The 144179-nt window shown below is 47.9% G+C and overlaps 1 protein-coding gene across 1 annotated transcript; it reads right to left on the bottom strand.

Moving 5' to 3' along the window:
- Positions 1–43476: 43476 nt before the first annotated feature.
- LOC138267157 (olfactory receptor 8U9-like) lies at positions 43477–115308 on the bottom strand. The gene is made up of 3 exons (XM_069216008.1): positions 115167–115308; positions 111955–111977; positions 43477–44439 (listed from the first exon to the last, which is right to left on the bottom strand). The coding sequence occupies exons 1-3, from the start codon at positions 115306–115308 to the stop codon at positions 43477–43479; spliced, it is 1128 nt and encodes a 375-aa protein (XP_069072109.1).
- Between the last annotated feature and the right edge of the window lie 28871 nt (positions 115309–144179).

Raw genomic sequence — 144179 nt, 5'->3', positions numbered from 1 at the left:
ATCTTTACTATTCTATCCCCCACCCTACCTGCATGCCATCACAAACTCCTACCCCTACCCTCACCCCATCACTCCACCACCTCACACATACCCCACCATCACAACCCACCCAGCCGAAAACCAAGCCCTGCATGCCACACCAATGCATGGACACCCATCACAGACCTGCATGGACACCCATCACTAAAGCATGCACATTAGAGAGAATCACCTAGCCCACAAAATCACCACTCACACAAGGCAAAGGTGACAGGGCAATCGCAACCATACAGGGAAACACACCCATGCACAAGATGGCACATGCAGATACACTAACACTGCATTTGCATCCCCACAGGACCCATACTCATCGTCACCCGAGAGGAGGAGCCAGCTACAACCAGTCCACCCCCTGGAGAGGCCCACAGTGATGACAGCAGCTCTGCACGCCTGGATCAGGATGACCAATCTGGCCCATCTGGGACCTCTGGACAGTCGGTTTCCCTGCCACAGTCCCAAACCACCACAGAGCCTCCCCCCTCAGGAAATACCACCACAGCACCCACCCAGTGGGCCCATGCCACTGTCCCCAGGACACGTCATTCCGCAGTGTGTCCACCACTACAGGGACCTGAGGACACCCCACAAACACAGGACGATCAGGGACCTGGGGTCAGTGGCAGTGGGCACACGGTTCAGGGTACAGAGGCACAGGACAGCAGGGAAGCTGGGAGGACTGCTGTGCAACAGGGGGAGGACAGGCCCAGGGAACCCACTCTCCACGAGGCTCTCTCCAACATCCTGGGAGTATACCATCATTCCCAGGAGACCATGGGCCAGATACTGGCCAAGCTGCAGGAGACCCAGCGGCTGCAGGAGGGACAGTACCTGGGGATCAGGGATGACCTAATAAACATCTACACCATCCTGGTCACCATTGCAGGGGTGCAGGGTGACATGGCCAAGACCATGAGGGAGGCAGTGGCACAACAATGGGCCCCTGACACTAGCCACACAGATGAACAGCCCTCCACCTCCACCGGCGCTGGTGGACAGGAGGCACTGCCACAGGACCAACATGCTACCAGCACCCCACCCCCTGCAGAAGGAGAACCACCCCGCAAACGGTCCCTGCGGTCCAGGCTGAAGCCAGAGAACATTGCCAAGACCCCCGTTAGGAAATAATTTTCTCCTGATTGTCACCCTTCTGTCCATTCTGTCAACCTGTCCACCTTGAACTGCCATTACTCCCCTTCCTAAGCCTCATTTGTGATACCAAGAGACTGGACTCTAACTGGACAATCCTCCACCATCACCCCTGCCCATTGCACATCCCCCTCTACTTATGAGCACTTTAATAAACACCCTTGGATCAAAAAGCAAGTCTGTCAACTGATTGCAATATGCATTAGATTAACAAGCTGTAAACATTTCAATCCATATGTCCAGTTATATATAGATTGGTATGACCTGTAGTGGGCAGCTGTACACATAGCAGGAACCAGAGTGGGGCCCAGGTATATGAAAATAGACTTGGCAAAGGGTAAAGTCATTGTCCAGAAACATAGGGTAAGAGGCTGTCTTGTACAGTATCCAACAGTTAAATGTAATGTCATATGAATATGCAATGTCTTACCTGTGTGTCACTGGAAGTATTGCAGAGTAATGTTGCTCCTGTCGTCAACATCTTCTTCCTCTGTCTCCTCTTCCTCACTGTTCACAGGCTCCACCCGTGCCACAAGACCATCCCCAGGCTCATCCTCCTGCAGAAAAGGCACCTGGCATCTCAAAGCCAGGTTGTGCAACATGCAACAGGCAACGATGATCTGGCACACCTTCTTGGGTGAGTAGTACAGGGATCCATCAGGCAGATGGAGGCACCGGAATCTGGCCTTCAAGAGGCCGAAGGTCCATTCGATAATCCTCCTTGTACGCCCATGTGCCTTATTGTAATGTTCCTCTGCCCTTGTCCTTGCAGTCCTCACTGGGTCAGTAGCCATGAGAGGTTGAGGTAACCAGACACCTGCAAATATCGAGGGATACCTGTTAGACACACACTAACCCTTATGGACAACCCCATACCCAGACACCTACTCATACTGTGTGGGGACCTTGGGCTCACCTATGAGCCACACCCGGTGCCTCTGAAGTTGGCCCATCACATATGGGATGCTGCTATTCCTCGGGATAAAGGTGTCATGCACAGAGCCAGGGTATTTGGCATTCACATGGGAGATGTACTGGTCCGCCAAACACACCATCTGCACATTCAGAGAGTGATAGCTTTTTCTATTCCTGAACACTTGTTCATTTCTCTGGGTGGGGGGGGACAAATGCCACATGTGTACCATCAATGGCACCTATGATGTTGGGGATATGTCCCAGGGCATAAAAGTCAGCTTTCACTGTGGCAATTTCCTCCACTTAGGGGAACACGATGTAGCTGCACATGTGTTTCAGCAGGGCAGCCAACACTCTGGTCAACACGTTAGAGAACATAGGCTGATACATCCCTCATGCCATGGCCACTGTTGTTTGGAAGGACCCACTTGCCAGGAAATGGAGCACTGACAGGACTTGAACTAGAGGGGGGATACCAGTGGGCTGCCATCAGATCTGGCTCCAATTGGGAACACAGTTCCTGGATTGTGGCACGATCAAGTCTGTAGGTAAAGATAATTTGTTTGTCCACCATTGTAGCAAGGTCCACCAGGGGTCTGTACACTGGAGGATGCCGCCATCTCATATGCAGCCTCAGAGGTTGGAGCTTATGGAAGAGATCGGCCAGCAGAGGGTCACATTCCCACATCTATTACACTAATGCTGTTTTTTAAAACTTTACAGAAAATAATTGTAAATCCTACAATCAGTTGCCGTGCCAATGTATTTGTGACGCAGTTAGGTGCCATGCCCTGAGCCCCCTTGAAATGGCGGCTGCCTGACCTGTGAGGAGGGACAAGTGGAAATTAGGTAGTTGTGCTGGCATTGTGCACCATCGCGGTAGGCAGTCTACAACCACCGCGCAACTTTGCTTTGGTTATCATTGGGCCCTATGGGTTTCAGGAGCCAATGGCAATGTACTCCAGCGGTGACGGTACGCACTGCCACGGACGTGACCGCCATTTTCTATTGATTCACTCACTTGCTACCTGACCTTCAACAGGAGAAGACCTACTCTGCAAGTGCTGCTGTGACCCGTGTCTGGAAGCGACAATGGCTCGTGTGTCTGGGGAAAGGGCCCCTGCCTTCACTGAGGAGGAGTAGGAGAAACTGGTGGACGGGGTCCTACCCCAGTACACGTTACTCTACGGTCCTCCAGATAAACAGGTGAGTGCACTGTGAGCATGATGTGTGGGCCATGAATATATGGAGTGCTGTGTATGTAAGCTACATGTTTGGGGGGGCTGAGAAGTCCTGGCCAGAGTGCAGCATGTAAGGTGGTCATTTTATGTGCGTCGAGGATAAGTGGGAACTGGTGGCCAATGAGTCTGAGGATGAGTGGGAACTGGTGGCCAATGAGTCCGACGGTCCGGACAGGTGAATAATTCCCTTTTCTGCTGTCTTTTCCATGCAGATTAGCGCCCACCAGAAAAAGGGTATCAAGGAGGTGCGGACCCTGGGGTTCTTTCACAGGCGGGGCACCCACTGTCGCAAGAAATGGGAGGACCTGTGCTGCTGGGCAAAGAAGATGGCAGAGGCCCAGCTGGGGCTGGCCTCTCAACAAAGAAGGGGTGCCCGTCGCACCATGACCCCCCTGATGTTCCGCATCCTGGCGGTGGCCTATCCGGAGTTGGATGGGCGCTTGAGGGCATCACAGCAGACACAAGGGGGTGAGTACAGATTCTGAAAGCTGACTTTGCTCGTGTGAGGAGGTACCTTGGTAGGAAGTGGGGGCTGTGGGTGCCCCTAGGCCAGGGTGATCATGGCAGGGTATGTCCCTTGTTGGGCAGGCTCTGGCGCACTCCTTCCCCAATAGTGTAAGTGACCATCTACTACTGGGCAGGGTCCTGTGGGTTTCTGGTGTGCAGATGCTGACGTTAGTAATTGTACCCCATGGGCTGGTGACTGTCTTAGGAAATGTTGGGAATGGCCTAGTGCATTGGGCTAATCCCTGTGAGTTGTGTCCGCCAACGGTAGTGGTGTTGCTGGCATTGACCAAGTGTATCCTCAGTCTCTCCCCCCCCTTTCTGTTTTGTCACCCTGTCCTTGTGTGCATTAGCATCATCTGGCGGAGGAGCAGAGGCACCGGAGACGGAGGCACCCACATGGGCCTGGAGGCCGAATCCACTGACGGTGAGGGCACCAGTGGGACGGAGGGCGAGGGGAGCACCACGAAGGAGACAGGAGGGGGCATCTCCTTTGCCCCAGGCACCTCAGGCCCTGCCCCAGTCAGCCCTGCTGCCCTCAGTGAGGAGGCTATTGACCTCCTGAGATCCCTTACTGTTGAGCAGTCAACCATTCTGAATGCCATCCAGGGTGTCAAGAGGCATTTGCAACAAACAAATACATACCTGGAGGGCATTCACTCTGGTGTGGCGGCCCAACAGAGTGCATTTCCGGCTCTGGCCTCAGCACTGATGGCAGCCATTGTCCCTGTGTCTAGCCCCCCTCTAACTTCCTCTACCCAGACCCAATCCCCTCAACCCCAACCTATCCCAAGCACACCTGCAGACCAGCATTTACCCAAATCACCACACAAAAGTGGCTCAGGCAAACATAAGCACCACACTTCATCTCACAGGCACTCTCACAGGCACCATACCCATGCAAACACACCAACATCCACTGCCTCCACTGTGTCTCCTTCCTCCTCCTCGTCCACCTCCCTCTCAGTATCGTCTCCACTCACACCTGCATGCACTAAATCTTCATCTACTACCTCCATCACCAGCACGCCCATCACAACACACCCCTCACAAGCAGTCACCACCTCCACAACCATGGACACGTCCCCTGTGTCCTCTCCCAGTGTGTCTGTGACCCCTCCTCCCAAAGTACACAAACGCAAGCACCCACCCACCTCACAACAGCATTCAGCCCATGCACCTTCACCCAAACTCAGCAGACATACACCTCCTACAACCACTCTCTCTTCCTCCACTCCCAAACCCGACACTACCACCAGTTTTCAGCCTTAGTTGCCGCAGGATGGAGTGTGGCTCTGCCTCCATGGATATCATGCTACCAGTTCCCTGCAAATCATGTGCCTCAGACACCCAGGTGAGGGAATGTGAACTGTCACACCCCAATTGCTGCATCACTGGGCACAAAGCCCCCTCCAGAACCAGTGGAAAAAGACATCCACTCACCCTATCTTTGGCAGGATGAAGCACACTGGGCACAAGGTCCCCACCAGAACCAGTGGAGAAAGGCATCCACTCACCCAATCCTTGGTAGGATGAAGCTCACTGGGCACAAAGCCCCCTCCAGAGCCAGTGGAGAAAGGCATCCACTCACCCTATCCTTGGTAGGCTGAAGCTCACTGGGCACAAAGCCCCCTCCAGAACCAGTGGAGAAAGGCATCCACTCACCCAATCCTTGGTAGGATGAAGCTCACTGGGCACAAAGCCCCCTCCAGAACCAGTGGAGAACTGCATCCACTCACCCTATCCTTGGCAGGATGAAGCACACTGGGCACCAAGCCCCCTCCAGAACCAGTGGAGAAAGGCATCCACTCACCCTATCCTTGGTAGGCTGAAGCTCACTGGGCACAAAGCCCCCTCCAGAACCAGTGGAGAAAGGCATCCACTCACCCAATCCTTGGCAGGATGAAGCTCACTGGGCACAAAGCCCCCTCCAGAACCAGTGGAGAACTGCATCCACTCACCCTATCCTTGGCAGGATGAAGCACACTGGGCACCAAGCCCCCTCCAGAACCAGTGGAGAACTGCATCCACTCACCCTATCCTTGGCAGGATAAAGCACACTGGGCACAAAGCCCCCTCCAGAACCAGTGGAGAACTGCATCCACTCACCCTATTCTTGGCAGGATGAAGCACACTGGGCACCAAGCCCCATCCAGAACCAGTGGAGAACTGCATTCACTTGAGAGACTGTGGCCTTGCACTCCCCAGGACCAAGCAGTGGGCAAACCACCCACTTGAAAGACTGTGGCCTTGCACTCCCCAGGACCAAGCAGTGGGCAAACCACCCACTTGAGGGACTGTGGCCTTGCACTCCCCAGGACCAAGCAGTGGTCATACCACCCACTTGAGAGACTGTGGCCTTGCACTCCCCAGGACCAAGCAGTGGGCAAGCCACCCACTTGAGAGACTTGAGAGACTGTGGCTTTGCACTCCCCAGGACATCGCTGTGAACATGTTGCCTCCTCGAGGAGCAGTGGCGTTTTTCCATCTTCCGGCTGAGGTGTCCCCCCTTCCCCGTCCCCCTGAGGTGCCTGTTTGTTTTCGACCTGATGCCCCTGCAGTGTTCTCTCCGTATTGAGGCATGAGTCAAGTGTGGGCGCTTGGCCCATGATTTTTGGCCCAGTGGGCCACGGACATTTGCAAACGACAGTGTACGGCCTTCTGTACATATTGTAAATATTTGTATACACTATTTCTCCATTCATAATATATATCGGCATATTTCAAAAATATCACCTATTTAACTCAATTCCTTGTGTTCTTTCAAGGAGTAACAGGGGGTAAAGGTGATGTTGTTGGATGTGTTTGTGTGTATGGTGTTGTGGGTGAGGGTGAGGGTAGGGGTGTTGCATGTGTGTGTCACTCTCTTTTTCCTCCCCCGGCCCCTGTGTGCTAGGTGCAGTACTCACCGAGGTCGTCACCCCGCCTTTGATATTCCTCGTGTATGAGGAGGTAGACCAGCATCGGCAGGACCTGCAGCTCAGGCCCCATGATGCCCTGGTTCTTCGTTGAGTGTCTCGAGGTCAGTGATTTACCTTGAAATTCCTGTTTCCGCCGTGCTTTTGATGGCGTTGGCACCGCCCCGGAAAAGCTGGAGGATTGGCGGGTTGTGATGTGGTGGGTGGTACCTTGCCCTCCCCCTGTCTGTTGGCGGTTACCGCCGCAGTGTTTGTTGCTACCTCCATGGCGGTCGAAGTGTTAAAGTGGCTGTCTGTGTTGGCGGTTTCCGCCGTGGTCGTGATCCCATTTTTTCTACCGCCGGCCTGTGGGCAGTATTACCACCCTTTAACACCGACCGCCACTGTTTTAATGAGGGCCATTGTGTTTTAGGCACCATTCCATCATGTTAATCAACATTTTACTGTGTTTATATGGTCTGGCTCTCAAGGAATATTCTGCAGAATTTTCTCCTTCTTCTTGTGGAATACTAGTGTATAGTGCTGTGACGTCAAGTGTCATAAGTATCATGTCTGTCTCCCATCCACCATCAAACACTTGTTGTAAGAATTCTGAGGTATCTTTCAAATATGAGGGTAAGTTGCACACCAATGAATTTAAGAAATGGTCTATATGTTTTTAAACAAACTCAAAGAGGCTTCCTTGTGCTGCAATGGTGGGCCTACTGGGTGGTTTATGTGTATATATATATATATATACATATATATATATATCACTTTTTTACATTTGTTGCTTTCCGGGAGCTGCGATCAGCCCCCAGGGAAACCACACATATATAAAAATAAATATATATATATATATATATAGATAGATATATATATATATATATATATATATATATATATATATATATATATATAGATATATATATATATATATATATATTTACATACATATAGTAGAGGAGGAGAGAATGATTGGTAGATTCAGGGCAAGGGGTTATCCGAGAAGAGCCTTACACGAAGCAATAAAGAAGGTTAACCTAAAATCTAGGGATGAGCTCCTTTTTTCAGGGATCAGAAGAAAGGATGAATCAAATCAGATTTGTTTAATCACTACTTATAATGCTGATTCCCAAACTATCAAGAAAATGATTTGTTGACATTGTCATCTTGTGAGATCTGACTCAGTGATTGGATCTGAGGTACCACTTAGTCCCCCCATCACATATACAAACTCTTCCTCTTTGAAGGACATGCTAGTACACAGTGATGCAATGTCACAGAAGGTCCAAGGGGGATGGTTCATGGAACAGTGAGGATTTTACAAATGTGGCCACTGCAAAGCATATATAGTTTATGTGTGTTTATGTGCTGGTATGCCTGTGTGGCCTCCTATATGTAGGTTGTATGAAGTTTCCAGTCAAAAAAAGAATATTAGAACACATGAGGGCCATCAGGAATGTTTATCCAAATCATCCTATGGCAAGACATTGGTTGCTGATGCATAAACAAAATGCTAATGATCTATTCTTTTATGGTTTGGACAGGGGGGTCGGCCTCAACAAACGAGGAGGAGGCAGGGAGAAGAAACTCAGGATTATGAAATCCAAGCATATAATTTGGCTGAACAGTCGTATACTTGAAGGCTTGAACACAGATGAGGAGCTTTTTGTGCATATTAGCTAAAGCTTTTCTTTTTGCATTTTGGCGTGAAATTGTATAGATCATGCTACTTAATAACTATTTTGTGGCTGTCATGTAAAATTGTTCTTCGTCTTATGTGGTTTTGTGGAGGATGAATAACGAATATGATTGGAAGGGATTTTTCGTGAGCACATGAGGTAATGGGGCAGAGATGATTTTGATGTATTTTTAAAAATTTAAGATTTTTTGGAAAGATTAAAAGATCAGATTTATTTGTCCATGAACAGATGATTATTAGTGACATTTGGAATTATGATGCGATATCTGTGGACAAATAAATATATTTTGTAAATGCTAGGGCACTGGGCCAGAATTATTCAATTCAATTTAATTTATTTTAATTTGTAATTTTTTATTTTAATTTTTTAATTTTTATTTATTATTATTTTTCTGTAATTCAATTATAGTAATCTAATTTTCATAATGTTCATAACTTCTGAATAAGGTTGTGTGCACACATGAAAATTGTTGACTGAGTCTGTTTTTCACACAGATCATTAATGGTGATGGTTTGTTTTCTATGTTCATGATTTCTCATGAGGATGTTGTAAACTTGTTTTTAAAGCCAATTGGGCACTTGTTTTCTGGTTTTGGCTGTGAAAAAGATCGTCAGATCGAATGTGTTGCTTAATAAACCTTTTTCTTGAACCACGGTCCTGTAGTGAGATTTTGGTGTCCGTATAAAGTCTGCAGCGCTTGTATTCGTATGTTACCGGGTTTCCAGCTTCCCTCTAAATCGAACCAACCTCGCGAGGTGGAAGCAATCAGCATCAGCTGGGTGATGTTATTTTTATATATATATATATATTCTTCTCTTTTTCCTAGAGATACATTCTCTTTATATAGAAAGAGATCTGGCTTTTGCCTAGTGGCAGTATTGATGACATAAAGTAGCGCAGATGGTTTATAAGCTTGCTGCAAAGGAAAAATATGTATTTAGCTTAGTGGATTAGTAAAGCAAGGCGTTACCTGCACTTTAATACAAATGAAATGTATTTGCGAGCAGGGTTTTGCAGAGATGTGGAGGCTCTTTTGCTGGGTGGTAGTGAGGGAATTCGAGAAGGAGGTCATGGGAGGATCACCACAAATCATTGTCGCACTTGGGCCCATATTCATACTTTTTTAGCGTCGCATTTGCATCGTTTTTTGATGCAAAATCGGCGCAAACTTACAAAATACAATTGTATTTTGTAAGTTTGCCCCGATTTTGCATTAAAAAACGACGCAAATGCGGCACCAAAAAAGTATAAATGTGGGCCTTGGTGTCACCAGTGCTAAAGGCGTGATGATGGCTATGTGGTAAGGTGAAGTAATAGTGTGTCTTTTTTTTTTTTTTCCAGTGTCTTCAGAGAATCTGCTGATTCAGAGAAAAAGCAAAGGTAAGGTGACTGACATTTACTGTTGCACACATCACACACACACCCGAGTAATTTTGTGACCCTATCTGCCTTGTACGTAGGCTATTGCTTTAGAGGGACAGGTTAGCCAGTAGCAGAGATGGCGTCTCGTTGGATGACTGCTGCTGAAGCCGTAACTTGGGTTATGGTGGACAGCTCTGAGACAGGATCAGAGACTGATACAACAGATACTGAGACAGCATCTGAGTGAGAGAACAATGAGGCAGAATCTGGGAGTGATTTTTCAGTCAGCGGAGACCCAGCTGACGACACCTGTTCCAGTGATTCTGAGGGAGGCGATTAGGACAGTATGTGCAGCAGGACAACAAAGGGTTAGCCCATCCCAGAGAGCAAGTGCATGCAGTAGCAAGCAGAGAGAGAGTGCTCTCTTGGCAGTCCACGATTTATTGCAGCCCCAAGTTCCACCTTTTACTGGTGACGCTGGATGTAAAGTCGATATGGCCAACTCTTTTTGGATGGTGACTTCCTTCAGCAAATTCTGCAGCAAACAAATTTATGTGTAGAACAAATTCTGAGAGAGCATGGAGACACTGTAGGGCCCCATTCTAAGGCACACTAGTGGACTCTCACTTCACTGGCAGAGCTGAAGATATTTTTGGGCCTTACGCTCAAAATGGGGTTAGTACAGAAACCCACCTTGCAGTCCTATTGGACGACTCGCATGGTTTAGGTAACCCCCGTCTTCGCACCATACATGAGCAGAGATTGTTTTTTGCTTTTGCAGTGCGTGCTGCATTTCACTGACAATTCAACTGCTTTGCCCCAGGACCATCCAGACTATGACAGGTTGTTCAAAATTCAGCCTGTCATGGAACATTTGTCTTCCAGGTTTCCAGAGATCTATACTCCTGGAAAGAATATAGCAGTAGATGAGTCCTTGATCATGTACAAAGGGTGGCTGCTGTTCAGACAGTACATTGCGAGTAAAAGAGCTCGCTATGGCATCAAGATGTTCATGCTGTGTGAGAGCTCTTCTGGCTATGTGTACAGCTTGAGAATGTATACAGAGAAGGACTCCCCCTAAATCATATAGGTTGCCCTCCCACTTAACAGGTCACAGGGAAGATTGTATGAGAGCTTATCCAGCCACTCCTTCATTAGGGTTATAAACTTTATGTGCAAAATTTCTATACAGAAGTACAGCTGTTCAGTGAGCGCTACAAAGCTGACATTGTGGCCTGCAGTACAGTTTGTTGTAACCACAAAGGATTCCCAGAGGAGCTTCTTTGCAAGAAGCTCCAGAAATCCCAGAATACTGCGTTGAGTTTCAACAAACTGCTTGCAGTCAAGTTATCTGATAGGCATGATGTATACGTGCTCACTACAATTCATGATGAGAGGACTTCCCCATCACGGTTTGGAGTCAGATGGCCGAAGTCCACGAGCCCATCTGTATATTTGATTACAATAAGTACATGGGCGGAGTGGACAAGAACAACCTGGGGCCAGATGTAGGAAACGATTTGCGACTCGCAAACGGCAAAATTTGCCGTTTGCGAGTCGCAAATGTGAGTTTCCTATGCAGAAATGCATTTTGCGAGTCGGGACCGACTCCAAAATGCATTTCCGACTCGCAAATAGGAAGGGGTGTTCCCTTCCTATTTGCGAGTCTGAGTGGTATGCAATACCATTTGCGACCGCGTACGCGGTCGCAAATGGCATCGCAGTTACCATCCACTTGAAGTGGATGGTAACCCACTCGCAAATTGGAAGGGGTCCCCATGGGACCCCTTCCACTTTGTGACTGGACCCAAAATTATTTTTTCAGGGCAGGGAGTGGTCCAAGGGACCACTCCCTGCCCTGAAAAAAAACCGAAACTAAAGGTTTTGGATTTTTTTTTAAGTGCAGCTCGTTTTCCTTAAAGGAAAACGGGCTACACTTAAAAAAAAAAAACTGCTTTATTTATAAGCAGTCACGAACATGGAGGTCTGCTGACTACAGCAGGCCTCCATGTTTGCGAGTGCCCATAGTTGCTATGGGGCCGCAATTTGCGATCCACCTCATTAATATTAATGAGGTGGGTCTTTGCGACCCCATACCGACTCGCAGACGGTGTCTGAGACACTGTTCTGCATACCAATTTGCGAGTTGCAAATTGCGAGTCGGAAGGACTCGCAATTTGCAACTCGCAAATTGGATTTTTGCTACATATGGCCCCTAGTTCTTCATCCATACAATGCGTGGCATAAAACTCTCACTTGATACAAGAAACTGTTTACCCACCTGATCCAGATGGCAACATACAATATGTTGTTCATTGCCAGACAACCACAAGAAGACTCATGACTTTCCTAGACTTCCAGTTGTCTGCAATTGAAACCCTCACTGCTGTTACAGAAGCAGCAGCCTCCACTTCATATGTTTTGGAGGATGTGGCAAGGCTGCAGGAGCAACACTTTGCTGATGGCATTCCTAAAACACCCAAAAAGGATCGTCCATGCTGTTCCTGTAAAGTGTGCTCGAAGCATGGAAAGCGGCAGGAGAATCGTTATTATTGTCCCCGGTGCCCATCTCAGCCTGGCCTCCGTGTCCCTACTTGCTTTACATTGTATCATAGTAAAACAAAGTTCTGGGAAAGCGACTGAGGTGAACCTGCCATTGGGTAAACCTTTCAGTGGCTGTGCATGGACACCTAATATCCATGGGCCACTGATTCGTTAGGCAAGCAGCCAAAGAATTTTACTTCATCTACTTGAGGAAATCATGGACTTCCTTGTGTCCTGCTCGACACCTTTATCCGCCATCAGAATGTGATAGGTGTTCTGTTTGATTAAGGTGCTTTATAGTCCCCACACTGCACATACTAGTGGACAGAACATATAACACATTGTCATGGAGTACCCTGTGTGGCAAAATGTTAAAGGTGTCACTGAATTATAAAGTGCTTGTTAGGGAACTTATGTATGCCACACAAGGACCACAATGATTGCCAACGAGAACCAGAGTAAGTGTAATAAGTCAAACAAATGTCCTGTGGGACATATTCACCAACATTTTTACTTGTTTCAGTGTGCAAACTCAATATGTAGCTCCACTTTCAAGTCAAAAGTAGAAGAGATAGTGAATGAGTTCCACAGTATATTTGTTTGACTTTTTACTTTAGAAACCTTTTGCAGTATTCACTGTCATGTCTGCCTTAGTTTCAATGGTAGATATGTTCACTCAGTTCAAGGAATAGGCCTCACAAGGCATACTCGGACACCCCCAACTTGCATCAACAAACTGGAAGGAGTTGAATTTAGCACAGTAAGTTTATTGAGCTTCAAGTAGCTAAAGGTGGAAGGCATTAGTATAGGTTCACATGGCAAATATACAGGATTAGTCAGGATTCTAATGAGGACAGAGGCATGAAAGGGTAATGTGATTTTCCAGGGACATTGCACAGGTACAAGGCAGATAGTAAAGGTAGTACAGATGCACATCATCTACACCTATGGATTCAAACCCATTGATGCTACGCTGGCACTGAAGGACAATGACACGTATCGGTCAGTGTTTGACCTGCTTGCCATTTTCATCCTCTGTCAGAAATTAGTAGATGTTCAATTTACTGTATGATAAGTGCATTACAGACACAGCACTGCACATAACGGTGGCTGGGACATATGCTACTTTCTCACAGATTACCCTGTGTGCCAAACACAACCCTTCTTCATAGTTTATGATGTTCTCTTCAGGAAGCTTTGTGAAAATTCCCAGGCATGTCTGGCTTAGTTTCAGTGGTAGATATGCTCACTCAGTTCGATGGATGGGCCTCCAAGGCATTTTTCGAACACCCCTAGCTTGTATCCACAAACTGGAAGGAGTAGCATTTAGAATAGTGAGTGTGCTAAAAGCACATGAAAAACATGTCTTCCTGAGCCTCAGCTGGCTGTCATGGGAGTCATTAGTAAAGGTTCCTTACTCATGTCTTAGGTAATTGTAGGAGGCTGGACTGGCTTGTAGTGAGTACCAAGGGCTACTTGCACCTTGCACCAGGCCCAGTTATCCCTTATTAGTGTATAGGGTGTCTAGCAGCATAGGCTGATAGATAATGGTAGCTTAGCAGAGCAGCTTAGGCTGAACTAGGAGACGTGTGAAGCTACTACAGTACCACTTAGTGTCATATGCACAATATCATAAGAAAACACAATACACAGTTATACTAAAAATAAAGGTACTTTATTTTTATGACAATATGCCAAAGTATCTTAGAGTGTACCCTCAGTGAGAGGATAGGAAATATACACAGGATATATATACACAATAGCAAAAATATGCAGTATAGTCTTAGAAAACAGTGCAAACAATGTATAGTTACAATAGGATGCAATGGGGACACATAGGGATAGGGGCAACACAAACCATATACTCCAAAAGTGGAATGCGAACCACGAATGGACCCCAAACCTATGTGACCTTGTAGAGGGTCGCTAGGACTATTAGAAAATAGTGAGAGTTAGAAAAATAACCCTCCCCAAGACCCTGAAAAGTGAGTGCAAAGTGCACTAAAGTTCCCCCAAGGACAAAGAAGTCGTCATAGAGGAATAATGCAGGAAAGACACAAACCAACAATGCAACAACGATGGATTTCCAATCTAGGGTACCTGTGGAACAAGGGGACCAAGTCCAAAAGTCACAAGCAAGTCGGAGATGGGCAGATGCCCAGGAAATGCCAGCTGTGGGTGCAAAGAAGCTTCTACTGGACAGAAGAAGCTGAGGTTTCTGTAGGAACGAAAAGGGCTAGAGACTTCCCCTTAGGTGGACGGATCCCTCTCGCCGTGGAGAGTCGTGCAGAAGTGTTTTCCTGCCGAAATAATGCCAACAAGCCTTGCTTGCTGCAAATCATGCGGTTAGCGTTTTTGGATGCTGCTGTGGCCCAGGAAGGATCAGGATGTCGCAAATTGCGCCAGGAGGTAGAGGGGACGTCGAGCAAGAAAAGGAGCCCTCTCAGCAGCAGGTAGCACCCGGAGAAGTGCCAGAAACAGGCACTACGAGGATGCGTGAAAGGGACCGGTAATGCAGCTTTTTGGTGCCTGCGGTTGCAGGGGGAAGATTCCGTCTACCCACGGGAGATTTCTTCGGAGCTTCTAGTGCAGAGAGGAGGCAGACTACCCCCACAGCATGCACCACCAGGAAAACAGTCGAGTAGGCGGCAGGATCAGCGTTACAGAGTTGCAGTAGTCGTCTTTGCTACTATGTTGCAGTTTTGCAGGCTTCCAGCGCGGTCAGCAGTCGATTCCATGGCAGAAGGTGAAGAGAGAGATGCAGAGGAACTCGGCTGAGCTCTTGCATTCGTTATCTAAAGTTTCCCCAGAGACAGAGACCCTAAATAGCCAGAAAAGAGGGTTTGGCTACCTAGGAGAGAGGATAGGCTAGCAACACCTGAAGGAGCCTATCAGAAGGAGTCTCTGACGTCACCTGGTGGCACTGGCCACTCAGAGCAGTCCAGTGTGCCAGCAGCACCTCTGTTTCCAAGATGGCAGAGGTCTGGAGCACACTGGAGGAGCTCTGGACACCTCCCAGGGGAGGTGCAGGTCAGGGGAGTGGTCACTCCCCTTTCCTTTGTCCAGTTTCGCGCCAGAGCAGGGCTAAGGGGTCCCTGAACCGGTGTAGACTGGCTTATGCAGAAATGGGCACCAAAAGTGCCCATGAAAGCATTTCCAGAGGCTGGGGGAGGCTACTCCTCCCCTGCCTTCACACCATTTTCCAAAGGGAGAGGGTGTAACACCCTCTCTCAGAGGAAGTCCTTTGTTCTGCCATCCTGGGACAAGCCTGGCTTGACCCCAGGAGGGCAGAAACCTGTCTGAGGGGTTGGCAGCAGCAGCAGCTGCAGTGAAACCCCAGGAAAGGCAGTTTGGCAGTACCAGGGTCTGTGCTACAGACCACTGGGATCATGGGATTGTGCCAACTATGCCAGGATGGCATAGAGGGGGCAATTCCATGATCATAGACATGTTACATGGCCATATTCGGAGTTACCATTGTGAAGCTACATATAGATAGTGACCTATATGTAGTGCACGCGTGTAATGGTGTCCCCGCACTCACAAAGTCCGGGGAATTGTCCCTGAACAATGTGGGGGCACCTTGGCTAGTGCCAGGGTGCCCTCACACTAAGTAACTTTGCACCTAACCTTTACCAGGTAAAGGTTAGACATATAGGTGACTTATAAGTTACTTAAGTGCAGTGTAAAATGGCTGTGAAATAACGTGGACGTTATTTCACTCAGGCTGCAGTGGCAGGCCTGTGTAAGAATTGTCAGAGCTCCCTATGGGTGGCAAAAGAAATGCTGCAGCCCATAGGGATCTCCTGGAACCCCAATACCCTGGGTACCTTAGTACCATATACTAGGGAATTATAAGGGTGTTCCAGTAAGCCAATGTAAATTGGTAAAATTGGTCACTAGCCTGTTAGTGACAATTTGAAAGAAATGAGAAAGCATAACCACTGAGGTTCTGATTAGCAGAGCCTCAGTGAGACAGTTAGGCACCACACAGGGAACACATACATATAGGTCACAAACTTATGAGCACTGGGGTCCTGACTAGCAGGGTCCCAGTGACACATAACAAACATACTGAAAACATATGGTTTTCACTATGAGCACTGGGCCCTGGCTAACAGGATCCCAGTGAGACAGTGAAAACACCCTAACATACACTCACAAACAGGCCAAAAGTGGGGGTAACAAGGCTAGAAAGAGGCTACTTTCTCACAGTAATGTTCAAGAATAAGGCGATTACTTGACAGGTGATAAAATGTAGGAAAATGTATTCCGTCTTGTGGCTTATGAATGTGATGAGCCCTTGTCTGGCAGCGGTAAGATGATGTGAGATCAGTGATTGGTTGGATTGGGCCTGTGGCATGAAACTGTTGTGTATTGTGCGTGAATGGTGTGTAAATGGACCTTAAAGCGGTTGGTGCTGTGAAGTGGCTTTGTGGCTCACCTACAGAAGGCTTGCTTTCAATATTCAGATACTTTGATAAGTATTCATGCTCTGAAATCATAATTTATGGAGGTGCTAAAGCCAACCAGTGTGAGTGGTGGATTAACTTTAACATACTGGTACCAGGGGAGTCCAAGGGTACAGGACATGCGTGGCTCTCACCAGTTTTACTTTTCCCAGAATCCTCTTGAAGTCACAAACGTTGCTTGAAAAACATATTTCCTTGCATTTCTGTGAGGAAAAGTCGTGGAATCTGCAGGCAGCCACAACTTTTCTACCACCCAGTGTTCCCCTGAGTCTCCAGAGAAAAACATTGCCTCACTTGTGTGCGTGGGCAAGTAACCACAACAGGGAAATGCCCAAACCGTATTGTGGAGATATCAAAATTACCTGTCACAAAACAACCTGGTTTTGTAATACGGTCTTCTGTATTTTTAGTCCTGGGCTCGGCAGCCATATAGGTAAACCTACCAAAGCCAGACATTTCTGAAAACTAGACAGCCTGGGCAGTCCACATAGCTGTGGCATGTGTGGATTCCACAAACGTTTAATACCCAGAATACCCTGCAAAGGTGAAACATTGATTAAAAACACTATTTTCTTTGCTTTTTTGTCATGTAAACTCCAGGAATATGCAGGGATTCACAAAATTCCTACCACACAGTGTTTCCCCACTTATCCTGATAAAAACACAACCCCAATTGTGTGCCTGGGCCCGCGTCAGGAATGGACCACTCCAGGGTCAGCAGTAGCCCTCATGCAAGGACTACCATTGACCTATGTGTAATCCATCCCTGTCATGGGCACTAGGCTTAGGCACATCAGCAGGGTAGCATTTTTATCGGGACAAGTTGGGGGATGCTAGGTGGTAGAATGTTTGTGGATCCATGCATATTCCTGTAGTTTACTTCACATAAATGCAAAGAAAATTACTGTTTTTATTCAACATTTCACTTTTGCAGGGTATTCTGGGTAATAAAACTTTGGAGAATTCACACAAACCACACCTCCGTGGATTACACTGGGTGTCTATTTTATTTTAGAAATATCTGGGTTTGGTAGGTTTTCCTAAATGGTTCCAGATACTCGTACTAATTAGTACACTCAGTTATCATTATTGCCACAGTACGTTTTGGGCATTTCCTGTCGCGGGCACTAGGCCTACCCAAGTGAGGTACCATTTTTGCCTTCCAAATAGAAGACAGTGTTTAAGAAAGAAGTAATTTTGAGAAATGCCATGTAGTTCACATGCTAGGACCCCCAAATTCTAAGATGTGCAAATAACCACTGCCTCCAAACTCCTTACCTTGTGCCCATTTTGGAAATACATAGGTTTCCCTGATACCTATTTTTCACTCTTTATATTTTACCAAATGAAGTTAGCCGAACTTGCTACCTTCTCAAAATTACCCGGTATACAATGTAAACCCATCGCAAGGTGTAGCTCATTTTTTGGCTCTAGGAACCTACAAGACCTATATATCCCTGCAACCAGAAGGGCCCAGCAGACGTAACGGTATATTGCTTTTAAATATCTAACATACATGGAAACATTTACAGAAGAAACCATAGACAGAAATGGCTGTTTTTTCAACTCAGTTTCAATATTTTTTAATTTGAACTGATACTTTCTGTATGAAAATCTTGAATGATCTACACAAATAACCCCTTGCTGGATTCAGAATGTGTGCCCTGTATGTGTTACCTGTGTTATGACTAACTGTCTCACTGATGCTCTGCTATCCAGAACCTCAGTGGTTATGCTCTCTCATTTTCTTTCCAAATTGTCACTAACAGGCTAGTGACCAATTTCACCAATTTACATTGGCATACTGGAACACCCTTATAATTCCCTAGTATATGGTACTGAGGTACCCAGGGTATTGGGGTTCCAGGAGATCCCTATGGGCTGCAGCATTTCTTGTGCAACCCATAGGGAGATCTGACAATTCTTACACAGGCCTGCCAGTGCAGCCTGGGTGAAATAATGTCCATGTTATTTCACAGCCATTTACCACTGCACTTAAGTAACTTATAAGTCACCTATATGTCTAACCTTTACCTGGTAAAGGTTGGGTGCTAAGTTACTTAGTGTGTGGGCACCCTGGCACTAGCCAAGGTGCCCCCACATTGTTCAGGGCAAATTCCCCGGACTTTGTGAGTACGGGGACACCATTACACACGTGCACTATACATATGTCATGACATATGTATAGCGTCACAATGGTAACTCCGAACATGGCCATGCAACATGTCTAAGATCATGGAATTGTCACCCCAATGCCATCCTGGCATTGGGGAGACAATTCCATGATCCCCCGAGTCTCTAGCACAGACCCGGGTACTGCCAAACTGCCTTTCCCAGGGTTTCACTGCAGCTGCTGCTGCTGCCAACCCCTCAGACAGGTTTCTGCCCTCCTGGGGTCCAGCCAGGCTTGGCCCAGGAAGGCAGAACAAAGGACTTCCTCTGAGAGAGGGTGTTACACCCTCTCCCTTTGGAAAAAGGTGTTAGGGCTTGGGAGGAGTAGCCTCCCCCAGCCTCTGGAAATGCTTTCATGGGCACAGATGGTGCCCATTTCTGCATAAGCCAGTCTACACCGGTTCAGGGATCCCCCAGCCCTGCTCTGGCGCGAAACTGGACAAAGGAAAGGGGAGTGACCACTCCCCTGACCTGCACCTCCCCTGGGAGGTGCCCAGAGCTCCTCCAGTGTGCTCCAGACCTCTGCCATCTTGGAAACAGAGGTGCTGCTGGCACACTGGACTGCTCTGAGTGGCCAATGCCAGCAGGTGACGTCAGAGACTCCTTCTGATAGGCTCCTTCAGGTGTTGCTAGCCTATCCTCTCTCCTAGGCAGCCAAACGTCCTTTTCTGGCTATTTAGGGTCTCTGCTTTTGGGAATTCCTTAGATAACGAATGCAAGAGCTCATCAGCTCATTAAGGAGGGTTGGGAACAACCTTTAAAAGCTCCAAAGCAAGACATAGTGGACTATGTACTTGGCCTAAGATCTAGGATGGCTGAGTACATGAAAAAGGCCAGTAAAAACCTTCAGGCCAGCCAAGAGCTCCAAAAGCAATGGCATGACCAGAAGGCTGTTTTGGTGCAGTACCATCCAGGGCAGAAAGTGTGGGTCTTGGAGCCTGTGGCCCCAAGAGCACTCCAAGACAAATGGAGTGGACCCCACATTATTGTTGAAAAGAAGGGTGAAGTCACCTACTTAGTTGACTTAGGCACTGCCAGGAGTCCCCTTAGGGTGCTCCATGTCAATCGCCTGAAACCCTACTATGACAGGGCTGATCTCACCCTGCTCATGGCGACAGATGAAGGACAGGAAGAAGAGATTGACCCTCTCCCTGATCTCTTCTCTTCCACAGAGCAAGATGCTCTTGTGGAAGGTGTAGTTTTGGCAGGATGTCTTACTGCTGAGCAGAAAGACCACTGCATAAATCTCCTGGGTCAGTTTTCTGAACTCTTCTCTACTGTGCCAGGCACCACTTCTTGGTGTGAGCACACTATAGATACTGGAGACAGCTTGCCTGTCACAAGTAAGATCTACAGGCAGCCTGATCATGTCAGAGACTGCATAAAGCAAGAAGTACAGAAAATGCTTGAACTGGGAGTGGTTGAGCACTCTGAAAGTCCATGGGCCTCTCCTGTGGTACTTGTACCAAAACCTCATTCAAAAGATGGTAAAAGGGAAATTAGATTTTGTGTTGATTACAGAGGTCTCAACCAGGTAACCAAAACTGATGCTCACCCTATACCCAGGGCAGATGAGCTCATAGATACACTGGCATCTGCCAAGTATCTAAGCACTTTTGATTTGACTGCAGGGTATTGGCAGATCAAGTTATCAGAAGATGCAAAAGCAAAAACTGCATTTTCAACCATTGAAGGCCATTACCAATTCACAGTAATGCCTTTTGGATTGAAAAATGCACCTGCCACTTTTCAAAGGTTGGTGAACACAGTCCTGCAAGGGATGGAAGCTTTTAGTGCAGCATATCTAGATGATATAGCTGTCTTTAGCTCCAGCTGGGATGATCACCTGGTCCACCTATGGAAAGTTTTGGAGGCCCTGCAAAAGGCAGGCCTCACTATCAAGGCTTCAAAGTGCCAGATAGGGCAGGGGAAAGTGGTTTATCTGGGACACCTGGTAGGTGGAGAACAGATTGCACCACTTCAGGGGAAATCCAAACTATTATAGATTGGGTTCCCCCTACAACTCAGACTCAGGTGAGAGCCTTTTTAGGCCTCACTGGGTACTACAGGAGGTTCATAAAGAACTATGGCTCCATTGCAGCCCCTTTTAATGACCTCACATCTAAGAAAATGCCTAAGAAGGTATTATGGACAGCAAACTGTCAGAAAGCTTTTGAGGAGCTGAAGCAGGCCATGTGCTCTGCACCTGTCCTGAAAAGCCCCTGTTACTCCAAAAAATTCATTGTCCAAACTGATGCATCTGAATTAGGGGTAGGGGCAGTCTTATCACAACTTAATTCTGAGGGCCAGGATCAACCTGTTGCTTTTACCAGCAGGAGGTTGAACCCTAGAGAAAAGTGTTGGTCTGCCATAGAGAGGGAGGCCTTTGCTGTGGTCTGAGCACTGAAGAAGTTGAGGCCATACCTGTTTGGCACTCACTTCATTGTTCAGACAGACCACAAACCTCTACTTTGGCTAAAACAAATGAAAGGTGAAACCCCCAAATTGTTGAGGTGGCCCATATCTCTACAGGGAATGGACTATACAGTGGAACATAGACCTGGGAGTGCAGATGGACTCTCCAGATATTTCCACTTAGACAATAAAGACTCATCAGGTCATGGCTAGTCTTATTGTCCTTCGTTTGGGGGGGGGGGGGTTGTGTAGGAAAGTACCATCTTGCCTGGCATGTTACCCCCATATTTCACTGTATATATGTTGTTTTAGTTGTATGTGTCACTGGGACCCTGCCAGCCAGGGCCCCAGTGCTCATAAGTGAGCCCTGTATGTGTTACCTGTGTTATGACTAACTGTCTCACTGAGGCTCTGCTATCCAGAACCTCAGTGGTTATGCTCTCTCATTTTCTTTCCAAATTGTCACTAACAGGCTAGTGACCAATTTCACCAATTTACATTGGCATACTGGAACACCCTTATAATTCCCTAGTATATGGTACTGAGGTACCCAGGGTATTGGGGTTCCAGGAGATCCCTATGGGCTGCAGCATTTCTTGTGCCACCCATAGGGAGATCTGACAATTCTTACACAGGCCTGCCAGTGCAGCATGAGTGAAATAACGTCCACGTTATTTCACAGCCATTTACCACTGCACTTAAGTAACTTATAAGTCACCTATATGTCTAACCTTTACCTGGTAAAGGTTGGGTGCTAAGTTACTTAGTGTGTGGGCACCCTGGCACTAGCCAAGGTGCCCCCACATTGTTCAGGGCAAATTCCCCGGACTTTGTGAGTGCGGGGACACCATTACACGCGTGCACTATACATATGTCACGACATATGTATAGCGTCACAATGGTAACTCCGAACATGGCCATGTAACATGTCTAAGATCATGGAATTGTCACCCCAATGCCATCCTGGCATTGGGGAGACAATTCCATGATCCCCCGAGTCTCTAGCACAGACCCGGGTACTGCCAAACTGCCTTTCCCGGGGTTTCACTGCAGCTGCTGCTGCTGCCGACCCCTCAGACAGGTTTCTGCCCTCCTGGGGTCCAGCCAGGCTTGGCCCAGGAAGGCAGAACAAAGGACTTCCTCAGAGAGAGGGTGTTACACCCTCTCCCTTTGGAAAAAGGTGTTAGGGCTTGGGAGGAGTAGGCTCCCCCAGCCTCTGGAAATGCTTTCATGGGCACAGATGGTGCCCATTTCTGCATAAGCCAGTCTACACCGGTTCAGGGATCCCCCAGCCCTGCTCTGGCGCGAAACTGGACAAAGGAAAGGGGAGTGACCACTCCCCTGCACCTCCCCTGGGAGGTGCCCAGAGCTCCTCCAGTGTGCTCCAGACCTCTGCCATCTTGGAAACAGAGGTGCTGCTGGCACACTGGACTGCTCTGAGTGGCCAATGCCAGCAGGTGACGTCAGAGACTCCTTCTGATAGGCTCCTTCAGGTGTTGCTAGCCTATCCTCTCTCCTAGGTAGCCAAACCTCCTTTTCTGGCTATTTAGGGTCTCTGCTTTTGGGAATTCATTAGATAATGATTGCAAGAGCTCATCAGAGTTCCTCTGCATCTCTTTCTTCACCTTCTGCCAAGGAATTGACTGCTGACCGCGCTGGAAGCCTGCAAAACTGCAACAAAGTAGCAAAGACGACTACTGCGACCTTGTAACGCTGATCCTGCCGCCTTCTCGACTGTTTTCCTGGTGGTGCATGCTGTGGGGGTAGTCTGCCTCCTCTCTGCACTAGAAGCTCTGAAGAAATCTCCCGTGGGTCAACGGAATCTTCCCCCTGCAACCGCAGGCACCAAAGAACTGCATCACCGGTCCTCTGGGTCTCCTCTCAGCATGACGAGCGAGGTCCCTTGAACTCAGCGACTCTGTCCAAGTGACTCCCACAATCCAGTGACTCTTCAGTCCAAGTTTGATGGAGGTGAGTCCTTGCCTCCCCATGCTAGACTACATTGCTGGGAACCGTGTGTTTTGCAGCTACTCCGGCTCCTGTGCACTCTTCCAGGATTTCCTTTGTGCACAGCCAAGCCTGGGTCCCCAGCACTCTAACCTGCATTGCACGACCTCCTGAGTTGTCCTCTGGCTTCGTGGGACCCTCTTGTGCAACTTTGGGTGATCTCCGGTTCACTCCACTTCGTAGTGCCTGTTCTGGGACTTCTCTGGGTGCTGCTTGCTTCTGAGTGGACTCTTTGTCTTGCTGGATGCCCCCTCTGTCTCTTCACGCAATTGGCGACATCCTGGTCCCTCCTGGGCCACAGCAGCATCCAAAAACCCTAACCGCGACCCTTGCAGCTAGCAAGGCTTGTTTGCAATATTTCTGCACGGAAACACCTCTGCACGACTCTTCACGACGTGGGACATCCATCCTCCAAAGGGGAAGTTTCTAGCCTTTGTCGTTCTTGCAGAATCCACAGCTTCTACCATCCGGTGGCAGCTTCTTTGCACCCACAGCTGGCATTTCCTGGGCATCTGCCCACTCCCGACTTGATCGTGACTTTTGGACTTGGTCCCCTTGTTCCACAGGTAGTCTCGTCAGGAAAGCCATCGTTGTTGCATTGCTGGTGTTGGTCTTCCTTGCAGAATTTCCCTATCACTACTTCTGTGCTCTTTGGGGAACTTAGGTGCACTTTTCACCCACTTTTCAGGGTCTTGGGGTGGGCTATTTTTCTAACCCTCACTGTTTTCTTACAGTCCCAGCGACCCTCTACAAGGTCACATAGGTTTGGGGTCCATTCATGGTTCGCATTCCACTTCTAGAGTATATGGTTTGTGTTGCCCCTATCCCTATGTGCCCCCATTGCATTCTATTGTGACTATACATTGTTTGCACTGTTTTCTATTGCTCTTACTGCATATTTTGGTATTGTGTACATATATCTTGTGTATATTTACTATCCTCATACTGAGGGTACTCACTGAGATACTTTGGCATATTGTCATAAAAATAAAGTACCTTTATTTTTTGTATATCTGTGTATTGTGTTTTCTTATGATATTGTGCAAGTGACACTAGTGGTACTGTAGGAGCTTCACTCGTCTCCTAGTTCAGCCTAAGCTGCTCTGCTAAGCTACCTTTTCTATCAGCCTAAGCTGCTAGACACCCCTCTACACTAATAAGGGATACCTGGGCCTGGTGCAAGGTGTAAGTACCTCTTGGTACCCACTACAAGCCAGTCCAGCCTCCTACACACTGCAAACCCTTTGTTGATGCAATTTTCAGGGAAAAACAGATACTTTCTTCTGCAGCACGTTCTCCCATTATTCCCCCCAAAAAACACATTTTAGCTGTATTTTGCCTAATTCCTTGGTCTCATCCAGGTAAACTCACAAACTTTGGGTACCTTTACAATCCCTAGAATGTTGGAAAAAAAGGACGCAAATTTGTCATGGATAGCTTATGTGAATGAAACGTTATGGGGGCCTAAGTGTGAACTACCCCAAATAGCCAAGAAAGGGCTCAGCACTGGGGGGGGAGCCCAGAAGCTAAGAACACATAGATTTTGCCTACGTGGTAGACCAGGGAACCTGTAACAATGATATACCTCCACAGGGGAGTGCAAATGAGGAGATATATAGTCAAAACTTCTTATTGTGTCCTCTTTCAAAGTGAACTGCAATATGTGGCACACTTAGCAAGAAATAAATGCCTATGAGGATTTGTTTTGCCTAGGGCAGGATAACTTCCTACTCAAAAATATTCCAGGCAACAATGCAGGCCCCTGTGCACCATGTTGCAAGGGTATCTGCTTTTACTGCTGGGCAGCGCGAGTGCTAGGCAGCAGTTTGTGTACCAGTACAGGTAGAGAGCAGCAATCTGTTGTATCATGTCAAATATAACACTTGTCTAAGAAAAAATGATGTGCAGATTTCCCTTTGTGTGGCCCCATTATTTTTAATTTGGTGTAATGTATGATGTGAAAGTGGTATGGTGGATGAATGCTGTGTGATATTGTATTGTAATCGTATTGTAATCGTATTTATATAGCGCTTACTACCCCTGACGAGGCGTCGAAGCACTTTTCGATGAGTAGCAGGCTACTCCGGAACCCAACAAGAATTAGTGATGGATTAGTATAGTTTAATAATGATTACAGTTTTAGTATTATTATGAGTTAATTTGAACCGCGGGTATGAGAGTTTGTTAGTTAGATTGACTGGAGTAATGGAGGGGTGGAGGAGGAAAGAAATCCAGAAGTGTTAATTGGGAGTATATCCTTCATTTACTCAACCCAAAGGCTTGGGATGAATAAAGGGGGCGGAGGGGGAAGAGTATGTGGAAGGGTTAGGGATAGTATAATAGCAGGGTGAGATGAATGCAGGAGAATTTAGTAGGGTTGTGTGGGAGGTCACAGAGGTAGAGTGAGGTTTGGTGAGTTAGATGTGGAGGTGGAGGGAAGAGCTTAGGCAGAGATATTTAGGAGATGAAAGTGGTAGAAGGGATGAGTCAGAGTGAGAATGGAGGATAGTTTGATAGAGACATGACATAAGAGTGATGAGTAGATAAGTGTGATAAGATGAGAGCAGGAGTTCATAGATATCTAGTATAACAACCCCAAAACCAGGAGCCATGCAATGATCCACGAACATGCCAAGCACAGAAACAACATATACACATACATACACATATATATATATATATATACACACACACACATGAATACACACACATATGCACATACAATATATCATTAGAATCATGGGTAAAAAATACTTAGTCAGACAGGTTTAAAGAGTGTGTGTGTATTTTATTGTTATGACAGTAGCAATACATATTTTCCAAAGAAACTATAAATAAATAGAAAGATACATATAATCTGAAAAAAATATTTATCCACATAGACATACAGTTCATAGTTGTTTGAAAAAGGTGGTTATGAAGGAAAGAGCCAACTCTTGAGTAGTTTTCTGAAGACAAGAAAGTTATCTGTGGCTCTTATAGTTGGGGGTAATGAATTCCATAGTTTGGCTGCTTGGACGGAGAAGGATGTACCACCTATATTCTTTTTCTTGTATGGTGGTGTTCTAAGGCGGGGTGCCAGTCTTGAGCGGAGGGTTCTTTGTTGGATGTATTTGGTAATTTTCTTTCTGATAAAAAGCGGTCCTGTTCCATGTATAGCTTTGTGGGTGATACAAAGCAGCTTGAAAGTGCATCATCTGGCAACGGGTAACCAGTGTAGTGCTCTCAAGGCAGGGGAGATATGGGCTTGCGGCTTTATATGTAGTAGTAGCCTGGCTGCGGAATTCTGGATACGTTGTAGTTTTTTCATAACAGATAGAGATGATCCATGGTAGAGGCTATTGGCATAATCCAGTTTGGATAGTACAAGCGAGATAGTAGCTTGCACCTTGTGTGGAAATCCGAGGTGGGGGAAGATGCGTCGTAAAGTCTTTAAGGTGATGAAGCTTGTGCGTGCTAATTTGTCTACTTGGGCATTCATAGTTAGCTTGGAATCCATGGTGATTCCTAGGTTTTTAACTTCCTTGGATAATTGAGGAGGTGGTCCGAGATCGTCATGCCAGACGCACAGAGGGTCATAATTTTTCCAGTCACCACATATGAGTATTTCTGTTTTGGAGGTATTTAGTTTGAGATGGCTCCAGGTCATCCACTGATCAACGGCTCTGAGGCAACTGAAGATTTGTGAGTTTTCTATGTTTTTGGGGTCTTCTAATTTAAGTAGTATTTGTGTGTCATCTGCATAGTTGTAGCATGTGAGATGGAAATCATTGATCAGTTTTGGTAAAGATATCATGTAGATGTTGAAAAGCAAAGGTGAGATGATTGACCCTTGGGGGACCCTGCTTTTGTGAGGTAGGGTTCGGACGAGAAGGGGGGCGAGTGGATGATATTCACTCTTTTTTGGAGATAGGAAGTAATCCAGTCGAGAGCAATCCCTTATATGCCGGCTTCGTGGAGTCTTTGAGTTAGGGTGTCATGGTCAACCGTATCATGGGCAGCTGAGAGGTCCAAGAGAAGTAGTGCAGCAACTCCATTTTGGTCGACTGTGTTTTTAAGATCGTCCCAGATGGCCATGAGTGCTGATTCAGTGCTTCTTCCTGGGCGGAATCCAGTTTGGAAGTCTGAAAGTATAGAATTGTCTTCAATGAATTGTGACATCTGGGCGAATGCTGCTCTTTCTATCAATTTGCCCAGGAAAGGTCCATTTGTGATTGGTCTGTAGTTGTTGGGGTCTTGCGGGTCTAGGTTTGTTTTCTTTAATAATGGTCGTATGTATGCCTTTTTCAGGTCTGCAGGAAACATTCCTGAGGTTAAAGAGTTGTTGATGATTCTTCTTACAGGTGTGGCAGCAGAAGTAGATAGCCGGATGTTCTTGAAGATTTGTGGTGGGCAAGGGTCAGAAGGGCAACCAGAAGGTCTTCTTGCTTTGACCAAATCCATAAATTCATCCTGGGATATTTGTTTGAAGGACTGTAGAGGTTGGGATGGTTTATTCTTAGAGGGTATTTTAGTAAAGGGGTTGGTGCTGATGGTTTTCTTCTGTTTTAAATAGGAGTTCAGTGTGTCTGACTTGGTTGTGTAGTGACTTGCCAATTTGTTTGTGAAATCTTGAGTGGTGGGATGACTTCCTTCCATGCATGCAGGTTTTCGAAATTCATTGCAAATTTTATAAAATTCCTTGGTTGTAGATTGAGCATTTTGAATTCTGTCTGAGTAGTATCTTTTTTTAGCTTTTTTGATTGCTGATTTGTATATCCTGTTAAGTTTGTGTAGCTGCAGTTTGTCTTGACTGTTGTTTGTTTTGAACCAGGTCCGCTGCAACTTTCTGATTTGTTGCTTTATCTTTTTAAGTTCTGTGTTTCTCCAAGGTGTTGGTTTTCTTTTGTCGTGTTTAGTTTTTCTGAGTGGTATTAGGACATCAAAAGCTTCCTGTAGCCACTCATAAAGTTTTGGTACAGAATTAATTGTATCTAGATCTGTGTTTGCTGTTAGTTGTGTTTCTAAGTGATCCGAATTGAGTTTGCTCCATGGTCAATAGGGGTATGTATGTAAGTAGTTGTGGGGTGTGTTGATTTGTGGAGTTGTATGTCGGAAAGTTATCATATGGTGGTCTGACCAGGTGGTTGGTGTGATGCTATGAATAGTAACGAGTTCAGCCTTAGCAAAAATGACATCTAGGATGTGACCAGCGATGTGTGTGGGATTGTGTACAATCTGATATAGGTTCAATGCGAGTAGGCCAGTGGTGATAGCTTTTGGATGGGGCATATTGGGTTCGTCAAACCAAATGTTTAGATCCCCAAGAATGCATAGATTGGAGTATAGTGTAATAAGGTTTGAGACTGTGTCAAGAAAAGCATCAGGGAAAGTGGAGTTGTTAGGTGGAGGTCTGTAAAGGAGGAGAAAGTTACAGGAGGAAGTTGGAGTAGGGTGGCATCTGGTAAGGAGGGCTTCACAACCTTGTATGGAGATGTTGTCTGTTTTACTGAGGTTTATTGCTTGTTTGAATATAATAGCTAGTCCACCTCCTCTCTTGCCTATACGGTTTTGTGTGATGGCTTGAGAGCCCGGAGGAAGGGCTTCGTGCAACACTGGTGCCATGTCATCTCCCAACCAGGATTCCGTAATGAATAGTAAGTCAGGTTGTGTGTCTGTGAGCAGGTCGTAGATGTGGTGCTTGTTTTTTTAGAGTGATCGAGCATTTATGAGCTGGCAGTTTAGATAAGGTGTGTTAGTGGTAGTGTTGTTTTGTTTAGTAGAATTGTAAGTAGTGTAATGTAAGCTTGAAGCAGGAGTGTTGCTAGTTGTGATAACTGTTTGAGGCTCACAATAGTCTTGCTTTTCAATATAGTGTTCCTCTTCCAGCAGGTTAAGGAGGCATTTTGTTGGGTCTGTGTGTGTGGGTGGTGGACTTGGTGGCTGAGAGAGCCATGAGGAGTGTAGTGTTTTTTGTAGGGTAGTGTTATTAGTTAACAGACAAGGGGATGCAAGGTTGCTATGAGTGGCATGTTTTTTATTTTGTTTGCGTTTGTTTAGTGTGGATGGAGTATGGGTTAGGGGTGGTGGAGGAGCATGTGGATCATGATGTAAGGCTCTAAATTGTGCAATGGAGGAGAAGCGAGTGAATGAAAGTTGCTGGGTTGGGGTGCTTGAGGTAGGTGTTTGTGAAGAGGGGTGGGTAGGGATGGAGATAGGATGGAAATTGTATCCTTTGTGTAGTCCTGGGGGTGGGAGTGGGTATGATAATGAGTGTAATGTAAGTTTGTGTTGCTTTGATGTGCTGATGTTTGTGGTCGGTATTGTTTTTGTGGAATAATGAGAGGGGATATTGGTGTGGTTGTTTTTGGGGAGGGATTTGTATGTGAGTTAGTGCTGCTAAGTGTAATTTGAGTGTTAGATGGGGTGTTGATGTGTTTTGGATGTGAATGTATGAAGTGTGTAAGAGGTGATGGGTGTGTGTCAGGGAAGTAAGTATTAGTTGAGATGACCGGAAGAGGTAATATGTGTGGTGGAGTGAAATGTGGGGATTGTATGGTTGTGTGTAATTGGTGAGGAGAGGGGAAGAGTGTTTGTAGATAATGTGTTTGAATGCAGGGTTTGGGCATTCTTATGACGACAGGTGGTCTGTGTGGAGCGAACAGCGGATAGTGTTGTTGGTTAGTATCAGCAGATAGTGTGTATCTGGGAAACTGAAACTAATAGAAATGTATGTTGTAGTTTTGTATTGTGTGGGTGGTGGCAGGTAGTGTTAGTGGGAGGGGGCAGAGTAGTGTTTGCTGTGAGAATGAAGGTGTTTGACTGTAGTAGTTGTGGGGGGTATGTGTATATGTGTTGTATGTAGGGTATTGTGTTGGGTGATGGGGCAATGCAATCTGTCTATGGTCAGTTTGTGATGCATGGTTTGGATGCCCTTGTAGAATATGTGGTTGCATGTTGAGGGATGTGTAGGGGTTGACACCATTCCTGGCCATATGTGAATTGGGCAGCATTTCTGGCCCTAGTCCCTACCTGTCCCGAACAGGCCCAAACAGACAACTGCCCTTATCCTCTCCACCCAAACAGACAACTGCCCTTATCCTCTCCGCCCAAACAGACAACTGCCCTTATCCTCTCCGCCCTTTGCCTCAACGCCCGGGCTGAGACGCCCTGAATCCTGGCCTTTTATAGCCCTAACGGCCAATAAGAAGCTGGTCCTAACCCTAGCCAATCCTATTTTAAACCCTGATTTAGCCAACTAATGGGAGACCCAGCTCTAATCACCAGTCATAACCCTATTTCTGACCACCAATCACAGCCCCCAGCCCTAAAACCAGCAGCCAATCAGAATCCCAGCCCTATCCACCAATCACAGCCCTAGAACCAACAGCCAATCAGAAACCCAGCCCTATCCACCAATCACAGCCCTAGAACCAACAGCCAATCAGAAGCTCAGCCCTATCCACCAATCACAGCCCTAGAACCAACAGCCAATCAGAAGCTCAGCCCTATCCACCAATCACAGCCCTAGAACCAACAGCCAATCAGAAGCTCAGGCCTATCCACCAATCACAGCCCTAGAACCAGATATGAGAGGATTAAGTATGATTTTACTATTTTACTATTTTAGTGGGTCTTTGTCAGGCAAATGGTGATTAGGAAAGGAGTAGCCTACCATGTGAGTAAACTATGAACGTTTCAAGAAAGTTGTGTGTCTAAATATGTTTGTGAATAAAAATGAAACGTATTTTGAATATGAATAAAATCTGGTTTGATAAAATAAATAAAAAAGGAAATAAAATGTATTGTGTGTACTTACATTGAAGATTTGGCTCAGCAAATATATATTAAAAAGTATTGAAGTCTTGACTAGTGAAATCTGTAAATCTATAGGGCAGGCGGTTATTATTCTATGCCTTCGTTAGTTTCCCCTGCAGCCACTCCCCTCCATACATTACATTCAGGGGCCCTTTTTTCTTTCTCTTTTTGTCTCAGGTCTGCCATTGCCCTGTTTGTGTAGTTTTATACTGCCATTTCAATCTCTAAAAATGACAAATCTTCTGGATCCAACCCTTTCCTTTGTATACATATGCCACCCCTAAGGTAGATCCTGCGCAACCTAGAGGGGAGGGTGCAACATATTTAAAAGGCAGGACATGTACTTTTAAGTTTTGCATGTTGTGGTTTTAAAAAACTTCCAAAGTAGCATTTCACTGCTGCAAGGCCTATCTCTCTCATAGGATAACATTTGGATTACCTTATTACAATTGCTCTGGTGTCTCTGGAATCACAATTCAAAATCCAAACTTATGGTGGTCAGACTTTAAATTGCAATTCTGAAAATGCACTTTTAGATAGTTGCATTTTCTTACTTTAGCCATTTGGTGCCTACACTCATAAGACTCCAAAGAAGCCACTAACCTGATGGAACACCTCCACTTCAAGCTACACACCAGCCCAACATCCTCCATCAGGGGAACCATCATCTACCGCCCTCCCGGACCTTTCGTCGACTCCATTACAGACTTTATCTCCGCACAAGCCATCGCAGCCACCAACTACACTCTGCTGGGAGAATTCAACTTCCACCTCGAGAAACCACAAGACACCAACACTGCATCCCTCCTAGACAACTTCCACAACGTAGGACTTCGACAGATCGTGACAGAGCCAACACACTCGGCAGGACACACCCTCGATACCATCTTCACTACAGAAACCTCCGCTACTTTCAGCCACACAACGGAACTCCCATGGAGAGATCACTGATGCATCCACTTCACCTTCAACTCACCCACCATCACCTAACCCCAACTCCAGCCCTCCCACAGAAACTTGACAAGAATAGCCGACGATCAGCTTGCCGCTGCCCTCGCCATCGGCGCATCCACCATTGCACGCAAAGATGACTCAAACACGGCAGCACGCACATTCCACAAGTGGATCACTGACTTTATCAAGGAGTTTGCCCAACCCAACAGCGAGACAACGGACATCCCACCCTCACAGCACCTATGCGACAGGCTCAACACCTACTTCCACCGCAAAATCAAGACCATCTACAACAGTTTCAACAAGGACAACCCACACACAGAACCTCCTTGTCCAACCACCAACAAACCCTCAATCTCCAACTGGGCACCCCTCTCCACCGAAGATACTTTGAAAACCATGAAGGCCATGCACTCTGGGGCCCCAACGGACCCATGCTCCCATCACGCCTTAAACAGAGCTGCAGACACCATCGCCCCCAAGCTCCGACTCACCATCAACTGCTCACTAGCCGCCGCCACCTTCCCCGACGACTGGAAAGACGCCGAGATCAACCCCCTCCTCAAGAAACCCTCAGCTGACCCCACCGACCTCAAAAACTTTAGACCCATCTCCCTACTTCTATTTCTCGCGAAAGTCATAGAGAAAGCAGTCAACAGCCAACTCACCACATTTTTAGAAAGCCACAACATCCTCAACATCTCCCAATCTGGATTCAGGTCCAACCACAGCACTGAAACGGCCCACCTGCCCACAACAGATGACATCCGCTCCCTACTGGACAAGGGAGATGGTGGCACTCATCCTACTTGATCTCTAGGCAGCGTTCAACACAGTCTCCCATCACACCTTGATAAGAAGACTCCACGAAGCCGGCATTAGAGACAAAGCCCTCAACTGGATCCAATCCTTCCTCTCCAGCAGAACACGAGTGAGACTCGCCCCTTTCCTCGCAGAACCCATACCCACCACCTGCAGAGTGCCCCAAGGATCCTCCCTCAGCCGTACACTGTTCAACATCTACATGGCCCGACTAACCACCATCGTCAGAAGCAACGGAAGAAACTGAATTTCCTACTCTTACAACACCCAACTCATCCTCTCCCTCTCCAACCAACCAGACAAGAGAAAAGAATCACTTTCAAAATCCTCACCTACGCACACAAAGCCCTTCACAACACCGGACCTGCCTAACTTAACCAGCGACTCAACTTCCACGTACCCCACAGGACTCTACGCTCAGCCCAGGTCTCTCTTGCAGAAGTACCCTGCTGAAGGAAAACCAGACCCGGAGGACGCTCCTTCTCCTACCTCGCTGCCACCACCTGGAACACCCTACCCATCCACATCAGACAAACCACCTCACTCCCCAGCTTCATGAAGGAACTCAAGACATTACTTTTTTAATCCACTTCCGGTACATGCTACACCCCGCCCCCAGCACCTTGAGACCCTAACGGGTGAGTAGCTGCGCTTTAGAAACCATGACTGATTGATTGATTGATTGTATTCTCCCTAGACTACCACATACAGTGGGAGCTTAGGTGTGATTTGATGGGCCATCCTGGCAGGATAGGAAGGAAGATTTTAAACGAGCCTCACTAACAACTGAATAGTCTTTGTACTATCTCCACACTAAGAGCTGCATAACTCCCTGTAGTGAGTATGGAGCCAGGGCGGAAAGGGAAGGGCCTCTGTGCACTTCAAAGGCCTGTCTTTGAAGTCTTCCCCACTTTAAAGGTACCACTTGGTATAAGAACTGTTCCGGAGACACCATCACTTTAGTACACTTCTTGACTTGTGGATACTCGGCAAGAAAGAATGGCTGCTGTGGTGCTGAAGGGCTGTCACTCTGCTGGACTCCTGCTTTGCTTTGCTGATCAAATGCTTGCTGCACTGTGCCTGGGTGAGAAGGGCTGGACCTGCATCACTTGAACCCAGAGAGACTTAAAGGGCTAGATGGCTGGCCTTATGATCTGAAGTCTCAAGGACATAAAAGACTTCCAACCACCCTGCTTCTGCACCTGGCCTCTGTCATTTGTGAGTCTACCCTGCCAAGTGGTGCCACCTTAGTCCTGGATCTCTGGAAGTAGGCCTAAGATATTTTCTCAACAGAGCTGATGTATCCTCTGCTGAGCGACAAAACCCAGAGCAGAGCCAATGTTCCCCTCCAAGGAGAACCAACGCATCAACGCTGCTGCGTGGAATAGACCCATCACAACAGACTAGCATCGTCGGCAGCTTCGGTTTGATGCATTTTCTTTGAAACTGCCATTGTGTTACATTTTTTCAGGCACAAGCTCTTCTTTTCTCCCGTTGACAGCAGCCCCAATGACAATGCTGAAACTCTGCACTGCAGCTTCACTGTTTATCGGACCTGGCCCTTTATGCAGGGTTATCCCAAAACTTTTTGCCTCCTTCTTCCTCCTATTTCTTCTGACCTGTTTGTGTTGGCTTTAGGACTCTGGCCATTTAGCACTGCTAACCCATGCCAAAGTGCATATGTTCTCTGTATAAATTGTACTGGTGATTGGTTTGTTCATGATTGACATATTTGATTTACTAGTAAGTCCTTAGTATAGTATATCATGGCTCACATTACAACCCTGGCGATAAATGCCGCCTACCACCATGCTGACGGCTGCCAACATACCGTGACCGTGGCGGTATTCTGCCATGGGTATTATGACCCACACTGAGAATTCCGCCACAATACAAACACCCACACAAGTCTGCCAGCCCAAAGGTCAGTGATAAACTGTCGATAGCAAAACCCACACTGTTACGCCAACAGGAATACGCCCACAGTATCACGACCCACGAATCACTGCGGCGGTCTTTCAAATGCAGTAAATCATTGGTGGTACACACCGCTGCGCTCAAAATACTCACACACTTACAAAACTACACAACATTGGACAATTCAAACTACACACACCTGACACACATTCACACACCACACCCACACCACTATAAAACACACACCCACATTACCCACAACCCCTTACAGCGAAAAAACGATAGCACACAGAGAGAGACAAGCCAGGAGCACCCACTCAATCAGAGGCACAGAACACCATCACCCATACACCATTCACACACATCACAGCATACACCCCAACACATCACCCCACACATCACCCCACACATTCTCACACATATCACTCGCACCACAACCATGGCACCCCAAAGACACCCCAGGTTTTCTGAGGAGGAGCTAAGGGTCATGGTGGAGGAAATCATCCGAGTAGAGCCGCAGCTATTCGGATCACAGGTGCAGCAGACATCCATTGCTAGGAAGATGGAGCTATGGTGGAGAATAGTAGACAGGGCCAACGCCGTGGGACAGCACCCAAGAACCAGGGATGACATCAGGAAGAGGTGGAACGACCTATGGGGGAAGGTGCATTCCGTGGTTGCAAGACACCAGGTAGCAGTACTGAGGACTGGCGGTGGACCCCCTTCTCCCACCCAACTAACAACATGGGAGGAGCAAGTCTTGGCGATCATGTATCCTGAGGGCCTCGCAGGAGTAGCAGGAGGACTGGACTCTGGTAAGTCAAATCTTAACTACTGTATCCCCCACCCTACCTGCATTCCATCATATACCTCCACCCTTACCCTCACTCCCATCACTCCATCATCTCACATATACCCCACCATCACAACCCACCCATCCCAATACCAAGCCCTGCATGCAACAACAATGCCTGGACCCCCATCATAGACCTGCATGGACACCCATCAACACAGTATGCCCAGTAGAGAGACTCCCCCAGCCCACAAAATCACCACTCACACAAGGCCAAGCTGACAGAGCAATCACAATCATACAGGGAAACAACCATGCACAAGATGACACACACAGATACACTAACACTGCATTTGCATCCCCACAGGACCCATACTCGTCACCCAAGAGGAGGTGCCAGCTACATCCAGTCCCCCCACAGAAGAGGCCCACAGTGACCATAGCAGCTCTGCATGCCTGGCCCATCTGGGACCTCTGGGCAGTCGGTTCCTCTGCCACAGTCCCAACCCACCACAGAGCCTCCCCCCTCAGGAAACACCAGCACAGCACCCACCCAGCAGGCCCATGCCACTGTCCCCAGGACATGTCAATCAGCAGTGTGTCCACCACTACAGGGACCCCAGGACACCCCACAAGCACAGGACGGTCAGGGACCTGGGGTCATTGGCAGTGGGTACACGGTTCAAGGGACAGAGGCACAGGACAACAGGGAAACTGGGAGGACTGCTGTGCAACAGGGGGAGGACAGGCCCAGGGAACCCACTCTCCACAAGGCACTCTTAAACATCCTGGGAGCATACCACCATTCCCAGGAGACTATGGGACTGATACTGGCCAAGCTGCAGGAGACCCAGTGGCTGCAGGAGGGAAAGTACCCGGGGATCAGGGATAACTTAACCAAAATCTACACCATCCTGGCCACCATTGCAGGGGTGCTGGCTGACATGGGCAAGACCATGAGGGAGGCAGTGACACAACAACGGGCGCCTGACACTAGCCAACCCAAGGAACAGCCCTCCACCTCCACCAGCGCTAGTGGACAGGAGGCCCCGCCACAGGAGCTACAGGCCACCAGCAACCCACCCCCTGCAGAAGGAGAACCACCCTGGAAATGGTCCCTGCGATCCAGGCAGAAGCCAGAGAGCATTGCCAAGACCCCCGCCAGGAAATAAGACTCTCCTGATTGTCACCCTTCTGTCCCACACTATCACCCTGTCCACCTTAAACTGCCATTACTCCCCTTCCTATGCCCCATTGGACAATGCATCTGTGATACCAAGAGGCTGGACTCTAACATTGAACTTTCTCCACCATCAGCCTAGCCCCTTGCACATCCCCTTCTACTTATGAGCAACTACATAAACACACTTGGAACAAATACAAATATGGAGTCTGTCAAATGATTCACAAATGTATTAGTACAACATTATCAAAGCATAGCAACTCAAAAGTACAGTGAAATATACTTTAGGATGACCTTTGGTTGGTAGCAGTATACTGAGCAGGAGCCAGGGTGGGGCACAGAGATCTGAAAATAGAGATGCCAAAGGGTATAGTCAGTGGCCATAGACATAGAGAAACAGGCTGCCTTGTACAATGTCCAACAGATAACTGAAATGTTAAGTGAAGTTACAGTGTCTTACCTGTGTGTCACTGGAAGTACTGCTGAATAATATTGGTTCTGTTGTCAACATATTCTTCCTCTGCCTCCTCTTCCTCACTGTCCACAGGCTCCACCACTGCCACAAGACTATCTACAGGCACATCCTCCTGCAGAAAAGGCACCTGGTGTCTCAAGGCCAGGTTGTGCAACATGCAACATGCAATGATGATCTGGCACACCTTCTTGGGTAAGTAGTACAGGGATCCACCTGTTAGATGGAGGCACCAGAACCTGGCCTTCAGAAGGCCAAAGGTTCTTTCTATAATCCTCCTTGTACGTCCGTGTGCCTCATTGTAAATTTCATCTGCCCTTGTCCTGGCATTCCCCACTGGGGTCAGTAGCCATGAGAGGTTAGGGTAACCAGAGTCACCTGCAATTATCGTGGGACAACTGTTAGACACACACTAACCCTTAGGGACAAACCCAGACACCTACTCATAATGTGTGGGGACCTTTGGCTCACCTATTAGCCACACCTGGTGCCTCTGGAGTTGGCCCATCACATATGGGATGCTGCTATTCCTCAAGATAAAGGCGTCATGCACAGAGTCAGGATATTTGGCATTCACATGGGAGATGTACTGGTCTGCCAAACACAACATCTGCACATTCATAGAGTGATAGCTTTTTCTATTCCTTTCAACTTGTTCATTTCTCCAGGGGGAGGGGGTCAAATACCACATATGTACCATCAATGGCACCAGTGATGCTGGGGATATGTCCCAGGGCATAAAAGTCAGCTTTCACTGTGGCCAAATCCTCCAACTGGGAGAACACGATGTAGCTGCGCATGTGTTTCAGCAGGGCAGACAACACTCTGGTCAACACGTTAGAGAACATTGGCTGAGACGTCCCTGATGCCATGGCCACTGTTGTTTGGAGGGACCCACTTGCCAGGAAATGGAGCACTGACAGGACCTGCACTTGAGGAGAGATACCTGGATTGTGGCACGATCAAGTCTGTAGGTAATAATAATGTGTCTGTCCTCCATTGTAGCAAGGTCCACCAGGGGTCTGTACACCGGAGGATCCCATCATCTCATATTCTGCCTCAGCGGTTGAAGCCTATGGAAGATAACGGAGAGCAGAGGGTCATATTCACACTTATATTGCACTAATGATGATTTGTTTACTTTACAGAAACAGTATGTGAACTCGGGAGTCAGTTGATGTGCCAATGCCTGCTGTGACGCAGTTAAGTACCATACCCTGTGCCCCCCTTGAAATGGCGGCTGCCTGACCTGTGAGGAGGGACGAGTGGAAATTAGGTAATTGCTCTGGCGTTGTGCGCCGTCGTGGAAAATCGCATTGGTTATCATTGGGCCCTACGGGTTCCAGGAGCCAATGGTGATGTACGCCGGCAGTGACGGTACACACCGGCGCCGACGTCACCGGCATTTTCTATCTAATCACTTACTTGCTACCTGACCTTCAACAGGAGAGGACCTACACTGCAAATGCTGCTGCGACCTGTGTCTGGAAGCAACAATGGCTCATTTGTCTGGGGAAAGGGCCCCTGCCTTCACTGAGGAGGAGTTGAAGAAACTGGTGGATGGGGTCCTACCCTAGTACACGTTACTCTACGGTCCTCCAGACAAACTGGTGAGTACACTGTGAGCATGATGCGTGGGGGACATGACTGTATGGAGTGGTGTGTGTGTAAGCCACATGTTGGGGAGGGACAGAGGCGTCCTGGCTAGAGTGCAGCATGTAAGGTGGTCATTGTATGTGCGTCAGGGGATGGGAGGGATCTGGTGGCCAATGAGTCTGACGATCCGGACAGGTGACTAATTCCCTTTTCTTCTGTCTTTTCCCTGCAAGTCAGCGGCCACGAGAAAAAGGGAATTTGTCGTGCCATCTCCAAGAAGGTGCGGACCCTGGGGCTCTTTGACAGGCGGAGCACCCACTGCCGCAAGAGGTGGGAGGACCTGCGCCGCTGGGCAAAGAAGACGGCAGAGGCACAGCTGGGGCTGGCCTCCCAATGAGGAAGGGGTGCCCATTGCACCATAACCCCCCTGATGTTCCGCATCCTGGCGGTGGCCTATCCGGAGGTGGATGGGCGCTTGAAGGCATCACACCAGTCACAAGGGGGTGAGTACAGATTCTGAATCCTGACTGTGCGTGCGTTAGGAGGTCCCTGGATGGGGGATGTGGGCTGTGGGTGCCCCTAGGCCAGGGCTAACATGGCAGGGTAGATCCCTTGTTGGGCAGGCTCAGAATCACTCCTACCCCAACAGTGTTGGCGGGCATCTACTACTGGGCAGGGTCCTGTGAGTTTCAGGTGTGCAGCTAATGGCGTTGGGCATTGAACCCCATGGGCTGGTCACTGTCTTAGTAAATGGTTGAGCATGGCCTAGTGCATAGGGCTGCTCCCTGTGTGATGTGTACCCCAACGGTAGTGGTGTTGTTGGCATTGACCAAGTGTATCCACTGTCTAGTCCCCCCTATTTGTTTTGTCACTTGTCCTTATGTGCATTAGCATCATCTGGCGGAGGAGCAGAGGCACCGGCGACAGAGGGGGCTGCGTCCCACATGGGCCTGGAGGCCAACTCCACCGAGGGTGAGGGCACCAGTGGGACGAAGGGCGAGGGGAGCACCACGATGGGGACAAGAGGGGAGACCACAGACAGCGACTCCTCCTCCGATGGAAGCTCCCTGGCAGTGGCGGACACCTCTGTGCCCACCCCAACAACAGGTACAGCCGCCACCCCCACTACCAGCACCGCCCTCCCAGCAACCCCTCAGCGTGTTTACCGTGCCCGCTCACCAAGGAGGGTAGGCATCTCCTTCGCCCCAGGCACCTCAGGCCCTGCCCAAGTCAGCCCTGCTGTCCTCAGTGAGGATACTATTGACCTCCTGAGATCCCTCACTGTTGGGCAGTCAACCATACTGAATGCCATCCAGGGTGTCGAGAGGCATTCACAACAAATAAAGGCATACCTGGAGGGCATTCACTCTGGCATGAACGCCCAACAGAGAGCATTTCAGGCTCTGGCCTCCACACTGATGGCAGCCATTGTCTCTGTCTCTAGCCTCCCCCCTCCAACTTCCTCTACCCAGACCCAATCCCCTCAACCACAGCCTATCCCAAGCACACCTTCAAACCAGCATTCACCCAAATCACCACACAAAAGTGGCTCAGGCAAACATAAGCACCACACTTCATCTCACAGGCACTCACACAAGCACCATCCCCATGCAGACACACCAACATCCACTGCCTTCACTGTGTTCCCCTCCTCCTCTTCGTCCACCGCCCTCCCAGTAGCGTCTCCACTCACACCTGCATGCACTACATTCTTATCCACTACCTCCATCACCAGCACGCCCATCACAACACACCCCTCACGAGCAGTCACCACCCCCACAACCATGCACACGTCCCCTGTGTCCTCTTCCAGTATGCCTGTGACCCCTCCTCCCAAAGTACACAAACACAATCAACCACCCACCCAACAGCCATCCACCTCACAACAGCATCCAGCCCATGCACCTTCACCCAAACTCACCAGACAGACACCTCCTACAACCACTTCCTCTTCCTCCACTACCAAACCCTCTCCGTCGTCCCACCCCAGTGTGTCTAAAAAGCTTTTCCTGGCAAACATTGACCTAATCCCTATCCCTCCCCCTCCCGTCTTTCCCCTCGGGCCAGGGTGTCCAGAACCCAGGCCAGCACCTCAGCCACCAAGTCGGCATCCGCTGTGGTACCGGCAACTCCCAGAGGATCAAAGGGGGCACCCGTCAGGCCAGCCACTGTGCCACCGTCCCCTGCAAAGGACCAAACCATTCCACCACCTGCCAAGGTAAAGAAGGGGACAGCATGCAGCAAGAGCAAGGAGCACGACCCACCCAGCAAGGCCTCCTCCAAAACTGCAGCTGCCATAGCCAAGGTCCCAACAGCATCTGCCAAGGTGAGGAAGGGACAGAAAAGCCAAGGAAAGGCAACTCAGGCGTCGGAGGCTGCAGGTGAGGGCCTGGTGACCACCATCAGAACCGACAGCCCCGCCACCTGCACCGCGGCCAGCACCGCCCACGACCCATAGCTGCATAATAGAAGCACGTTTTGCCTCAGGTATGTCTTTTGACCACAGATCATCTGTAGTGTTCACAAAGATCCTGCAGCAGAAATTATTAACTAAGGTAGTTTTGCATTTCCTCTGACTCCTTTAATACTTTTCTAGATAATAAACCAGGTTTGTTATAGTATCTGTAAGTTTTGTAGTTGATGACAAAAATATACTCAGCAAATACAATGACCTATGTTATTGTATAGTGAGGAGAGATTTTTCCAGATTAAATCCATTGTGTTTCATTGATCACTGGAAATGGTCATTGGTAAACAGAAAACCATTAAACAGAGGTACCATTGTTCAAATGCTCTCTCTTCCACAAGAAGCTCCTTGACACTAGTTTCTTCCTGCTGAATAATATACAACAAAAAGAGAGTCGTGCCTAGCACGATGGAAGATATGAAACCAGATCATTTTGTTGTATGCTCTTGTGATAGATGTTAACATGAGTTAGAAGGAGGACACCTGCAAATTCCTTAAACGGTAACCTACTAACAATTTACGTCCAGCAAGCTGCACATCATCACAAACCACACTGAACTGCTGAAAATTGACCAGCATCTTAATTCAATGCTCAACTAAACCTCAATTTGTATAATCTTGCTTGCTGAACATGTAAAGGACAATACTACATAGGACGGTTATTTTTATAAATGTAGTCGTAGCGGTGGTTGCATGTTTACAATGACTGAATAATTCAATATGTTAAATGATCTATTAATGAACCTTAATTAGGACTCATGTTTATTCAGTTGAAATACAACAATCTAACTTGCACATGACATTTTTCTACCCGTGCTCATTGATTGTACTTTTGTCTGCAGCTGAGGAATAGTTGAATGCTCTTGACTGAGTGCTGTCTTATTTTCTTTTTTTTGCTAAGTTGGAGCATCAGTTAGGATACAGTTCCTTGGGTCATCACGAATAATGGTTAGTTCTTCTTCATTTTCATGGGGTCTGACCTAACAGGGAGTAGCTAAAAAAACTCTGAGTATCGTAGTTTTCCCTGTACAAAAGTCACCAAGATTTACCTAGTGGAGTTCATGCTACAAACACTGCCATGTCTGCTGGAACTTTGCACATAACTCCTAATTGTGCTTCAGATGTAAACACATGCTTGCAAGTAAGTCAGAACTTTCCAGGTATCCTAATCAGGGCATGTAAATATACCAGTGCAGGGTTAGATGCCCTTTTAACAGACAATGATCTTAGGGTAGTTTAAATAAATCTGTGATGAAGTATATTTTAAGATGCTCAATCTAATTGCAGGCAACATTTAGGGCCTGATTTAGAGTTTGGCAGACTAGTTACTCCTTCATATCCCGTCTGCCAAATTACAATTCCTATAGGATTTAATGGGATTGTTATACAGAGGATATAATGGGATCTTACTACAGTGGACTGGATATCTGTCACGTTTGTGATGGAGTAACCCCATTCGTCAAACTCTAAATCAGGACCTTAGTCTGTTTTCAATATGACATCACTGTGTACAGATTATTTTGAGGTGAATGATCATTCTTTTTCCTTCCAGTTTCTTGACTTGTCTAAATGTTATAAACAAATTCTTGAATTTGATTATATTCGTATGTCTAAGGAATCAGAATCAACAGGAAAGATTACAGTAATTATTCTAATACGTAGAGGAAACAACATACAAAGGATACAGTTAATAAACTTCCTCCTATTTACAGATCTGCTTCGGTCAAGAGGACTTGAGTGTACATAAACTTTAGTACAACTTGCTGTAGCTGTGCCACCTATGCACTGCGCACTAACCTATGAATTCTCTATAAGATTCTATGAGACTGTGGAATTCATGATCCTATTTTCATGACAATACATGTTTTTCCTAAACACTGTTAGCCTTTCAAATAATCTTTGATTTAGCTAGCACGTGCATTCCACCAAGGTCTAAATGATTAACGACTTTCTATGCCTTTTATTGATATGTGTAACAGTTTTAAAACTTTTTTGAAAAGTTACAGAGCTGGAATGACAGAGTTATTCACAGAGGATATTTAGTTCAAATTTCATCTACATTTTGGGAGTGCAGCATGTTGTCCCGATGGCTTTCCGTAATGCCCCCTTCACATCCTTGTTTCTCAAACTATATATGAGGGGATTAGTCATTGGAATCACTGTTGTGTAGAGCACAGCAATCACTCTATCCCTCTGTGAAGTGTAACTTGAAATTGGTTGCATGTAGGTGGACAAAATAGTGGTATAAAATATGATGACCACTAGGAGGTGAGAAGAGCAGGTAGAGAAAACTTTAGATCTCGCTTTGGAGGTCTGGATCTTCAGTATGGTAGAGATGATGTGAATGTACGAGATTAGGGTCAGGAGAAAAGAACAAAGAACAATTGTCACAGTTGACGCAAATACCCACATTTCATGAATACGTGTGTCATCACAGGACAATCTAAGCAGTGGTTGGATTTCACAGAAAAAATGTCTGATTTCTCTGGACTTGCAGAATGGCCGACGGAATGTAAACACCGTGTGGGCCAAGCAGTTTACAAGACTGGTGATCCAGCAACTGGCAGCTAAAAAAACACAAACAGTTTTGCTCATTAAGACTTGGTACTGGAGCGGTTGACAAATGGCTGTGTGGCGATCATAACTCATGGCAACAAGGATAAAACATTCTGCCGACCCCAAGGTCACCGAGAAATACATCTGTAATGCACAGCCCAGGAAAGATATGGACTTGTCCTCTAACAGGAAAATAGACAGCATTTTTGGCACAATGGTTATTGTGACGCAGATATCTATAAACGAGAGGTGACCTAGGAAGAAATACATTGGCGTATGAAGACGAGGATCAATTCTTTGAAGTATGATCAAGAGAAGGTTTCCCATCACAGTCACTAAAGAGATGGCCAGAAATAGCACAAAGAGAACAATTTGCACCCAGAAAACGTCTGACAGGCCCATCAGTAAGAAATAGGTTCCTAAGGTTAGATTTTGATCTCCATTCGTTTCCATTAGTTTTATCTGTAGAGGAAACCAGCAATTAATCCTTTATTGCATAACACATAAGCCATAGCATTTTCTTATATTTTGTTTTTCTTAAAGCAAATATAATATTTTATTTGTGATTGCCTCGTCATTCTACCAAACTGCATGGCATTTGTATGAAAATATCATGTCACAATGTTACTACTGTTACCACTACATGAAAGAGCAGTTATCAGTGCGTCCTTTAAAACTAAGGGCACAATTCACAAAGGTGAACTTAGACCTGAAAATCACTGGCAAAGCTAATAGGTTTCATGGCTGTAACCTGTGTGGCTTTACCAGTGCTTGTTTGAATATCCATAACGTCTTAGACGGTTACAGAAACTTTCTGTAATGGACGCAAATTGATTTTTCTGTTTTTATCATGTAACTATCCCGTCTGGCTGTGACATATTAAGGTCAATCAGCTGGTGTCAGTGAGGTGTGAGGTGGTGTAGGAGGCTGGACTGGCTTGTAGTGAGTACCAAGGGGTACTTGCACCTTGCACCAGGCCCAGTTATCCCTTATTACTGTATAGGGTGTCTAGCAGCTTAGGCTGATAGATAAGGGTAGCTTAGCAGAGCAGCTTAGGCTGAACTAGGAGACGTGTGAAGCTACTACAGTACCACTTAGTGTCATATGCACAATATCATAAGAAAACACAATACACAGTTATACTAAAAATAAAGGTACTTTATTTTTATGACAATATGCCAAAGTATCTTAGAGTGTACCCTCAGTGAGAGGATAGGAAATATACACAAGATATATATACACAATAGCAAAAATATGCAGTATAGTCTTAGAAAACAGTGCAAACAATGTATAGTTACAATAGGATGCAATGGGGAAACATAGGGATAGGGGCAACACAAACCATATACTCCAAAAGTGGAATGCGAACCACGAATGGACCCCAAACCTATGTGACCTTGTAGAGGGTCGCTGGGACTATTAGAAAATAGTGAGAGTTAGAAAAATAACCCTCCCCAAGACCCTGAAAAGTGAGTGCAAAGTGCACTAAAGTTCCCCTAAGGACAAAGTAGTCGTGTTAGAGGAATAATGCAGGAAAGACACAAACCAGCAATGCAACAACTGTGGATTTCCAATCTAGGGTACCTGTGGAACAAGGGGACCAAGTCCAAAAGTCACAAGCAAGTCGGAGATGGGCAGATGCCCAGGAAATGCCAGCTGCGGGTGCAAAGAAGCTTCGACTGGACAGAAGAAGCTGAGGTTTCTGCAGGAACGAAAAGGGCTAGAGACTTACCCTTTGGTGGACGGATCTCTCTCGCCTTGGAGAGTCGTGCAGAAGTGTTTTCCCGCCGGAAGGACGCCAACAAGCCTTGCTACACGCAAATTGTGCGTTTGGCGTTTTTGGACGCTGCTTGGGCCCAGGAGGGACCAGGAGGTCGCAAATTGGACCTGAAGAGAGAGGGGACATCGAGCAAGACAAAGAGCCCTCACTGAAGCAGGTAGCACCCAGAGAAGTGCCAGAAACAGGCACTACGAGGATGCGTGAAACGGTGCTCGCCGAAGTTGCACAAAGGAGTCCCACGTCGCCGGAGACCAACTTAGAAAGTCGTGCAATGCAGGTTAGAGTGCCGTGGACCCAGGCTTGGCTGTGCACAAAGGATTTCCGCCGGAAGTGCACAGGGGCCGGAGTAGCTGCAAAGTCGCGGTTCCCAGCAATGCAGCCCAGCGAGGTGAGGCAAGGACTTACCTCCACCAAACTTGGGCTGAAGAGTGACTGGACTGTGGGGGTCACTTGGACAGAGTCGCTGGATTCGAGGGACCTCGCTCGTCGTGCTGAGAGGAGACCCAAGGGACCGGTAATGCAGCTTTTTGGTGCCTGCGGTTGCAGGGGGAAGATTCCGTCGACCCACGGGAGATTTCTTCGGAGCTTCTGGTGCAGAGAGGAGGCAGGCTACCCCCACAGCATGCACAAGCAGGAAAACAGTCGAGAAGGCGGCAGGATCAGCGTTACAGAGTTGCAGTAGTCGTCTTTGCTACTATGTTGCAGGTTTGCAGGCTTCCAGCGCGGTCAGCGGTCGTTTCCTTATCAGAAGGTGAAGAGAGAGATGCAGAGGAACTCGGCTGAGCTCATGCATTCGTTATCTGAAGTTTCCCCAGAGACAGAGACCCTAAATAGCCAGAAAAGAGGGTTTGGCTACCTAGGAGAGAGGATAGGCTAGCAACACCTGAAGGAGCCTATCACAAGGAGTCTCTGACGTCACCTGGTGGCACTGGCCACTCAGAGCAGTCCAGTGTGCCAGCAGCACCTCTGTTTCCAAGATGGCAGAGGTCTGGAGCACACTGGAGGAGCTCTGGACACCTCCCAGGGGAGGTGCAGGTCAGGGGAGTGGTCACTCCCCTTTCCTTTGTCCAGTTTCGCGCCAGAGCAGGGGCTAAGGGGTCCCTGAACCGGTGTAGACTGGCTTATGCAGAATTGGGCACATCTGTGCCCAACAAAGCATTTCCAGAGGCTGGGGGAGGCTACTCCTCCCCTGCCTTCACACCATTTTCCAAAGGGAGAGGGTGTCACACCCTCTCTCAGAGGAAGTTCTTTGTTCTGCCATCCTGGGCCAGGCCTGGCTGGACCCCAGGAGGGCAGCTGCCTGTCTGAGGGGTTGGCAGCAGCAGCAGCTGCAGTGAAACCCCAGGAAGGGCAGTTTGGCAGTACCAGGGTCTGTGCTACAGACCACTGGGATCATGGGATTGTGCCAACTATGCCAGGATGGCATAGAGGGGGCAATTCCATGATCATAGACATGTTACATGGCCATATTCGGAGTTACCATTGTGAAGCCACATATAGGTAGTGACCTATATGTAGTGCACGCGTGTAATGGTGTCCCCGCGCTCACAAAGTTCAGGGAATTGGCTCTGAACAATGTGGGGGCACCTTGGCTAGTGCCAGGGTGCCCTCACACTAAGTAACTTTGCACCTAACCTTTACCAGGTAAAGGTTAGACATATAGGTGACTTATAAGTTACTTAAGTGCAGTGTAAAATGGCCGTGAAATAACGTGGACGTTATTTCACTCAGGCTGCAGTGGCAGGCCTGTGTAAGAATTGTCAGAGCTCCCTATGGGTGGCAAAAGAATTGCTGCAGCCCATAGGGATCTCCTGGAACCCCAATACCCTGGGTACCTCAGTACCATATACTAGGGAATTATAAGGGTGTTCCAGTAAGCCAATGTAAATTGGTAAAATTGGTCACTAGCCTGTTAGTGACAATTTAAAAGTAATGAGAGAGCATAACCACTGAGGTTCTGGTTAGCAGAGCCTCAGTGAGACAGTTAGGCACCACACAGGGAACACATACATGCACACCTATGAGCACTGGGGCCCTGTGTGACAGGGTCCCAGTGACACATACATATAGGCCACAAACCTATGAGCACTGGGGTCCTGACCAGCAGGATCCCAGTGACACATAACAAACATACTGAAAACATAGTGTTTTCACTATGAGCACTGAGGCCTGGCTATCAGGATCCCAGTGAGACAGTGAAAACAGTGACAAACACCCTGACATACACTCACAAACAGGCCAAAAGTGGGGGTAACAAGGCTAGAAAGAGGCTACCTTCTCACACAACCCCCCCCCCAAACGAAGGACAATAAGGCTAACCTTGGCCAGTTGAGACTTTATTGTCTAAGTGGTGATAAGTAGAGAGTAGCTCTGCAATAGACTGGTTACTCCCTTTATCATCCACTATATGGTTACTTCCCTGTGGAGATGTAAACCACCCTGTTTGAAGTTTTTTAGCTAAGCAACAATGTGAAGATGTATTTTCAGAGTTTCTATCAGTAAGTTTTAGTTTAGAGCAGTTGGAATTGTCCACTGAACCTATTTGTAGTGATTGAAATGCCAGACAGGGATGCTGTCTCAGAAAAGCCATAGCTGGGCAAAAACTTTGTCCATCTGGCTGGAAGAGAGAACAGGGATGCTGTTTCTCTTGAGTTGGAGCAGGGCAGGGATGCTGTCCTATGAGCTCCACACTAGGGCAGGGATGCTGTCCTAAGTGTTGTGAGGTAGTGCAGGGTTTCTGCACTAAAGTTTCTCTGGGACGGTTGGAGGGATGCTCCATGTTAACTAAAATGGTGCTGTTTTTCTCACCAATGTTAGTTATCCCACAGAGAGGTACTTCCACCTCAGGGAGTCCAGCTTTGCCAGCTGATGATTCCCTTGGAACAGGTGCCACCCCAGGAGAGGTTTCTCCCACCACAGGAATAGTATCCTGAATGGTAGGGTGGTTAGGGGATACTGTGATACCCTTTTTACCTGTTGATGGAGAGGGATCCTGAGTTTTCAGGCCTTCTCTCCTTTGCTTTTTCATTTCACTTGAAATGAGAGGGAACAATTCCTCAGGGATGCCCAGCATGGCTGCATGGGCATAAAACTCTACATCAGCCCAACCTGAGGCCTCTAGGTCATTACCTAAGAGACAGTCTACAGGTAAGCTAGGTGATACCACCACCTGCTTAGGGCCAGTAACTCCACCCCAACTAAACTGAATTATAGCTAAGGGAAGAAACTTAGTGGAGTTATGGACATCAATAATCTTATACTGTTGTCCAATGATGTGTTGTTCAGGAGGCACTAGGTTTTCAGTCACCAAAGTGAAACTGGCACCTGTGTCCCTGTAGGCCAAGGCCTCAACACCATTTATTGAAACTGTCTGCCTGTACTTATCCATTGTAAGGGGACAAGCAGCCAGTGTGGCAAGGCCAGTGCCACTAGGTGTGACAGAAACTGTCTTGGGACTGACTACCCCAGTTTCTACTATGGACCCATAAGTGAACCCAACTACACCCTTTGCTTGACTGTTGCCAGCAGTCCCACCACTAGTACCACTACTGCTAGGGGCACTAGAGCTTGATGTATTAGTGGTGGTAGGCTCAGGGGGTTTACCTGGACAGGACTTATCCCCTGGCCTATGGCCTCTATTTTTACACACAAAGCACCAAGGCTTTTTAATGTGTGCAGGTTGGGAAGAAGAGGAAGAATTTGTTTTATCCCCACCCTCTGAAGAGTGTTTAAGATTTGAAGTGGGATCTTTGGTTTTACCCTTATCCCCATGCTTATCTTGAGATTTTTCACCATCTTTCTTCTTATTGCCATCTTTGTCACCCCCTGTATGAACTTTTCTGTTCACCCTTGTTCTGACCCATTTGTCTGCCTTCTTTCCCAATTCTTGGGGAGAGGTCAGATCAGAGTCTACCAGGTACTGGTGCAACAAATCAGACACACAATTATTAAGTATATGCTCTCTCAGGATTGTGTTATACAGGCTTTCATAATCAGTAACTTTACTGCCATGTAACCACCCCTCCAAGGCCTTCACTGAATGGTCAATGAAATCAACCCAGTCTTGTGAAGACTCCTTTTTGGTCTCTCTGAACTTTATCCTGTACTGTTCAGTGGTTAAGCCATAACCATCCAGGAGTGCATTCTTAAGAACTGTAAAATTATTGGCATCATTTTCTTTCACAGTAAGGAGCCTATCCCTACCTTTTCCACTAAATGATAGCCATAGGATAGCAGCCCACTGCCTTTGAGGGACATCCTGTACAACACAGGCCCTCTCAAGTGCAGCAAACCACTTGTTAATGTCATCCCCCTCCTTATAAGGGGGAACTATCTTGTGCAGATTCCTGGAATCATGCTCTTTTGCAGGATGACTATGGGGAATACTGCTGCTGCCACCATGGGTATCTAAACCCAACTTCTGTCTTTCCTTCCCTAATTCAAAAGACTGTCTATCCAAATCCAGCTGTTGCTTTTTAAGCTTCAGTCTGGTTTGTTCCACCCTCAACTTATTGAGTTCCCTCTCTAACATTCTGTCATCAGGGTTGGTGGGAGGGACATTTCTAGAAACAGAGCTATGATGGGAATGAACAGAAGGAGACCTGTCCCTTACAGAAGCCAACTTAACAGCTTGGTTTACAGAAACATTACTACCAGTATGGTGAGAATAAATGCTTTTGCTATGATGTGAGACAACACTATTTCTATGGTGTGGCTCATCATCATTACCATCTATGCTAGATTGTCTAGTAATGGGCAGGCTAGGAAGTTTCTTTCCTGAATCTTTTCCTGGGGGAGTCCCTGAATCTGATTGGGAACTATTAGGTACTTTTTCAACAGATGGGGCACCTATGGCCTTATCCTGTTCTCTAAGCATGTTAATTAATAGTTCTAAGGCAGGATTCTTCCCTACACTCAAACCTCTCTCTATACAGAGACTCCTTGCTCTTTTCCAGCTAAGGTTGTCATATGCAAGTTTGGACAGATCAACACTTTGGCCTGTGCCAGACATTTTTTAGAGAGAGTTAAAGTGATAGAGAAAGAGACAAAAGTTTTCAGAACTTTTTGGAAAGACAGAAAAAAAACTTTTTAAACTTTTAAGAACTTTTTGAAAGTTTAGAAGTACTTTTCAGCACTTAGAAAAGAGTGAAAAGAGGAAATGCAAAACTTTTTGGCTATGTGTATATACACTGACCTTGTTTTGTATATTTTTCTCTTATGAAAAGTACAATGACAAGAGTGGTAAGCAGTCTCAAGCACTTATCCCACCACTGCACAACCAATGTAGGAGGCTGGACTGGCTTGTAGTGAGTACCAAGGGGTACTTGCACCTTGCACCAGGCCCAGTTATCCCTTATTAGTGTATAGGGTGTCTAGCAGCTTAGGCTGATAGATAAGGGTAGCTTAGCAGAGCAGCTTAGGCTGAACTAGGAGACGTGTGAAGCTACTACAGTACCACTTAGTGTCATATGCACAATATCATAAGAAAACACAATACACAGTTATACTAAAAATAAAGGTACTTTATTTTTATGACAATATGCCAAAGTATCTTAGAGTGTACCCTCAGTGAGAGGATAGGAAATATACACAAGATATATATACACAATAGCAAAAATATGCAGTATAGTCTTAGAAAACAGTGCAAACAATGTATAGTTACAATAGGATGCAATGGGGAAACATAGGGATAGGGGCAACACAAACCATATACTCCAAAAGTGGAATGCGAACCACGAATGGACCCCAAACCTATGTGACCTTGTAGAGGGTCGCTGGGACTATTAGAAAATAGTGAGAGTTAGAAAAATAACCCTCCCCAAGACCCTGAAAAGTGAGTGCAAAGTGCACTAAAGTTCCCCTAAGGACAAAGTAGTCGTGTTAGAGGAATAATGCAGGAAAGACACAAACCAGCAATGCAACAACTGTGGATTTCCAATCTAGGGTACCTGTGGAACAAGGGGACCAAGTCCAAAAGTCACAAGCAAGTCGGAGATGGGCAGATGCCCAGGAAATGCCAGCTGCGGGTGCAAAGAAGCTTCTACTGGACAGAAGAAGCTGAGGTTTCTGCAGGAACAAAAAGGGCTAGAGACTTCCCCTTTGGTGGACGGATCCCTCTCGCCTTGGAGAGTCGTGCAGAAGTGTTTTCCCGCCGGAAGGACGCCAACAAGCCTTGCTACACGCAAATCGTGCGTTTGGCATTTTTGGACGCTGCTGGGGCCCAGGAGGGACCAGGAGGTCGCAAATTGGACCTGAAGAGAGAGGGGACGTCGAGCAAGACAAAGAGCCCTCACTGAAGCAGGTAGCACCCGGAGAAGTGCCAGAAACAGGCACTACGAGGATGCGTGAAACGGTGCTCGCCAAAGTTGCACAAAGGAGTCCCACGTCGCCGGAGACCAACTTAGAAAGTCGTGCAATGCAGGTTAGAGTGCCGTGGACCCAGGCTTGGCTGTGCACAAAGGATTTCCGCCGGAAGTGCACAGGGGCCGGAGTAGCTGCAAAGTCGCGGTTCCCAGCAATGCAGCCCAGCGAGGTGAGGCAAGGACTTACCTCCACCAAACGTGGGCTGAAGAGTCACTGGACTGTGGGGGTCACTTGGACAGAGTCGCTGGATTCGAGGGACCTCGCTCGTCGTGCTGAGAGGAGACCCAAGGGACCGGTAATGCAGCTTTTTGGTGCCTGCGGTTGCAGGGGGAAGATTCCGTCGACCCACGGGAGATTTCTTCGGAGCTTCTGGTGCAGAGAGGAGGCAGGCTACCCCCACAGCATGCACAAGCAGGAAAACAGTCGAGAAGGCGGCAGGATCAGCGTTACAGAGTTGCAGTAGTCGTCTTTGCTACTATGTTGCAGGTTTGCAGGCTTCCAGCGCGGTCAGCGGTCGTTTCCTTATCAGAAGGTGAAGAGAGAGATGCAGAGGAACTCGGCTGAGCTCATGCATTCGTTATCTGAAGTTTCCCCAGAGACAGAGACCCTAAATAGCCAGAAAAGAGGGTTTGGCTACCTAGGAGAGAGGATAGGCTAGCAACACCTGAAGGAGCCTATCACAAGGAGTCTCTGACGTCACCTGGTGGCACTGGCCACTCAGAGCAGTCCAGTGTGCCAGCAGCACCTCTGTTTCCAAGATGGCAGAGGTCTGGAGCACACTGGAGGAGCTCTGGACACCTCCCAGGGGAGGTGCAGGTCAGGGGAGTGGTCACTCCCCTTTCCTTTGTCCAGTTTCGCACCAGAGCAGGGGCTAAGGGGTCCCTGAACCGGTGTAGACTGGCTTATGCAGAATTGGGCACATCTGTGCCCAACAAAGCATTTCCAGAGGCTGGGGAGGCTACTCCTCCCCTGCCTTCACACCATTTTCCAAAGGGAGAGGGTGTCACACCCTCTCTCAGAGGAAGTTCTTTGTTCTGCCATCCTGGGCCAGGCCTGGCTGGACCCCAGGAGGGCAGCTGCCTGTCTGAGGGGTTGGCAGCAGCAGCAGCTGCAGTGAAACCCCAGGGAGGGCAGTTTGGCAGTACCAGGGTCTGTGCTACAGACCACTGGGATCATGGGATTGTGCCAACTATGCCAGGTTGGCATAGAGGGGGCAATTCCATGATCATAGACATGTTACATGGCCATATTCGGAGTTACCATTGTGAAGCCACATATAGGTAGTGACCTATATGTAGTGCACGCGTGTAATGGTGTCCCCGCGCTCACAAAGTTCAGGGAATTGGCTCTGAACAATGTGGGGGCACCTTGGCTAGTGCCAGGGTGCCCTCACACTAAGTAACTTTGCACCTAACCTTTACCAGGTAAAGGTTAGACATATAGGTGACTTATAAGTTACTTAAGTGCAGTGTAAAATGGCTGTGAAATAACGTGGACGTTATTTCACTCAGGCTGCAGTGGCAGGCCTGTGTAAGAATTGTCAGAGCTCCCTATGGGTGGCAAAAGAATTGCTGCAGCCCATAGGGATCTCCTGGAACCCCAATACCCTGGGTACCTCAGTACCATATACTAGGGAATTATAAGGGTGTTCCAGTAAGCCAATGTAAATTGGTAAAATTGGTCACTAGCCTGTTAGTGACAATTTAAAAGTAATGAGAGAGCATAACCACTGAGGTTCTGGTTAGCAGAGCCTCAGTGAGACAGTTAGGCACCACACAGGGAACACATACATGCACACCTATGAGCACTGGGGCCCTGTGTGACAGGGTCCCAGTGACACATACATATAGGCCACAAACCTATGAGCACTGGGGTCCTGACCAGCAGGATCCCAGTGACACATAACAAACATACTGAAAACATAGTGTTTTCACTATGAGCACTGAGGCCTGGCTATCAGGATCCCAGTGAGACAGTGAAAACAGTGACAAACACCCTGACATACACTCACAAACAGGCCAAAAGTGGGGGTAACAAGGCTAGAAAGAGGCTACCTTCTCACAGGTGGGGAAAACCAATTTGCATTTGCTTGGGTAGGATTACCCATAATTCAGACTGGCATATAAATGAAACAGAGTTTCATTCTGATCGACATTTCCTTTCTCTTCAAAAACAGCGCTTAACTTGTGCTGGTTGTTGCAGGTGGTTTTCGCTGGCATGCACTTTGAGGTCTGCAACTTATTTTCATCATCAACATTTTGACCCATGATAAGATAATGAAAGGGAGAAAGAACGACAGAACGGGATAGGAAGAGATTTATAAAAACAGAAAGCAAAGATGCAAAAGAACCGTTGAGAGTGAGATAAAGGGAAAATGTGTAGTATGGAGGCAAGGGGTGGAATCAAAATTAAGCAGACTTGGAGGTGGACAGCCAAAGTATTCAGCAGTCATGGGGATGGTGGGCTACTGATAAAAACTTTGCGCTTCTGCACTTGTGTTTTATTTTCCAAAGTAGGCACTGTTGAACAGTATTTCTTTTCTGTGACTGTGCAGCTGGGAGACTTTTTTCAATTCTCATCACTAGCGACATCAAAAGCACTTTTGTTTTCTTTGTCATTGAACTAGTTCATTGTATTTTAAAAAAAGCACTACAATTCAAAACACGCCTTGCACATATTGTGCTTGCGCTCTAGTATCTCCAATTGAACATCCCCATGTAGGCATAATAGAGCAGAACGTGACATATATGTCAGAGGTGTACTCAGACAAATACTTAAGTACGTATACAACCAGATACTACTGTGGCTGGTCCTCGTCCATGAAAAAGATTGACAATTTAGAATACTCTGGACCTGATCTCCCATCCTGTGAAACATGCATCATGAATCATCACTGCCTCCATTACCACTAGTCCCTTCTCGTAAATCAGGAAGTGATAAAATCCTGGCGTATGTATGTACTATAACTACTTCCCCCACCTTGTATTTATTGTGAGCTTGCATCTTGAAGCCTTTGCTCTTATCTGTACCCACAACCACCTACAAAAAAACAGACTACGTGATTCCCTTAGTGAACCTTCGGATCCAAGCTGGCCCTGGCTTGTCACCATTGTCCATCGCAATCTTCCCTGCCATGCAACTCTTCTCCAATGGTAGGTTACAATAGCACTTGCAGTTCCCTTTGCACCCCTCCACTCTTTCATACATAAAAGGGGCAGGTGTAGGAGTCTGGCCTGGTTTGTAGTGGGTACCAAAGGTACTTTCACCTTATACCATGTCCAGTTATCCCTTATTAGTGAAGTTGTAGTCAGTGTCTAGAAGCCATGCTGTCTAGGGGTAGCTGTAGCTGGGCACCCAAGGCTTATCCAGGAGACATGCAGAGCTCTTGCAATGCCACTGTAGTCACACAGTACTCACACACATGAAAGAAAATACTCAGTGTTACAAAAATAAGAGTACTTTATTTTTAATGACACATTGCCAAAAATACCTTAGATACTTTACTCCCATAGGAGGTAAGTAATATACCCACTATATACACTAGAATGCAGAACTAGCTGTAAAAACAGTTAGAAAAGAGTGCAAATAGTGAAAATCACAATAGGTTACATTGGGCCTGGTGGGAACACAAACCACATACTAAAATAGTGGAATGAGAAAGTTGGTTCCCCATGTAGGCAAGTGTAGTGTGTAGAGGGGTGCTGGGAGTGTAGGAAAACACAAAGGTAAGTAATAGACCCCACCTCAGAGCCCAGGAAAATAGGAGTAAATCACAGTAGGTTTCCTAAAACACACAAGAAGTAGTGATAGAAGATAATGCAAGAATAAGAAGAGACTGCAAGACACCATCGATGGATTCCTGAATCTGAAGACCTGTGGAAGAAGGGGACTATGTCCAAGAAGCACTGAAGAGTCCAGAGAGAACAGGAGCCCATGCTAACCCGGATGAAGGTGCAAAAGAAGAACCACCAGTGAAGAACTGCACCCAGAAAAACGGATGCGGGTTCCTGGTTGATGCAGTTGATATCTCATGCCGGACGGATGATTGCAGTCTGGTTTGCATTGCTGGATTCCGCCAACAAGCCTTGGCACATGCAAAGCATGATGTTAGCAGAAAATGGCACTGCCCGGGACCAGGAGGGACTGGTGGCCTCTACCCAGGAGACGGAGACAGAGGGGGCTCTCAGCAACTCAGAGAGCCCTCAAAAGACCAGGCAGTGCACACAGGAGTCCCACAGTATGGGGACAAAGAAGGTGCAAATGGAGGCAGCATGACACAAAGGGATCCCAAGCCTCCGCAGAACCACTCAGGAAGCTGTGCGTCACAGGATAGAGTGCTGGGGGCCTAAGCTGTGCTGTGCACGAAGAACTTCTTGGAAGGTAGCACACAAGTCTTGGCAACTGCAAGTCATGCGGTGCACAGGAGTACTGTCTTGCGTGGGGAGGCAAGCTCTTACCTCCACCAAAGTTGGACAACTGGACCTTGGACTGTCAGGGTCACTTTAGTCCACCACCCGTGTTGCTGGATCCATGCTCGCTGTCAGGAGAGGGGACCCATGCCACCGGTTGTTGCTGCAGAGGTGTGCCTGCTGAAGCAGGGAAGTGACTCCTTCACTTCAAGGGAGATTCCTTCACTTCTTCTGGTTCAGGCTGAAGACAGGCAGTCCTCAGAGGATGCCCAACCTGGAAACAGTTGCAGTTGCTGAAAGGAGCTGAAGTTGCAGGTCACAGTAGCCTTCCTGGATACTTTGTTGCAGTTATAGTGGTTCCTGGAGCAGTCTGCGGTTGAAGATTTTGGCTGGCCTCTGCCCTGACCATGTCTTCGGCCCCTGTCTTTTAATGTTTGTTGATCCCGATACATAATTTGCATTTCCTCTAATAGTGTTGCTTTAATCCTTGATTCACTGCCGTCTTCACTTTCACTCAATTCAACATCTGATCCACTGATTACATCTGATGTAGATGAAATATTTATTTTGGATCCTGATGTAAATTGTTGTTTAATTGCATCAAATCGTTGCAGAAGTCTTTTTTGTTGCAGTTTGTAGAGTTCCTGGAGGGTCCAGATGCAGTTCTGTCAGTAGAAGATAAAGTAAAGGATGCAGAGGATTCCTGCTGGAGTATTGCAATCCGAATCTGAGGAAACACCTGGAGGAGAGACCCTAAATAGCCCTGAAAGGGGGATTGGCTAGCAACACAGGTAAACACCTATCAGGGGAAGGTTCTGATGTCACCTGCTGGCACTGGCAACTCAGATGCTCCCAGAGTGCCCCACCACCTTGGAATCCAAGATGGCAAAACCTAGGGACACTCTGGAGGAGCTCTGGGCGCCACCCCTGGAGAGGTGATGGACAGGGGAGTGGTCACTCCCCTTTCCTTTGTCCAGTTTCGCACCAGAGCAGGGACTGGGGGTCCCTGAACCGGTGTAGACTGGATTATGCAAGGAGGGCACCATCTGTGCCCTTCAAAGCAGATCCAGAGGCTCTGGGAGGCCACCCCTCCCATGCCTGTAACACCTATTTCCAAAGGGAAAGGGTATAACACCCCTCTCCCAAAGGAAACAATTTGCTCTGCCTTCCTGAGCTTGCGCTGCTTGAGCAACAGGAGGACAGAAACCTGTCTGAGAGGTGGCAGCAGCTGGGGCTGCCTGGAAAACCTCAAAAGGCTGGTATGGCAGTACTGGGGGTCCACTGTGGAGCCAGAGTGCATGGAATTGTAAAACAAATACTAAAATCAGTATTGGGGTACAATTCCCAGGTGTTAGACACCTTACATGGCCATATTCAGAGTTACCATTGTGAAGTTAGACATAGGTATTGACCTATAACAAGTACACGTGCAAAATGGCATCCCTGCACTCACGTTGGTCATGGACGATGTGAGGACACCTCTGCTAGTGCAGGGGTGCCCTCACACACAGGTACTTTGCATCAAGCCTTCAGGGTTGGAAGGCCTGACATATAGGTGACTTTTAAGTGACCTGTTGCAGTGAAAATGGCTGTGAGAGGGTGCATGCACCATTTCACGCAGGCTGCAATGGCAGTTCTGCAGAAGACTTTGCATGGGCTCCCTATGGGTGGCAAAAGTAATGCTGCAGCCCGTAGGGATCCCCTGGAACCCCAATCCCAGGGTACTAAGTGCCATATACTTGGGACTTATAAGGGGGCACCAGTATGCCAATTTGGGATGAAATACTGGGTTACCAGTATGTAGTGACAAATTTGAGAGGAGAGAGAGCATAAGCACTGGGGTCCTGGTTAGCAGGATCCCAGTGACACAGTCAAACACACTGACAAACAGGCCAAACATGGGGGTAACCATGCTGAAAGAGGCTACTTTCTCACAGCAGGTTAGTCCTTGCCATAGAAACAATTACAAAATAATTCAAGGCTTGAACATAAATCCTAAACACACTTTCCTTCATTTAAGTGACACACAAAGGGGCTGATCTATCATGATTTTGCATTACCCTTGCACCACACAAGGTGACATATAATGATGAGGCATAGAGATCTGAAAATAGAGATGCCAAAGGGTACAGTAATTGGACATAGACATTGGGAAATCAGGCTGCCATGTTCAATGTCAAACACAAAAATGCAATAGAAGGTGAAGTTACAGTGTCTTACCTGTGTGTCACTAGAAGTACTGTTGAATGAGTGTACGTCTGTTGTCTACATCTTCTTCCTATGCCTCCTCTTCATCACTGTCCACAGGCTCCACCGCTGCCACAAGACCATCTCCAGGCTCATCCTCCTGCAGAAAAGGCACCTGGCATCTCAAGGCCAGGTTGTGCAACATGCAACATGCATTATGCAACGGTGATCTGGCACACCTTCTTGGGTCAGTAGTAGTGGGAACCACCTGTCAGATGGAGGCACCGAAATCTTGCCTTCAGGAGGCCTAAGGTTCTTTCAATTATCCTCTTTGTTCGCCCATGTGCCTCAATGTAACGTTCCTCTGCCCTTGTCCTGGATTCCGCACTGGGGTCAGTAGCCATGAGAGGTTGGGGTAACCAGAGTCACCTGTAAATATCGAGGGATACCTGTTAGCCACACACTCACCCTTAGGGCCAAACCCACACCCATATACCTTCATCAACTGGGTGGGGACCATGGGCTCACCTATTAGCCACACCCGGTGCCTCTGGATTTGAGACATCACATATGGAATGCTGCTATTCCTCAAGATAAAGGCATCATGCACAGAGCCAGGATACTTGGCATTCACATGGGAGATGTATTGGTCCACCAAACACACCATCCGCACATTCAGAGAGTGAAAGCTTTTTCTATTCCTGAACACTTGTTCATTTCTCCGGGGGGGGACAAATGCAATATGTGTGGCATCAATGACACCGATGATGTTGGGGATATGTTCCAGGGCATAAAAGTCAGCATTCACTGTGGCCAAATCATCCACCTGGGGGAATACGACGTAGCTGCACATTTGTTTCAGTAGGGCAGACAACACCCTGGTCAGCACGTTGGAGATAATTGGCTGAGACATCCCTGATGCCATGGCCACTGTCGCTTGGAAGGAACCACTTGCCAGGAAATAAAGTATTGACAGGACCTGCACTAGAGGGGCAATGCCTGTGCAGTGGGGGATAGCTGAAATCAGGTCTAGCTCCAGTTGGGCACACAGTTCTTGGGTTGTGGCACTATCAAGTCTTTAGGTCAGGATAATGTGCCTGTCCTTCATTATCGCCATGTCCACACAGGGATGTCTCCATCTCCTATTCATCCTCAGCAGTTGAACTCTAGTGTGAAAAACGGTGAGCAGAGGGTCATATTCACACATATGTTAAAATAAAATACATTTCTTCCTTTACAGAAACAGTATGTGAATTCGAGAGTAAGTTTATGTGCCAATGTCTGCTGTGACCCAGTTAGGTGCCATGGCATATGCCCCCCCTGAAATGGTGGCTGCCTGACCTGTGAGAAGAGACAAGTTGAAATTAGGTAATTCTGCTGGCGTTGTGCGCCGTTGCGGTAGGCGGCGATGACCGCCGCGCAACTTCGCATTGGTTATCATTAGGCCCTATGGGTTCCAGGAGCCAATGGCGATGTACGCCAGCGGTGACGGTATGCACCGCTGCGGACGTGACTGCCATTTTCTATCTGTTCACTCACTTGCTACCTGACCTTCAACAGGAGAGGACCTACACTGCAAGTGCTGCTGTGACCTGTGTCTGGAAGCAACAATGGCTCAAGTGTTTGGGGAAAGGGCCCCCCACTTCACTTCGGAAGATTTGGAGAGACTGGTGGATGGGGTTCTAGCCCGGTACACTTTACTCTATGGTCCTCCAGACAAACAGGTGAGTACACTGTGAGCATGAAGTGTGGGCCATGAATGTAGGGATTGCTGTGTGTGTAAGCCTCGTGTGGGGGGGCTGAGGGGTCGTGGGCAGAGTGCTTCATGTCTGGTGGTCAATGTATGTGTATAAGGGGATGGGAGGGATATTGTGGGCCATGAGTATAACAGTCCATACGGTATGAATCATATATTTTCTGCTGTATTTTTTCTGCAGGTCAGCGCCCATCAGAAAAAGGGTATTCTATAAGGAGGTGCGGACCCTGGGGGTCTTTGACAGGCGGAGCTCCCACTGCCGCAAATGGTGGGAGGACCTGCGCTGCTGGGCAAGGAAGACGGCAGAGGCCCAGCTGGGCTGGCCTCCAATGAGGAAGGGGTGCCCGTCATACACTGACCCCCGATGTTCTGCATCCTGGCGGTGGCCTATCCGGAGTTGGATGGGCACTAGAAGGCACCACAGCAGCCACAAGGGGGTGAGTACAGATTAAGAATCATGACTTTGCACACGTTAAGGTTTTACCTGGGTGGGGGATGTGGGCTGTGGGTGCCCCTAGGCCAGGGCGAACTGGCAGGGTAAGTCCCTTGTTGGGCAGGCTCTGAAGCACTCCAACCCCAATAGTGTTAGTGGGCATCTACTACTGGCCAGGGTCCTGTTGATTTCAGGTGTGCAGCTAATGGCATTAGGAAATGCACCCCATGGGCTGCTGACTAGCATTGCAACTGGTACAAAAGATCAGCTGGTAGTGCATGGCCTAGTGCATAGGGCTGATCCCTGTGTGTTGTGTACGTCAACGGTAGTGTTGTTGCTGGCATTGACCAAGTGTATCCTCTGTCTCCTACCCCCCTTTTTGTTTTGTCACCCTGTCCTTGTGTGCATTAGCATCATCTGGCGGAGGAGCAGAGGCTCCGGCGATGGAGGGAGGTGCATCCCATATGGGCCTGGAGGAGGAATCCACCAACGGTGAGGGCACCAGTGGGACGGAGGGCGAAGGGAGCACCACGACAGAGACAGGAGGGGACACTACCGGTAGCGACTCCTCCTCTGATGGGAGCTCGTTGGCGGTGTCGTACACCTCTGTGCCCACCCCAACAGCAGGTACAGCCGCCACCCCGTACTAGCACCGCCCTCCCAGCAGCCCCTCAGCGTGTTTCACATGCCCGCTCACCCAGGAAGGTGGGCATCTCCTTTGCCCCAGGCACCTCAGGCCCTGCCCCAGTCAGCCCTGCTGCCCTCAGTGAGGAGGCTATTGATCTCCTGAGATCCCTCACTGTTGGGCAGTCAACCATGCTGAATGCCATCCAGGGTGTCAAAAGGCATTTGCAACAAACAAATGCATACCTGGAGGGCATTCACTCTGGTGTGGCAGCCCAACAGAGAGCATTCCAGTCTCTGGCCTCCGCATTGATGGCAGCCATTGTCCCTGTCTCCAGCCTCCCCCCTCCAACTTCCTCTACCCAGTCCCAATCCCCTCAATCCCAACCTATCCCAAGCACACCTTTAGACCAGCAATCACCCAAATCAACACACAGAAGTGGATCAGACAAACACAAGCACCACACTTAATCTCACAGGCACTCACACAAGCACCATCCCCATGCAGACACACCAACATCCACTGCCTCCACTGTGTCCCCCTCCTCATCGTCCACCTCCCTCCCAGTAGCGTCTCCACTCACACTTGCATGCACTACATCCTCATCCTCCATCACCAGCACGCCTATCACTACACGCCCCTCACTGGCAGTCACTGCCCCCACATCCATGCACACGTCCCCTGTGTCCTCTCCCACTGTGTCTGTGACCCCTCCTCCCAAAGTACACAAACGCAAGCACACACCCACCCAAAAGCCATCCACCTCACAACAGCATCCAGCTCATGCACCCGCACCCAAACACAGCAGACTGACACCTCCTACAACCACTCCCTCTTCCTCCACTCCCAAACCTTCACCCTCTTCCCACCCAAGTGTCCCTAAGAAGCTTTTCCTTGCCACCCTTGACATATTCCCAACCCCCCGTCCTTCACCTCGGGCCAGGGTGTCCAGAACCCAGGCCAGCACCTCAGCCACCCAGTCCACGTCCGATGTGGTTTCTACAGATAGGAGAGGCTCCAAGGAGGTACCCGTCAGCCCAGCCAGTGTGCCACCAACACCTGCCAAGGCCAAGAAGGTTCTGCCACCTGGCAAGGGAAAGAAGGGGACAGCAAGGGAACGAAGCACAACCAGCCAGCAAGGCCAAGTCAGAGACTCCAGCTGGCAGAAGCAAGGAGGCACCAACATCTGCCAAGGGCAGGAAGGGGCACAGAACACCAGCCATGGCACTTCAGCCGTCCGAGGCTGCAGGTGAAGGCCTGGAGGCTACCACCACAACTGCCAGCACCGCCACCTGCAATGCGGCCAGCACCGCCACCTACCCCCCGCAAGCAGCACCATTGCCAGCAGCAGCAGCTCCATTGGGCAGCCGTCCGAAGCTGCAGGTGAAGGCCTGGAGGTTACCACCCCAACCGCCAGCACCGCCACCTGCATAGCGGCCAGCACCGCCACCTGCACCGCAGCCAGCACCGCCACCTGCCCTGCCGCAAGCAGCACCACTGCCAGCAGCAGCAGCCCCAGTGGGCAGCTGTGCGAGGCTGCAGGTGAAGGCCTGGAGGCTAACACCACCACTGCCAGCACCGCCACCTACAGCGCAATTGCGATTCACTGAGCAGCCGTCACCGCCGGAGAGCAGTGTTTAGTGGTGACTACATGGGCTGCAGTGCATCCTGGCCCTTTCAAAAGCTGTTGTTGTGACACCCAGGTGAGAGACTGTGACCTTGCACTCTGAAACATCTGCATCACAAGGTGCAAAGCCCCCTCCAGAACCAGTGGAAGAAGGCTTCCACTCACCCCCTCCTTGCCAGGATGAAGTACACTGGGCACAAGGCCCCCTCCAGAACCAGTGGAGGAAGCCATCCACTCAGTCCCTCCTTGCCAGGATGAAGCACACTGGGCACAAGGCCCCTTCCAGAACCAGTGGAAGAAGCCATCCACTCAGCCCTCAGCCCTTCCTTGCCAGGATGAAGCACACTGGGCACAAGACCCCCTCCAGAACCAGTGGAGAAGCCATCTGTAGGAAAGTACCATCTTGCATGGAACGTTACCCCAATTTTCGTTATATATATGTTTTGTATTTGCCTGTGTCACTGGGATCCTGCTAGCCAGGACCCCAGTGCTCATAAAGTGTGCCCTGTGTGTGTTCCTTGCGTGGTGCCTAACTATATCACTGAGGCTCTGCTAACCAGAACCTCAGTGTTTATGCTCTCTCTGCTTTTAAAATTGTCACTGCAGGCTAGTGACTAATTTTACCAATTCTCATTGGCACACTGGAACACCCTTATAATACCCTAGTATATGGTACCCAGGTACCCAGGGTATTGGGGTTCCAGGAGATTCCTATGGGCTGCAGAATTTAATTTGCCACCCATTGGGAGCTCAGACTATTCTTACACAGGACTGCCACAGCAGCCTGAGTGAAATAACGTCCACGTTATTTCACAGCCATTTTACACTACACATAAGTAACTTATAAGTCACCTATATGTCTAACCCTCACTTAGTGAAGGTTAGGTGCAAAGTTCCTTAGTGTGAGGGCACCCTGGCACTAGCCAAGGTTCCCCCACATTTTTCAGGGCAAATTCCACAGACTTTGTGAGTGCGGGGACACCATTACACGCGTGAACTACATATAGGTCAATACCTATATGTAGGGTCACAATGGTAACTCCGAACATGGCCATGTAACATGTCTAGGATCATGGAATTGTTCCCCCAATAACATTTTGGTATTGGGGGGACAATTCCATGCATCACCGGGGCTCCAACATAGAGCCCGGGTACTGCCAAACTAACTCTCTGGGGTTTTCTCTGCAGCTACCGCTACTGCCAACCCTCAGACAGGTTTCTGCCCCCTGGGGCCTGGGCAGACCAGTCCCAGGAAGGCAGAACAAAGGATTTCCTCTGAGAGAAGGTGTTACACCCTCTCCCTTTGGAAATAGGTGTTAAGGGCATGAGAGGAGTAGCCTCTCCTGGCCTCTGGAAATGCTTTGAAGGGCACAGATGGTGCCTTCCTTGCATAAGCCAGTCTACACCGGTTCAGGGATCCCCCCAGCCCTGCGCTGGCACGAAACTGGACAAAGGAAAGGGGAGTGACCACTCCTCTGACTAGCACCTCCCCAGGGGAGGTGCCCAGAGCTCCTCCAGTGTGTCCCAAATGTCTGCCATCTTCAATGCAGAGGTGTGAGGGTGCAATGGAGACCTCTGAGTGTCCAGTGCCAGCAGGTGACGTCAGAGACCGCTCCTGATAGGTGCTTACCTGACTAGGTGGCCAATCCTCCTCTGAGGGCTATTTAGGGTCTCTCCTGTGGGTTTCTCATCATATAACGAATGCAAGAGCTCACCAGAGTTACTCTGTATGTCTCTCTTCGACTTCTGCCAAGGATCGACCGCTGACTGCTCCAGGACGCCTGCAAAACTGCAACAAATTAGCAAGAAGGCTACCAGCAACATTGTAGCGCCTCATCCTGCCGGCTTTCTCGACTGTTTCTTGGTGGTGCATGCTCTGAGAGCTGTCTGCCTTCACCCTGCACTGGAAGCCAAGAAGAAATCTTCCGTGGGTCGACGGAATCTTCTTCCTGCCAACACAGGCACCAAACTTCTGCATCACAAGTCTGCTGGGCCCCCTCCATCCTGACGAGCGCGGTCCCGAGAACACAGGAGCTGGGTCCAAGTGTCTCCGACAGTCCAGTGGCCCTTCTGTCCAAATATGGTGGAGGTAAGTCCTTGCCTCCCCACGCCAGACAGTAATCATGTGTACTATGTGAACTGCAGCTGCTAGGGCTTCTCTGCACTTTTGCAAGACTTCCTTTGTGCACAGCATAGCCCAGGTCCCCAGCACTCCGACCTGCATTGCCCAAATCACTGAGTTGGACTCCGACTTCGTGGGACCCTCTTTTGTTGTGCTGAGACGACCGCCATGCTCAGATCTTCTGAATGCCTGTTCAGGTACTTCTGCAGGTGCTGCCTACGTCTACATGGGCTCTCTGTGTTGCTGAGTGCCTCCTCTGCCTCCTCCTCCAAGGGGCGACCTCCTGGTCCTTCCTGGGCCCTGGCAGCACCCAAAACCTTCAACCGCGACTCTTGCAGCTAGCAAGGCTTGTTTGTGGTCTTTCTGCCTGGAAACAACTCTGCGTCCTCCAGCAGGCCGTGGGACATCTTCTGACCAAAGGAGAAGTTCCTGGCACCTTCTGTTGTTGAGGAATCTTTGGCTTCTTCTACCCAGAGGCAGCCCCTTTGCACCTTCATCCGGGGTTTAGTGGGCTCCTGCCCCCCTGGACACTTCCTTTGCAGGTCCTCAGGTCCAGGAATCCATCTTCAGTGCTTTGCAGTCAGTTGTTGTCTTTGCAGAATCCCCTATCTCGACTTTACTGTCTTTCTGGGGTAGTAGGGTAACTGTACTCCTACTTTTCAGGGTCTTGGGGTGGGGTATCTTGGACACCCTTAGTGTTTTCTTACACTCCCAGAGACCCTCTACACACTACACTAGGCCTGGGGTCCATTCGTGGTTCGCATTCCACTTTTGGAGTATATGGTTTGTGTTGCCCCTAGGCCTATTGTCTCCTATTGCATTCGAATGTGTTCTACAGTGTTTGCACTACTTTTCTAGCTGTTTACTTACCTGATTTTGGTTTGTGTGTATATTACTTACCTCCTAAGGGAGTATATCCTCTGAGATACTTTTGGCATATTGTCACTAAAATAAAGTACCTTTATTTTTAGTAACTCTGAGTATTGTGTCTTCTTTTGATATAGTGCTATATGATATAAGTAGTGTAGTAGGAGCTTTGCATGTCTCTTAGTTCAGCCTAAGCTGCTCTGCTATAGCTACCTCTATCAGCCTAAGCTGCTAGAACACCTCTAATCTACTAATAAGGGGTAACTGGACCTGGCACAAGGTGTAAGTACCACTAGGTACCCACTATAAGCCAAGTCAGCCTCCTACACCATCCACTTGAGAGACTGTGGCCTTGCACTCCCCAGGAACAAGCAGTGGGCAAACCACCCACTTGAGAGACTGTGCCCTTGCATTCCCCAGGATCAAGCAGTGGGGAAACCACCCACTTGAGAGACTATGGCTTTGCACTCCCCAGGACCAAGCAGTGGGCAAACCACCCACTTGAGAGACTGTGGCCTTGCACTCCCCAGGACCAAGCAGTGGGCAAACCACCAACTTGAGAGACTGTGGCTTTGCACTCCCAGGACCAAGCAGTGGGCAAACCACCCATTTGAGAGACTGTGGCCTTGCACTCCCCAAGACCAAGCAGTGGGCATGGAGCCCCCTCCAGGAGCAGTGGTGTTGTACCATCTTTCAGCTGAGGTGCCCCCCCATTCCCCGTCCCCCTGAGGTGCTTGTGTGTTTTCAACCTGCTGCCCCTGCAGTGCTCTCTCTGTATTGAGGCAGGAGTCAAGTGTGGGCTTAACCTATGTGTTTTGGCCCAGAGGGCCACAAACAATTTTTGAGTGGGCATTGTCCCACATTTTGTATTTATTGTATATATTGTACATTCTGCTTTTGCTCTATGAACGTATTTCTAAGTATTACTAATATTACACTCGTTTGACTCCATTCCTTTTGTTCTTGTGTGATTCCTGAGGGTTACGGGGTGTCTATGTAATTTCGTAGCATGTGTTTGTGTGTAGGTGTTGGGGGTGGGGTTGGGGGTGGAGGTGTTACATGTGTGTGTCACTCTCTTTTTCCTCCCGCCACTCTTGTGTGCTAGGTGCTGTACTCACTGTGGTTGTCGTCGCCAGTGTTCACGCTCCTGGTGTATGAGAAGATACACCAGCATGGGGAAAACCTGCAGCTCGGGCTCCATGGCGTCCTGGTACTTCCTTGAGTGTTGAGAGGTGAGTGGCTTCCCTTCAGAGTACTGTTTCTGCTGTGCTTTTGAAGGCGTTGGTATCGCCCCGGAAAATCTGGCGGATGGGCAGGTTGTAATTCTGTGGGCGGTACATTGTCTTCCGCCTGACTGTTGGCGGTTACCGCTGCGGTGTTTGTTGCTACCTCCGTGGCGGTCGGAGTGTTAACCCCTTCTGTGCCCAGGACGTAATGGTTACGTCCTGAGGCACAGTGCTGCTGTGCCCAGGACGTAACCATTACGTCCTGGGCACAGAGCCCAGAGGGAGCGCTAGCGCTCCCTCTGCGGGGTTCCCCCCACCCCCCCAAGTCAGGGATGGAAGGGGAAGCCCTTCCCCTCCCACCCCCGACCCCACCAACCCCCCCCTGTGACGTCAGCGCGCGAGCGCGTGCTGATTAGTCACAGGGTCTCCCCCATCGCGCTGGAAGCAGAGCAGAAACCACTAGGCACCGGGGATTTGTTTTTTGGCGCCAATGTCAAGCAGGGGGAGCGACCCCGTAGGCAAGGGTTGCTCCTGGTGGGGGTGTGGGGGTTGGGGATGCAAATTTATTTTACGCAATTTCTGCCCCCCCTGGGGGCAGATCGGCCTATTATTAGGGCGATCTGCCACCAGGGGGGGGCAGAAACCTCTAGGCGGCAGGGCACATTTTTTTTGTGTGTTTTTTTTTTTGTATGTTTGTTTTTTTAGAGATGGGGAGCGACCCATCAGGCAAGGGTCGCTCCCCTGGGGGGCAAACTGTATTTAGAGCATTTCTGCCCCCCTTGGGGGCAGATTGGTCGATTTTAGGTCAATCTGCCCCCAAGGGGGCAGAAACCACTAGGCACCGGGGATTTGTTTTTTGGCGCCAATGTCACGCAGGGGAGAGACCCCGTAGGCAAGGGTCGCTCCTGGGCAGGGGGGTTTGGGGGGGTGGGGGGTCAAATTTATTTTAGGGAATTTCCCCCCCCCCTGGGGCCGGCTGAGCTAGAGGCCAAAATCCACAGGTAGGCACTTTGCAAAAAACACCTCTGTTTTCTGTGAAAAAATATGTTGTGTCCACGTTGTGTTTTGGGCCATTTCCTTTCGTCGGCGCTAGGCCTACCCACACAAGTGAGGTACCATTTTCATGGAGAGACTTAGGGGAACGCTGGGTGGAAGGAAATTTGTGGCTCCTCTCAGATTCCAGAACTTTCTGTCACTGAAATGAGAGGAAAAAGTGTTTTTTGGCCAGATTTTGATGTTTGCAAAGGATTCTGGGTAACAGAACCTGGTCAGAGCCCCGCAAATCACCCCATCTTGGATTCCCCTAGGTCTCTAGTTTTCAAAAATGCGCTGGTTTGCTAGGTTTCCCTAGGTGCCGGCTGAGCTAGAGGCCAAAATCCACACGTAGGCACTGTTTTCTATGAAAAAACGTGATTTGTCCATGTTGTGTTTTGGGCCATTTCCTGTCGCGAGCGCTAGGCCTACCCACACAAGTGAGGTATCATTTTTATCGGGAGACGTGGGGGAACGCTGGGTGGAAGGAAATTTGTGGGTCCTCTCAGATTCCAGAACTTTCTGCCACAGAAATGTGAGGAACATGTGTTTTTTTAGCCAAATTTTGAGGTTTGCAAAGGATTCTGGGTAACAGAACCTGGTCCGAGCCACACAAGTCACCCCATCTTGGATTCCCCTAGGTCTCTAGTTTTTAGAAATGCACAGGTTTGGTAGGTTTCCCTAGGTGGGGGCTGAGCTACAGGCCAAAATCTACAGGTAGGCACTTCGCATAAATCACCTCTGTTTTCCTTCAAAAATTTGGCTGTGTCCACGTTGCGCTTTGAAGCGTTTCCTGTCGCGGGCGCTAGGCCTACCCACACAAGTGAGGTATCATTTGTATCGGGAGACGTGGGGGAACGCTGGGTGGAAGGAAATTTGTGGCTCCTCTCAGATTCCAGAACTTTCTGCCACAGAAATGTGAGGAACATGTGTTTTTTTAGCCAAATTTTGAGGTTTGCAAAGGATTCTGGGTAACAGAACCTGGTCCGAGCCACACAAGTCACCCCATCTTGGATTCCCCTAGGTCTCTAGTTTTCAGAAATGCACAGGTTTGGTAGGTTTCCCTAGGTGGCGGCTGAGCTACAGGCCAAAATCTACAGGTAGGCACTTTGCAAAAAACACCTCTGTTTTCCTTCAAAAATTTGGCTGTGTCCACGTTGCGCTTTGGGGCGTTTCCTGTCGCGGGCGCTAGGCCTACCCACACAAGTGAGGTATCATTTTTATCGGGAGACAAGGGGGAACGCTGGGTGGAAGGAAATTTGTGGCTCCTCTCAGATTCCAGAACTTTCTGCCACAGAAATGTGAGGAACATGTGTTTTTTTAGCCAAATTTTGAGGTTTGCAAAGGATTCTGGGTAACAGAACCTGGTCCGAGCCACACAAGTCACCCCATCTTGGATTCCCCTAGGTCTCTCGTTTTCAGAAATGCACAGGTTTGGTAGGTTTCCCTAGGTGGCGACTGAGCTACAGGCCAAAATCTACAGGTAGGCACTTTGCAAAAAACACCTCTGTTTTCCTTCAAAAATTTGGATGTGTCCACGTTGCGCTTTGGGGCGTTTCCTGTCGGGGGCGCTAGGCCTACCCACACAAGTGAGGTATAATTTTTATCGGGAGACGTGGGGGAACGCTGGGTGGAAGGACATTTGTGGCTCCTCTCAGATTCCAGAACTTTATGCCACAGAAATGTGAGGAACATGTGTTTTTTTAGCCAAATTTTGAGGTTTGCAAAGGATTCTGGGTAACAGAACCTGGTCCGAGCCACACAAGTCACCCCATCTTGGATTCCCCTAGGCCTCTAGTTTTCAGAAATGCACAGGTTTGGTAGGTTTCCCTAGGTGGCGGCTGAGCTAGAGGCCAAAATCTACAGGTAGGCACTTTGCTAAAAACAGCTCTGTTTTCTGTGATGTGTCCACGTTGTGTTTTGGGGCATATCCTGTCGCGGGCGCTAGGCCTACCCACACAAGTGAGGTATCATTTTTATCAGGAGACTTGGGGGAACATAGAATAGCAAAACAAGTGTTATTGCCCCTTGTTTTTCTGTACATTTTTCCCTTCCAAATGTAAGACAGTGTGTAAAAAAGACGTCTATTTGAGAAATGCCCTGTAATTCACATGCTAGTATGGGCACCCCGGAATTCAGAGATGTGCAAATAACCACTGCTTCTCAACACCTTATCTTGTGCCCATTTTGGAAATACAAAGATTTTCTTGATAGCTATTTTTTACTCTTTATATTTCAGCAAATGATTTGCTGTATACCCGGCATAGAATGAAAACCCACTGCAGGGTGCAGGTCATTTATTGGCTCTGGGTACCTAGAGTTCTTGATGAACCTACAAGCCCTATATATCCCCGCAACCAGCAGAAGAGTCCAGCAGACGTAACAGTATATTGCTTTCGAAAATCTGACATTGCAGGAAAAAGTTACAGAGTAAAACGTAGAGAAAAATGTATGTTTTTTTCACCTCAATTTCAATATTTTTCTTTTTCAGTTGTTATTTTCTGTAGGAAACCCTTGTAGGATCTACACAAATTACCCCTTGCTGAATTCAGAATTTTGTCTACTTTTCAGAAATGTTGCGGTTTCTGGGATCCAGTGTCGGTTTCATGCCCATTTCTGTCACTGACTGGAAGGAGGCTGAAAGCACAAAAAATCGTAAAAATGGGGTATGTCCCAGTAAAATGCCAAAATTGTGTTGAAAAATTGGGTTTTCTGATTCAAGTCTGCCTGTTCCTGAAAGCTGGGAAGCTGGTTATTTTAGCACCGCAAACCCTTTGTTGATGCCCTTTTCAGGGGAAAAACCACAAGCCTTCTTCTGCAGCCTATTTTTCCCATTTTTTTGAAAAAAACAAAATGTTCACTGTTTTTTGGCTAATTTCTTGGCCTCCTTCTGGGGAACCCACAAAGTCTGGGTACCTCTAGAATCCCTAGGATGTTGGAAAAAAAGGACGCAAATTTGGCGTGGGTAGCTTATGTGAACAAAAAGTTATGAGGGCCTAAGCGCGAACTGCTCCAAATAGCCAAAAAAAGGCTCGGCACAGGAGGGGGAAAAGGCCTGGCAGCGAAGGGGTTAAAGTGGCTGTATGTGTTGGTAGTTTTCGCCGTGGTCATGATTCCATTTTCTTTACTGCCGGCCTGTTGGCGGTGTTACCGCCGCTTTAACACCGACCGCCAGGGTTGTAATGAGGGCCTAAGTCTATTCCTTATGGTGAAATGGCAAAGGCCAGGAGCAATTGTAGTTAGGAACAGAAATTTTGCAAATGTAATTAGAGATATGGAAGCAAGATTTATAAGAAAAGGATACAATGGTGAAGTGATGAAACAGGCAACAGAGTTCTCAAATTGCATTGACAAGAGATGCTGAACCAAAATAAGAGAAAATGCACTGATAGGGACAAATGCATTTGATCTATCACATCTTTTAGCTCTAATATCTGAAAGATCAGCAGTATCATTCACAGACACTAGCATATTTTAACAGTAATCCTAGGATGCCTGACTAGGTAACTAAGAAACCCAGAGGCATATTTATCAAATTGTCATGCAGCACAAGACAGCAAGCCACCTTGCTGCACTGAATGAACAGGTGTGAGCAGGAATGTGAGGTATTTAACATTATATTGCACATTCCTGCTTTCTGCCGAGGCTGGTGTACAAACTGCTGCTTAGCACCAATGCAGACACCATTGAACCATGGAGCAAAGGTACCTGCGTTGTATGCAGGTTTGTTTTGTGTAGGAAGGGACACCTTGGTGCACAAAAACAATCCTCGGAAGTATTTTCCTCTTTCTATGTATGCTGGAGAATGCAGTACACGTGGAAAGAGGAAAGAATGAGGAGGAATACACATATTTCTCCTAGTTGTGCCTCCCCAGGGTAGGCGTAGCATTATGACACATTCCCATGTCTACAACTAATGTTAAATCTAGGAATTCACACCAAAATACATAGATGGATGCATGGGAACACCCACGCTTCACCCATGAAATGCCTTCCTGTGGCAGTGTAGCACAAGGCAGCGACTTTCCATACTCTACATTTACCAAGCTTCATTAATGTGATGGATTAATAAGTTAATGCCTCAAGCTGGCATTTCCTGCCTTGCGGTACATCCATGTAATACTGAAAAAATTAATCAATAGGCTGAGAAAGATTTCATACACTATGAAATGAACAAGGTGAAATGTAACCTAGGTAAAGTAGCACAGTGTGCTTATAGTCAAACTTTGAAATGTCTCATGTTGAATAAATGGGGTAAACATCTTGCTACATAACTACAGATAACCCAACAAGGCAAAATCACAAACATACATGTAAATACAGAAAGTGTTGTGTACAGGTCTGTACAACAAAGTCACTTATTTCAACATCCTATTGTCCCATACAAAAACGGGCTATATTGTAATACCTCTGTGTTGTACTAGGTTAATCAAGACAACTTGCTATGCAAAAACATTAGGTATTTATTGTAGGAAAGTACCATCTTCCTTGGCATGTTACCCCCATTTTTACCTGTATGTCAGTATGTATTTGCCTGTCTCACTGGTATCCTGTTGGTCAGGACCCCAGTGCTAACAGTTTATGGCCTAATGTGTGTGTCTGTATAGTGCTTGACTGTGTCACTGAGGCTCTGCTAATCAGAACCTCAGTGCTTATGCTCTCTCTGCTTTTAAACTTGTCACTATAGCTAATGACTTCATTTACCAATTTCAATTGGTACACCCGACCCCCCTTATAAGTCACTAGTATATGGTACCTAGGTACCCAGGGCATTGGGGTTCTAGGAGATCCATATGGGCTGCAGCATTTCTTTTGACATCCATAAGGAGCTCAAACAAACCCTTACACAGGTCTGCCATTGCAGCCTGCATGAAATAGTGCACACACTATTTTTTCACTGCACTTAAGTAACTTATAAGTCACCTATATGTCTAACCTTCACCTACTGAAGGTTAGGTGCAAAGTTACTAAGTGTGAGGGAACCCCTGCACTAGCAAAGGTGCCCCCACATAGTTCAGGGCCATTTCCCGGGACTTTGTTAGTGCGGGGACACCATTACATGCGTGCACTACATATAGGTCAATACCTATATGTAGCTTCACAATGGTAACTCCGAATATGGCCATGTAACATGTCTAAGATCATGGAGTGGTCCCCCCATTCCAAATCTGGTATTGGGGAGCCTATTCCATGCATCCTGGGGCTCCACCATGGACCTCCAGTAGTGCCAAAACAGCTGTCTGTGGCTTGCACTGCAGCCACAGCTGCTGGCATCTCACACACAGGGTTCTGCCCTCCTGGGGTGGGGGCAGAACAAAGCATTTCCTCTGAGAGCAGGGTATTACACCCTCTCCCTTTGGAAATAGGAGTTACAGGCTGGGGAAGGGTAGACTCCCTCAGCCTCTGGAACTGCTTTGAAGGCCACAGATGGTGCCCTCCTTGCATAAACCAGTCTACACCAGTTCAGGGACCCCTTGTCCCCTGCTCTGGCGCAAAACTGGGCAAAGGAAAGGAGAGTGATCACTCCCCTGTCCATCATCGCCCAGAGCTCCTCCAGTGTGTCCCAGACTTCAGCCATCTTGCTTTGCAAGGTGTGGGGGCATTCCGGTGGGCTCTGAGTGGCCAGTGCCAGCAGGTGATGTCAGAGACCCCACCTGATAGGGCCATACCTGATAAGTTACCCAACCCCCCTCTCAGGGTTATTTAGGGTCTCTCTTTTGGGTTCTCTTCAGATTCTGCTTGCAAGTTTCCTTCAGCAATCCTCTGCAACTACTTCTTCATCCTCTGACCTCAGATCAACCGCAGCCTGCTCCAGGAACTGCTGTAACAACAACAACGTATCCACACGGTGTCGCGTGGGCTCTCATTATCCTAAATGAGACTACTGGATTTCTAGGTAGCAGGGTTGTTCCTGGTGTGGGGGACTAAGTCTTACCCACTTTGAAGGACCACTGTCACCCCAAATCCGGTTTTGCTCCGGCTAACTAGCAGTGCCTTATCTCTCCCGAGGGGAAGATATGATTGGGCAGCCGAGCACATGACATCTTTGGAACTTCTCAGGGAAGTCGTGGTCACTCAGATCCAAACCAGCTCTCTCATTTACAGTATGATCTCATATACAAATGACAAAGGCAGTTTGAGTTTTATAGATTGTTTTAATAAAATGACTGTATTTTAGATATTAAGGCGTGAGCCGCAATAACCAGAACCATACAACACAGTAGGATTGAAATAGTCTTGAGGAGAGTGAAACATAAGAATAACGCTATCATGGTGTTAATAAATTCTACTCTCGCTCAGTTAGTTCTATTTCGAGCACAGCATGTTAAGCTTCTAACTTGCCTTTTAGATTCCCTGGGAAGCCATCAACCCTCATACCTGAGCAAAGGCCTGTGATCTGGTTCAGCATCTGCAACGAGGCAGTCAGCGTCTAGTTGTGGTTCCCTGGTCGGAATCTCCCTCTCTTTTGTATTAGGACAAGGAAGTGTTTTTATAACTAACATGTCAGTGTGATCACAAAATGTCCCTACGTGAGAATGCCAAAGACTAAACTCCTGCCACGTCTATCGGCAATGTACCAGACTGTATCCTTGACTGAAGCACAGAGTGAACAAGAATGTGTTATTGGAAACTCCAGTGCTGAAGTAGGCTAAACAGTGTGATATAAAAAATAAAACAAGACCGTAGAACTGGCTATTTGAAAAATAACAGTATGAAGCTGAATAAAAAGCATTTAGAGCAAAGTGCACAGAGGCTCTATGCTGCGAGCAAAGGAATAAAACACATCCAGGGCAAAGTGCACAAAGGCCTAACGCCTGAAGCTAACGCGCAAAGGATATATAAAACTGACCACACTACACCCTCCCCTTGTCGGTAGCAAGTGGTTCTAATCAAGGGTAGGTTGCTCCCCCTGCCGCTGCAGCTCCTCCAGGTTCCTGAGTTCCTGAGACCCACCTCACAGTAAGTACCCCCCCACCTCCCAGCCCCTCGCTCTGCCCTGCGCTACTCACCCTCTCTCCTGCTTCTTTTCTTCTTTTCTTCTTCTCTGTTCTTCTGGTCTTCCTCCTCGCTCCTCGTCTGTAATCTTCTTCTGTACTCTTCTTTCCCCCGTCTTCACTCTACTTCTCTTCTTCCTCATCTTCTTCTGTGGTCTTCTGCCCTCTGTTCTTCGTTTTCTGTATCTTCTTCTGTATCTTCTTCTGTGTTCTTCTGTGTTCTTCTGTGTTCTTCCGGTCTTCCTTTCTTCTCTCCTTCCGGTCTTCTGATCTTCCTTTCTTCTCTCCTTCCGGTCTTCTGTTCTTCTGTTCTTCTTGTCTTCTGTTCTTCTTGTCTTCTTGTCTTCTGTTCTTCTTGTCTTCTGACTTCGGCTCTTCTGCCTCCTCCGTCCTCTTCTCCCCGCGCCTTCCCTCCTGCTCCTGCCTCATCCCCCTCCCCCACTTGCATCCCCCTCTCTATCTCAACTATCTAACCCGTTCACTATCTACCTCCCCCACTCCTCCTATCTACCTATCTCTCTATCTCTCTATCCCACTATCTAACTCCCTCACTCTCCACCTCCTCCTATCTTCCTATCTCTCTATCTATTTCCCTATCTATCGATTTCCCTATCCATTTTCTCTATCTATTTCTCTATCTCTCCCCCCTCCCTCACCCCCTCTATTACCTATTTTCCTATCCTCTCACTCTACCTCTCACCCTCACCCACCTCTACAACCCCCCCTATCTTCTCAACCCTACTCCTATCTTTCTCCCCTATCTCCTAAACCTCCTAACACTCACCCCCCTCCACCCTTATACCCCCCTCCCCCAGCTCTTCTCACTCTACCTGTCCCCCCTCCCTCGCGCTTTCCCGCCGCGACCTCCTGCACGCCCCTGCCCCCCAGCTCCCATTCGCCCCCACCTGACCCCTCCCCCCCCATCCTACCTCATATGGCGGCCGCTGCGCGACAGTGGTAGCGACCCTTGACCCAAGGGTAGGTCGCTCCCCCTGCCGCTGCAGCTCCTCCAGGTTCCTGAGTTCCTGAGACCCACCTCACAGTAAGTACCCCCCACCTCCCAGCCCCTCGCTCTGCCCTGCGCTACTCACCCTCTCTCCTGCTTCTTTTCTTCTTTTCTTCTTCTCTGTTCTTCTGTTCTTCCTCCTCGCTCCTCATCTGTAATCTTCTTCTGTACTCTTCTTTCCCCCGTCTTCACTCTACTTCTCTTCTTCCTCATCTTCTTCTGTGGTCTTCTGCCCTCTGTTCTTCGTTTTCTGTATCTTCTTCTGTATCTTCTTCTGTATCTTCTTCTGTGTTCTTCTGTGTTCTTCTGTGTTCTTCTGTGTTCTTCCGGTCTTCCTTTCTTCTCTCCTTCCGGTCTTCTGATCTTCCTTTCTTCTCTCCTTCCGGTCTTCTGTTCTTCTGTTCTTCTTGTCTTCTGTTCTTCTGTTCTTCTTGTCTTCTGTTCTTCTTGTCTTCTGACTTCGGCTCTTCTGCCTCCTCCGTCCTCTTCTCCCCGCGCCTGCCCTCCTGCTCCTGCCTCATCCCCCTCCCCCACTCGCATCCCCCTCTCTATCTCCCCTATCTAACCCGTTCACTATCTACCTCCCCCACTCCTCCTATCTACCTATCTCTCTATCTCTCTATCCCACTGTCTAACTCCCTCACTCTCCACCTCCTCCTATCTTCCTATCTTCTATCTATTTCCCTATCTATCGATTTCCCTATCTATTTTCTCTATCTATTTCTCTATCTCTCCCCCCCTCCCTCACCCCCTCTATTACCTATCTTCCTATCCTCTCACTCTACCTCTCACCCTCACCCACCTCTACAACCCCCCCTCCCCTATCTTCTCAACCCTACTCCTATCTTTCTCCCCTATCTCCTAAACCTCCTAACACTCACCCTCCTCCACCCTTATACCCCCCTCCCCCAGCTCTTCTCACTCTACCTGTCCCCCCCTCCCTCGCGCTTTCCCGCCGCGACCTCCTGCACGCCCCCGCCCCCCTGCTCCCATTCGCCCCCACCTGACCCCTCCCCCCCCTACCTCATATGGCGGCCGCTGCGCGACAGTGGTAGCGACCCTTGACCCAAGGGTAGGTCGCTCCCCCTGCCGCTGCAGCTCCTCCAGGTTCCTGAGTTCCTGAGACCCACCTCACAGTAAGTACCCCCCCACCTCCCAGCCCCTCGCTCTGCCCTGCGCTACTCACCCTCTCTCCTGCTTCTTTTCTTCTTTTCTTCTTCTCTGTTCTTCTGTTCTTCCTCCTCGCTCCTCGTCTGTAATCTTCTTCTGTACTCTTCTTTCCCCCGTCTTCACTCTACTTCTCTTCTTCCTCATCTTCTTCTGTGGTCTTCTGCCCTCTGTTCTTCGTTTTCTGTATCTTCTTCTGTATCTTCTTCTGTATTTTCTTCTGTGTTCTTCTGTGTTCTTCTGTGTTCTTCCGGTCTTCCTTTCTTCTCTCCTTCCGGTCTTCTGATCTTCCTTTCTTCTCTCCTTCCGGTCTTCTGTTCTTCTGTTCTTCTGTTCTTCTTGTCTTCTGTTCTTCTTGTCTTCTTGTCTTCTGTTCTTCTTGTCTTCTGACTTCGGCTCTTCTGCCTCCTCCGTCCTCTTCTCCCCGCGCCTGCCCTCCTGCTCCTGCCTCATCCCCCTCCCCCACTCGCATCCCCCTCTCTATCTCCCCTATCTAACCCGTTCACTATCTACCTCGCCCACTCCTCCTATCTACCTATCTCTCTATCTCTCTACCCCACTATCTAACTCCCTCACTCTCCACCTCCTCCTATCTTCCTATCTCTCTATCTATTTCCCTATCTATCGATTTCCCTATCTATTTTCTCTATCTATTTCTCTATCTCCCCCCTCCTTCACCCCCTCTATTACCTATCTTCCTATCCTCTCACTCTACCTCTCACCCTCACCCACCTCTACAACCCCCCCTCCCCTATCTTCTCAACCCTACTCCTATCTTTCTCCCCTATCTCCTAAACCTCCTAACACTCACGCCCCTCCACCCTTATACCCCCCTCCCCCAGCTCTTCTCACTCTACCTGTCCCCCCCTCCCTCGCGCTTTCCCGCCGCGACCTCCTGCACGCCCCCGCCCCCCAGCTCCCATTCGCCCCCACCTGACCCCTCCCCCCCTCCTACCTCATATGGCGCCCGCTGCGCGACAGTGGTAGCGACCCTTGACCCAAGGGTAGGTCGCTCCCCCTGCCGCTGCAGCTCCTCCAGGTTCCTGAGTTCCTGAGACCCACCTCACAGTAAGTACCCCCCACCTCCCAGCCCCTCGCTCTGCCCTGCGCTACTCACCCTCTCTCCTGCTTCTTTTCTTCTTTTCCTCTTCTCTGTTCTTCTGTTCTTCCTCCTCGCTCCTCATCTGTAATCTTCTTCTGTACTCTTCTTTCCCCCGTCTTCACTCTACTTCTCATCTTCCTCATCTTCTTCTGTGGTCTTCTGCCCTCTGTTCTTCGTTTTCTGTATCTTCTTCTGTATCTTCTTCTGTATCTTCTTCTGTGTTCTTCTGTGTTCTTCTGTGTTCTTCCGGTCTTCCTTTCTTCTCTCCTTCCGGTCTTCTGATCTTCCTTTCTTCTCTCCTTCCGGTCTTCTGTTCTTCTGTTCTTCTTGTCTTCTTGTCTTCTGTTCTTCTTGTCTTCTTGTCTTCTGTTCTTCTTGTCTTCTGACTTCGGCTCTTCTGCCTCCTCCGTCCTCTTCTCACCGTGCCTGCCCTCCTGCTCCTGCCTTATCCCCCTCCCCCACTCGCATCCCCTCTCTATCTCCCCTATCTAACCCGTTCACTATCTACCTCCCCCACTCCTCCTATCTACCTATCTCTCTATCTCTCTATCCCACTGTCTAACTCCCTCACTCTCCACCTCCTCCTATCTTCCTATCTTCTATCTATTTCCCTATCTATCGATTTCCCTATCTATTTTCTCTATCTATTTCTCTATCTCTCCCCCCCTCCCTCACCCCCTCTATTACCTATCTTCCTATCCTCTCACTCTACCTCTCACCCTCACCCACCTCTACAACCCCCCCTCCCCTATCTTCTCAACCCTACTCCTATCTTTCTCCCCTATCTCCTAAACCTCCTAACACTCACCCTCCTCCACCCTTATACCCCCCTCCCCCAGCTCTTCTCACTCTACCTGTCCCCCCCTCCCTCGCGCTTTCCCGCCGCGACCTCCTGCACGCCCCCGCCCCCCTGCTCCCATTCGCCCCCACCTGACCCCTCCCCCCCCTACCTCATATGGCGGCCGCTGCGCGACAGTGGTAGCGACCCTTGACCCAAGGGTAGGTCGCTCCCCCTGCCGCTGCAGCTCCTCCAGGTTCCTGAGTTCCTGAGACCCACCTCACAGTAAGTACCCCCCACCTCCCAGCCCCTCGCTCTGCCCTGCGCTACTCACCCTCTCTCCTGCTTCTTTTCTTCTTTTCTTCTTCTCTGTTCTTCTGTTCTTCCTCCTCGCTCCTCGTCTGTAATCTTCTTCTGTACTCTTCTTTCCCCCGTCTTCACTCTACTTCTCTTCTTCCTCATCTTCTTCTGTGGTCTTCTGCCCTCTGTTCTTCGTTTTCTGTATCTTCTTCTGTATCTTCTTCTGTATTTTCTTCTGTGTTCTTCTGTGTTCTTCTGTGTTCTTCCGGTCTTCCTTTCTTCTCTCCTTCCGGTCTTCTGATCTTCCTTTCTTCTCTCCTTCCGGTCTTCTGTTCTTCTGTTCTTCTGTTCTTCTTGTCTTCTGTTCTTCTTGTCTTCTTGTCTTCTGTTCTTCTTGTCTTCTGACTTCGGCTCTTCTGCCTCCTCCGTCCTCTTCTCCCCGCGCCTGCCCTCCTGCTCCTGCCTCATCCCCCTCCCCCACTCGCATCCCCCTCTCTATCTCCCCTATCTAACCCGTTCACTATCTACCTCGCCCACTCCTCCTATCTACCTATCTCTCTATCTCTCTACCCCACTATCTAACTCCCTCACTCTCCACCTCCTCCTATCTTCCTATCTCTCTATCTATTTCCCTATCTATCGATTTCCCTATCTATTTTCTCTATCTATTTCTCTATCTCCCCCCTCCTTCACCCCCTCTATTACCTATCTTCCTATCCTCTCACTCTACCTCTCACCCTCACCCACCTCTACAACCCCCCCTCCCCTATCTTCTCAACCCTACTCCTATCTTTCTCCCCTATCTCCTAAACCTCCTAACACTCACGCCCCTCCACCCTTATACCCCCCTCCCCCAGCTCTTCTCACTCTACCTGTCCCCCCCTCCCTCGCGCTTTCCCGCCGCGACCTCCTGCACGCCCCCGCCCCCCAGCTCCCATTCGCCCCCACCTGACCCCTCCCCCCCTCCTACCTCATATGGCGCCCGCTGCGCGACAGTGGTAGCGACCCTTGACCCAAGGGTAGGTCGCTCCCCCTGCCGCTGCAGCTCCTCCAGGTTCCTGAGTTCCTGAGACCCACCTCACAGTAAGTACCCCCCCACCTCCCAGCCCCTCGCTCTGCCCTGCGCTACTCACCCTCTCTCCTGCTTCTTTTCTTCTTTTCCTCTTCTCTGTTCTTCTGTTCTTCCTCCTCGCTCCTCATCTGTAATCTTCTTCTGTACTCTTCTTTCCCCCGTCTTCACTCTACTTCTCATCTTCCTCATCTTCTTCTGTGGTCTTCTGCCCTCTGTTCTTCGTTTTCTGTATCTTCTTCTGTATCTTCTTCTGTATCTTCTTCTGTGTTCTTCTGTGTTCTTCTGTGTTCTTCCGGTCTTCCTTTCTTCTCTCCTTCCGGTCTTCTGATCTTCCTTTCTTCTCTCCTTCCGGTCTTCTGTTCTTCTGTTCTTCTTGTCTTCTTGTCTTCTGTTCTTCTTGTCTTCTTGTCTTCTGTTCTTCTTGTCTTCTGACTTCGGCTCTTCTGCCTCCTCCGTCCTCTTCTCACCGTGCCTGCCCTCCTGCTCCTGCCTTATCCCCCTCCCCCACTCGCATCCCCTCTCTATCTCCCCTATCTAACCCGTTCACTATCTACCTCCCCCACTCCTCCTATCTACCTATCTCTCTATCTCTCTATCCCACTGTCTAACTCCCTCACTCTCCACCTCCTCCTATCTTCCTATCTTCTATCTATTTCACTATCTATCGATTTCCCTATCGATTTTCTCTATCTATTTCTCTATCTCTCCCCCCCTCCCTCACCCCCTCTATTACCTATCTTCCTATCCTCTCACTCTACCTCTCACCCTCACCCACCTCTACAACCCCCCCTCCCCTATCTTCTCAACCCTACTCCTATCTTTCTCCCCTATCTCCTAAACCTGCTAACACTCACCCCCCTCCACCCTTATACCCCCCTCCCCCAGCTCTTCTCACTCTACCTGTCCCCCCCCTCCCTCGCGCTTTCCCGCCGCGACCTCCTGCACGCCCCGCCCCCCAGCTCCCATTCGCCCCCACCTGACCCCTCCCCCCCCCACCTCATATGGCGGACCTGCGCGACAGTGGTAGCGACCCTTGACTCAAGGGTAGGTCGCTCCCCCTGCCGCTGCAGCTCCTCCAGGTTCCTGAGTTCCTGAGACCCACCTCACAGTAAGTACCCCCCCACCTCCCAGCCCCTCGCTCTGCCCTGCGCTACTCACCCTCTCTCCTGCTTCTTTTCTTCTTTTCTTCTTCTCTGTTCTTCTGTTCTTCCTCCTCGCTCCTCGTCTGTAATCTTCTTCTGTACTCTTCTTTCCCCCGTCTTCACTCTACTTCTCTTCTTCCTCATCTTCTTCTGTGGTCTTCTGCCCTCTGTTCTTCGTTTTCTGTATCTTCTTCTGTATCTTCTTCTGTATCTTCTTCTGTGTTCTTCTGTGTTCTTCTGTGTTCTTCCGGTCTACCTTTCTTCTCTCCTTCCGGTCTTCTGATCTTCCTTTCTTCTCTCCTTCCGGTCTTCTGTTCTTCTGTTCTTCTGTTCTTCTTGTCTTCTGTTCTTCTTGTCTTCTGTTCTTCTTGTCTTCTGACTTCGGCTCTTCTGCCTCCTCCGTCCTCTTCTCCCCGCGCCTGCCCTCCTGCTCCTGCCTCATCCCCCTCCCCCACTCGCATCCCCCTCTCTATCTCCCCTATCTATCCCGTTCACTATCTACCTCCCCCACTCCTCCTATCTACCTATCTCTCTATCTCTCTACCCCACTATCTAACTCCCTCACTCTCCACCTCCTCCTATCTTCCTATCACTCTATCTATTTCCCTATCTATCGATTTCCCTATCTATTTTCTCTATCTATTTCTCTATCTCCCCCCTCCTTCACCCCCTCTATTACCTATCTTCCTATCCTCTCACTCTACCTCTCACCCTCACCCACCTCTACAACCCCCCCTCCCCTATCTTCTCAACCCTACTCCTATCTTTCTCCCCTATCTCCTAAACCTCCTAACACTCACCCCCCTCAACCCTTATACCCCCCTCCCCCAGCTCTTCTCACTCTACCTGTCCCCCCCTCCCTCGCGCTTTCCCGCCGCGACCTCCTGCACGCCCCCGCCCCCCAGCTCCCATTCGCCCCCACCTGACCCCTCCCCCCCTCCTACCTCATATGGCGGCCGCTGCGCGACAGTGGTAGCGACCCTTGACCCAAGGGTAGGTCGCTCCCCCTGCCGCTGCAGCTCCTCCAGGTTCCTGAGTTCCTGAGACCCACCTCACAGTAAGTACCCCCCACCTCCCAGCCCCTCGCTCTGCCCTGCGCTACTCACCCTCTCTCCTGCTTCTTTTCTTCTTCTCTGTTCTTCTGTTCTTCCTCCTCGCTCCTCATCTGTAATCTTCTTCTGTACTCTTCTTTCCCCCGTCTTCACTCTACTTCTCATCTTCCTCATCTTCTTCTGTGGTCTTCTGCCCTCTGTTCTTCGTTTTCTGTATCTTCTTCTGTATCTTCTTCTGTATCTTCTTCTGTGTTCTTCTGTGTTCTTCTGTGTTCTTCTGTGTTCTTCCGGTCTTCCTTTCTTCTCTCCTTCCGGTCTTCTGATCTTCCTTTCTTCTCTCCTTCCGGTCTTCTGTTCTTCTGTTCTTCTTGTCTTCTGTTCTTCTTGTCTTCTTGTCTTCTGTTCTTCTTGTCTTCTGACTTCGGCTCTTCTGCCTCCTCCGTCCTCTTCTCACCGTGCCTGCCCTCCTGCTCCTGCCTCATCCCCCTCCCCCACTCGCATCCCCCTCTCTATCTCCCCTATCTAACCCGTTCACTATCTACCTCCCCCACTCCTCCTATCTACCTATCTCTCTATCTCTCTATCCCACTATCTAACTCCCTCACTCTCCACCTCCTCCTATCTTCCTATCTCTCTATCTATTTCCCTATCTATCGATTTCCCTATCTATTTTCTCTATCTATTTCTCTATCTCTCCCCCCCTCCCTCACCCCCTCTATTACCTATCTTCCTATCCTCTCACTCTACCTCTCACCCTCACCCACCTCTACAACCCCCCCTCCCCTATCTTCTCAACCCTACTCCTATCTTTCTCCCCTATCTCCTAAACCTGCTAACACTCACCCCCCTCCACCCTTATACCCCCCTCCCCCAGCTCTTCTCACTCTACCTGTCCCCCCCTCCCTCGCGCTTTCCCGCCGCGACCTCCTGCACGCCCCGCCCCCCAGCTCCCATTCGCCCCCACCTGACCCCTCCCCCCACCCACCTCATATGGCGGACCTGCGCGACAGTGGTAGCGACCCTTGACCCAAGGGTAGGTCGCTCCCCCTGCCGCTGCAGCTCCTCCAGGTTCCTGAGTTCCTGAGACCCACCTCACAGTAAGTACCCCCCACCTCCCAGCCCCTCGCTCTGCCCTGCGCTACTCACCCTCTCTCCTGCTTCTTTTCTTCTTTTCTTCTTCTCTGTTCTTCTGTTCTTCCTCCTCGCTCCTCGTCTGTAATCTTCTTCTGTACTCTTCTTTCCCCCGTCTTCACTCTACTTCTCTTCTTCCTCATCTTCTTCTGTGGTCTTCTGCCCTCTGTTCTTCGTTTTCTGTATCTTCTTCTGTATCTTCTTCTGTGTTCTTCTGTGTTCTTCTGTGTTCTTCTGTGTTCTTCCGGTCTTCCTTTCTTCTCTCCTTCCGGTCTTCTGATCTTCCTTTCTTCTCTCCTTCCGGTCTTCTGTTCTTCTGTTCTTCTTGTCTTCTGTTCTTCTTGTCTTCTTGTCTTCTGTTCTTCTTGTCTTCTGTCTTCGGCTCTTCTGCCTCCTCCGTCCTCTTCTCCCCGCGCCTGCCCTCCTGCTCCTGCCTCATCCCCCTCCCCCACTCGCATCCCCCTCTCTATCTCCCCTATCTAACCCGTTCACTATCTACCTCCCCCACTCCTCCTATCTACCTATCTCTCTATCTCTCTATCCCACTATCTAACTCCCTCACTCTCCACCTCCTCCTATCTTCCTATCTCTCTATCTATTTCCCTATCTATCGATTTCCCTATCTATTTTCTCTATCTATTTCTCTATCTCTCCCCCCTCCCTCACCCCCTCTATTACCTATCTTCCTATCCTCTCACTCTACCTCTCACCCTCACCCACCTCTACAACCCCCCTCCCCTATCTTCTCAACCCTACTCCTATCTTTCTCCCCTATCTCCTAAACCTCCTAACACTCACCCCCCTCCACCCTTGTACCCCCCTCCCCCAGCTCTTCTCACTCTACCTGTCCCCCCCTCCCTTGCGCTTTCCCGCCGCGACCTCCTGCACGCCCCCACCACCCAGCTCCCATTCGCCCCCACCTGACCCCTCCCCCCCCCTACCTCATATGGCGGCCGCTGCGCGACAGTGGTAGCGACCCTTGACCCAAGGGTAGGTTGCTCCCCCTGCCGCTGCAGCTCCTCCGGGTTCCTGAGTTCCTGAGACCCACCTCACAATAAGTACCCCCCACCTCCCAGCCCCTCGCTCTGCCCTGCGCTACTCACCCTCTCTCCTGCTTCTTTTCTTCTTTTCTTCTTCTCTGTTCTTCTGTTCTTCCTCCTCGCTCCTCGTCTGTAATCTTCTTCTGTACTCTTCTTTACCCCGTCTTCACTCTACTTCTCTTCTTCCTCATCTTCTTCTGTGGTCTTCTGCCCTCTGTTCTTCGTTTTCTGTATCTTCTTCTGTATCTTCTTCTGTATCTTCTTCTGTGTTCTTCTGTGTTCTTCTGTGTTCTTCCGGTCTTCCTTTCTTCTCTCCTTCCGGTCTTCTGATCTTCCTTTCTTCTCTCCTTCCGGTCTTCTGTTCTTCTTGTCTTCTGTTCTTCTTGTCTTCTGACTTCGGCTCTTCTGCCTCCTCTGTCCTCTTCTCCCCGCGCCTGCCCTCCTGCTCCTGCCTCATCCCCCTCCCCCACTCGCATCCCCCTCTCTATCTCCCCTATCTAACCGGTTCACTATCTACCTCCCCCACTCCTCCTATCTACCTATCTCTCTATCTCTCTATCCCACTATCTAACTCCCTCACTCTCCACCTCCTCCTATCTTCCTATCTCTCTATCTATTTCCCTATCTATTGAGTTCCCTATCTATTTTCTCTATCTATTTCTCTATCTCTCCCCCCCTCCCTCACCCCCTCTATTACCTATCTTCCTATCCTCTCACTCTACCTCTCACCCTCACCCACCTCTACAACCCCCCCTCCCCTATTTTCTCAACCCTACTCCTCTCTTTCTCCCCTATCTCCTAAACCTCCTAACACTCACCCCCCTCCACCCTTATACCCCCCTACCCCAGCTCTTCTCACTCTACCTGTCCCCCCCTCCCTCGCGCTTTCCCGCCGCGACCTCCTGCACGCCCCCGCCCCCCAGCTCCCTTTCGCCCCCACCTGACCCCTCACCCCCCACCTCATATGGCGGCCACTGCGCGCCGGAGGCGCGCTAGAGGCAAGCCCGTCTGTGCCCGTCCGCGCCTGTCCCGCGCCCAGCGCCACGACCCCTGGTCCCCAGCTCTCCCAAGCCCCGCTGACCCGCTACGACCCCACCACCCTCCACGCCCTCAACCCAGGACGCTCCAACACTTGCTTCCAAGCTCACCCCAAACGCACCCATGGACCCTTCGCCTGCAACTCCTGCAAACGCACCTTCCACCACGCAACAACCATGACCACCAGCCCACGCGCCATCAACCACCTCAAGTGCATCCTAGTCAACGCTCGCTCCGTCCACAAACACGCCGTTGAACTCTGGGACCTCCTGGACTCCATAGCACCGGACGTCGCCTTCATCACGGAAACCTGGATGAACGCCTCCTCGGCCCCTGACATCGCCACTGCCATCCCCGAAGGCTACAAGATCTCCAGAAAAGACCGCACCAACCAGGTAGGAGGAGGTATCGCCATCGTCTTCAAAGACTCCATCAGCGTCACCACCTCCACCGAAGACACCCCTCTCGCCGCTGAACACCTGCATTTTCAGATTCGCACCGATCCGAGGACCAACCTCAGAGGATCCCTCATCTACCGTCCTCCCGGGCCACGCGCCCCTTTCAGCGACGCCATCGCCGACTTCATCTCCCCGCACGCCCTCGCCTCGCCGGACTACATCCTCCTAGGTGACCTCAACTTCCATCTGGAACAAAACAACGACCCCAACACCACCACCCTGCTCGACAACCTCACCAACCTCGGCCTCAAACAACTGGTGAACACCGCCACCCACATCTCCGGACACACGCTTGACCCCATCTTCTCTGCCAACAAACACGTCTTCTTCAGCCACGCCTCCACCCTACACTGGACCGACCACAGCTACGTCCACTTCACATTCCGACGCGAGACCCGCCACCTCCGCACCCAACCCATCCCTCGTCGACAGTGGAACAAGATCCCTGAAGAGCAACTCTTCTCCGCACTCGCCTCCAACCAACCCACCCTCACCACCGACCCCAACGACGCAGCCCTCAACCTCACAAAATGGATCTCCAACTGCGCAGACATCCTTGCTCCCCTCAAACGCACGCATCGACAGACCAACACCAAAAAACCTCTCTGGTTCTCTGACACCCTCAAAGAATCAAAGAAAACTTGTCGCGCCCTTGAGAAAGCCTGGCGTAAGGACCGCACCACTGACAACATGACCGCCCTCAAGAACGCTACCCGCGAACACCACCACCTGATCCGCGCCACCAAAAGGAACTTTTTCACCGACAGACTGGACAAAAACAGACACAACAGCAGAGAACTCTTCAGCATCGTCAAGGAGTTCTCCAACCCCAGCGCCAACGCCGTCAAACCCTCACAGGATCTGTGCGAATCCTTCGCCACTTTCTTCCATCGCAAGATTAGCGACCTCCACGACAGCTTCGGACACCAGACCCAACCAAACACCACCGAACCGGCATCCACGGCCATCACCCTCAACAACTGGTCCCACATCAACACGGAAGAAACCAAATCCATCATGAACTCTATCCACTCCGGCGCCCCTTCGGACCCCTGCCCACACTTCATCTTTAACAAAGCCGACGACATCATCGCCCCGCACCTCCAGACCGTCATCAACTCTTCTTTTTCTTCTGCTACCTTCCCCGAATGCTGGAAACACGCCGAAGTCAACGCCCTACTAAAGAAACCTACGGCTGACCCGAGCGGCCTGAAAAACTTCCGCCCCATCTCTCTTCTGCCTTTCCCAGCCAAAGTAATAGAGAAGACCGTCAACAAACAGCTGACCACCTTCCTGGAAGACAACAACCTGCTCGACCCCTCACAAACCGGATTCCGAACCAACCACAGCACTGAAACCGCCCTCATCTCAGTCACTGACGACATCAGAACCCTGATGGACAACGGTGAAACAGTCGCCCTCATTCTGCTCGACCTCTCAGCTGCCTTTGACACCGTCTGTCACTGCACCCTAATCACCCGCCTCCGCTCCACCGGAATCCAAGGCCAGGCCCTGGACTGGATCGCCTCCTTCCTCTCAAACCGCTCCCAAAGAGTTTACCTCCCTCCGTTTTGCTCAGAACCCACTGAGATCATCTGTGGCGTACCCCAAGGCTCATCACTCAGCCCGACACTCTTCAATGTCTACATGAGCCCCCTCGCCAACATCGTACGCAAGCACGACATCATCATCACCTCCTACGCCGACGACACGCAACTTATACTCTCCCTCACCAAGGACCCCGCCAGCGCCAAGACCAACCTACAAGAGGGTATGAAGGACGTCACAGATTGGATGAGGCTCAGCCGCCTAAAGCTGAACTCTGAAAAAACGGAAGTCCTCATCCTCGGCAACACCCCGTCCGCCTGGGACGACTCCTGGTGGCCCACGGCCCTCGGCACCGCACCGACCCCCACAGACCACGCCCGCAACCTCGGCTTCATCTTGGACCCTCTTCTCACCATGACCAAGCAAGTCAACGCCGTGTCCTCCGCCTGCTTCCTCACCCTCCGCATGCTCCGCAAGATCTTCCGCTGGATCCCCGCCGACACCAGAAAAACCGTGACCCACGCCCTCGTCACGAGCCGCCTGGACTACGGCAACACCCTCTACGCTGGGACCACAGCCAAACTCCAAAATCGCCTGCAACGCATTCAAAATGCCTCGGCCCGCCTCATCCTCGACATACCCCGCAGCAGCCACATCTCCGCACACCTGAGACACCTGCACTGGCTGGGTGGGAGATCTTTCTCCTTCCTGGCGGCCAAGACCTGGTACTCCCTCCCCACCAGCCTCAGGACTACCCAGGACCTCTCCGCTTTCCGGAGACTCCTAAAGACCTGGCTGTTCGAGCAGCGATAACCCCCCCTTTTCCCCTAGCGCCTTGAGACCCGCACGGGTGAGTAGCGCGCTTTATAAATGTTAATGATTTGATTAATCAAAAACGAAAATAAAAAATGCCCCAGATACAAAAATATACAAAATATATTTCGACAAGTCCAGAGGACATCAAAGCATAAAACGAATTTAAATTTGTAAGCATGTGACGGTAAAGCCAAATCGGTACAATGTCAAGTACAAAAAATCCAAGTCTTAAACGGAAGCCACGGAAAGCAGGAGATCCTCCACTTCGACAGATGTCAACACTGGAAAATCCACGCCAAAAACTATCATGGAGCAGGTGTGTCCCAAAGCCCCAGAACCATCCAGGGCGGCACCCCGTGCAGGGCCTATGAATGAGACAATACCATCTTCCTCCAGAAAGGGAATCTCATAAACTGCCTCACGAAGCAAACGCAACCGCAGTGCACAAGTCTGGGAATGAGCCCTAATTGGGAACATCAACAGATTAGTATCAACCACTGGGGGGCGCTGCAGTGAGAGACAGAGAGCCAGTGCATGTTCAAACGAGCACCAAAGGCACCGAAACACGGGCTGCACACAATCCAAAACTGGTCGGAATGACAGAGACCAGTCACACTCCAATTGTCCTAGGAGTGTTGCTCCAAAATGCTGCATCATGGGTTCACGACATAGCTGCGCTGACGGGAGCGCCAATATTGGATCTCGTTGCGGTGGAACAGCCATTGCGGAAGAACAACAGTAACAGCAAAACACCAGCTAACAAAGCCAACGTAATCGGAAATCCCCCAAAAATGCTTCCGGAAATAGAATGAATAGCCGAAGGTATCAAACCGAACATGGAAGAGAAGGTATGAGCAAAACCAACACCAACGGCTTTGAAAAAGTGTGCAATTCCAGCAGTGCTGGACGCATTAAATATACGTCCCACGAGTTCACCAAAGTGGCTCGGAAAGTTGGTATTTAATAGGGACTGTATTTCTGCTGATGACCTCGCCACCTGAAGTGCGTAGGTCTCGCGTGCAGATGTAAGGGCCACATGCTTTTGAAACAATAGAGCCTTTAGTCGACTCAACTTGTCGAAATTCACCTTGGAAGTAGCAATGGGAGGCCAGATGTCCACTACCTCCCTAAATTGAGTGGGGGGATACAACACATTCCCGCAGCACGTAATGGCCTTGGTGACGACTACGTAAACTATTCCGGCACGCATGCCACAACAGGCTTCACTGTTAAGAAGGACGTAGCTGCCGTTTGAAAGCACCTGGAAAGTGTTTTTAATTACTGGGACTGGAACTCCCTTAAGATAGCAAGCCAAGTTCGCAACCGAGGCATTACAAGCCCTATGCAAAGACAGCTGCTTACAAACCATCGAATGGCTGACAGAAGTTTTGCATTCGCTACCGCTAAGAAAAACCTCCCTCATACCATTAAGACATCTGTATAAAAAGGGAAGCTCCCACACCTCATGTATGTAACTGTCTCCCAACTTCTCATATCTACCCACCGGAATATGCTTCAAACAAGAAGTGAATTGCAGAGTGGAAATAGGCAAATTAATAACCCCGTGAATCAACCACTCAGCAGACGGAATCTCAGCCACAGTAAAAGGCAACTTCTCCAACTTTTCAATATGTAACAGAACATACGTCGCTTCCTTTTTAGCCATCAGCTGTTGTTGACGTGTCAAATTAAAGGAAAAAAATATCTCCCTGGCTCGGATGTGCTGCCACGGAACGTGACCTGCCTTTAATGTCTGTAGAGTCCAACCCAACTGCATGATGGACCGCGTTTGACTCTGCCCATGATATCAAGAAGACATATCTGATTTAATAATGTCTATAGCAGAGGAAACAATGTTATCAATCGTATATACACGGTCGGATAGGGTATGCATTCCATTATCCACAACAGACAATGCTTGTTTTAAATTCTCCTGATCTATCTGCCTCAACCAGGCCGCCGCCTCTCGTTGTGAAAGTTTCCAAATCTCATTGTAGACTTCATACAAAAAACGTTTCTTCCGGGGTACTTTTGGACCTGACAAAAAATCTTGCAAGTCAGTATTATTAGACAGTAACGTGAGATGTGACTTAACTGCATCTAGCGTGGATGACTTTAACCATTGTTGACAAAGTTTCCCCACGCTATTTGTAGTAATGATATCAGCATGTTCTGGTGATATGTAGCGAGGGTCTGCCCTACTAGTCCTGAACCCCCCCAAGAGGTGACAAAACGTTGATGACACCCATTAGTGTCTATGGGCCACAATAACCACCCGCCCGGACGTGTCAATTAAGTGTTAAGCGTACCATTCTGGACCCAGTCTGTAAGCTCATTAAACGTGGCATTAATATACTGCTGCCAATTCTTCAGTTTGGAAAGGACAGGTATGCTAGGCAAATTCAAGTCTCTAATTGTCGCTAAGCCCAAACAGCTAGTCTGTTGTACAGTGTCAAATCAACAGTTTTGGACCAGTATTCATACCCCTTAACTGAAAGTTTGGATACAAACATATTTGAATACAGTAATTTAGTATCAGTCAATAACATTTGAGTAACCTTAAAATAGTAAGACTTAGCACTCTGTTGATTATGCCCAGAAAAATATGCGAATTTATCATAATAAGTTTTAGAACTCCCCTGTGGAGGAGTCGGGCAATGTTCCCATTGCATATACTCAAATATTGATTTAGGGGTACTGGCTTTATGAATAAAGTGGTGTCCATAATAATTGTAACAAAACATGTCACCATAATTATCTCTAAATTGGTAAACATCTTCATTTTCATAGACAGTATAATATTGCAATTCAGTCAGCATAGAATCTACTGTCTTCACATCCCAATCATCAGATACAATGCCTGGTATAACAATATCATTCATTGACAATTTGAGAACATATGGTATTTGAATTATTTCAGTGGGACCATATATATCAAACAATATTCTTTCCCACACAATCCCATCTGAAAAAGGTACAGCAGAAATGTTCACCAAGGACAAGTCTCTTCTAACCATATGTGATGAAAAATGCGGTTTCAACACCTTCTCCACGTGCTCAATCTCAGATCGTTCAGGAAGAAAATGACCATGTATCACTAGAAAAAAAGTAACAACAAACCCCAGCCACAGAAAAAAAGTCATCACCGCCATGAAAAGCCACAGATAGTTCCACGGAACAACAAAATATGTATGTTTGAGCCAACACAGCATCTTACGTGGACCCAGGGCTGATGTCGAAGAGGAGGAAGTGTCCGACATGGTATCATCAGTGGTGTTGAAGCAGCCGGAGGCAGTTCTCGTAAAAGGTGCAACCGTAAACAAAGGAGCAGATTGTGGCTCCCGCCTTGGTACGCTGTAGACTATACTTTCAGTAACATCAGTAGTACTCACAGCAACTTGATCAAAAGTTTCCAAATTATTCGCCATTAGTGGAACAATCGCAAGATCAGCTTCCACCCTCCCCAAGCTCGGAGAGGAAATATCGTTGGTGCAAATCACCTGCAGCGGAACTTCGTCCCCAGTAGTGAGAGGGATTCCGGAACTACTGGGCGTCCCTCTTGGTCTGCTGTGCAGAATCGGCCACATGTTGTAACTTGACATTATCAATGGAAACAAAGCGATTTCCTTTGGCCCCTTGCAGCGGTGGCAAAATCACAGTTCTTGTGCCGTGGATCCCTAGCACAGGGACTGGCACTCGATATGAAGGGCCAAATTCTTTTTTCACTGCGACCTTTTCGCGCACAAGATCTCCAATTCTGGGAATCCAACCAGTAGGCGTTACTGGTTCATCCTTAATTCCTGTGGAGGCAGCACTGGCAGAAGAGTTATCTTCACGGAATTGTTGTAAATCCTGTAAAACAGTGACACAATCATTTATGTCAAAGGGCGTATCTGCCGTCTCCACACCAGGACCATCTAGATCAGGAACATACATTTGTGTTCCAAACAAGCACTCATATGAAGTACGACCCCCCAGGGACCTTCTAGGCAAATTATTAAGTGCTCTCTGTACTCCATACAGGTGGGCTAGCCAACTACGACCCGTACCTATAACTCTGGCCTTTAAGGATCGCTTTAAATTACGATTTAAACACTCCACGACAGAATTTCCCTCGGGATGAAATGGAGACGAGAACTGGAGCTGGACCCCCAACGAAGCTATGGTGTCCCTGAATGCCTTAGAGGCAAAAGCAGGGCCCTGGTCCGAATGAAAAGCCGCAACTGCATATGTATCGACAAAGATGCGCAAATCTTTAATAACAGTTCGAGCGTTAGCCGAGCGCTGTGGCCAGACCCACACAAATCTGGAGCACAAATCTACAGCTACCAATATATATTTGTATGCATTATCTGGTGTCAGCGGACCACAATGATCCAAGTACACACACTGTAAAGGTTTATTTGATATCAGAAGGGGCGTCTGCCGCGGGCGTCTAGCCGTTGAAACTTTAATTTGTTGGCAGACATCACAACAAAGGACATACTGCTTTGCCTACTTATAGAGACCAGGCCACCAATAACGAGCCTGTAAGAGTGAAATGGTGGCAGCCACGCCTGCATGTGCAGAAGCCGCCCCCTCATGTGCTGCAGTAATTAATCGAGGTCACTCAACTTTATTGGGCATTTCACGTACACCAACGCCTGGAATTTTAACTACAGCGTTCAGCATACCACCCATGCAGTAACTATATTTTGAAGGGAATCCTTTAGGAAATGGTGTGCCATCAGCCGTAGCCTTTATGGCAGCCAAAATCTCTGTGTCTGGTTTGGAACTCGAACGAGTCATTGCGGCCACAGTGGCAACTGCCACTGCCGATTTCGCGGCTTCATCAGCCAAAGTATTCCCAGCAACGTGTATTCCAATGCGCTGGTGTCCAAGTGTATGCACAACATGGACTTTAGGAAGCGTTTCCTTCAGATCCGCAACCTTCCCCCACAGCAATTTGTGTTTAATGGTGTTACCCTTGGAATCTCTGAACCCATTCAACCTCCAGTAATGTAAATATTCATTGAAAGACTGAACACAGTAATAGGAATCACAAACCAGCAGTGTATCCATCGCCGGATCCACATGTTTCAAGGCTAACAACAGAGCTTTCAGCTCAGCCAACTGTGCCGTACAGTCTCCCAATGTCTGTGTATAAGTATGTTGGGGGCAGAACTTTTCCCCCTCCATATAGCCGCTCACCACCGCACATGCAGCAGAATACTGTTGTTTAGTCCGAACCGCTGGTTGCGCAGAGCCATCGGTGTACATGACCACCTGATATTGATCAATAGGCAATGTGCCAGCGGGAACTGGGTACTCTATTTCATATTGAGAAATTCTTGAGTCTGCAGTTTAGGGTCAAATATGTAATCTACATCAGTGGCTGTTAAAGACGTTGCCCATTGTATCCATCGCGGGTGTAGAGCTTTTGAATTAGGAACACTCGCTTTTGTAACAGCCTCTAAGGCTGGAACCGGGGAAACGACAATGATGCGTTGGCCCTGGGCAAGAGGTTGTTCTTTAATCACAGCCATCTGTACAGCAGTGAGAATGTTCTCATTCTGTGCAAAACGTTGTTCTGCAGCAGAATACAAGTGGGACTTGTATGCTATCGGGACCGTCTCACCCTCATTAAAGGTGACATACGTAAACCCAACGGCCCCAGGTATAACCCTGATGACTAGATGCGTTTTATTGTCCCGAGTGTGTAAATGCTTTACTGCTAAGAGATCAGTTTGCAAATCGCGAAGAATATGTGTATGTTCATTGGTCCAAAATCTACGCGAGAAATCCGGGCGAATCAACTCGTATAATGGTTTTATACGTGTAGCGTAATCAGGAATGTAAGTTCTGCCAAAATTTTGAAACCCCAATAACGACTGGAGTTTCTGAATCGTATTAGGAGGTTGCAACTGTGCACATTTTTCCAAAAAGTGTGGCGCTAAGCTCTTGCCCTCATTCGACAACTCATATCCCAGGAAAATGACGCTGAGGAAGGCAATTTTTGATTTTTTAAAATTTAATTTGTAGGCAATTTCAGCAAATCCCACAACAATGCGCGCTACCTGCCTTAAATGTTGTAGTAACTCATCGTCCGTCAGATATATATCATCAACATATGACAAAGCTTCAGGGTCCAACTCGTGCAGAATTTCAGTTACACAAGCCGAAAATAGTCCTGGGCTATTCTTATACCCCTGAGGCAAACGACAAAACCTTTTCTGAGAGCCAAACGCATTAAAGCTCGTATAGTCTCTACTTTCGGCCGCTATATTCTGGCAAAAGAATCCATTTGAGATATCTAAAGCTGTTTTGTATTCTTACGCACAATATTATTCATGAGCGCTGCGCTGTGTGAATTTTGTATTGCATATGTGCGTGTATGTCCATTTAAATGTCTGTAATCCACCACTATCCTATAAGAATGGTCCGGTTTAGCTACAGGAAATAAGGGATTATTCATCGGCGGGACACAGGGTTCAATAACTCCCTGGTACTCCAATTGAGTAAGTATTTTCCTTACCGATGCCCTTGCCTCAAATTTTATAGGATATTGCGGTTGCGGCTGAGGTTCGCCCTTTATCGGAATTACATGATAAGGTGAATCCCTATCTCACCCCACATGATTTCTATATAAGGCGGGTGCTCGTGCCAGAGCCCATGTATTACTATAGGACTCTGCTAGTTCTCCCGGAACAAGTGGTGAGAATGAAGGTATAATAACCTCCTCCCCAACTGGACAGTCGCGAACAAAGTCTGGGGGCCAATCCTGTTCGGCCAGCAGAATGTCATACAATTTGACCACACTGTCCCAAATGATGGCGTTTATAGTGCGCTCAATGTCCCCTTCTAATTGTAAAGTTACTGTATAAACTCTATCGGGATCAGAGACACGCATATCTGCTGTTTCGACTTGTATGAAGTCATCAGTTGCTTTCACCTCCAGATGCTCTAGAAGATTCCGGCAAACTATTGTGACCTCTGCCGCGCTGTCTAACAGTGCTAACGCCCACGTCTTGTTCTTCAAGAGAACTCTCTTCTTGTGTGGCATGTCTAACTGAGACTGCCGCCACCTTCTTCTTTTTAAATTGCTGCTTTTGTTGAATCGGTTTCACTTCTTTCTTGACAGAAACCTCTATAGAGCGTTGTGATTCCTGTCTCGGTTTCACGTACTCTGTTCTCCGCTCTGACCGCCCACCTGTCTCATTTCTCTTTTCCGATGAGTCCTGAAAGGAACGAGATTGGCGTGTATCAGTATATTGATATCTATCAGGCGTCTTCAAATTATCCCTATTCCTGATATTATACCTATTCTGTGGAGTCTCCGGTTGCGGAGATTGTCCCCTGTCTTTTTTAGGTGTTTGCTGTTTTTTCTCCCAGCGCTTTTTAGTGCCCTCAGGTTGCTGTTGTTTAGTAGTATCCTTACTACTTTTACCCTGCAACTGTGGTTTCTGCGGTCCATCCCCTAGGCTATCACGACCGATACTTGAATATGTTTCTGCTATTATTCTTGGCAGCTCCCGCTCTTGATTAAGCTGCGGGACGTCTCGAAGACGCATACGCACCGCTAGTGCCACTGCCTCCCCCTTGAGATTACTCAATATAATAGAAGAAACTGCGGCAAAATTGCCCATCAGCTGCATCCCTAAATCTAAGGCTGGGGCAGCCCCATATTCATCTTGAATTTGTTTTAGCACTTCCGGTAGATTAGCCAATGTTGGTGTACCGTGTGCTGTAGTGTAGAGCGCGGCAAACACCGTGCCCCAGGTATTACAATGGTCCACAGTAGGAACCATTCCATACGGCAAACACATCGTCAATATTTTATGTTTATCCTGAGGTCCCGTATGGAGAAACACTGCTTCCAGTGTATTAATTTTTTGCGCTTGCCAAAATGGAGTTTCCTCTCGTTTTGGCGGTACTTTACCCATAACTGAGTGTACAGTTGCCGGATTGATACCCGGAACCACCGCATGTGGTTGCGCCAGAGCAGCGCGCTCTGCGTTTGTATTTAGTGTCTGCATTACAAAATTAACTAATGTTCTATATGTTGTCGCTAAGTCTATATATAAACAACGAACTTCAGCCAACGCCAAGTTAGCAACCGCAGGATATGGTGTGTATGTAGCCAATAAAGGCCAGGTAGGACCATCATTACTCAGCGGACCTAACCTAACTTGTGCTTCTGTGTGTTGGAGGGCGCCATCAAGCCAATTATGGTGTTCTTGATAAGATAAAGGTATCTCTAAGTATGCATATGCCCTGTATTGTCCAGGGACATTCGCAATAGTGTAATCATGAAAAGTGTGTGTACCCCCATCAACTGCTGGAAATACGACCCAAGAATAAAAAAGCTCTGTTCTATAGGCTGCATGGGCGTCCACCACAAACGTGACTGGACCCCCCTGGTTCGTTAGACCATGTGCTAGCAGATGTACCTTGAGCGGGTGTCGCATATTAAGCGCTATATTCACTACTTGAGGATTCGCCATTATAAAAACAGCCCTAGGTCAGAGAAGGCACACCAATATCGGGGTTTTCCTTTCAGAGTTCAAGCTTGAACAACCGACCACAAAACAATAGGATGTACCTATATTGTGGTGGCGGAAATCCTCAGCGCCACGGACGTCTCCGTTAACGGAACCGAGGAATCAATATATATATGAGACCGAGAGAGGCAGCCGGACCCGAAAATTAGAGCCAGACCAATCGTTGGCGGCGCCATGTCTCGTGGGCTCTCATTATCCTAAATGAGACTACTGGATTTCTAGGTAGCAGGGTTGTTCCTGGTGTGGGGGACTAAGTCTTACCCACTTGGAAGGACCACTGTCACCCCAAATCCGGTTTTGCTCCGGCTAACTAGCAGTGCCTCATCTCTCCCGAGGGGAAGATATGATTGGGCAGCCTAGCGCATGACATCTTTGGAACTTCTCAGGGAAGTCGTGGTCACTCAGATCAAAACCAGCTCTCTCATTTACAGTATGATCTCATATACAAATGACAAAGGCAGTTTGAGTTTTATAGATTGTTTTAATAAAATGACTGTATTTTAGATATTAAGGCGTGAGCCGCAATAACCAGAACCATACAACATAGTAGGTTTGAAATAGTCACGAGGAGAGTGAAACATAAGAATAACGCTATAATGGTGTTAATAAATTCTACTCTCTCTCAGTTAGTTCTATTTCGAGCACAGCATGTTAAGCTTCTAACTTGCCTTTTAGATTCCCTGGGAAGCCATCAACCCTCATACCTGAGCAAAGGCCTGTGATCTGGTTCAGCATCTGCAACGAGGCAGTCAGCCTCTGTACTGCGTCTTCTTCACCTTCTGAGGCCTCTGTGCACTATTTGCTAAATTCCTTCATGCACAGCCTTGCCCAGATCCCCAACACTCCATCCTGTGATGCTCAACCCGCTGAGTTGTTCTCCAGTGGCAAGCGACATTCCTTTGTTGTGCTGCACCAACTGTGTTTTGCACCTCCTTTGTCCCCGGGTCCTTGGACTCCCTTGGGTGCTGTCTGGTATCCTGAGGGCTCTCTACAGTGCTGAGAGCCCCCTCTTCCTCCTCACAGAGTTGAGGACCCCAGGTCCCTCCTTGGTCCATCCAGTGCCATTTTGATGAAAAAGCACATTTTTCTTAACCAAAGCTTGTTGGCGACTTCCAACACGAAATCATGTCTGCATCCATCTTCACGTCGTGGGACATCCTTTGCATCATGCAGGAACCCGCTGGAGTCTTCCTAGGGTGCATTCCTGCAGTCTTCAACTAGCCAGTGACTCTTCTTCTGTACCCTCTTCTGGGTTGGCAGAGGCTCCTGTCCTTCCTGAAACTTCTTTTGACTTCTGGACTTGGTCCCCTTCTTTTGCAGGTCTTCAGGTCCAGGAATCCAGCAGTTGTTGTTTGTAGACTTGGTTGGTTACTTCAAAATCCCAATCATGCAGTGAAGTGTGTCCTAAGGACACTTGCAGCACTTTACTCCTGCTTTTCTGGGCTCTGGGTTAGGGTAATTTAGTTACCTTTACTGTATTCTTACTCTCCCAGCGATTCTGCACACACTACACTTGTCTAGGGGGGAATTCGCGATTCGCATTCCACTTTCTTATTATATGGTTTGTGTTGCCCCTAAACCTATTTTCTCCCTTTACATTCTATAGCATTTCCTATTGTTTGCATTGTTCTATGACTATTTACTTGTCTAATTTTGGTGTCTGGTGTATATGTTGTATATAATACTTCCCTCCAGAAGGAGTATTGCCTCTAAGATATTTTTGGTACTGTGTCACCCAACTACCTTTATTTTTGGTAACACTGAGTATTGTCTTTACTTGTGTATAAGTACTGTGTAACTATAAGTGGTATTGCATGAGCTTTGCATGCCTCCTAGTTCAGCCTAAGCTGCTCTGCTATAGCTACCTCTATCAGTCTAAGGTGCTAGAACACTACTACATTCAGTAACAAGGGATAACTGGACCTGGTGTAAGGTGTATGTACCCAAGGTACCCACTACAAACCAGGCCCGCCTCCTACATTGGTGGTGCAGTGGTGGGATAAGTACTTGCAATTGCTTTACCACTATGTTATCTGTGCTTTTCACAAGCAAAGCTTGCTCCAATACTTAGAGCATATATAATATATACCTAGAAACAATTTTCTAACATTCTTAAACATTTTTTTAAACTTGGCAAAAGTTTTTACAAAGTCTTGAAGTGTTACAGGCTGGGGAGGGGTATCCTCCCCCAGCCTCTGGAAATGCTTTGAAGGGCACAGAAGGTGCCCTCCTTGCATAAGCCACTTTACACTGGTTCAGGAGCCCTTGTCCCCTGCTCTGGCACAAAACTGGACAAAGGAAAGGGGAGTGACCACTCCCCTGCCCATCACCACCCTACAAGTGGTGCCCAGAGCTCCTTCAGTGTGTCCCAGACTTCAGCCTGCTTGCTTTGCAAGTTGTGGGGGCACTCTGGAGAGCTCTGAGTGGCAAGTGCCACCAGGTGACGTCAGAGACCCCTCCTGATAGGTCCTTACCAGATAAGGTAGCCAATCCCCCTCTCAGGACCATTTGGGGTCTCTCTTGTGGGTTCTCTTCAGATTCTACTTGCAAGTTTCCAGCAGGAATCCTCTACAACTACTACTTCATCCTCAGATCAACCGCAGTCTGCTCCAGGAACCGCTGTAACAGCCACAAAGTATCTGCAACTACAGCTCCAGCCAGCAACTGCAACAGTTTCAATGGTGTGCACACTCTGGGGACTCCCTGCCTTCACCCTGCACCAGAAGGACCGAAGAAATCTCCTCCGGAGTCACTCTCCTGCTCACCCAGGCACCTTCCAAGTTGATGACTGGTACTCCTGGACTCCCCTCACAGCAACAAGCGTGCTCCTGGACACACAGAGGGTAGACCCCCATCAACACAGACTGTCCTGACGTTCTCGTGATGCAATTTGGAGGACGTAAGATCTTGCCTTTCCTCAGAGCGACAGTAGCCCTGTACACTGCGTCTTCTTCACCTCCTGAGGCCTTTGTGCACTATTTACAAAATTCCTTTGTACACTTCCTGGCCCAGGTCCCCTGCACTCTATCCTGTGATGTTCAACTCACTGAGTTGACCTCCGGTGGCGTGGGACCCTTGTTTGTAGTGCTGCACCAACTGCGTTTTGCACCTCCTTTGTCCCGGCGTCCTGGGACTCCTGTGGGTTCTGCCTGGCATCCTGAGAGCCCTCTAAATTGATGAGAGCACCCTCTTACTCCTCATACAGAGTTGAGGCCCCCAGGTCCCTCCTGGGTCCAGTCAGTGCCATTTTAAAGCAAAATGCAACTTTGTCGTAACCAAGGCTTGTTGGCGACTTCCAACACAAAATCACATCTGCATCCATCTTCACGTCGTGGAACATTCTTTGCATCACACAGGAACCCACTGGTATATTTCTAGGGTGCTTTCCTGCAGTCTTCGTCCAACCAAGGACTCTTCTTTTGCACCCTTTTCTGGGTTGGCAGGGGCTACTGCCCTTCCTGGAACTTCTTTCGACTTCTGGACTTCGACCCCTTCTTTTGCAGGTCTTCAAGTCCAGGAATCCGGCAGTTGTTGTTTGCACACTTGGTCGGTTACTGCAACAATCCATATCACGAGGTGCAGTGTGTCCTAAGGAAACTTGCAGTTCTTTACTCCTGCTTTTCTGGGATCTGGGGTGCGGTAATTTACTTACCTTTACTGTATTCTTACTCTCCCAGCAATTCTTCACACACTACACTTGTCTAGGGGGGAATTTGTGATTCGCATTCCACTTTCTTTGTACATGGTTTGTGTTGCCCCTAGTCCTATTTTCTCCCATTGCATTCTATGACATCTCCTACTGTTTTCACTGTCCTATGTCTAATTACTTACTGTATTTTGGTGTCTAGTGTATATATTGTGTATAATACTTACCTCCAGAAGGAGATTTGTCTCTAAGATATTTTTGGTACTGTCACCCAAATAAATACCTTTATTTTTGGTAACACTGAGTATTGTCTTTACTTGTGTATAAGTACTGTGTAACTATAAGTGGTATTGCATGAGATTTGCATGTCTCCTAGTTCAGCCTAAGCTGCTCTGCAATAGCTACCTCTATCAGCCTAAGCTGCTAGAACACTACTACACTTCACTGATAAGGGATAACTGGACCTGGTATAAGGTGTAAGTACCCAAGGTACCCACTACAAACCAGGCCAGCCCCCTACATTGGTGGTGCAGCGGTGGGATAAGTACTTGCAATTTTTTTACCACTTTTGTTACTGGTGGTTTTTACAAGAAACGTTTGCTCCAATACTTAGAGCAATTTTCCATCCTTCTTAAAAGTTCTTTAAACTTTGCAAAAGTTTTTACTAAGTTCTGAAAGATTTTCTTTTTTTCTCTAAATAGTTAGTTCTGTTATTCAACTAACTTTTTACTCACTTTCCTAAACCTTTTCTCTTTCAATATGTTTTCTGTAGAAGCTACCCCTAGAGTTGTGAAAACAACATATGAGAATCTAAACTTTAAAAGTTTGAGGGGTTTCTGTATTGAAAGAAGTTTAGGGATTAGGAAGCACCCCAATAAGGAGTTCCTCTTAAATCTTCTCCTCCATGATGACCAGGGACTCAGCACTGGTCCAGACCTGACAGGGGAAGAGATAGAGGATAAATCCAACCAGGAAGGCTCAGAGGAGCAAAATCACAATCCTGGGGAGGGTCCTTCCACAGACCTATCTGTCAACAAGCCCCCTAATATAACTGGTAGTGGGAAGGGTTCACACACAAGTAGGGCTCCCTTCACCCCTAGAGGCCAGGTCACTAGAGTGGCCCCTGTTAGAGATAGGTCTGCCTATGCACACTCTCATGTTATCTCTGTTTCAGAGGCTTTCCCTAATCCTAACCCTGGGGACCAGTCCCTAGATAGGGAACTCAGAAAGCTGAGGTTAGAAGAGGCCTGACTGAGGCTAATGCAGCAACAGTTGGCCTTAGACAGGACATCCCTGGTTGTGGAGAAAGAGAGGCAGGCTTTGGGGTTAGTTCCCCACGGAGGCAGCAGCAGTTTCAGAAACACAAATGTTAGGGAACCTTCATTTGATTCTAGGAATATGCACAAAGCTATCCCTCCTTACGAGGATGGTGATGACATCAACAAGTGGTTTGCTGCACTTGAGAGGGTCTGTAAAGTTCAGAGGGCCCCTCATGTGCAGTGGGCTGCTATCCCTTGCTTATCCTTCTCTGGCAAGGGGAGAGACAGACTTCTTGTTGTCAGAGAGGATGATGCAGATAACTACCAAATTCATAAAAATGCACTCGGTGGTCTGGGCTTAACCACTATACAGTACAGACTTAAGTTCAGAGAGACTGAAAAGGAGTCATCACAGGGCTGGACAGACATTGTGGACTGCTTTGTGAAGGCCCTAGAAGGCTGGTTACATGGCAGTTAGGTGACTGATTATGAAAGCCTATATAACTTGATTCTGAGAGAGCATATCTTGAATAATTGTGTGTCTAACTTGTTACATCAGTATCTTGAGGACTCAGGTCTGACCTCTCCCCAAGAATTGGGAAAGAAGGCAGAATTTTGTGTCAGAACAAGGGTGAGCAGAAAAGCTCATACAGGGGGTGGCAAGGATGGCAAGAAGAAAGATGGTGAAAAATCTCAGGACAAGCATGGGGATAAAAGTAAACATAAAGATCCTTCTTCAGGTCCAAAACACTCCTCTAAGGGTGGGGACAAAACTTCTTCATCTTCTTCAAACTCTTCACACAGTCAGAAAAAGCTTTGGTGCTATGTGTGTAGAAATAAAGGCCATTGGCCAAGGGATAAGTCCTGCACAGGTAAAGCCCCTGAGCCTACCACCACTAAGACATCAGACTCTAGTGCCCCTAGCAGTAGAGGTAATAGTAGTGGGACTACTGGCAATAGTCAAACTAAATGTGTAGTTGGGTTCACTTTTGGGACCATAATAGAAACTGGGGTAGACAGTCCCAAGACAGTTTCTGTCATACCTGGTGGCATTGGCCTGGCCACCTTGGCTGCTTGTCCCCTCAACATGGATAAGTACTGGCAGTCAATCGTAATAAATGGTGTTGTGGCCCAGGCCTACAAGGGACACAGGTGCCAGTATCACTTTAGCGACTGAAAACCTGGTGTCACCTGAACAACACCTCCTTGGACAGAAGTACCAAGTTACTGATGTCAATACATCCACTCAGTCTCTCCCCTTAGCTGTAGTTCAACCTAGTTGTGGTGGAGTTACTGGCCCTAAGCAGGTGGTGGTATCACCTAATTTACCTGTAGATTGTCTCTTAGGGAAGGACCTAGAGGCCTCAGGTTGGGCTGAGGTAGGGTTTAGTACCCATGCATCCATGGTGGGTATCCCTGAGGAATTGCTTCCTCTCAATTCAGGTGAAATGAAAAAGCAAAGGACAGAAAAAGGCCTGAAATCTCAGGGTCCCTGTCAACCAACAGGTAAAAAGGGTATCAAAGTATCCCTTGCCCACCCTGCTACTAAGGATACAATTCCTGTGGTGGGAGAAACCTCTCCTGGGGTGGAACCTGTACCAAAGGAGCCATCAGCTACCACAGCTGGACTCCCAGAGGTAAATGTACCTCTCTGTGGAATTACTAATCCAGGTGTGCAAAATTACACCATTTTAGTAAATATGGAGCATCCCTCCAGCCCTCCAATAGAAACTTTAGTGCAGAAGCCATGCACTACCTCTAAACACCTAGGACAGCCGCCTTGTCCTGGTGTGGAGCTTATAGGAAAGCAGCCCTGCCCTGCTCCAACTCAAGAGAAACAGCAACCCTATTCTCTCATACAGCCATATGGACAATGTTTTTACCCACCTATGTCTTTATTGAGACAGTATCCCTGTCTAGCATTTCCTGCATTGGACATAGGCCCAGTGGACCAATCTCACTGCCCAACTTTAAAACATACTCATAGGAACTCTGAGAATTTACACTCACACTGTTGGTTAGGTAAACATCTCCAAACAGGGTGGTTTTCATCCCCACAGGGAAGTAACCATATAGTGGATGAAAAAGGGAGTAACCATTCTATTGCAGATCTACTCTCCACTTATAACCACTTATACAATAAAGTCTCAACTGGCCAAGGTTAGTCTTGTTGTCCTTTGACGGGGGGGAGGGTTGTGTAGGAAAGTAGCCTCTTTCTAGCATGGATACCCCCACTTTTGGCCTTTTTGTGAGTGTGTGTCAGTGTGTTTTTACTGGGCCACTGGGATCCTGCTAGCCAGGACCCCAGTGCTCATAGATAAAAACCTATATATCACCGTGTTTTGCCTGTATCACTGGGATCCTGCTAGCCAGGACCCCAGTGCTCATAGTTTGTGGCCTAATGTGTATGCCTGTGCAGTGCCTAACTGTGTCACTGAGGCTCTGCTAATCAGAACCACAGTGCTTATGCTCTCCCTGCTTTTACATTTGTCACTGTAGGCCAGTGACTTCATTTAACAATTTCAATTGGCATACTGGACCCCCCTTATAAGTCCCTAGTATATGATACCTAGGTACCCAGGGCATTGGGGTTCCAGGAGATCCATATGGGCTGCAGCATTTCTTTTGCCACCCATACGTAGCTCAGACAAACACTTCCACAGGTCTGCCATTGCAGCCTGCATGAAATAGTGCACACACTATTTCACAGCCATTTTCACTGCACTTCAGTAACTTATAAGTCACCTATATGTCTAACGTTCACTTGCTGAAGATTAGGTGCAAAGTTACTAAGTGTGCTGGCACCTTTGCACTAGCAAAGGTGCCCCCACATAGTTCAGGGCCATTTCCCGGGACTTTGTGAGTGTGGGGACACCATTACACGTGTGCACTACATGTAGGTCAATACACATATGTTGCTTCACAATGGTAACTCCAAATTTGGCCATGTAACATGTCTAAGATCATGGAATTGTCCCCCCTTTCCAAATGTGGTATTGGGGAGCCAAATTCCATACATCCTGGGGGCTCCACCATGGACCCCCAGTACTGCCAAACAAGCTCTCTGAGGCTTGCATTGCAGCTACAGCTGATGCCACCTCACAGACAGGGTTCTGCCCTCCTGGGGTCTGGGCAGCCCAGTCCCAGGAAGGCAGAACAAAGCATTTCCTTTGAGAGCAGGGTGTTACACCCTCTCCCTTTGGAAATAGGCGTTACAGGCTGGGGAGGAGTGGCCTCCCCCCACCTCTGTGAATGCTTTGAAGGGTACAGATGGTGCCCTCCTTGCATAAACCAGTCTACACCGGTTCAGGGACCCCTTGTCCCCTGCTCTGCCGGGAAACTGGATAAAGGAAAGGGGAGTGACCACTCCCCTGTCCATCACCACCCTAGGGGTGGTGCCCAGAGCTTCTCCAGTGTGTCCCAGACTTCAGCCATCTTGCTTTGCAAGGTGTAGGGGCACTCTGGAGAGCTCTGAGTGGCCAGTGCCAGCAGGCGACATCAGAGACCCCCCTGATCGTCCATACCTGATAAGGTAGCCAGTCCCCCTCTCAGGGCTATTTAGGGTCTCTCCTGTTGGTTCTCTGCAGATTCTGCTTGCAAGTTTCCTTCAGGAATCCTCTGCAACAACTTCAGCATCCTCTGATCTCGGATCAACTGCAGCCTTCTCCAAGAAACGCTGTAACTGCAGCAAAGTATCTACAAGAGACACTTTTCTTCAGCAACCTCAGCTCCAAGTCAGCAACTGCAACAGTTTCCATGGTGTGCATGCTCTAGGACTCCCTGTCTTCATTCTGCACCAGAAGGACCGAAGACATCTCCTGTGGAATGACAGAGTCACTCCCCTGCTCCAAGCAGGCACCTTCCAAGACAACAACTGGTACCCTGGGACATCTCTCATGGTGATGAGCCTGCTCCTAAGGACACAGAGGGTGGACATCATCAACACAGACTGTCCTGAGGTCCTGCTGATGCAATTTGGAGGAGGTAAGACCTTGCCTTCCCCGAGAATGATGGTACCCCTGTGTTTTGTGTCTTCTTCACCTCCTGAGGCCTCTGTGCACTCTTTGTAAAATTCCTTCATGCACAGTATGGCCCAGGACCCCAGCACTCCACCCTGTGATGCTCAACTCAATGAGTTGTTCTCCGGCAGCGTGGGACCTTCTTTTGTTGTGCTGCATCAACTGCATTTTACCCCTCCTTTGAACCCAGATTCTGCAGCTTCTGAGGGTACTGGCTGGCATCCTGAGAGCTCTCTAAAGTTCTGAGAGTCTCCCCTTCCTTCTCACACAGAGTTGAGGCCCCAGGTCCCTCCTGGGTCCATTCAGCACCATTTTGATGAAAAATTCACTTTTGCCATAGCCAAGGCTTATTGGCGCCTTCCAACACGAAATATCACCTGCAACAATCTTCACACCGTGGGACATCTTTTGCATTATACAGGAACCCGCTGGCATCTTCCTAAGGTGCATTTCTGCAGTCTTTATCCAACCAGGGACTCTTCTTTTGCACCCTCTTCTGGGTTGGCAGGGGCTCCTGTCCTTCCTGGAACTTCTTTCAACTTCTGGACTTGGTCCCCTTCCTTTGGAGGTCTTCAGGTCCAATAATCCAGCAGTTGTTCTTTGTAGACTTGGTTGGCTGCTGCAAAATCCCCAAAACGAGGTGTAGTGTGTCCTAAGGAAACCTGCAGTACTTTACTCCTGCTTTTCTGGGCTCTGGGGTGGGGTAATTTAGCTTACTTTACTGTATTCTTACTCTCCCAGCGATTCTGCACACACTACACTTGTCTAGGGGGGAATTTGTTATTCACATTCCACTTTTTTAGTCTATGGTTTGTGTTACCCCTAGACCTATTTTCTCCCTTTACATTCTATAGCATTTCCTATTGTTTGCATTGTTCTATGACTATTTACTTGTCTAATTTTGGTGTCTGGTATATATATTGTATATAATAATTACCTCCAGAAGGAATATTGCCTCTAAGATATTTTTGGTACTGTGTCACCCAAATAAACTACCTTTATTTTTGGTAACACTGAGTATTGTCTTTACTTGTGTATAAGTACTGTGTAACTATAAGTGGCATTGCATGAGCTTTGCATCTCTCCTAGTTCAGCCTACGCTGTTCTGCTATAACTACCTCTAAAAGCCTAAGCTGCTAGAACACTACTACATTCACTAACAAGGGATAACTGGACCTGGTGTACCCACTACAAACCAGGCCAGCCTCATACAAGGTAGCAGCAGCTGGGGCTCCCTGGAAAACCTCAGAAGGCTGCAATGGCAAGACTGGGGGCCTCTAAGGAGCCCCCAGAGTGCATGGAATCATACAACCAATGCTTGCAAAAGCCTTTGAGTATGATTCCAACATGTTTGATACAAACATGCCTATGTTCGGAGTTACCATAATGTAGCTGGACATAGGTATTGACCTATGTCAAGTACACATGTAAAATGGCATCCCGGTACTCACGAAGTCCAGCAAAATGGTCCTGGAGGTTGTGGGGGCTCCTCTGCTAGTGCAGGGGTGCCCTCACACACAGGTATTTTGCACCTTGCCCTCACAGCTGGAGGTCCTGCTATAGGGGTGACTTATAAGAGACCTGGTGTAGTCTAAATGGCAGTGAAAGCGTGCTTGCACCTTTTCACACAGACTGCATTACCCGTCCTGCAGAAGCCTATTTGTGGGCTGCCTATGGGTGGCAAAATATATGCTGCAGCCCATAGGGATCCCCTGAAACCCAATGCCCTGGGTACCTAGGTACCACATACTAGGGACTTATAAGGGGGCACCAGTATGTCAATTGTGGGTGAAATACTGTGTTAACATAACCAACAACCAAATTTAAGGGAGAGAGCATAACTAATGGAGTCCTGGCTAGCAGGATCCCAGTAGACACAGTCAAACACACTGACAAACCGGCCAAAAGTAGGGGTAACCAAGCTAAAAAGAGGCTACTTTCCTACACATATGAGTTGCTTGGCTATTTGCAGCTCACTATATAGGTCATTGCATGTTTCTTGGCATTGCTGCATAAGTGCTACTGTGTGGCTATTTGCCTTGCGCTCTATAGGCCACTGTGTAGGTAACACATGTGTTGCATGGCTATTTCCGGCACACTGCATGGGCAATTGCGTGTCCCTAAATGTTGCTGCAGAAGTGCTACTGGGTCACTATGTCCCTTGGATTACATAGGCCACTGCATAGGTAACAGTGTGGCTTGTGTGGCTGTTTGTGGCACACTGTATAGGCCGTTGTGTGTCCCTTGGCATTGCTGCATAAGAGCTACTGCATGGCTACATACCTTGCATTTAAAGGCCACTGCATAGGTAACATACATATTGGGTTGTTATTTGTGTCACACTGTAAAGGCCATTGGGTGTCCCTTGGCATTGCTTCATAAGTGCTGCTGTAAGTCTATGTGTGTTGCTTTATACAAGCCACTGCTTAGGTAACATATGCATTGCATGGCTATTTGTGGCACACTATATAGGCTACTACATAGGTACAGATTCGGCCCTTGCATTGTTTGGGTGAAAATATAACATCACGCAATGTAGATGTGTGTAGCAATGAGACAGAAAAATCAATGCAAATTAAGATAACCTGTCTGTCATGCACAGGAAATGATGCAATGGGTGTGGCTCCATACCAGGAAGTGTAATTGTCAATTTCACTTTCCGTTAGTGTCTGTTGGCTGATGGTGTAAGGAGTGATATGCGGGCTTAGTAGATTTTTGGCTGTTTCTGGGGGAGTCTGTGTCTGTTCTTTCGATGTTAAGTACATTTTGTAGTTTTCGTTCCTAAGTATTGCTTTTTTTGTATTTCTAATTGTTTCTGTATTGTATTTTTTAAATCTAATTTGGGGTTCTAGATACCAATAGCGGTTTAAGAGATATATTTTTTTTGTGGGTTAAATATATATAGGGCATGTGCCGTTGTGGCCATATCTGGGAAGGGAAGAGGGAAAAATTCACAGAGGGCGAGTAGGTGCTTTGATCTGGCTGGTCATGTCCTTCCTGTCATAGATACTGGCTGCAGGAGGAAGGTTCAGTGAGTGTTACAGACCCAAGGATCATAAGGATCATTGGGAGTGGGTGTGGTGGCACATGGCCAAGGAGGCCCATAAGGAGCACTCCATGTTGTAGCTAAAACACTGTTGGGGTGGACGTAATTTCCCATGAGGCTGATGTGCTGAGCCTCCTGTGTTTGGGGATTAGAGACTCTGCATCAGCATGTAGTAATATTAATAACTTAATTAAGGTACATATCAATATCAAAGCTTAGTTGCAATTTGTGCATACCTTGTGAAACACATATCAAGAGAGGGTGACACCAGCTGGTAGATATATCAAACTGTCATACAAAGCAGTACACCTGGCATAAATACTGTGTTGCATTCCAGGGAGCTAGCACTCTTGACACTAAGTATTGGAAAGCAGCCCTTTGCCCAAATGAGGGTTACTATTTAGCAATATCCAGCAGTGAAGAAGGTGTAGGCTTGTAAATGTAATAGGATTTATCATGTATTACTGTTTCCCCTCATTCATGTGAGCTCTACGGTTGACTAGCTGTGTTCGATGGTCTGAAAATGTATATAAATGTGTCTAAGGGTGTCTAAATATGCCATTACACTGGTATGTCATAGTGTTTCATTTATATTTAGAAGTGTGTATACCTGATCTAATTTCTAATGCAATTTTCCATTTTTGTTTTGCAGGTGGACATTACCCATTCACACAAGATGAAATTGATGGCTTAAGGGATACTGATGGGAAAAGTGAATGTCATAACTACATGGTTATAGCTCTGTGACAAGTGTGTGTGATCAATGATAGTTGTATCAGTGTAAAGTGTATGGGGAGCTATTCATCACCTGCCAACAAACCACTCAGATTTACTGAGTAAACACATCACGTGGTTCAACAGATTGTAAAATAAGCAAGGAGGCTTGTTAATGTGAATGTACTGTCAATATTGAAGTAGGTAAGTATGTCTGCAAGACCCCAATTGAAATATGGGGATATTGTGCCTGTTGCCAATGTGCAATACCTACCAACACTTTGTTTAGACATTCATGACAGTGTCATCAGGTTAGCCATCACATTCAGTCACTGCACAACAGATAGATGTTGGAAATGTGCTAGTTACATCACAACTTTAGGTGTATTTTGAAAAAACATAAAAAGTTACAACTGACATCTCAACATGTGCTGCCGTAGGGGTGTGTGCCAATTGCATAACATCAAAACATCCCCTCGGTATAACCACTTATCTTTGGTACAGTTGTTATAATCCTGTGTCAGAGGTGACTGACCCTCCATCAGAGTTGTCTGTGTCAGAACTATGTAGAATGGAGTGACAGTGGCGCCATAACTCTGATGCCATGGAGGCTGTGTGGATATTGGGCAGCTAATTTATTGATCCAAGGTTTGCTTCAAAACAATAGCTCTCAGCCTGTCTAATGCACATTGAGTTTTTAGATGTGCACATGGCAAGGGATTTATTGTTGTGGCCTAGCAGTTATACAGTGAATGGCAGCATGCATATCTGTTATATATGTATGTAGAGTGCACAGAGTGGCAATATCATTGTTGTAACACCTATGAAGCCCCAGTAGGCCTCAATACATGAATACAAAGTCATTTGCCTAATTTTGGCCAGCAGGACATATGCTCTAGCTTACCCACATTTTGACATATCAATGTCAGCCTCATGGCCAATATCTGACCTATGTGACATTTAAGTCAAGCTTTCATGCAATACAATTTGCAAACCACCTTGCTGCACTGCATGAAAGGTCAGAAATACAGTGATTCCATGATACAGTACGTTTCCCCCTTTCCTTCTGGTGGAGTAGTTTTGCCTTCCTACCACCAGTGCACAGACCCTTGCCTCATAGTACAAGAGGTTCTGCATTGTAGGCAAAATATTCTTGGGCAGATAAGGACATCAGCCTGCATAAACATACTACTGAGAGGATTTTTGCAGCACAGGAAGAATGAGGTAACAGAAATATGAAATTAGATTCTTTATCCTGGTTTAGGTTCACCTATGGACTTGATGCAATTTGACAAGTTCTAGGTCTACAACTGATGCTAAATCTGTGAAAAAGTCAAAATAAAGATGCTGATGCAGTGAGACACCCACCCTCCATCTATGGAATGGCTCCCTGCCGCACAGTAAGGTAAGCCAGCAATGTGTGCTGCCTTGTGGGACTCCAAATTAGTTAATAAATGTAGAGCCACACAAGCTGCCATTGCTTACCCTTACATACCTCACTTAGGTTTTGCCTTGACCTTGCTCCCCCTTGCATTTTGCAAGACCAACAGCAAACCTGTACCTATCTTACCCATACACATTATTTACCATTGAGTCATTAGAATGAGTAGAGATCACTGGTATGAGTGCAATGCAGAATTCTATATTTCTCATAAACATATTTTTTTACACCCACACTTACCTTGCTTGGGATAGTTTGACACACTGTAATTGAAGAAGTCATAATGAGGGTATATTGGACATTTCTCTATTCCGACTAATAGGTATGGACTACTATGTATGACTGCCTAACAATGTCAGTAATTTTTTGTAAAACATGAAGAATATATAATACTTGCCCTAATATGAGGTACAATTTTCTCCCTAACTCACATGACACCAGGCATGGCAAAAACATTTGCTTTGAGACAGGCACTTTATGGGCTCATCCATAAGATAGCCCATGGGTTCTGCAAAAGGGGCCGCATATATCAGAAGGTAAAGTCCAATGGCATTTGGGGAGGATCTACGTGTCACAGGCAAGGAAGACGCTTGCTGCTACATCATCTCAGGTTGCTACATAGCAGAAAAGCACATCACAGCCCACCCCTGGACCCTCAGGTAAACAACAGATGCAAGCCAAAGGACAAAAAAAGAATGGAGGTGTAAAACACCCTAATTTCCATATTTTGCTTGTAAAAAGGTTGCATTGTATGGACCGGAGGATGGACTGACTTGAGAAGGAGTAGAAGCATCAGGGAGAAATTTCCATAGCATTGCCTCCAAAAATCAAATTCCTGGGCTCTCCCTCTGGACATCCCCTTCCCTGTTTTATAAACATTTCATGTTAGTATTTTTAGTGTTCATAGTTAGTGTTAAATGTCGGCTGAGGAATAGTTTATCTTAGTTATAGTTAAGATAAATGTTTTAATGCAATATGTTTTTTAGTACGTTTTTATTATAGGATGCTTTTAAGTGGGTGGGGGTTCATGTGTTGGGTTATAAAAATCTACAAAAATATTTATTTGTTTAGGCTTCTATGTGTAGGTAGTATGGGCCATATTTATACTTTTTGACGCAAAACTGCGCTAACGCAGTTTTGCGCCCAAAAAATTAGCGCCGGCTAGCGCCATGCGGGCGCCGTATTTATTGAATGGCGTTAGCCGGCGTTAGCCGACCGGCGCTGCCTGGTGTGCGTGAAAAAAAAACACATACACCAGGCAGCGCCGGCGTAGGGAAAAATGGCGTTTGGGCGTCCAAAAATGGGGCAAGTCAGGCTGAGGCAAAAAAATCGTCTTAACCCGATTTGCGCCATTTTTTTTTGGCGCCCAGACGCCATTAACATGACTCCTGTCTTAGCAAAGACAGGAGTCATGCCCCCTTGCCCAATGGCCATGCCCAGGGGACTTCTGTCCCCTGGGCATGGTCATTGGGCATAGTGGCATGTAGGGGGGCACAAATCAGGCCCCCCTATGGCACAATTTTTTTTTAACAAAAATACTTACCACAACTTACCTTTTCTTCCCTGGAATGGGTCCCTCCATCCTTGGGTGTTCTCCTGGGGTGAGCAACGGTGGCAGGGGGTGTCCCTGGGGGCAGGGGAGGGCACCTCTGGGCTCATTCTGAGCCCACAGGTCCCTTAACGCCTGCCCTGACCCAGGCGTTAAAAAGAGGCGCAAATGCAGGGTTTTTTGCCCCGCCCACTCCCGGGCGTCATTTTTACCCGGGAGTATAAATACCACGCACATGCCTGGGAGTCATTTTTTAAGACGGGAACGCCTACCTTGCATCTCATTAACGCAAGGAAGGTGTTCACGCCAAAAAATGACGCTAACTCCGTGAACTTTGGCGCTAGACGCGTCTAACGCCAAAGTATAAATATGGAGTTAGTTTTGCGTCGAATTTGCGTCGAAAAAAACGACGCAAATTAGGCGCAAACGGAGTATAAATATGCCCCTATATGTCTAAGATGTAGTTAATGCTTGTATCATGCTGACCTACATGTAACTCACTGTCTTCAAACTATACATAACTCCTCTACCAAGCATCATTCAGACCCAAGGACTCTACACAATCTCTTACACTGATGGCACCCAGATCATCCAAAAACCCTTAGGAGACACCAACACCACCAAAGGTTAATACAATTTGCCTTTGACCCACATGGATAACTTAATGTGAGATAAGTAGCTCATACTCAATCTAAAGAGGTAGAAGTGATGATTTTTTGCAACATGAACTCACCCTGATTGCCCACAAAACTAAGCCCAGACAACCCACCCTCTGACCACCCCAAAACTGTCCATCATCCTGGACACCACCCTTACCATGAGACATCAAATTACCACCATCACCTCCACCCGCTTTCATCTATTTTGCATGCTCAAAAATTGCTTCATATGGCTCTCTCCTGACACCTGTATGTTCATCATCGAAGCCCTCATCACATGTAGACTGTACTCCATCAATGCCATGTAGTACGGAATTTCTGCACATCTGCTAAACAAGATGCAAACTATCCAACACACCCCTGCCAGACAATTATCCAACCTACCTTGCTGCTACACCTCACTGCAAACAAAGACAATTGGTCACCATTCAGACGCAGTGCCAGTTAAAAAAGCTCATCCACACCTACAAGGTACTACACTACCAGGGACCCACAGAGCTCACTTACCATCTGCTCTCCCTCCACCCAATCATAGCCTCCTCTCTGCATCACTTGGATTCACCCACACCCCCTATATTCATATGAGGAAGGCAGGAGGTAGAGTGTTCTCTAACATGGCAGGCTACACCTGGAACAACCTCCCCCAGCACATCATGACTGCTGTGTCAAGTATGGATTTGTGCTAGAAAATGTACACCTGGCTCTTCAAGTGTCCCTACTTGCAAAGAATGAACCTACACACCACCTGGATACCATCTTGGGTGACTGGGTGACCCTCTACAAAGCCACACTTAATGAATTTACCTTGTAATACACTTTGCCTACACCCAACAGAAGCACAATTGGGTCATGGTGCAAGGGGGCCGGTAATGGCACTGGCACATCTGCCAAGTTTCCAAGGTTAATGCATGATGTGCTGCTCCAGACCAGGTTTTTTACTTTGTATTCTAGGACTTGTAGCATTGTTTTATAATGGAATAAATTACACTACAAGTCCCGGTATTCAAAGGAAAAAGCTGGACTGGCACAGCAGAGCACATTACACGTGGACCTGGGAAGCTTTGCAGGGCTGTACTGGGCTGGAAACATTGTTATTGCCCATGGAAAGGACAGTTATGTGAAGTATGAGTTAACATGTGGGGCATTCCTGATCTTTCCCTTTCACACAGCACAGTACAACAAAGTGTCTTGCTACTTTGCACTGCAAGACAGTTTAAATAATATGGTCTCTTGTTTTCACTCACCCTGTAGCTCTTGCTGGTCCTCTGCTTCAGCACTGTCTTGGTCTTCCAGCCCAGCTATCAACTCTGTTAGCATGATGGATGCTACATGCTCCTCTAATCGGTCAAACTCCTCTTGGACATCAGGTCCTCTCCCAGTCCTCATGCTGCCTTAAGGTTTCTGGCCAGGTTTTCTTTGATCCGACATTTATAGTTGTGCCACCTCTTCTTACACTCCAGATTAGTCCTTTTTGTTAGTGCAACTCAGTTTCTCATGTCCACTATGAATTACCAAGTGGCATCCTTCCTTGCTAATGACAATTTTGAGGTGACAAATAATAGGTGTTTATTCTTTGTCACCTCACTGATTAGTAACTGGTTCTCCTCCTTATAGAAGTTGGGCTTTCTCTTCCTTTTACCTTGGAATGATGGGAGCTCTTCAGAGTTGGAGTTGTTGCCCTCCTGGCTTCCCGAGACTCCTTCCATGCTTCTCTTATATTAAAGAGCATTTTTGGGGTACATTGTGTTGATTTTTCAAGCATTGCCACAAATCAAAGCACTCCTGAGTGATGCGATACTGATTTGCAGCACATAAAGGTGTTTTACGACATGCAAATCAACTTTTCTTCATTTAGGTAGTACTTGCATTGCAGCACTTTGCACCATTCTCAAAACCTTTGCATTAAAACTAATGACACATTTCTGGACCCTGTGCCATGGTGCGCTAATTCACACATAACAGAGTATCCATGGTGCGGGCTCACTGTGCCACTGGATTCAAGCTAGCCTGGCTGATGAGGGGTGAAACCCCGAAACCGGTCCCGGGATGCTTGTTTCCGGTCCAGGGAGAACCTGGCCTGGCAGTTCAGGCTGGACTGTTCCCATGAGGAACAGGGTCAAGACTGATTTGCATAAGGCTGGGTTCAAACTGGGGTGGCATGGTGAGCAAAATAATGGATGGATTAAACCCAGATCTGTGACTGGGGGTGAATGTTTGATTGGTTCCGCATTCCGTCCATCCAGTTACGCTATCCCACAGCGTTTGTGCTTTGCTTTGCTTTTGCCGCCCTAAGTGCGCCAGGTATGCCCAGACGTGGGTCCCGGGCTCACTGTGCCACTGGATTCAAGCTAGCCTGGCTGATGAGGGGTGAAACCCCGAAACCGGTCCCAGGATGCTTGTTTGCGGTCCAGGGAGAACCTGGCCTGGCAGTTCGGGCTGGACTGTTCCCATGAGGAACAGGGTCAAGACTGATTTGCATAAGGCTGGGTTCAAACTGGGGTGGCATGGTGAGCAAAATAATGGTTGGATTAAACCCAGATCCGTGACTGGGGGTGAATATTTGATTGGTTCCGCATTCCGTCCATCCAGTTACGCTATCCCACAGCGTTTGTGTTTTGCTTTGCAGGGAAACGCTGCAACACAGCAGAAATTTCTGATGGAATACTGCACAACGCAGCATCGCATCAGTAATGATAAATATGCTCTAGTATTTAGATGTGAGACAGTTTGAAAAGGATGCCTGTTTGAAATGCCAATACACACTGAAACAAGACGGTATGGACAGTGAGATGTTACGAGTAAGCGCACACCTAAAATAAGGCTTTAATAACAACTGTCAGTGATTTTGGCTAAATGTGCTTAGGGACAGGTTAAAACAGTGATCTTTTGTATTTAAAGTAATCGCTCACACTATGGCCTACTTTACCATGAGATTGATGATTAATACAGGGACCAGTGAGAGGGAGTTTATTTGGAGAAAACTGAAAAGGTAACCCACAATTGGTGTTCGCCACTTTCCTGGTTTTACATCGCATTGCTGGTTTTCTCTTTGGTCCTATTTACCTCCATAAGGTACCAGGACAATGATGCTATGTTTTAAAAGAGCAGCATTTACTAAATTTGAATAAGAATAACCTAAGATTGAGAGTCACCCGGGTTATAGAACACAGTAGTGTTTGGTCTTGGCTTTACTTGCTCCATTTTCTTTACATATTTGGTTAAAAACTACTTGGGAACCATGAATGTGAGAAAGTAGCCTCTTTCTAGCATGGTTAACCCTACTTTTAGCCAGTTTGTGAGTGTGTGTCAGTGTGTTTTTACTATGTCACTGGGATCCTGCTGCCAGGACCCCAGTGCTCAAAGTGAAAATCCTATATGTCAGTGTGTTTTGCCTGTCTCACTGGGATACTGCTAGCCAGGACCCCAGTGCTCATAGTTTGTGGCCTAATGTGTGTGTTATCAGTAGCGCTTAACTGTGTCACTGAGGCTCTGCTAACCAGAACCTCAGTGCTTACGCTCTCTCTGCTTTCAAATTAGTCACTATAGTTTTGTGACTTTGTTTACCAATTCCAATTGGCACACTGGCCAGCCTCCCACAGTCATGCAACTCCCATGAACTGTCACCCACATTTTTTTTTTCATTGTGTTGTGGTACTTCCACTTTCTCGCTTTACTGTCACACACCAGGTAATGTGGACAGTGCAAACTCCACTTTTTATCTCTTGCATGCTGCTAAGGTACCTGTTGGTACTCCCCTAAGACCATATAGAGTGTCCATGCTGCATCTCGTCAGACTTCTAGGTAGGCCATCCTGGGTTCCAGGAGAACACCATGGTCCCCATGAAAACATTAATGTTATAGTTAGATATCAATGTCAGTGTGTAGGAAAAGTACCATCTTTCTTGGCATGTTACCACCAATTTCTGCCTGTTTGTCAGTGTGTTTTTACTGTCTCACTGGGATCTTGCTAGTCAGGTCCTCAGTGCTCATAGTTTGTGGCCTATATCTGTTGTCAGTATGTTTGACAGTGTCACTGGAGTTCTGCTAACCAGGACTCCAGTGCTTATGCTCTCTCTGTTTACCAAATTTGTCACTATAGTTTAGTGACTCCATATTCTAATTCAGATTGGCACACTGGACCCCCCTTATAAGTCCCTAGTATATGGTACCTAGGTACCCAGGGCATTGGGGTTCCAGGAGATCCTTATGGGCTGCAGGGGGAGGGTTGTATAGCAAAGTAGCCTCTTTCTAGCATGGTAACCCCCACTTTTGGCCTGTTTGTGAGTGTGTGTCAGTGTGTTTTTACTGTGTCACTGGGATCCTACTAGCCAGGACCCCAGTGCTCATAGATAAAAACCTACATGTCAGCGTGTTTTGCCTGTCTCACTGGGATCCTGCTAGCCAGGACCCCAGTGCTCATAGTTTGTGGCCTAATGTGTATGCCTGTGCAGTGCCTAACTGTGTCACTGAGGCTCTGCTAATCAGAACCATAGTGCTTATGCTCTCTCTGCTTTTAAATTTGTCACTGTAGGCCAGTGACTTCATTTACCAGTTTCAATTGGCATACTGGACCCCCCTTATAAGTCCCTAATATATGGTACCTAGGTACCCAGGGCATTGGGGTTCCAGGAGATCCATATGGGCTGCAGCATTTCTTTTGCCACCCATAAGGAGCTCAGACAACCCCTTCCTCAAGCCTGCAATTGCAGCCTTTGTGAAATAGTGCACACACTATTTCACAGCCATTTTCACTGCACTTAAGTAACTTATAAGTCACCTATATGTCTAACCTTCATTTACTGAAGGTTAGGTGCAAAACTACTAAGTGTGAGGGCACCCTCGCACTAGCAAAGGTGTCCCCACATAGTACAGGGCCAATTCCCCGGACTTTGTGAGGGCGGGGACGCCATTACACGTGGGCTCTACATATAGGTCAATACCTATATGTAGCTTCACAATGGTAACTCCGAATATGGTCATGTGAGGTGTCTAAGATCATGGAATTGTTCCCCCATTCCAAATCTGGTAGTGGGGAGCAAATTCTATGCATCCTGGGGGCTCCACCAAGGACCACCAGTACTGCCAAACCAGCTCTCTGAGACTTGCAATGCAGCTACAGCTGCTTCCACCTCAGAGACAGGGGTCTGCCCTCCTGGGGTCTGAGCAGCTCAGTCCCAGGAAGGCAGAACAAGCATTTCCTCTGGGAAGAGGGTGTTACACCCTCTTCCTTTGGAAATAGGCGTAACAGGCTGGGGAGGGATAGCATACCCCAGTCTCTGGAAATGCTTTGAAGGGCACAGATGGTGCCCTCCTTGCATAAGGCAGTCTACACCAGTTCAGGGACCCCCAGTCCCTGCTCTGGCATGAACCTGGACAAAGGAAAGGGGAGTGACCACTGCCCTGTCCATCAGTGCCCCAGGGGTGGTGCCCAGAGCTCCTCCAGTGTGTCCCAGACTTCAGCCATCTTGTTTTCCAAGGTGTGGGACACTCTGGAGACATCTGAGTGGTCAGTGCCAGCAGGTGACGTCAGAGACCCCTACTCATAGATCCATACCAGATAAGGTAGCCAATCCCCCTCTCAGGGCTATTTAGGGTCTCTCCTGTGGGAATACCTTTCTTGTTTTACTTTTGGCCACTTTGGAGTTACCAGGACATAATATGACTGGGCCACTGCAGTGTTTTGGTGCTGGTGATAGGATTTAATATAAACCTAATTATTTGCACTCATGCTGTGTCTTATTCATATATATCTCATGCTATGTCTATTACATATATATGTACTACTAGGTAGTTATAGTTAGGATGTGGTCAGGTACGGTGGAGCAGTGCTGATCATGACGTCCCTTTCAACCAGCCTTTTTATGGCTTAAAAGGCTGGCAGAAAGGCAGTCATGGGCAGTGCAGCCCCCACCCCGCCCAGCACTCTCAGAATTTAGACTGAGGCAGACAGTGCACATTCCGAAGGTGCTGGGGGCCCCCTCTGTGCAACAGCATTGGACTGGGCTCCCTGAGGAGCCCTGGCCAATGCCTCAGTGCTGTTTCCCTATAATGTTGTTTCCTTGAGAAAGTTGCTGCTGTTCACTGCCAGATGAAACCTATGTTGGCTGGCTGGTATTCAAAAGACAAACAATAAAAGGAACTTAACTCTGAGACACCCCAAAGACGGACTATTGTGTGATCCTTGATTGTGCCCACAAAGACTTAATATGAAAAACATCCAATCGGGGTCCCATATAACCCTTGCCCCGACCACCCCTTCATCAAAGGACTCCTATTGTTCAGTGAAGCAGCAACACCCCTCCTCAATGCCTCCATTGAGTCACCCGCACTCCCAGACATTGGGAACATGCCACCGTCATGCCCATGCTCAAAAAACCATCTGCTGACCCAACCATGCTCCCCAACTATAGACCCATCTCTCACCTACTACCACAGCCAGCCTATGTCTTAGAGGACTTAATCAACCGATGCCTCATTGACCACCTCAACGACCATCAGCACCTCAATGTCACATAGTCCAAATTCAGACCCAACCACAGTCCAGAAACAGCACTCATCACCACCACAGATCACCTTGGCATGATCATGAACAGACGAGGCACCACAGTCCTCATTCTCCTGGACTTCTCTTCAGCATTTGATATGATCTCACACCCTAACCTCATCTGGCACCTGCACAAGGTTGGAATCCAAGGCCTCACTTTCTACTGAATCTGTTCCGTCTTAATGAATGGAACACTGCCGTTGGATGCCAACTGGTGACCAGGTGAACTCAGATCCACATCCACAGCCAACAGCCAGGCCAGAAATTCAGAACCATCATTGACAGCAAACTGGAAATGACCACACAAGTCAACGCTGTCACTGCATTCTGCTTCCACAACCTAAATATGCTGGGGAAAATGGTCAAGGAACTTCTGAGCAGCAACAGAAAAACTGTCATGAACACCCTAGACACCAGTAAGGTGGACTACGGGAACACCCTGTATGCTGGGATCACCAAGCAACTCATCAGAAAACTACAAACCATCCAGAACTTGGCAGTCAGACTAATCCCCAGTCTCCCACACAGAACTCACATCACAACACACCTCAGGGAGCTCCACTGGCACTCAGTAGCCAAAGCTGCTCATTTCAAACTCCTCCTCCACACATGCAAGACACTACAAACCTTAGACCCCACCTAGCTAAACAGTTGCATCCACTGCACAGACACCTTTTGCGTCACAGGACTCTTCATTACATACATCCCAAGCCCCAGATCAGGGATATGGGCATTCTCCGATATCGATCCTAAAGTGTGTAAAGACTTCCCACTCCACAGCAGACACTCTTCCTCCTCTCTTCTTTGAATCCTGCTAGAAGCTGAGTACTTGGCTTTTGAATTAAGTAACTTACCCATAGGCAGGGATAGGCACACACGCATATCCAGCACGAGGATGCCCTTGCGGGTGATAGCTCACTTTGGAAATATATATAGCATAACATTATATTACTAGTCCTTGGACACAGAGCCTGTGTAGTGGTGATAGCTGTCAACACCAGAATTGGCTATTGTTATCATAAAAAAATCAATCTGATCATCTACCACTTTGTGCCCAGAGTGCTACATCCTGCCAAGGACAGAGGTAGTGGATGTGAATCTCCACTGGTTCTGGAGGGGGCTTTGTGCCCAGAGTGCTTCATCCTGCCAAGCGCAGAGGTATTGGATGTGAATCTCCACTGGTTCTGGAGGGGGCTTTGTGCACAGAGTGCTTCATCCTGCCAAGGACAGAGGTATTGGATGTCTTTCTCCACTGGTTCTAGAGGGGGCTTTGTGCCCAGAGTGCTTCATCCTGCCAAGGACAGAGGTAGTGGATGTGAATCTCCATTGGTTCTGGAGGGGGCTTTGTGCCCAGAGTGCTTCATCCTGCCAAGGACAGAGGTAGTGGATGTCTTTCTCCACTGGTTCTGGAGGAGGCTTTGTGCCCAGAGTGCTTCATCCTGCCAAGGACAGAGGTAGTGGATGTGAATCTCCACTGGTTCTGGAGGAGGCTTTGTGCCCAGAGTGCTTCATCCTGCCAAGGGCAGAGGTAGTGGATGTCTTTCTCCACTGGTTCTGGAGGGGGCTTTGTGCCCAGAGTGCTTCATCCTGCCAAGGACAGAGGTAGTGGATGTCTTTCTCCACTGGTTCTAGAGGGGGGCTTAGTGCCCAGAGTGCTTCATCCTGCCAAGGACGGAGGTAGTGGATGTGAATCTCCACTGGTTCTGGAGGGGGCTTTGTGCCCGGAGTGCTTCATCCTGCCAAGGACAGAGGTAGTGGCTGTATCTCTCCACTGAAAGTGATGCATCTTTGAAGCTGCCCAGGCTCTTGGAACTCACCACCAGCCTCGGACAACTGACCACTGGGGATGGCAGCCATGTCTGCGGTGTTGCCACTGGCTCAGGATGTCGCGGGGCCGCTGGCAGTGCTTGCGACGGTGTCAGTCACGGCGGTGCTTGCGGCGGGCTCTGTGGCAGCGGTGCTTGTGGCAGGCTCAGTGGCATCGGTGCTGGCGGTGGGCTCTGTTGCAGCGGTGCTGGCGGCGGGCTCTGTGGCAGCGGTGCTGGCGGCAGGCTCAGTGACTGCGGTGCTGGCGGCGGGCTCAGTGACTGCAGTGCTGGTAGCAGGCTCAGTGACTGCAGTGCTGGTGGCGGGATCAGTGACTGCGGTGCTGGTGGCGGGCTCTGTTGTGGCGGTGCTTGCGGCGGGCTCAGTGGCAGTGGTGCTGGTGGCGGGCTCTGTGGCAGGGGTGCTTGCGGTGGGCTCAGTGGCGGTGCAGATGGCGGTGCAGGTGGGGGTCTTCTCCGCCGTACAGGTTGACGTGGACGTGGACAGAAGGTGTGAGACTGGTCCCTCAGTCGGTGCCACCATGCCCTCTCCTGACCTGCCCTTCACTTTCTGGCCCTTCCCCACCTTGGTTGGTGGCAAAGCTGTCTTGCCACTATCCCCTTTCGGTTTCCCTGAGACCTTGGTGGCAGGTGTCTTTGGCTTCTCCCTCCGGGATGTGAGCAACTTTTTAAGTTTTGCAGGTGACGGAATGTCCTTGCCCTCGCTCCGAGGCACACTGGCAGCCCTGATGGTTGGCGCACTCCAATAGCCCGCAGTTGCTGGCACCACTGTGCCAAGTGATGTGGTGGCTGAGGTGCTGGGTTGGGACCTGGAAAGCCTGGCACTAGGGGGCGGGCGGGGGGGAGGTGTAGGGAAGAGGTCAATATTAGCCAGGAAAAGTTTTTTAGACACACTGGAATGGCTGTTGGGTGGGTGTGCCTGCGTTTGTGTACTTTGGGAGGAGGGCTCAGAGACACTGGGAGAGGACACGGGATGTGTGAATGGTAGTGGGGGTGGTGAGTGCACATGAGCGGTATGTGGTGATGGGCGTGCTGGTGATGGCGGTAGTGGCTGACGATGTAGTGCATGCAGGTGTGGGTGGAGACGAGACTGGGAGGGAGGAGGGAGATGTGGAGGAGGGGGACACAGTGGAGGCAGTGGATGTTGGCATGTCTGCATGGGTATGATGCTTGTGTGAGTGCCTGTGGGATGTGTGGTGCTTATGTTTACCTGAGCCACTTTTGTGTGTTGAGGTGTGGGCATGCTGGTCTGATGGTGTGCTTGGGATAGGCTGAGGTACAGAGGATTGGGTCTGGGTGGACAAGGTTGGAGGGGGGAGGCTGGACACAGGGACAATGGCTGCCATGAGTGCTGAGGCCAGAGCCTGAAATGCTCTCTGTTGGGCTGCCTGGCAAGAATGAATGCCCTCCAGGTATGCATTTGTTTGTTACAAATGCCTCTCAACACCCTGGATGGCATTCAGAATGGTAGACTGCCCAACAGTGAGGGATCTCAGGAGGTCAATAGCCTCCTCACTGAGGGCAGCAGGGCTGACTGGGGCAGGGCCTGAGGTGCCTGGGGCGAAGGTGATGCCCACCCTCCTGGGTGAGCGGGCACGGGACACAGGCTGAGGGGCTGCTGGGAGGGCGTTGCTGATAAGGGGGTGGCGGCTGTACCTGTGGATGCGGGGGGCACAGAGGGGCCCACCACCGCAAGGGAGCTCCTATCAGAGGAGGAGTCGCTGTCACTGCTGTCACCTCCTGTCCCAGCCGTGGAGCTCCCTTCGCCCTCCGTCCCACTGGTGGCTTCAGACTCCATTGTCTCGCCCTCCAGGGCCAAGTGGGATGCAGCTCCCTCCTGCTCCGGTGCCACTGCTTCTCCGCCAGATGATGCTATTGCACACAAGAACAGGGAGACCACAAAAAGGGGGGGGGGGAAGACAGAAGAAAGACATGTTCAGTGCATGCAATACCACTACCGTTGGTGGACACTACAGACACTGCAGACCTCAGCACTATGCCATGCACAAACAGTTCCTAGATTATTCACAAGGCCATGGGGTACAAGGCCTATGCCTGATTGCTGCTCACATGGAAGTCAGAGTAGCCTGACTAGGTGTAGATGGCTCTTACCACTGGTGGGGTTGTGGTGCCACATAGCCTGCCTCACAAGGGACCTTGCCTACAAACTCCGCCCTGGCCTAGGGGAACCCACTGCCCACCTCTCCCACCCAGACACCTCGTAATGCGCGCAGAGTCAGATGAATGTGTCTGTACTCACCCCCTTGTGGCTGCTGTGATGCCCTCACGCTCCCATCCAACTCTGGATATGCCACTGCCAGGATCTGGAACATCAGGGGAGTCATGGTGCGACGGGCACCCCTCCCAGGTTGGGAGGTCATCCCCAGCTGGGCCTCTACCATCTTCTTGCTCCAGTGGCGAATGTCCTCCCATCCTTTCCGGCAGTGGGTGCTCCGTCTGTGGTGGACCCCCAGGGTCCGGACATCCTTGACGATGGCACGCCAAATATCCTTCTTCTGGTGGGCGCTGACCTAGAGGAATAGTACAGGGGAAAAGGTAAATCTTTCACCGTCCAGAACGTCATAGTCATTGGCCCACGTTCCCACCCTTGCCCTGACGCACATACACTCACCGTCCGCACATGTAGGCCTCAGTCCCCCCCCCATGTATCTTCCATCCATACCACTCCAAACAGCCATTGCCCATGCAGCATGCTCACAGTGTACTCACCTGTTTGTCTGGAGGACAATAGAGTAGCCTGTACAGGGAGAGGACCCCATCCACTAACTTCTCCAACTCCTCCAAAGTGAAGGCAGGGGCCCTTTCCCCAGACACGTGAGCCATCGTCGCTTCCACACTAAGGTCACAGCAGCACTTGCAGTGTAGGTCCTCTCCTGTTGAAGGTCAGGTATCAAGTGAGTGAACAGAGAGAAAATGGCGGTCACGTCCGCGGCAATACGTACCGTCACCTCCGGCATACATCGTCATTGGCTCCTGGGACGAATAGGGTCCAATGTTAACCAATGCAGGATTGAGCTGCGGTCTTCAACCGCCTACCGCGACGGTGTAGAACGCCAGCGCAGTTACCGCACATCCCCTTGTCCCACCTTACAGGTCAGGCAGCCACCATTTCAGGGGGCCACATGGCAAGAATAATAAGTGCGTCACACCTATGTAGGCCTTGCATACACACAGTAACAGGCACATTGCAGATTAATAAACGTGTGCTAATGACAATTTGTGATACCTCAGTGTTGGCTGACTCTCTGCTCGCTGTTCTCATCCATAGTGCACGTCCGCTGGGGCAGGTGATGAGATGGCGGCATCCTCCTGTGTACAGACCGCTGGTGGACCTGTCGACAGTGGAAGAGAGACACGTAATAGTCACCTACAGACTTGATCGTGCAACAATTCATGAACTGTGTGCCCAGTTGGAGCCAGACCTGATGTCAGCTATCCGCCATCCCACAGGGATCCCCCCTCTAGTGCAGGTCCTGTCAGTACTCCATTTCCTGGCAAGTGGGTCTTTTCAAACAACAGTGGCCATAGTATCAGGAATGTCCCAGCCAATGTTCTCCAACGTGTTGTCCGGAGTGTTGTTTGCCCTGCTGAAACATATGCACAGCGACATCGTTTTCCCTCAGGTGCAGGATTTGCCTACAGCGAAAGGTGACTTCTATGCCCTGGGACATATCCCCAATATCATAGGTGCCATTGATGGGATCCATGTGGCCTTGGTATCCCCCCGCAGGAGTGAACAGGTGTACAGAAACAGGGAGAGCTACCATTCAATGAATGTGCAGATGGTGTGTTTGGCCGACCAGTACATCTCCCATGTGAATGCCAAGTTTCCTGGCTCTGTGCATGACACTTACATTCTGAGGAATAGCAGCATCCCTTATGTGATGGGGCAACTCCAGAGGCACCGTGTGTCGCTAATAGGTGAGGACAAGGACCCTATACCCTGTGAATAGTTGTCTGGGTCTGGGGTTGTCCCTACGGGTTAGTGTGTGTCTAACAGTTGTACCTCAACATTTGCAGGTGACTCTGGGTACCCCAACCTGTTATGGCTACTGACCTCAGTGAGAAATCCCAGGACAAGGGCAGAGGAACGCTACAATGAGGCACATGGGCGAACTAGGAGGATTATAGAACGAATCTTTGGCCTCCTGAAGGCCAGGTTCCGGTGCCTCCATATGACAGGTGGTTCTCTCTACTACCAAGGTGTGCCAGATCATCGTGGCCTGCGGTATGCTGCACAACCTGGCTTGCGACGCCAGGTGCCTTTTCTGCAGGAGGATGGTCCAGCTGGCGGTCTTGTGGCAACTGTTGAGCCTGTGGACAGTGAAGAAGAGGAGGCAGAAGAAGAGGATATCGACAACAGAAACAACGTTATCCAGCAATATTTCCAGTGAGACACAGGTAAGAAGATATCACTGCCTCATACATCTCATACTATTGTTTGAACCATCATAAGTCTGTCACTTTCACCCAGTGTATGGACCCTGACTTGTCACTTTGCCTTTCCATTTCACAGACGTGGGTCCCACTGTGTGACCTCTGCTATATTTCCTCGTGGACTAGAGCTGTATTACATCGGTATGTTGACCATAAAATTGACATTGCTATATTCCATAGTTATTGTAAATACACATTTGTGAAAGCACAGAGTGACTCCAGATTGCTTTGTGATTGATGTGTGTTTATTTTTGTGCAAATAAATGGAGGGTGTTGTAAACTTGTCCGGGGTCAGGGTGGAGGAATGTCCATGGCAGAGTCCAGTTTATTTGTTTCACAGGTGCATTGTTCAAAGGGGCATAGGAAGTGAAGATAGGACAGTTTAAGGACGGACCGGGTGACAAAGTGGGACAGAAGGATGACATTGACGGGGGTCTCATTTCCTGGCGGGGGTCTTGGCAATGTTCTCTGTCTTGTTCCTGGATCTCAGGGACCGTTTGCGTGGTGGCTCTCCATCTGCAGGGGGTGGGGTGCTGGTGTCATGGTCCTGTGGCGGTGCCTCCTGTCCACTAGCGCTGGCGGAGGTGGTGGGCTGTTCATCATCCAGGCTCATGTCAGGGGCCCCTTGTTGTGCCACAGTGTCCCTCCTGGTGTTGACAAGGTCCTGCAGCACCCCTACAATGGTGACCAGGGTGGTGTTGATGGACTTGAGTTCTTCCCTGATCCCCATATAGTGTTCCTCCTGCAGCCGCTGGGTCTCCTGAAAGTTAGCCAGTACCGTTGCCATTGTCTCCTGGGAATGATTGTACGCTCCCATGATGTTGGAGAGTGCCTCGTGGAGAGTGGGTTCCCTGGGGCTGTCCTCCCCCTGTCACACAGCAGTCCTCCCAGTTCCCCTGTTTTCCTGTGCCTCTGTCCCCTAAACCGTGTGCCCACTGCCACTGCCGCCAGGTCCCTGATTTTCTTGGGGTGGTGGGTTTGCCCTGGTTCCCTGTAGTGGTGGACGCACTGCTGCTTGACGTGTCCTCGGTACATAGGAATGGGCCAACTGGGTGGGTGCTATGCTGGTGTTTCCTGAGGGGGAGGCTCTGTGGTGGCTTGTGCCAGTGTCAGGGGAACCGATTGTCCCGAAGTCCCAGATGGGCTGTGCTGGTCATCTTGATCCAGTTGTACAGAGCTGCTGTCATCACTGTGGGCCTGTTCTGTGGGGGGCGTGGACATGTCTGGAACCTCCTGTCCGTTGACGTTGGGTAGGGGTCCTGCAGGGGTGTAAAGACATGACTATTGCATCTGTGTGTGCCATTGTGTGCAATTGGTGAGTGACCCTGTACTCCAGTGCTTGCATTGTTGTCTCGGTCCTTGTGTGATATTTGGTTTGGGGTCTGTGTGGGTATCTATAGTGGACATGCTTTGGTGATGGGTGTCCATGCTTTGGTGTTACATGCAGTGCTTGGTGTTGGGATGGGTGGTTTGTGATAGTGGGACATATGTGAGGTGTTGGAGTGATGGGGTGAGGGTAGAGGTATGTGATGGCATGCAGGTAGGGTAGGGGATGTAATAGTTAAGATCTGACTTACCAGAGTCCATTTCTCCTGCTACTCCTGCGAGGCCCTCAGGATGCAGTATTGCCAAGACTTGCTCCTACCATGTTGTTAGTTGTGGGGGAGGAGGTCGGGTCCACCACCAGTCCTCTATACTGCAATCTGGTGTCTTGAGACCACGGAACACACCTTCCACATAGGTCGTTCCACCTCTTCCTTATGTCATCCCGTGTTCTTGGATGCTGTCCCACTGCGATGACCCTGTCGATGATTCTGCATCGTTCGTTGGAGTGCCGTGTTGTGGTGTGGGTGATGTGGGAGGTCGTGTGTGTTGTGATGTGTGAGGGGATGTGTTTGTGTGTGTTGTCTGAAGTACGTGGATGTTGTGTGAGTGATGATGTGTGTGTGTGGATGCTAGTGCTGTTTCTGGTGGTGTCTCTCTCTCTCTGGCCTTTCGGAATTCTGGTCGTAAGGGTTTGTGGGTGATGTGGGTGTGTGTTTTATATTGGATTGGGTGTGTGGGTGTGCTGTCTGTATGTGTATCAGGTGTGTGTATTTGGAATGTCCAATGTGGTTGTGTTTTGTAAATGTGCGTGTATTTTGAGCACGGCGGTGTGTACCGCCAATGGAATACCGAGGTTGAAAGACCGCCATGTGGAGTCGTGGGTCGTGATAGTGTGTGTGTGACTGCTCTAAACTAAAACTTACTGATAGAAACTCTGAAAATATATCTTCACATTGTTGCTTAGCTAAAAAACTTCAAACAGGGTGGTTTACATCCCCACTGGGAAGTAACCATATAGTGGATGATAAAGGGAGTAACCAGTCTATTGCAGAGCTACTCTCCACTTATCACCACTTAGACAATAAAGTCTCAACAGGCCAAGGTTAGCCTCATTGTCCTTCGTTTGGGGGGGTTGTGTGAGAAAGTAGCCTCTTTCTAGCCTTGTTACCCCCACTTTTGACCTGTTTGTGAGTATATGTCAGGGTGTTTTCACTGTCTCACTGGGATCCTGCTAGCCAGGGCCCAGTGCTCATAGTGAAAACCCTATGTTTTCAGTATGTTTGTTATGTGTCACTGGGACCCTGCTAGCCAGGACCCCAGTGGTCATAAGTTTGTGGCCTATATGTATGTGTTCCCTGTGTGGTGCCTAACTGTCTCACTGATGCTCTGCTAACCAGAACCTCAGTGGTTATGCTCTCTCTGCTTTACAAATTGTCACTAACAGGCTAGTGACTAATTTCACCAATTCATATTGGCATACTGGTACACCCATATAATTCCCTAGTACATGGTACTGAGGTACCCAGGGTATTGGGGTTCCAGGAGATCCCTATGGGCTGCAGCATTTCTTTTGCCACCCATAGGGAGATCTGACAATTCTTACACAGGCCTGCCAGTGCAGCCTGAGTGAAATAACGTTCACGTTATTTCACAGCCATTTACCACTGCACTTAAGTAACTTATAAGTCACCTATATGTCTAACCTTCACCTGGTGAAGGTTGGGTGCAAAGTTACTTAGTGTGTGGGCACCATGGCACAAGCCAAGGTGCCCTCACATCGTTCAGGGTAAATTCCCCGGACTTTGTGAGTGCGGGGACACCATTACACGCATGCACTATACATAGGTCACTACCTATGTATAGCGTCACAATGGTAACTCCGAACATGGCCATGTAACATGTCCAAGATCATGGAATTGTCGCCCCAATGCCATTCGCGCATTGGGGAGACAATTCCATGATCCCCCGAGTCTCTAGCACAGACCCGGGTACTGCTGGGTGCCCCCTCTGTCTCCTCATCCAAGTGGCGACATCCTGGTCCCTCCTGGGCCACAGCAGCATCCAAAAACCCTAACCGCGACCCTTGCAGCTAGCAAGGCTTGTTTTCGGTCTTTCTGCACGGAAACACCTCTGCACTACTCTTCACGACGTGGGACATCCATCCTCCAAAGGGGAAGTTTCTAGCCCTTGTCGTTCTTGCAGAATCCACAGCTTCTACCATCCGGTGGCAGCTTCTTTGCACCCTCAGCTGGCATTTCCTGGGCATCTGCCCACTCTCGACATTGTCGCGACTCTTGGACTTGGTCCCCTTGTTCCACAGGTACTCAGGTCCGGAAATCCACTTTGGTTGCTTTGCTGGTGCTGGTCTTCCTTGCAGAAACCCCCTATCATGAATTCTGTGCTCTCTGGGGGTTATAGGTGCACTTTACACCTACTTTTCAGGGTCTTGGGGTGGGCTATTTTTCTAACCCTCACTGTTTTCTTACAGTCCCAGCGACCCTCTACAAGCTCACATAGGTTTGTGGTCCATTCGTGGTTCGCATTCCACTTTTCGAGTATATGGTTTGTGTTGCCCCTATACCTATGTGCTCCTATTGCAATCTACTGTAACTTTACATTGCTTGCATTACATCCTTTTGCTATTACTGCATATTTTTGGTATTGTGCACATATATCTTGTGTATATTTGGCATCCTCATACTGAGGGTACTCACTGAGATACTTTTGGCATATTGTCATAAAAATAAAGTACCTTTATTTTTAGTATATCTGTGTATTGTGTTTTCTTATGATATTGTGCATATGACACCAGTGGTATAGTAGGAGCTTTGCATGTCTCCTAGTTCAGCCTAAGCTGCTCTGCTATAGCTACCTTCTATCAGCCTAAGCTGCTAGAAACACCTCTTCTACACTAATAAGGGATAACTGGACCTGGTACAGAGTGTAAGTACCCCTTGGTACCCACTACAAGCCAGGCCGGCCTCCTACAGTGGGTGCATCAGTGTCTGAGTGGGTCTGTGATTGAGTGCATGAGGGTCTGAGTATGTCTGTGAGTGGGTGCGTAAGTGTCTAAGTGGATCTGTGAGCTGGTGCATGACTGTCTGAGTGTGTGTGACTGTGACTGAGTGGGTCTGTGTGTGGATGCATCAGTGTCTGACTGGGTTTGTGAGTGGGTACATGAGGGTCTGAGTGGGTCTAAGAGTGGGTGTGTGAGTGTCTAAGTGGGTCTGTGACTGGGTGCGTGAGAGTTTGAGTGGGTCTGTGAGTGAGTGCATGAGTGTCTGAGTGGGTGCATCAGTGTCTCAGTGGGTCTGTGAGTGGGTGCATAAGGGTCGGAGTGGGTTTAAGAGTGGGTGCCTGAGTATCTGAGTAGGTCTGTGAGTGGCTGTGTCAGTGTCTCAGTGGGTCTGTGAGTGGGTGCATCAGTGCATGAGTGGCTCTGTGAGTGGGTAAATAAGGGTCTAAGTGGGTCTGTGAGTAGGTGCTTGATTGTCTGAGTGGGTCTGTGAGTGGGTGCTTGAGGGTCTGAGTGGGACTGAGAGCGAGTGCATCAGTGTCTGAGTGGGTCTGTGAGTGGGTGTATGAGTGTCTGAGTGGGTCTGTGAGTGGGTGTGTGACAGTCTGATTGGGTCTGTGAGTGGGTGCATCAGTGTCTGAGTGGCTGTGTGAGTGGGTGCATCAGTGTCTGAGTGGGTCTGTGAGCAGGTGCATGTGGGTCTGAGTATGTTTGTGAGTGGGTGCATGAGTGTCTGAGTGGGTCTGAAAGTGGGTGTGGGAGTCTATGAGTGGGTGTGAGTGGGTGCATGAGTGTCTGAGTAGCTGTGAGAGTGAGCGCATGAGTCTTTGAGTGCATGTATGAGTGAATGAATTAGTATATGAATGAGTCTGTGATTTTTAAAAAAATATAATTTTTGTTTATCCGTAATTAATCTAGATTAATCTGGATTAACCACAAATATCGTGCATGGTGAAGAATAATCATTTAAAACCAATCATTTGACCCTTAAACCCCCCTATATCGCACTCCTGGGGTCAGGGTACCTTCACCCTGACCCCTTATGCCACTTTTCATTTTGTTTTTCAGCCCCAATGACTGTGTACCCAGACCTTAAAATGGTGGGGCAACTTTATTCTCACGATGTGGCAAGCCAAATACAGTGCTTTTATTTGCGCGCACATTTGGGAAAATTCACAAATATTCAGGAATAGTTCACAATATGTATGAATAAATCACGACCTCAGATATACAAATATGGATTTTCTTTACTTTCTTGTAGACTACTGAATGTATTTACACCAAATATGCACAAGCGAAACCTGTGTACCAAAAGCTAGCTTTGTACCAAATTTGGTATAATTCTGTCCAGTGGTTCGGGCTGTAGTCGTGTCTAAAGGTTCTATGGGAATTAAAATGGGAGCCACAACTTTTTTAACCCCTGGTTTTTCTTGGCCCCCACTTGACAGATGACCCCAAAACGTTCCATACACAAGAATCACCGGGGCCCTTTTTTTTGGAACAGTTTGTGAAGATTTCTCAAACTCTGCCAAAGCTACAGGCAAGTCAAAAAATGTTTTCTGTATGGAAACATGATCCTAACTATAACTACCTAGTGGTGATCGCCACTGGGTTTTATATTATATATATATATATATATATATTTCGTCCAAAATTTAGCAGTGCACTCCACCAGGGTAAAGTAATTCTTGAATTTATTTGAAACAAACAAAAGAAAGCAGAACAACGCGTTTCGACCGGATGGTCTTTGTCAAGTTCAACAAACAATTCACAAAGCAAGTTCCTTTTATAATGGAAAGTGTTATACCCAAATAATGCATGCTGGGAGCTGTAGTTAAACAAATATTCAATACAATTTCTCAGAGTTACATAATATTACAATCAATCTATTCTCAATGAAAATGTAACCATAAAAAATATATTTTCAGCATTCTAAAAAGATAATTATATAACAGATTTACTTCATTTGTTATTATATATGATTTAAATCCCGTTTTTCCATTGACTTAATTAACTCTATACTGGTATTTTTAACTCACTTTTTCTAGTAATACTATTTATTTGTTATTATTACTAATTTCATCTAAATCAGGACTTGCTCCGAAACAAAGAAAAATAAATGAAAGAATTTTTTAAAAATATATCCAATGCTCACAATGATAATTAGGATGGTTATTAATTAAGAACTCAACCAATCAAACAGTTCCTCTGTGCTGCTTGAGTTATACATTCATAGATGAACATAAAGTTCTTCATCATTGTTCATCCCTAACGGGGCCTTGGTTTTCTTTCATTTATTTTTCTTTGTTTCGGAGCAAGTCCTGATTTAGATGAAATTAGTAATAATAACAAATAAATAGTATTACTAGAAAAAGTGAGTTAAAAATACCAGTATAGAGTTAATTAAGTCAATGGAAAAACGGGATTTAAATCATATATAATAACAAATGAAGTAAATCTGTTATATAATTATCTTTTTAGAATGCTGAAAATATATTTTTTATGGTTACATTTTCATTGAGAATAGATTGATTGTAATATTATGTAACTCTGAGAAATTGTATTGAATATTTGTTTAACTACAGCTCCCAGCATGCATTATTTGGGTATAACACTTTCCATTATAAAAGGAACTTGCTTTGTGAATTGTTTGTTGAACTTGACAAAGACCATCCGGTCGAAACGTGTTGTTCTGCTTTCTTTTGTTTGTTTCAAATAAATTCAAGAATTACTTTACCCTGGTGGAGTGCACTGCTAAATTTTGGACGAAATAATTACTCTTGGGTTGGTTCACCCAGAGCGGCTGCACCGGTATTCTTCGAGCGCGGCGCCTTTCATTGAACCGCGTTGCTGTTTGACATCTTTGATTCATGGCGGTACGCGCCCGGCAATTGTAATTGAAGGAAAAAGGAAATTAACACACGCGCGGCACGGCGCGGAAGCCAGCACTCCGATTCGGAGTCGGAGGACGCTGAAAAGGAGATTGCTGAGCCGAAGGTAAGCCCTGGCTTTGTGTTTATTTTGAAGTGAAATGAAGTACTGCCGTTACAGCCCCGAGGCGACGCCACTTAACTGAACGGGGCCACCCAGGTGTAATCAACAATTCTTTTGATAAGCTTTGAAACATCAAGATAGGTATTTTTGTATCCTGCTTACGATAATGGAGGATAGGAAAGCAAAGAGAGCTGCGACTGCAGCCAAAATGTTTGACACGACTAAAACATGCATGGAGGAAAAATCGATATCAGGTGACATTAACCCAAGAAAGGAGCCTTCTTTAAAACAACAATTTTTTGAACTGGAAAAATATTACAAAAAGGAAATAAACAAAAGTTGGGAAATGTGATCTTTAGAGAAGTATATCGAGGTCAAAAGGATTCCAAGGGGCTTACGTATATTTTTGATGCCAATTTACACTGGGATTAAACCTGAATTATTTACAGAGTGGGCAGAAAATAATACACAATGTTCCCTTAACATGATGAAAATATTAATCAGGCATGCCAATTTAGATTTGGAAGAAACAAATGCTAAAATTAGAGAATTGGAGGACATGTTGAGTAACCAAAATGATAAAAATGGGCAAACCACTTTGCGACAAGCTATGGAAACTCGTTTGAACAATTATGAAGATGAAGTCCAGCAGAGAAAAAAGAGTAAATTTTTAAGGGATGAAAAGGATTATAAATTTGGGAGAGTATACACATTTGCGAAAAGATTTGATCAATTAAAACGGGAATCAAGGTTCACTAGAGGACAATCAAATTATAGTGAAGAGGAAACTTCGGTTGAATCTGAAGTAGAACTTAGTGAAGGTGAGGGCACGGATACCAGTAATATTACTTTTTTAGAGGAAATGCAAGTGCTCTACTTGGACCAAAAATTGTCAAGAAGAAGAGGCAAAATCAAAGGACGGGGTTTTGGAATCAAACAAAATCTGGCAGGATCAATAAAAGACAAACAAGAAGAGCCAAAAGAAACAGGCAAAAGACAATATTCTCTCAGAAGCTTGAGAAAATAACAAAATCCCCGAATTTAGTAGTTAATCTTTCGGATTATGACCTAACGAATCTTGAGTTACAAACGCTAAATAAAGGCCTATCCTTCTGCCCTGAAATTCATCACAATTTTGTGGACACTCGGATTGATATTTATAAATTTATCAGGAAACTAAAATTATTAAAATTTCATACACAACAAAGGAAGAAAATACCATCTGTTTCTGAAGATAATATCATAAAAGAATCGGAAGAATCCCCACTTATAATTGATCAAGTTATAGATCTCAAAACTTTATTTGATTTGACACATGGGGCCTGATTCTAACTTTGGAGGACGGGGTTAAACCGTCCCAAAAGTGGCGGATATACCACCTACCGTATTACGAGTCCATTATATCCTATGGAACTCGTAATACGGTAGGTGGTATATCCGCCACTTTTGGGACGGTTTAACCCCGTCCTCCAAAGTTAGAATCAGGCCCATAATCTACAAGATGAGGATTACACTGAGACGGAAGTATTACAGCACTTAGAAATAAATACAAAATGTCATAAACCTTCTGGCTTAAAAGAAAAATCTAAGTTTTGTCCTATACTTTCACCAGGCAACAAAATTGATTTATATTCGGAATTAGTTTTAGAGGATTTGGAACGTCTTCAAAACAAAAGTTCATTGAATAAAACAGAAAATTTAACTAAGAAAGAGCGGCTGGCATTAAAAAATCTGAAGGCTAACAATAAAATCATAATAAAACCAGCAGATAAAGGAGGTAATGTTGTTATCTTAAACACATCTGATTATATGATGGAAGCCTACAGACAATTGAAGAATCCAGCTGAATATAAGAAATTGACGAAAAATCCTATAAAGAACATGACTCATATGCTACATACAAAATTAGGTATTTGGCATCAACAATTGCTACTTGATCGGGAAGAATACATGTATTTGAAGAAGGAGAATCCAACAATACCTACAATTTATTTTTTGCCAAAAATTCATAAGTCTTTGACATTGCCACCTGGCAGGCCGATAGTATCGGCATGTGATTCATTGTTTGAAAGAGTCTCTAATTATGTAGATGTTTATCTAGCTCCAATTATTAAGACACTTAGCTCATATATTAAGGACTCTGGAGATCTCTTAAAGATACTATTAGATTTGGACTGGCATGATAATTATCTCCTAGTGACAATTGATGTGATCTCGCTTTATACTTCTATCAATCATACAATGGGTTTAAATGCTTGTGAAGACTTTTTGAAACAGCGCAATATCTCAGAATTAGAACATTCAAAAATGTTACTTGATATGATCGAGATGTGTTTGAAAAATAATGTCTTCATATTTAATCATGAGGTATATCATCAACTATGTGGTACAGCCATGGGCATCTCCTTTTCTCCAAATTATGCTAACCTAGTGATGGGTTGGTGGGAAAGGGAGATAGCATGGAATAAACGCAATGAGGAATTTGCTGAGAAAGCATTACTGTGGGTTCGCTTCATAGATGACCTTTTTATAATTTGGAATGGATCAAAAGATGAATTTCTGCAATATTTTAATATTCTGAATGATAATGAAGTTGGTCTAAGATTTACTTGTGAAATCAGTAAAACATCTATAAACTTCTTAGATATTACTATCTACATTGAGAATAATAAAATTGAAACCACAGTGTACCGTAAGGAGACTGCTTGTAACAGTGTACTACATGGTAAAAGTTTTCATCCCAAACACTTGGTAAATAGTATCCCCTTGGGGGAATTTATCAGAATGAGGAGAAATTGTTCTCATGAAAGGGATTTACTAATGAAATTGGATGAAACATATGAGAGATTTAAAACTCGAGGATATAACGACAAGATCCTTAAAAGTAACATGAGTATTATTCAATCCAAAAAACGTGAGTTTTTGTTTAACAAAAGAGAAAGAGAATCTGAAGAAAGAGTGCGAATGATTATGCAATATACCAAAGAAAGCACATTAATTAAAAACATTCTGTGCAAACATTGGGAAATAATAGGCAAAGATCCGGATTTGGGACCCATAATAGGTTCAAAACTCTTGTTCTCATACAAAAAGGCACCCAGCATTAAGGATATATTGGTTAAAAGTCATCTTGTGTTAGAAAAAGATAGCAATTGGCTGGAGGCGGAGAACAAGGGTTTCGTCAAATGTAATTCCTGTAAAGCATGTAAAATAGGGCAATCAATGAAAAAAATCAATTTACCTAATGGTCAGGAATGGTTCATTAAACATAAAATTACATGTGAAACAAAATATGTAATTTATATAATAGAATGTCACTGTGGTCTAAAGTATATTGGTAGTACAATCTGTGCGCTTAAGAAAAGAATCCTTGAATATATCAGAGCTATTACTCATAAGGACTGTACATATGCGACAGCCAGACATCTACAAACACATACATCGAATGATTGGAGAACACTGAGATATTATGGTATAGATCATATCCCAGATCATGAAAGAGGAGGAGATCGAGTAAGAAAGTTGAGGCAATTAGAATCAAAATTCATAATTCGAATGAAAACCAAGGCCCCGTTAGGGATGAACAATGATGAAGAACTTTATGTTCATCTATGAATGTATAACTCAAGCAGCACAGAGGAACTGTTTGATTGGTTGAGTTCTTAATTAATAACCATCCTAATTATCATTGTGAGCATTGGATATATTTTCAAAAAATTATTTCATTTATTTTTCTTTGTTTCGGAGCAAGTCCTGATTTAGATGAAATTAGTAATAATAACAAATAAATAGTATTACTAGAAAAAGTGAGTTAAAAATACCAGTATAGAGTTAATTAAGTCAATGGAAAAACGGGATTTAAATCATATATAATAACAAATGAAGTAAATCTGTTATATAATTATCTTTTTAGAATGCTGAAAATATATTTTTTATGGTTACATTTTCATTGAGAATAGATTGATTGTAATATTATGTAACTCTGAGAAATTGTATTGAATATTTGTTTAACTACAGCTCCCAGCATGCATTATTTGGGTATAACACTTTCCATTATAAAAGAAACTTGCTTTGTGAATTGTTTGTTGAACTTGACAAAGACCATCCGGTCGAAACACATTGTTCTGCTTTCTTTTGTTTGTTTCAAATAAATTCAAGAATTACTTTACCCTGGTGGAGTGCACTGCTAAATTTTGGACGAAATAATTACTCTTGGGTTGGTTCACCCAGAGTGGCTGCACCGGTATTCTTCGAGCGCGGCGCCTTTCATTGAACCACGTTGCTGTTTGATATATACATATATATATATATATATAGATATAGATATAGGAAAACTCTAAAGAACTTGGTTTGCACTCACGGAGAAAGAGAAGAAACGTTCTCTATTCGAGCATGGTGTGTATACAAACAACAAATGTGTTTTGGCAAGCACCTTCCTCATTTTTGGTGACCCGTTGCAAGACTTTGGCATTTATATTTGTGAATGGTCAATACTCAAAGCAAATAATGAAAAGAAAATAAGGTCAAAACATGAAAAACAAGGTTTGGGAGGTTGGGAAGCGGCAACCTTCTTACAATGCACTCTCCATATCGGTAATGGCACAGTCATATACATTCCATTACCATAATAGTTATTGACATAATTTCATAACATGACCCTGATTTAAAATTGACAACCTACTTCAAAACTATATGATTATATATCATTCTTTCACTTATTAAATAATTCAACTGTGATCACATAGTCCAAATTATGGATATACAATTCATAGACTAATAAAGCCCTGGATGGGTGTGCAGTCATAACGTACATTCGAATCGAGTGTGCTTAATAAATCTATCTCTGTCATTTTACAAACAGTATTAAGAATAATTAATTCACAATATTTATGTTGTGCTGTAATATTTCATGCCTCTCTGGGGCTTCATTAGTTTATGTATTTAGGATTTATTATCTAGACTATGTCAACAAAGCCAAGTTGTCTAATTGCCAGTAGGTAGATACAGGGGGTCATTATGACATTGGCGGTCTATTCCGAAGACCACCATTGTGACGTCCGCAAACAGACCACTGCAGAGGGGGTAATCTGCCTGCCAGAATATGATACACAAACACAAAACCGACAGAAACCAGCCACAACCACAAGTCCGCCTGACCCAACGAAGGCGAAAAACTGTCGGACCCATCACCCTCACCGCTATGCCAGCAAAACACCACCCTCCAAATAATGACCCACAAATCACCATAGTGGATATTCAACGGCAGTCAACCATTTGCGGTGCACACCGTCACAGTGGAATTGGGCACCCAACACCACTTCAAGCCAACATTGGCCAGAACAAAAAACCCATACCTGACACAAATACACACACCCACCAACAGCACTATAAAACACCCCCCACATAACCCATAATCCTTTACAAACATGAAAAGACAGCGACACCTTGCTAGGCCAATCCCATAGAGAACTGCACACACACACCACAGCTACCTATTCATCCGCCACGCATCACACATCCCACCACAACACTGATCACCCTCTGCACAAGACACACAACACACAACAGGCATGTCCCCAGAATAGCACCCCCTTTTCACTGATGAGAAGTTGCGGGTGATAGTGGAGGAAATCATCAGGGTAGAGCCACAGCTGTTTGGTGTAGAGGTGCAGCAGATCTCCATTGCCAGGAAGATGGAGCTACAGCGGAGGATCATGGAGAGGGTAAACTCTGTGGGACAATATCCATGCACAAGGGCCACCATCTCAAAGAGGTGGAATGACCTACAGGGGAAGGTGCATTCCATTGAATAAAGGCAACAGGTCACCATCATGAGAATTGGCGTTAGACCCCCACCTCCTCCCCCACAGTTGACAGCATGGGAGGAACAAGTCTTGGCAATCTTGCATCCTGAGGGCCTAACTCGAGTCACTGGAGGTCTCAACACTGGTAAGTCACCATTACTACCTTACCTCCACCGATATCTGCATGGCATGTTACCCCCAACCCCAAATCCCTACACCCCGTTCCTTCCCACACGGTGCACGACCCCAATGACCACACAAGAATGTGTCCCCCTGCATGTCCTACCCACTGCAAGCACGTCCGTCCAAGCTCTACCAAATGTGAGAGGACAACAACAAACCCATAGGGAATGGTAGAAATGTGGACTTTGTGACAGACAATGCCTCTGACAAAACACTTACATCCCCACTACTTCCCCAGCCAATGTCAGCAATGAGCAGGAGCCACGGCAACCCAGTCCTCCACCAGAAGATGCCCTCAGTGATGATAGCAACTCTGGATGTCCCAAGCTGGATGAACTCCCTGGCCCATCAGGGACCACAGGTCAGTTGGCCACCACATCCCACAGCCGGTCCACCACAGGCCCACCGCCCTTGGCCTCCAACACCACAACAGCCACTCAACGTCCCCAGACCCCTGTCCCTAGGACACTTTGATCAACAGTGTGCCCACCTGTACAGGGACTTGAGTCAACACCACACAGGCAAGACGATGAAGGGCCAGGTGTAAGTGGGAGTGGGCACACCATTCAGGGGACACAGGCACAGGAGGCCAGGGACAGTGGATGGTCAGCTCTGTGACGGAGGGAGTCCAGGCCCAGGGAACCGACTGCCCAGGAGGCACTCACACATGTCCTGCGGGCATACCAAAAATCCCAGGACACGATGGGCCAGGTGATCACCATCATGCAGGAGAACCAGCAGCTGCAGGGGGTACACCACCAGGAGGTCATGCAACAGTTGTAGGGCCGAAATGTGAACATGGCCTCCATTGTAGGGGTGCTGGGTAACATGGCCGACACCATGCTCGAGAACAGAGCACACTAGTGGCTCACTTCCACTAGCCACTCCACTCAATAGCCATCAATATCTGCTGCTGCTAGTGGACAGGAGGACCTTCCACAAGACCCACAGGCCACCAGCACCCCTTCCCCTGCAGAAGGTGAACCACCCCGCAAATGTTCCCTGCAACCCATACAGACACCAAAGACAGTTACCAAGACCACCGCTAGGAAATGAGTCTCTCCAGAATGTCCCCATTGTGTCCCACTGAGTCACCCTGTACACTTCTGACTGCCATTGTTCCTCTTCCTATGGCCCCAAGGACACTGGACCTGTGCCACAAACAAACTGGGCCACTACTCTGAACTTTGCCTCAGCCATCACCCCACTCTATTGCACCATCCCTTCATTATTATCACCTCAATAAACACCCTTGAACACAACTGGAGTATCAGTGCTTTATCAAACAGAAATGTGCAACGTATTGACCTGCATTATCCTGTGCAAATGTCCTGTAATGTGTGAATCCATCCAACAAATGTGTTTCAGCAGTCTGTAGTCATCACATCAGTACACAGTTGCAACCACACCATTATCTGCAAAAAGGGAAGGCATATGTGACAGTCAATTGTAATTCAAAGGTAGTGATTGGCACAACACAGCTGAAACACAGCACTTAACTGAAATAGAGACATGTATAGATCAACAGGCTTACTTGAGTGTCATTGGAAGTACTGCTGCATGATATGTGTCCTGTTGTCTACATCCTCCTCCTCTCCCTCCTTCTCACTGTCCTCAGTGTCCACTGCTGCCACAGGTACATTGTCACCCCCCTCCTCCTGCAGGAAGGGCACTTGGCTTCTGAGGGCCAAGTTTTGCAGCATGCAGAAGACCACCACAATCTGTTAGTCCTTCTTAGGGGCGTAACATAGGGATCCACCTGTTAAATGGAGGCACCTGAACCTGGCTTTCAGTATGCCAAATGTGTGTTCTAAAACCTGCTGGGTACGGCTTTGTGCCTCATTGTACCGATTTTCAGCCCCTGTTCTCGGATTCCTAACAGGGGTCAACAGCCAGGACAGGTTCGAGTAGCCAGAGTCACCTGGAAGAAGTGAGGGACACACATTAGCCATGTACAATGGCATGGAGGACAACTCTGACAGGCATACACTGACATACATTGTGTGGAGACTCAAGCTCACATATGAGCTACACTCTGTGCCTCTGTAGTTGTGCGATTAACTGTGGGATGCTGCTATTCCTCAATATATAGGCATCATACACAGATCCAGAAAATTTGGCAATGACGTGGGAGATGTATTGATCCGCAAGTCACACAATCTGGACATTGATTGAGTCGTAACTCTTCCTAATCCTGTAGACCTGCTCATTTGCCCTGGGAGGGACCAAAGCAATATGGGTCCCATCAAGGGCCCCAATCACATGTGGTATATGTCCCATGCTATAGAATCCAGTCTTCACAGTGGGCAAATCTTCGCTCTAGGGAAATTATATGTAGCTGCTCATATGTTTCAGCAAGGCCGCCAAAACCCTTCCAAGCACAATCGAAAACATTCGGTGTCACTGTTACAAATGGGGTCTTTGGTTGGCAGTCAGGTTACCCCCTGTCCAAGCAAGGACCCTCACTCTAGTCAGGGTAAAGGAGAATAACCCTCAGCTAACCCCTGCTCACCCCCTTGGTAGCTTGGCACGAGCAGGCAGGCTTAACTTCAGAGTCTAGGTGTAAAGTATTTGTACCAACACACACAGGCCCTCATTCTGACCTTGGCGGGCGGCGGAGGCCGCCCGCCAAAGTCCCGCAGTCAGGTTACCGTTCCGCGGTCGAAAGACCGCGGCGGTAATTCTGACTTTCCCGCTGGGCTGGCGGGCGGTCGCCTTCAGACCGCCAGCCAGCCCAGCGTGAAAGAGGCTTCCACGATGAAGCCGGCTCGGAATCGAGCCGGCGGAGTGGAAGCTGTGTGACGGGTGCAGTTGCACCCGTCGCGTATTTCACTGTCTGCGCAGCAGACAGTGAAATACATGTAGGGGCCCTCTTACGGGGGCCCCTGCAATGCCCATGCCAGTGGCATGGGCACTGCAGGGGCCCCCAGGGGCCCCGCGACCCCCCCTACCGCCATCCGGATCTCGGCGGTCCGACCGCCGGGATCTGGATGGCGGTAGGGGGGGTCGGAATCCCCGCGGCGGTGCAGCAAGCTGCGCCGCCGCGGAGGATTCAATGGGGCCGCGGTACACTGGCGGGACCCCGCCAGTGGTGCCGGTCCGACCGCGGCTTTACCGCCGCGGTCGGAATCCCCATTGGAGCACCGCCGGCCTGTCGGCGGTGCTCCCGCGGTCCTCCGCCCTGGCGGTCAAAGACCGCCAGGGTCAGAATGACCACCACAGTAACAAAGTGAAAACACTACAAAATGACACCACACAGGTTTAGAAAAATAGGTAATATTTATCTAAACAAAACAAGACCAGAACAACAAAAAACCAACATATACAAGTCAAGTTAGGAATTAAAAACAAAAATAATCTTAAATCCTTGAGAAAACAGTAAAAATACTGTTAGCATTGAAAAGTACCTGGGTAGCGTCAAAATAACACGCACGGGCGAGGGTGCATCGGAAAAGGCTAGCGATGCGTCGATTTCTCACCTGTAGTCGTGTCGGCGTGCGTCGTTTCTGCTCTCCGCAGTAGAGCGCCGTGAAGTTTTTCTGCGCTCAGCGATGTTGCGTCAAAAATCCGGCTCCACTCTATCATGAAAACCGTGCTGTGTGGGTTGCGACATTATCCGCCTCCGTCAGCGGGTGTTGCGCGTCGTTTCGCCAGCTGCGTGCATCGATTTTCCAGACGCGATCCAGGTGGAGCATCGATTTCGGTCTCGAAGCTAGTGGTGCGTCGTTTCTCAGCCGCGTCTCTGAAGGTGCATCGAAATTTTCCCCGCACGGCAGTTTGTGCATGGATCTTTAGTCTTGGTCTGCCAACTTCACCTTCCACGGCCCCAGGAACTGGATGGGGCACCACTTGGCAGGGCAGGAGTCTCAGCAGAGAGTCCAAGTGCTGACAGGAGAAGTCTTTGATGGCCTTGAGTCTGCAACAACAGGAAGCAAGCTAAGGACAAGCCATTGGAGATTTCTTCACAAGCAGGAATGCACAACAAAGTCCAGTCTTTGTCCCCTCGCACAGGCAGAAGCAGCAACTGCAGGATAGCTCCACAAAGCACAGTCACGGGCAGGGCAGCACTTCTCCTCAGCTCTTTAGCTATTCTCCAGGCAGAGGTT

This window comes from Pleurodeles waltl, chromosome 12, assembly GCF_031143425.1.
Source record: "Pleurodeles waltl isolate 20211129_DDA chromosome 12, aPleWal1.hap1.20221129, whole genome shotgun sequence".
NCBI classification, from domain to species: Eukaryota; Metazoa; Chordata; class Amphibia; order Caudata; family Salamandridae; genus Pleurodeles; species Pleurodeles waltl.
This window is presented reverse-complemented; position numbering and strand designations above follow the sequence as displayed.

Excerpts from the sequence above, each read along its gene's own strand:
- LOC138267157 (XM_069216008.1), bottom strand. The coding sequence starts at position 115,308 with ATGAGGACTGGGAGAGGACCTGATGTCCAAGAGGAGTTTGACCGATTA. Across the intron at positions 111,978-115,166 it reads GGACCAGCAAGAGCTACAGG|TGTGTCAAACTATCCCAAGC; the intron begins GTGAGTGAAAAC and ends CTTCAATTACAG. Across the intron at positions 44,440-111,954 it reads GTCAAACTATCCCAAGCAAG|ATAAAACTAATGGAAACGAA; the intron begins GTAAGTGTGGGT and ends TTTCCTCTACAG.